This window comes from Bos indicus, chromosome 9 (assembly GCF_029378745.1).
Source record: "Bos indicus isolate NIAB-ARS_2022 breed Sahiwal x Tharparkar chromosome 9, NIAB-ARS_B.indTharparkar_mat_pri_1.0, whole genome shotgun sequence".
Taxonomy (NCBI): Eukaryota; Metazoa; Chordata; class Mammalia; order Artiodactyla; family Bovidae; genus Bos; species Bos indicus.
This window is the reverse complement of record NC_091768.1, coordinates 36,810,771-36,954,949: the sequence shown is the minus strand read 5'-3', so window position 1 is coordinate 36,954,949 and position 144,179 is coordinate 36,810,771. Positions and strand designations below refer to the sequence as shown.

The following is a 144,179-nucleotide window of genomic DNA, read 5'->3' as shown; positions in this document are numbered from 1 at the left end:
TTGACGGACATGAGTTTGAGTGAACTCCGGGAGTTGGTGATGGACAGGGAGGCCTGGCGTGCTGCGATTCATGGGGTCGCAAAGAGTCGGACACGACTGAGCGACTGAACTGAGTAATATATTTTAATACAACTAATTTTAATCATTTTTATGACTGAGCGACTGATCTGATCTGATCTGATATATATACTAAAGTTTATACATTTACATGTCAGACTTCGGTGGGCTAGACATAGCTAGAAATTTCCAGTCAACTTACCCTGCTAACTAGACCTGGAGTACCCTTCCTTGCATTAGAATTCTATCCATTTTTCAAACAGTGCATGTGTGCTCAGTTGCTCAGTCATGTGTGATTCTGTAACCCCCGACAGGCTCCTCTGTCCAAGGGATTTCCCAGGAAAGTGGGTGGCTCTCTCCTCCACCAGGGGATCTTCCCAACCCAGGGATCAAACCTTTATCTCCTGCACTGGCAGACGAATTCTTTACCACTGAGCCACTTGGGAAGCCCTTATTAAACAGCACATTATCTCTATTTTGAAGCTCTAAATACATTTTAAAATACATGTTAATTGTCAGACTTAGTTTCTTTTGCCCTCAATTAGAGATTTCCGGTGAGGTCTCATTCTTTCTTACCTGTTTTTGCACTTAGCCTAAAACACCTTAAGAAGATTCTGTCTTATTCATCTTTATTTCCTGTAGCTGCTAGCACAATTCCTTGTGCATAGTAGGTGCTTAATTATATTTGTTGTATAGGATTTACATATATGAATATTTCTATTTTTAAAAAGCTTCATGAGTGTTTCTTAAACCAAATTTGAAGCAAACTTTTTAGACAGAAATAATTTCTAAGTTAAAGTCTGAACTATATAAACTGGCTGTGTCTTTGCATACATGTTTGTCCTGTCCATTTAAATTTCCCACTTAGGAGAACTTTATTCATTTCCACTACCAGCATCTCTTTTGGGGGCTTAGTACTTCAGCAAGAGCATCCCTTTAAAAATATTTTTTATTTATTTATTTATTTTAGCTGGAGGCTAATTACTTTACAAGATTGTAGTGGTTTTTGCCATACATTGACATGATTCTGCCATGAGTGTACATGTGTCCCCCATCTTGAACCCCTTTCCCACCTCCCTCCCCATCCCATCCCTCAAGGTTGACCCAGTGCACTGGCTCTGAGTGCCCTGTTTCATGCATTGAACTTGGACTTCTGATCTATTTCACATATGGTAATATACATGTATCATTGCTATTTTCTCAAATCATCCCACCCTCGCCTTCTCTCAGAGTCCAAAAGTCTGTTCTTTATATCTGTGTCTCTTGCTGTCTTGTATATAGGGTCATTATTACCATCTTTCTAAATTCCATATATATGCATTAATATAACATGAAAGTGAAAGAGGAGAGTGAAAAAGTTGGCTTAAAGCTCAACATTCAGAAAACTAAGATGATGGCATCTGGTCCCATCACTTCATGGGAAATAGATGGGGAAACAGTGGAAATACTGGCAGACTTTATTGTTTTGAGCTCCAAAATCACTGCAGATGGTGATTACAGCCATGAAATTAAAAGACACTTACTCCTTGGAAGGAAAGTTATGACCAACCTAGACAGAAAATTAAAAAGCAGAGAGATTACTTTGCCAACAAAGGTCCATCTAGTCAAGGCTATGGTTTTTCCAGTGGTCATGTATGGATGTGAGAGTTGGACTGTGAAGAAAGCTGAGCACCAAAGAATTGATACTTTTGAACTGTGGTGTTGGAGAAGATTCTTGAGAGTCCCTTGGACTGCAAGAAGATCCAACCAGTCCATCCTAAAGGAGATCAGTCCTGGGTGTTCATTGGAAGGACTGATGCTGAGGCTGAAACTCCAATACTTTGGCCACTTCATGCGAAGAGTTGACTCATTGGAAAAGACTCTGATGCTGGGAGGGATTGGGGGCAGGAGGAGAAGGGGACGACAGAGGATGAGATGGCTGCATGGCATCATGACTCGATGCACATGAGTTTGGGTGAACTCCGGGAGTTGGTGATGGACAGGGAGGCCTGGCGTGCTGCAATTCATGGGGTCACAAAGAGTTGGACACGACTGAGTGACTGAACTGAACTGATACTGTATTGATGTTTTTCTTTCTGACTTACTTCACTCCATATAATAGGGTCCAGTTTCATCCACCTCATTAGAACTGATTCAAACATGTTCTTTTTAATGGCTGAGTAATATTCCATTGTGTATATGTACCACAGCTTTCTTATCCATTCATCTGCTGATGGATATCTAGGTTGCTTCCATGTCCTAGCTATTGTAAACAGTGCTGCGATGAACATTGGGACATGTGTCTCTTTCACTTCTGGTTTCCTCGGTGTATATGCCCAGCAGTGGGTTTGCTGGGTCGTATGGCAGTTCTATTTCCAGTATTTTAAGGAATCTCCAGACTGTTCTCCATAGTGGCTGTACTAGTTTGCATGCCCTCCAACAGTGTAAGAGGGTTCCCTTTTCTCCACACCCTCTCCAGCATTTATTGTTTGTAGATTTTTTGATAGCAGCCATTTTGAATGGTGTGAGATGGTAACTTATTGTGGTTTTGATTTGCACTTCTCTGATAATGAGTGATGTTGATCATCTTTTCATGCATTCATGTTTCTTTGGAGAAATGTCTGTTTAGTTCTTTGGCTCATTTTTTGATTGGGTTGTTTATTTTTCTGGTATTGAGCTGCTTGCATATTTTTGAGATTAATTCTTTGTCAGTTGCTTCATTTGCTATTATTTTCTCCCATTCTGAAGGCTGTCTTTTCACCTTGCTTATAGTTTCCTTCGTTGTGCAAAATCTTTTAAGTTTAATTAGGTCCCATATGTTTATTTTTGCTTTTATTTCCATTATTTTGGGAGGTGGGTCATAGAGGATCCTGCTATGATTTATGTCAGAGGGTGTTTTGCCTATGTTTTCCCCAAGAGTTTTATATACATTTAGATCTTTAATCCATTTTGAGTTTATTTTTGTGTATGGTGTTACAAAGTGTTCTAGTTTCATTCTTTTACAGATGGTTGACCAGTTTTCCCAGCACTGCTTGTTAAAGAGATTGTCTTTTCTCCATTGTATAGTCTTCCCTCCTTTGTCAAAAATAAGGTGTCCACAGGTGTGTGGCTTTATCTCTGGACTTTCTATTTTGTTCCATTGATCTATATGTCTTTCTTTGTGCCAGTACCATACTGTCTTGATGACTGTAGGTTTGTAGTATAGTCTGACGTCAGGCAGGTTGATTCCTCCAGTTCCATTCTTCTTTCTTGAGATTGCTTTGGCTATTCGAGGTTTTTTGTATTCCCATACAAATTGTGAAATTATTTGCTCTAGTTCTGTGAAAAATGCCCTTGGTAGCTTGATAGGAATTGCATTGAATCTGTAGATTGCTTTGGGTAGTATACTCATTTTCACTATATTGATTCTTCCAATCCATGAACATGGTATATTTCTCCACCTGTTTGTGTCATCTTTGATTTATTTCATCAGTGTTTTATAGTTTTCTATATATAGGTCTTTTGTTTCTTAAGTAGATTTATTCCTAAGTATTTTATTCTTTTTGTCATAATGGTGAATGGAATTGTTTCCTTAATTTCTCTTTCTGTTTTTTCATTGTTAGTGTATAGGAATGCAAGGGATTTCTGTGTGTAATTTTATATCCTGCAACTTTACTAAATTCACTGATTAGCTCTGGTGATTTTCTGGTGGTGTCTTTAGGGTTTTCTATGTAGAGAATCATGTCATCTGCAAACAGTGAGTTTTACTTCTTTTCTGATCTGGATTCCTTTTATTTCTTTTTCTTCTTTGATTGCTGTGGCTAAAACTTCAAAAACTATGTTGAATAGCAGTGGTGAGAGTGGGCACCCTTGTCTTGTTTCTGACTTTAGGGGGAATGCTTTCAGTTTTTCTCCATTGAGGATGTTTGCTGTGGGTTTATTACGTTGAGGTATGCTCCTTCTATGCCTGCTTTCTGGAGGGTTTTTATCATAAACAGATTGTAAATTTTATCAAAGGCTTTTTCTGCATCTATTGAGATAATCATATGATTTTTATCTTTCAATATGTTAATGTGGTATAACACATTGATTGATTTGTCAACATTGAAGAATCCTTGCATCCCTGGAATAAAGCCCACTTGGTCATGATGTGTGATCTTTTTAATATGCTGTTGGATTCTGTTTGCTAGAATTTTGTTAAGGATTTTTGCATCTATGTTCATCAGTGATACTGGCCTGTGGTTTTCTTTTTTTGTGGCATCTTTGTCTGGTTTTGGTATTAGGGTGATGGTGGCCTCATAGAATGAATTTGGCAGTTTACCTTCCTCTGCAATGTTCTGGAAGAGTTTGAGTAGTATAGGTGTTAGCTCCTCTGAATTTTTGGTAGAATTCACCTGTGAAGCCATCTGGTCCTGAGCTTTTGTTTGTTGGAAGATTTTTGATTACAGTTTTGATTTCCATGCTTGTGATGGGTCTATTAAGATTTTCTATTTCTTCCTGGTTCAGTTTTGGAAGGTTATATTTTTCTAAGAATTCATCCATTTCTTCCAATTTGTCCATTTCATTGACATATAGTTGCTGACAGTAGTCTCTTATGATCCTTTGTATTTCTGTGTTGTCTGTTGTGATTTCTCCATTTTCATTTCTAATTTTGTTGATTTGAGTCTTTTTTTCTTGATGAGTCTGGCTAATTGTTTGTGTATTTTATTTATCTTATCAAAGAACCGGCTTTTAGTTTTGTTGATTTTTGCTAGTCTCCTTTCTTTTTCATTTATTTTTGCCCTAATTTTTATTATTTCTTTCCTTCTACTAACCCTTGGGTTCTTCATTTCTTCTTTTTCTAGTTGCTTTTGTGTACAGTTAGGTTATTTATTTGATTTTTCTCTTGTTTCTTGAGGTAAGCTTGTATTGCTATGAACCTTCCCTTTAGCACTGCTTTTACTGAATCCCATAGGTTTTGGGTTGTCGTGTTTTCATTTTCATTCGTTTCTATGCATATTTTGATTTCTTTTTTTATTTCTTCTGTGATTTGTTGGCTATTCAGAAGCGTACTTAGCATCCATATGCTTATATTTTTAATAGTTTTTTTTTTTTTCCCTGTAGTTGACATCTAATCTTACCACATTATGATCAGAAAAGATGCTTGAAATGATTTCAATTTTTTTGAATTTACCAAGGCTAGATTTATGGCCCAGGATGTGATCTATCCTGGAGAATGTTCTGTAGGCACTTGAGAAAAAAGGTGAAATTCATTGTTTTGGGGTGAAATGTCCTACAGATATCAATTAGGTCTAACCGGTCCATTGTATCAGTTAAAGTTTGTGCTTCCTTGTTAATTTTCTGTTTGGTTGATCTACCCATAGGTGTGAGTGGGGTATCAAAGTCTCCCATTATTATTGTGTTACTATTGATTTCCCCTTTCATACTTGTTAGCATTTGCCTTACATATTGCGGTGCTCCTATGTTGGGTGCATGTATATTTATAATTGTTATATCTTCTTCTTGGATCCTTTGATCATTATGTAGTGTCCTTCTTTGTCTCTTTTCATGGCATTTATTTCAGTCTATTTTATTTGATATGAGTATTGCTACTCCTGCTTTCTTTTGGTCTCCATTTGCATGAAATATCTTTTTCCAGCCCTTCACTTTCAGTCTGTACGTGTCCCTTGGATTAGCCAGTTTATTTAATCTCTTTCTCTCAGAAGATGTTCTATTTGGTGAAACTTTACTGTACACCACACAGTCACAAAGATATTGTCTAGGGCTGAACCAAATTACTTACACATTACCTTCCTTCCTCCTCATCTCTGCCCTATCCAAATAAGGTATGTTTTTAATTTAATTATTATATTTGTGTCAGGTCCTAGCTGTGGCATGCAGGATTTTTAGTTTCAACACATGGATCCTAGTTCCCTGACCAGGGATCAAACCCAGGCCCCCTGCATTGGGAACGTGGAGTCTTAGCCATGGAACCACCAAAGAAGTCCCAAGTATATGTTTTTTAATTCTGAAAAAAATTAGTTCTAGAGAAGAACCTTCTCTTTATTTTTATATTTGGAAAGAAGCAAAGAGAAAAAAAAAAAGCAACTGTCACACCATCAGGGTCTTCATTTGTTAAAAACTGTTCTGCAGGCGGAAAATTTAGAATTTTTTTAAGGACCTTCCCAAAATTGCTTTAGCTTAAAAGAAAGTGAAAATGATTCCCAGCCACCTCTCATTTTCTTACCCATCATTCAGGCCTTCTAATTTCATCTCATCACCACCTTGAAATGAAACAAGCTTATATGAATGACATGTTACTGGTCTAACTCGAAAAAGTCTTTTTAGACAGGATTTTAAAATGTGTTCTCTCACTGGGTAAATGCTCAAAGAATACACTGAGGTCTTTTAAGCTTAGCTGGAATCAATTTATTGGGCAAGTAATGAATCTAATTGTTATGCTAGCTTCCATGTCAGCAAAATAACAGATGTACAGTATAATGCGGGGTGGGGGGTGGTTTGGGGGAGTTGCTTTGGGATTGCTATAGCAGGTGTGACTTTAAAAAAAAAATCACATGGAACTTTATCAAGTGCATTTGGAAACAGTTGGAAATTAGCCAGGAGGAACATTCTCCTTCAATCCCTTAGACATCCAGTTGTGGGCTTGGATTAGGCCCCTGAACAGCTGAGTTAGGAGGACACTGACACCTTGTCACACTTTGAAGCTCTTTATTCCCTCCTCACCCTCCAACAAAAGCACCAGAGATTGCCCTCCCCTAACTACACACACACACACACACACACACACACACACACACACACACACGTCCAGCTGCCAGATATGCCAGTTCTCTTTCAGAGAACACTAGACAGTGAGTCCAGGCAAGTTACCATGGTTCTCTATTATCGCGTCCAGCACATCAGGGAATGGAAATAAGTGTGCACATGTTCTTAAAGGCCCTTTGGGAAAGATCAGTGGGGCTGCATGGGGAACACAATGGCAGGCTTTGTCACAAAGAAAGGATTTGGGCTGGCAGGCAGCAACAGTCCTGCTGGACACAGAGTTTTTCTGCAAAGGCAGTGGGGGGAAAACCATGTGCTGGATTACACAGCATCCTCACTGGGAAAAGTAGAGCATTTTGTGTAATTAAAAGTCATCCTGAAGACATCAGGTAAGAGCCTGCTGTTTTTAATTAATTGCTCCTGTGATCTTGTGGCTTTAAAAGGGGTGCTGCTCAGAGAGGTTAAGATTCACTCCAGAAACAAAAGTTATTCAGATGGGGGCAAAACACGGTGTATCTATAAGTTTGATAAAGGCAAAAGAGGAAAGAGAAGGAAAACTATGTGAGAGAGAGAAAGAACTGAAAGTCGAAGTCACCCATGTATAATTTGCTAGAATAATCGTGTTCTCTTTTCATGCTCTGTGCCTCAGCACCTTCATATTCAAAGGACAACTTCCCCCTGACCTACATCCTGCCTTGATATATAAATTATTTTGGGGAAAAAATCCTCAGAGTCAAGGTTAACGGAAAACAGCTGGAAAACAAACTGAGAGCCATATGTCATAGATTCCTCCAAGTAGAAAGATTAAAAAACAAAAACAAAAACTCTGTTTTGAAGAGTCAGCACATTCAGAACAAGCAGGTGGAACCAAGGACTTTACATGGTCTCCATGATGATGAAAATAAACATGGTGAGGACTATATAATTGTGTCAGTTATGAAAAGAGGGACTGGACAACATGAGAAATCTGATTTGAAATCTTTTTTTCTTTCTCCATTATAAAATCTGCAACTCAATTCTCTTAAGCAGTTAACTGCCATTCTGCTTTTCTTGTGCATCTCCTTAGATGGAGAAAGGGTTGTATTTTGAAGAATGTATCACAGCTCATGCTTTTCAAATTTCTGATATATAAGCCTCTACTCTTTATAGATCTTTAGGATGAAAGAACACTGGTGGCAGCAGAATGGCCCCTTAATGACATCAGGTCCCACCACCCATCAAAAAGAAGAAATTTGAGACCTAAAACAGGGCACTGTCTGTGTCCTTTCTTGAACTATCTATCCTGTTTTTTCTTTCACAAATCATGATAATAAAACAAAGTTATTCTTAAAAAAAAATACTTTCATTTAGACTCACTACTTATAAGGTATATTATATAAAGTACTATCAGCACAGGAGATAGAATTTGATTATATTAAAGGTTAGAAAGGAAAACTAGGGAGTTCCCTGGTGGCTCAGTGTTTAGGATCCTGTGCTTTCAGAGCCAAGGGTTCAAGTTCAATCCCTGGTTGTGGAACTGAGATCCTGAAAGCCGCTCAGTGTGGCCAAAAAAAAAAAAAAAAAAAGAGAGAGAGATAGCATTAACTCACTAAACCAAAATATATTTTTTAAGTTGTATGTTTTCTTCTAATTTCCCCCATTGTTTGAATTGTTGTATAAACTTGTATCCTTTCTCACTTAATATAGTAAATATTAGTATCTTCCCATGTCACAACAACAATGTAGTTGATATTCCTTGAAAGGTGCCGGAAAATTATATTTCCCTCTTTTCAGAAGCCCCAGGGGTGTGTGTTGGGTTGCGGGGGGTAGATGGGTGTGGCTGTGTGTGTGTGTGTAGAGCTAGGCTCTCTGTCATGTGGCTCTGCTTCCATGACCTGATTCAGTACTAGGGTTGACATTGTGCTCAACATGGATACTCTCTGTTCTACTGCATGGGTGCTAAGTCACTTCAGTTGTGTCCGACTCTTTGCGACCCTATAGACTGTAGCCCGCCAGGCTCCCCTGTCCATAGGATTCTCCAGGCAAGAATACTGGAGTGGGTTGCCATTGCTTTCTCCAGGAGATCTTCCTGACCCAGGTCTCCCGCATTGCAGACAGATTCTTCACCATCTGAGCCACCAGGGAAACCCTCTGCTCTATTAGGATTTGTCAAATCTGTCATAGTTTCTATTATAGGCTGCAACCCTTACAACGTAAGCTTTGGTGATTGGTGGAGTGATGAGGAAGCCCAGAGAAAACCACAGAAAAGGTAATACAACTCGTGATGTGGGGAATGGAGTAGAGAGAAGCTGTGGCTCACTGAAATTAAGCTGAGTCACCCTGTTGTGTAAACTACTAACAGATAGTCACTTTCAAAAAGTGATCAAATAATTGAGTCATCAGAGATATATTAAAGGGCTTCCCTGTGGCTCAGATGGTAAAGCGTCTGCCTGCAATGTGGGAGACCCAGGTTCAATCTCTGAGCAGGGAAGATCCCCTGGAGAAGGAAATGGCAACCCACTCCAGTACTCTTGCCTGAAAAACTCTATGACTGTTGCCTGAGGAGCCTGGTAGGCGACAGTCCATGGAGTCGCAAAGAGTTAGACACGACTGAGCGATTTCAAAAAATGATCAAATAATTGAGTCAGCAGAGATATATTAAAAGCTCAATAAATATGTACGGCTGAGCCCTTTCACTGTTCACCTGAAACTATCACAACATTGTTAATCGGCTATACACCAATAAAAAGTTCAAAAGGAAAAAAGCTCAGTATTAAGAGTTAATATCTAAATAACACAGCATGTCAGGCAATGTTCTCTGTTCTCCATGTTTGTCCTTCTGTCTAACCTTCCCATCATTCCTACAGTGTGTGTTCTATTATTGTCTTTATTTTAAAAATGGGGAAACACTCAAGCAAAGCTATTAAGTGACTTGACAAACATTCAAACTCAGGAGGGCTGGTTCCATGGTGGTAATATTCTTTTCTATAATAAGAAATACATTTGGTTTTCATCCCCTATTCTGGCACAGAACTCCTGAAACTCCTGGAATTTCCTAAGTGATAAGAGAAGTTAACAGACCTTTATATTCCTGCTATTGCTAAGTCGCTTCAGTTGTGTCCAACTCTGTGCGACCCCATAGACCGCAGTCCACCAAGCTTCCCGGTCCCTGGGATTCTCCAGGCAAGAACACTGGAGTGGGTTGCCATTTCCTTCTCCAATGCATGAAAGTGAAAAGTGAAGGTGAAGATGCTCAGTCCTGTCTGACTCTTCGAGACCCCATGGACTCTAGCCTACCAGGCTCCCCCATCCCTGGGATTCTCCAGGCAAGAACACTGGAGTGGGTTGCCATTTCCTTCTCCAATGCATGAAAGTGAAAAGTGAAAGTGAAGTCACTCAGTCATGTCTGACTCTTAGCGACCCCACGGACTGCAGCCTACCAGACTCCTCCATCCATGGGATTTTCCAGGCAAGAGTACTGGAGTGGGGTGCCACTGAACAGACTCCTTTCAGCAACAATTGAGTTTACGTTCAGTTCAGTTCAGTTCAGTCGCTCAGACGTGTCTGACTCTTTGCAACCCCATGAATTGCAGCACACCAGGCCTCCCTGTCCATCACCAACTCCTGGAGTTTACTCAAACTCATGTGCATCGAGTTGGTGATGCCATCCAACCATCTCATCCTCTGTCATCCCCTTCTTCTCCTGCCCCCAATCCCTCCCAGCATCAGAGTCTTTTCAGTGAATCAACTCTTTGCATGAGGTGTCTAAAGTATTGGAGTTTCAGCTTTAGCATCAGTCCTTCCAATGAACACCCAGGACTGGTGTCCTTTAGGATGGACTGGTTGGATTTCCTTGCAGTCCAAGGGACTCTCAAGAGTCTTCTCCAACACCACAGTTCAAAAGCATCAATTCTTCGGTGCTCAGCTTTCTTCACGGTCCAACTCTCCCAGCCATACATGACCACTGGAAAAACCATAGCCCTGACTAGACGGACCTTTGTTGGAAAAGTAATGTCTCTGTTTTTTCATATGCTGTCTGGGTTGGTCATAACTTTCCTTCCAAGTAGTAAGCGTCTTTTAATTTCATGGCTGCAGTCACCATCTGCAGTGATTTTGGAGCCTAAAAAAATAAAGTCTGACACTGTTTCCACTGTTTCCCCATCTATTTCCCATGAAGTGATGGACAAGATGCCATGATCTTAGTTTTCTGAATGTTGAGTTTTAAGCCAACTTTTTCACTCTCCTCTTTCACTTTCATCAAGAGGCTTTTGAGTTCCTCTTCACTTTCTGCCATAACGGTGGTGTCATCTGCATATCTGAGGTTATTGATATTTCTCCTGGCAATCTTGACTCTAGCTTGTGCTTCTTCCAGCCCAGCATTTCTCATGATGTACTCTGCATAGAAGTTAAATGAGCAGGGTGACAATATACAGCCTTGACATACTCCTTTTCCTATTTGGAACCAGTCTGTTGTTCCATGTCCAGTTCTAACTGTTGCTTCCTGACCTGCATATAGGTTTCTCAAGAGGCAGGTCAGGTGGTTTGTTATTCCCATCTCTTTCAGAATTTTCCACAGTTTATTGTGGAAAAGGCTTTGACATAGTCAATAAAGTAGAAATAGATATTTTTCTGGAACTCTCTTGCTTTTTCCATGATCCAGCAGATGTTGGCAATTTGATCTCTGGTTCCTCTGCCTTTTCTAAAACCAGCTTGAACATCTGGAAGTTCACAGTTCACGTATTGCTGAAGCCTGGCTTGGAGAATTTTGAGCATTACTTTACTAGCGTGTGAGATGAGTGCAATTGTGTGATAGTTTGAGCATTCTTTGGCATTGCCTTTCTTTGGGATTGGAATGAAAACTGACCTTTTCCAGTCCTGTGGCCACTGCTGAGTTTTCCAAATTTGCTGGCATATTGATTGCAGCACTTTCACAGCATCATCTTTCAGGATTTGGAATAGCTCAACTGGAATTCCATCACTTCCACTATCTTTGCTCATAATGATGCTTTCTAAGGCCCACTGACTTCACATTCCAGGATGTCTGGCTCTAGGTGAGTGATCACACTATCGTGATTATCTGGGTCATGAAGATGTTTTCTGTACATTTCTTCTGTTTATTCTTGCCACCTCTTCTTAATATCTTCTGCTTCTGTTAGGTCCATACCATTTCTGTCCTTTATCGAGCCCATCTTTGCATGAAATGTTCCCCTGGGATCTCTAATTTTCTTGAAGAGATCTCTAGTCTTTCCCATTCTGTCATTTTCCTCTATTTCTTTGCACTGATAGCTGAGGAAGGCTTTCTTATCTCTCCTTGCTATTCTTTGGAACTCTGTATTCAGATGCCTATATCTTTCCTTTTCTCCTTTGCTTTTTGCTTCTCTGCTTTTCACAGTTATTTGTAAGGCCTCCTCAGACAGCCATTTTGCTTTTTTGCATTTCTTTTCCATGCGGATGGTCTTGATCCCTGTCTCCTGTACAATGTCACGAACCTCCGTCCATAGTTCATCAGGCACTCTATCAGATCTAGTCCCTTAAATCTATTTCTCACTTCCACTGTATAATCATAAGGGATTTGATTTAGGTCATACCTGAATGGTCTAGTGGTTTTCCCTAGTTTCTTCAAATTAAGTCTGAATTTGGCAATAAGGAGTTCATGATCTGAGCCACAGTCAGCTCCTGGTCTTGTTTTTACTGACTGCATAGAGCTTCTCCATCTTTGGCTGCAAAGAATATAATCTGCAGGTCTTCCCTAGTGGTCTAGTGGCTAAGACTCAATGCTCCCAAAGCAGGTCGGGGAACTAGATCCCACAGGGGGCAAATAGGAATACATATGCTACAACTAAAATGCTGAAACAAAGACCAAAGATGTCGTGTGCTGCAACTAAGGCCTGGCACGACAAAATAAAAAAATAAATATTTAAAACAAAAAGTCTCTAAAAGCATAGGGTTTGGAGAGCTTCTGGGTTGATGAATACATGGAGATTTTCGGAGAGTGGTCCATCCAGAGAGGGCATGGGAGTTCTGCATTCCCGCTCACATACCTTGCCCTATGCATCTCTTCCATCTTTCCATTTTTGAGTTACATCATTTTATAATAATTATATTGATCTAGTAAGTAAAATGCCTTGAGTTCTCTGAGCCATTCTAGCAAATTAATGGATCCCAAAAAAGGAGTTGTGGGAACCTCTTATCTATAGCTGAAACCACACAATCAGAAATCCCACATCAGATGGGATTCAAATCCAGCCAAAACTCAGACTGGGTCTTGAACCCATGGTTTTTTAATTGAAATCACACATCTGGTCTCAGGACTTAATGAAGCTGTTTCAAGGGTAAGAAGCAGATTTACTGAGAGATATATACACTCCATAGACCATGAGTTTGAACCATCTCAGAAGGCAAGAGGCCCTGAAAAATACATATTCCATAGACAGAATGTGGTCCATCTCAAAAAGTGAAATGATTCCTGAAATATTGGGTGGTTAGTTTTTATGGGCTGAGTAATTTCATAGGCAAACAAGTGTGAGGGTTATTCCAACTAACTTCAGGGGAAGGCGTGGGGATTTCCAGGAATTGGGCCACTGTCCATTTTTTGGCCTTTTGTAGTCAGTCGAACTGTCATGGCATTTGTGGGTATGTCACTTGGCATATGAAAATGTATTACAAGGAGCATATAATGAGGCTTGGGCTTCCCTAGTAGCTCAGATGGTAAAGCATCTGCCTGCAATGCAGGAGACCTGGGTTCGATCCCTGGGTTGGAAATATCCCCCGGAGAAGGAAATGGCAACCCACTCTAGTATTCTTGCCTGGAGAATTTCATGGACAGAGAAGCCTGGCAGGCTATAGTCCATGGGGTTGCAGAGAGTTGGACATGACTGAGCAACTAACAAACACATAATGAGGCTCAAGGTCTACTGGAAGTCAAATCTTCCACCATGTTGGGCCTAACTGGTTCTAACCAGTTTTTGTCATATCCTCCACGGCAATGTCATTCTTTGGAGGGTTGTGCCCTGCCCCCTGTTCCCTCCATAGCCCATGGATCAGAAGCACCAGTGACAACATGGACTTGCTATAGCAGTCTGTAGTGTATACATTGGGACAGGGACAAGGAGGGAAAGTCTTAGAGGACTGAACCCTTAACCCATCGGAGAAGGCAATGGCACCCCAGTCCAGTACTCTTGCCTGGAAAATCCCATGGACGGAGGGGCCTGGTGGGCTGCAGTCCATGGGGTCACTAGGAGTTGGACATGACTGAGCGACTTCACTTTCACTTTTCACTTTCATGCATTGGAGAAGGAAATGGCAACCCACTCCAGTGTTCTTGCCTGGAGAATACCAGGGACAGGGAGCCTGGTGGGCTGCCATCTATGGGGTGGCACAGAGTCGGACACGACTGAAGTGACTTAGCAGCAGCAGCAGCCTTAACCAATGGTATCTGATGCTTTCTCTAACACTTGAATGCACATGAATGCCTGATGTGTCTCCATTTTTATAATCTGAAAGAGTTCATTTCATAAAAGTCTTTGTTCAGTTCAGTCACTCAGTCATGTCTGACTCTTTGCAACTTCATGAACTGCAGCACACCAGGCTTCCCTGTCCATCACCATCCGCAATGATTTTGGAGCCCAAGAAAATAGTTTGTCACTGTTTCCACGGTTTCCCCATCTATTTGCCGTGAAGTATTGGGACAGGATGACATGATCTTAGTTTTTTGAATGTTGAGTTTTAAGACAGCTTTTTCACTCTCCTCTTTCACTTTCATCAAGAGACTCTTTAGTTCCTCTTTACTTTCCCCCATAAGAGTGATGTCATCTGCATATCTGAGGTTATTGATATCAGCAAGCTTGATTCCAGCTTGTGCTAAAGCACTCCAGCTTGTGCTTCATCCAGCCTGGCATTTCACATAATGTACTCTGCATAGAAGTTAAATAACCAGGGTGACAACCTTGATATATTCCTTTCCCAATTTGGAACCAGTCTGTTGCTGCATGTCCATTTCTAACTGTTGCTTCTTAACCTGCATACGGATTTCTCAGGAGGCAGGTCAAGTGGTCTGTTATTCCCATCTCTTGAATAATTTTGCACAGTTTGTTGTGATCTACACAGTCAAAGGCTTTGGCATAATCAATAAAGCAGATGTGTTTCTGGAATTCTCTTGCTTTTTCTATGATCCAACGGATGTTGGCAATTCGATCTCTGGTTCCTCTACCTTTTCTAAATCCAGCTTGAACATCTGGAAGTTCACGGTTCAAGTACTGTTGAAGCCTGGCTTGGAGAATTTTGAGTATTACTTTGCTACTGTGTGAGATGAGTGCAACTGTGCAGTAGTTTGAACATTCTTTGGCAAGTTTTTGTATATACATATAAATGTACATGGGCTTCCCAGGTAGCGCTAGTGGTAAAGAACCTGCCTCCTCCTATGCAGGAGACATAAAAGATGCAGTTTCTATCTGTGGGTCATGAAGATACCCTGGAGGAGGGCATGGCAACCCACTCTAGTATTCTTGCCTGGAAAATCCCATGGACAGAGGAGCATGGGCAGACTACAGTCCATAGGGTCACAAAGACTCAGACACGGCTGAAGTAACTTAGTACACACCCACACATAAATGTACATACATGTATGCATATGTGTGTATGTATTTGTGTGTATGATATAGAGAGACAGACGAAATATGTATGTGTATATATATAACTAAACTAGTGCCTATGTCAGTATTTACATAGTCCATAGCCATTTCAGAGAGATAGAAAGATAAGTGGTTGGGAATTCCCTGGTGGTTCAGCAATTAGCACTCTGGGCTTTCAGTGCCCAGAATCTGGGTTTGAGCCCTGACCTGGGAACTAAGATCCCACAAGCCTCTTGGCACAGCCAACAGAAAGAAAGGAAGGAAGGAAGCAAAGTGGTTGTCAAGGATATGGATGGGGGAGAATGAGGAGTGATTGCTTATGAATACTGGGTTTCTTTTGGAGATGAAGAATATATTTTAAATTCAACAAGGATGATGGTTGTGCCATAGTGTATTAGTGTAAACACACTAATACCATTAAATAGTATACTTTAAAATATGTTAATTTCATTAATCTAAATTATAGTCAAATAAAGCTGTTATTTTTTAAAAAGTCACACTACACAAGCATTTCTCCTATAAATAACCTTTCCTACCTCTGCACATCAGAAGTCATATCAGAGAGATGGAGAACATCTTAGAGGTCATCTACTTGCCTATCGACAACCAATTCTCAATTCCTGGCAGAAGCTTAAAATCTTATCAATCTTTAGGACTTTCCTGGTGGCTCAGGGGTAAAGAATCCACCTGTCAGTATTACAGACATGGGCTCAGATCCTTGATCCATGAAGATCCCACATGCCTCAGAGCAACTAAGCCCATGCATCACAATTATTGAGCCTGTGTTCTAGAGTGGGAGCCACAAGCACTGAAGCCCACTAGACTTACAGCCCGTGCTCCAAACAAGAGAAGCCACCACAGTGAGAAGTCTGCATCCTACAGCTAGACAGTAGGCCTCACTCACCACAACTAGAGAAAACCTAGTGCAACAATGAAGACCCAGCACAGCCAAAAATAAATACATTACATTCCCTTTAAAAATCTTATCAACCTTTAGAATAATGTCAAACAAGATCTAGCTTTCTTCCTAATCACATTTCCGTGAAATGTTCACATGTATGAAGGCCATGATTTGGATAAAAGGAAAGAATTCTAGTTAAAAGTTGATCCAAAATTCTCTCTGAGGATGTCCCTCATCGTCCAGTGTTATGAATCCATCTTGCAATGCAGGGCACATGGGGACACAGGTTCGATCCCTGGTCAGGGAACTAAGATTCCACTTGCCCCGGGGTAACTATGCCTGCATGCCCAACTACTGAGCCTGGATGCTACAGAGACCGTGCACTGCAACTAGAAAGAAACCTGTGCACCGCAGGGACAATTCCATGTTCTACAACTAAGATCTGACACAGCTAAATAAACAAAATTCTCCTTAGATTTTATAGCATATATATCCTGATGGAAAAAAATTTTTTTACTTATTTTACTATTATATATATATATGTATATATACACATATTTATACATATGTGTTATATATGTATATATATTTTAAAGCTAAGCAATGCTAATGAAGGAATATGGATAAATGTGTTGCACCTTTGATTCTACCTACATGTTGCAGGCTATTAGCTGTGAACTCTAAAGTCAACTTTATAATTTATCTTCAAAAAGAGAGGGCAAATGTTAAATGATGGTTCATTTCCTTGCTGCTCACCTCCCCACCACCCTGCAAACAAAACTGTTTTCATCAGGCACAGAGCCAGAATTCACTGAGACCGACTATTATACATGCTCATCTACAGTGGCCAATAACACATGCTCCTGTCTGTGGAGTGTTCCTAAACACTTCCCATGTGGAGCTGCCCACTTTGAATGGGTGTTTGCTCAAATAAACTCTTAAAATCTCTAACATGCCTCAGTGTATATTTCAACAAAGTAAAACCTCATTCTGTGAGATATTCATGGGCATTCCACAGAAGAAAACAAAACAAAACCTTCTCAGCATTAGCAGCATTTTCTCTCAAATTACTCTAGAACATACATAAGAGAAATGTCAAACATGTAGGTATTACCTTTTTATTTTTTGTGATAATTTTCCTTTAAAAAGAGTTTGGCAAGAATGTCAGTCAAGTGAACCGATATAGCACAATCCATGTGATGTGAGGTCTGCCACTGCTACACAAGCTATACTTACCCAGCAGCTGGGCTCAAACTGTGTTATCCATTATTATTACCAGTCTATGTTAGTTATCTCATAATTTTATCATGTATTTTTAATGTTACCCAATGTCAATTGTATATTTGCATATAAATTAAATGCTAATAGCTTCTAATTGAAATTAGTTTTTTTCATGAGACCCTTTTATGATTTCTGTTAGTTCAACTCTATTTCTCATGAACTCCAGTTGCTGTCTTATCACTGTTATACTTTTAAAAATATTGTATTCACAGATGAATTTGGGAAATTCAGACCTAAACATACAAGAACATTTGAGCTTGGAGAACTCAATAACTTTGAACTTTAATCCAAATTCCACCAGTTATTATCCAGTGAAATGAGATCATCCAGATAAGTATAACCAGTTATACTTGTCATTCATCATACCCTAGGCACTTACAGGAGCAGAGATAGAATGAAGAAACCTGCCTTTAGGTCATCACAGTCCAGAAGCACCATTCCTTTCTTCTAGCCACACTATGATAGCAAATAGAAATGACTGTTTCCCAGAATCATAGAACTTCAGAACAGACAGGATGGAAGATCATTTAAGACCCCCATTTAATAGCCGAAGATCAGAGAAAGTATTGTATTGCATATTTAGGAAGCGGTGATAAAATTACGATTAGAACTTGAAATAGTCTATATCTCTGATTCCAAATATTCATTTCCCTTTCATATGAAAGGTTTAATTAATTCCACCCATTGCAATATAACATGCATTGGCCTGGTACAGAAGTATATACCTCTACTCCGTTGACATTGGGCTTGACCGTGTGCTTTGGCCGGTGGCATGAAAAGGAACATTGCATATGCCATGGGCAAACAGACACTTTAAAAGTCACCATGTGATGTTGCCAGCTCCCTATTCTTTTCCCTCTGCCACAGACTCACATGTCCTAGAAGAGACAGCCTCTTCAGCCTGGAATGAAGAGGACACTGGAAACAGACATGCATATGATCCAGCTTCTCATATGTCAAGAACATGAAAAACTGTTTATGTTCTATTGTTGTAAGCCATTGAGTTGTATAGTTGTTCATTCCTAGAGCAAAGATGAATAATTTAGAACACAGAACAAAAAGGGTACGTGATTTGCTCAAGTTTACACAATTAAGCAGCTAAATGACAGAATCAGAATTGAATCTCACTTCTTTTAACATCCAGTCCAGTCTTCTCTTCATATTTCAGAACTCCTTAAATGACCGATGTAAATATCTACACAGAATACTTTACTGAGATATTTAGAACATCTGAAAAAGCAATTTACTCCAAGACAATGGCTTTGACCAATTAATTGTTCCTTACATGCAACTAACAGGCTACTAGCAATCCATGAAACTCTCATTGTGGTCACTAGTGACCATACCAACCAGGAGCTATTCCTCTTGATGTGAACTGGGTTGTGTGGAGTTGGGGACTGAGTAAGGTTTGCCCCTTTACATTTGTTCTTATTAGCCAGGTCATCTTCAAGTGCCTGTTATCTGTGGTAAGATACTGGATTCCAGCAACAGCTCCAGTGTATCAGTATAGTCTTATCTTAGGAACATATGGACTCTTTCATACTTGGTTTCCCTAAGTAGGCTTTTAAAAGTGATGGCAAATTCTGTCAACAACTCACACCTGTTTTGTGTCCTCTCCAGTAAAAAAATCTGTCTAGGCACTTCAAGAAGCTCCTTTTACTATGAGGCCACTTTGTACCCTGTTCCATTTACTCCTGTAGCCATTTCCCTCAGGAGGTTTTTCAAAATGTATGTCTTCAGTGAGCCCTTCTGGTTAGAACTACAACCTTTTATCTACTGATTATGTTCGTTTTTGGACCGTTATACCCCATCTGAAGTATATGATATAGATTTTCTAAATCTAACTCAATATTTGTTCTGTATTCACTTGATCTGTCAGTCATATTAGACTATAGGAATTTGAAAGTGGAACTCAAAACTAATGTACTATGTTCAGTGCTATAGACCTTTGAAGGCATTAATTATATGCTGAATGTTGTTGTTATTCATGGTACAGTTTGTACAGTTATTCGTTCCTAGAGCAAAGACAAACAATTCAGAATACAGAACCAAAAGCCTAAGTGACTTGCTCAAGTTTACACAATCAGGCAGCTAAATGGCAGAACCAGAATTGAATCTCACTTTTTTAACATCCAGACAGTCGTGTCAGACTCTGCAACACCATGGACTGCAGCACGCCAGGCTTCCCCATCCTTCACCATCTCTGAATCTGTTCAAACTCATATCCATTGAGTCAGTGATGCCATCCAACCACCTCATCCTCTGTCATCCTCTTCTTCTTCTGCCTTCAATCTTTCCCAGCATCAGGGTCTTCTTTGATGAGTCGGCTTTTCACATTATGTGGCCAAAGATATGCTGAATAATTAAGGAAATGGCACCCCACTCCAGTATTCTTGCCTGGAGAATCCCATGGATGGAGGAGCCTGGTGGGCTTCAGTCCACGGGGTTGCAAAGAGTTGGACACGACTGAGCGACTTCACTTTCACTTTCACTTTCTATGAGAAGTTAACTATTCTTGGTTAATTGAAGGTTGGACTCTTGAGTTTGTTAAAGTTGGAAGTTATGCAGCTAATATGAAGTGAAGGGTATTTTTGAGTGAGTAATCATTGTAGACAACCAATCTGAAGATTCAACTTTTATTCTAAACTATAAGAAGGTTTTATTTTAGTTTTTCTGATTATGTCAAAAGATTGATCTATATCTCATATTGTATACCAAGATAAATTCCAAGGGGATCAGAGATCTAAATATAAAAAATTAAACCATAAAAAAATATTTTTTAACTTTGGAATGTGGAAGGCTTTTTAAATATGGCTCAAAATTTAGAGGCCATAACAGAAGTTTATAAGTTCAACAACATTTTAAAAAATTCTGAAATGTAGACACAGACACACATACACAGCCAAGTAATTTTACAAACTGGCAAAAAAAAAAAAAAAACTTTTCAAATTAAATTGAAAAATAATTTTTCTAATATACAAAGAGCACCTAAAATCAATAATAAAAAAACATGACAACTTAAAAGTAAGTTACATGACCAGAGTGTTCAAAAAAATGACTCTTAAACATATGGATAGATACTGACCTCACTCATCATAAGAGATACAGATTAAAATTACACTCATATATTACTTTTCATCTAGGAGATTGACAAAAATTCAATGACTTGAAAATGTACCTATAGGAGTATAAATTTAGACAAAATCTCTATGATGACAATTTGTCAACATTAACCGATTAATAAATGCATACAGAAAATTTCCAGAAATATTATTTTTGAAAATTTATTTGACCAATAAACTTGCCAATTTGCAAAATGACATTTGCACAAATTTATTCATTGAATAATTGTTTATAATACTAAAACAATGGAAACTATTTAAGTGTCTATCAGTTGAAGACTTTATACTAATTGTGGTACATCCTTACAAATACTCTATAACATTAAAAGAGAATAAGAAAACTCCTTATGCACAATATGAAAAGATAGCTGAGGAATATTGTGTAATGCAAAAAGATTAGGGATGGGGAGCAGCCAGACAAGGATAAGAATAGGAGACTTACCTCTGAATAGTTGTTATACCTTTCAGTTTTTTGAACCATGGAACTATATTACTTATTCAAAAAAATTTAGGACAGAAAAAGATGGTTTAAAGGGTCAATAAATGAAGAGTTAGGAAAGCAAATTAGATGAATTAGTTTTCAAAGTCTATTTGACATTAATAAATAGAGCCTTAGATATTTTTCTTCTTAAAACTCACTCTAGAGAAATGTTGTGCACTAAATTGAATTGCATCTCACAATGCTGTTAGCCAAAACCCCAATGAAACATGTTCTAACACATTTTAAATACATGGGGCCTGAACATTATTTCCTGGCACTCTTTTAAGAGTAAGTATGTGAGAAGAATTTGGGGATATAGCAATTTTTATTTTGATATTTTGATACATTTCCCACAGTGCCTGAAGAAATACCTGACACTTTGCCTTTTTTTTTTTTTGGCATGGGGTGGGAGGAGATGTATTGGTTAGATAATCTATTCCCAATCATATGGTTTCACACTTGATGGCTATATAACAGGAGGACGGCTGCCCTGTGTTTCTTTGGAAGTATTGTGGATCCATGATATAATGTATTTTAAACACTAGGGGTAGAGATTATTTTCTAGTTAGATCATTAACCAGGCACTTCACAGAAGGAACTACTTGGTGAAAAAGAAAAAAAAAAAGGAGGGCCTCGCAATAAGTAGATACATATATATAAACATACATAAATACATACTTACATACATAGAATAGACAAATCCTATGTATTAAACTTCTATGGAGTGCAAAGCAAAACTATAGGCACAAAAAGAGATAGTAAAGATTACTAAAATATGATTCCTCTTTAAAAGAGCTTAAATTTAACACAACAAAAAAAAAAATAGGTAACACAGTACATCAAAATACAAAGCTGAATGTAGTAAGCTATTAAGGAACAGACTTGCGGAGCACAGAGCTATATGCCTTGGATAGCTGCACTGTCAAAAAAAAAAGAATTGCAAAGTAAAAATTTAGGAGCATTCCTTTAGCACCATATAAGGAAGATGGGTCTTCAAGTCTTCTTGGTCTTCAAGTGACTTCTGGTCATGTATGAAGACAATTTCTCTGGCTCTACAACTGCCTAGACAAAATAACCTCCAATATTGACTGGTGCCATTTATTATGTGCTGATTCTTTTCACCGTGATAAGTTTTCTGGTTACTGACCTAGGATGTCTTGAAGACCAGAAATTCTTTGTTGTTGTTGTTTTTTAAAAAATAGTTTTGGTTGTAGTGGGTCTTTGTTTCTACATGCAGGCTTTCTCTAATTGCAATGAGCAGGGGCTACTTGTGGTTGCAGTGCACAGACTTCTCACTGTGGTAGCTTCTCTTGTGGAGCACAGGCCCTTCAGTAGTTGTGATGCAAGGCCTTAGTTGCTCTGTGGCATGTGGGATCTTCCTGGACCAGGGACTGAACTCACGTCCCCTGCAGTGACAGACAGATTCCTATCCACTGCACCACAAAGGAAGTCCAACCAGGAATTCTTTCAGTTCAGTTCAGTCACTCAGTCGTGTTACTCTTTGCAACCCCATGAATCACAGCACGCCAGGCATCCCTGTCCATCACCAACTCCCGGAGTTCACTCAAACTCACGTCCATCGAGTCAGTGATGCCATCCAGCCATCTCATCCTCTGTCGTCCCCTTCTCCTCTTGCCCCCAATCCCTCCCAGCATCAGAGTCTTTTCCAATGAGTCAACTCTTCGCATGAGGTGGCCAAAGTACTGGAGTTTCAGCTTTGGCATCATTCCTTCCAAAGAAATCCCAGGGCTGATCTCCTTCAGAATGGACTGGTTGGATCTCCTTGCAGTCCAAGGGACTCTCAAGAGTCTTCTTCAACACCACAGTTCAAAAGCATCAATTCTTCAGCGTTCAGCTTTCTTCACAGTCCAACTCTCACATCCATACATGACCACTGGAAAAACCATAGCCTTGACTAGACAGACCTTTGTTGGCAAGTAATGTCTCTGCTTTTGAATATGCTATCTATGTTGGTCATAACTTTCCTTCCAAGGAGTAAGCATCTTTTAATTTCATGGCTGCAGTCACCATCTGCAGTGATTTTGGAGCCCAAAAAAATAAAGTCTGACACTGTTTCCACTGTTTCCCCATCTATTTGCCATGAAGTGATGGGACCAGATGCCATGATCTTCGTTTTCTGAATGTTGAGCTTTAAGCCAACTTTTTCACTCTCCACTTTCACTTTCACCAAGAGGCTTTTTAGTTCCTCTTCACTTTCTGCCATAAGGGTGGTGTCATCTGCATATCTGAGGTTATTGATATTTCTCCCGGCAATCTTGATTCCAGCTTGTGCTTCTTCCAGCCCAGCATTTCTCATGATGTACTCTGCATATAAGTTAAATAAGCAGGGTGACAGTATACAGCCTTGATGTACTCCTTTCCTGGAACCAGTCTGTTGTTCCATGTCCAGTTCTAACTGTTGCTTCCTGACCTGCATATAGATTTCTCAGGAGGTAGGTCAGGTGGTCTGGTATTCCCATCTCTTTCAGAATTTTCCAGAGTTTGTTGTGATCCACACAGTCAAAGGCTTTGGCATGGTCAATAAAACAGAAATAGATGTTTTTCTGGAACTCTCTTGCTTTTTCAATGATCCAGAGGATGTTGGTGATTTGATCTCTGGTTCCTCTGCCTTTTCTAAAACCAGCTTGAACATCTGGAAGTTCACGGTTCACGTATTGCTGAAGCCTGGCTTGGAGAATTTTGAGCATTACTTTACTAGCATGTGAGATGAGTGCAATTGTGTGATAGTTTGAGCATTCTTTGGCATTGCCTTTCTTTGGGATTGGAATGAAAACTGACCTTTTCCAGTCCTGTGGCCACTGCTGAGTTTTCCAAATTTGCTGGCATATTGAGTGCAGCACTTTCACAGCATCATCTTTCAGGATTTGAAATAGCTCAACTGGAATTCCATCACCTCCACTAGCTTTGATCATAGTGATGCTTTCTAAGGCCCACTTCACTTCACATTCCAGGATATGCGGCTCTAGGTGAGTGATCACACCATCATGATTATCTGGGTCGTGAAGATCTTTTTCGTACAGTTCTGTGTATTCTTGCCACCTCTTCTTAATATCTTCTGCTTCTGTTAGGTCCATACCATTTCTGTCCTTTATCAAGCCCATCTTTGCATCAAATGTTCCCTTGGTATCTCTAATTTTCTTGAAGAGATCTCTAGTCTTTCCCATTCTGTTGTTTTCCTCTATTTCTTTGCATTGATTGCTGAAGAAGGTTTTCTTATCTCTCCTTGCTATTCTTTGGAACTCTGTATTCAGATGCCTATATCTTTCCTTTTCTCCTTTGCTTTTTGCTTCTCTGCTTTTCACAGATATTTGTAAGGCCTCCTCAGACAGCCATTTTGCTTTTTTGCATTTCTTTTCCATGCGGATGGTCTTGATCCCTGTCTCCTGTACAATGTCACGAACCTCCGTCCATAGTTCATCAGGTACTCTATCTATCAGATCTAGGCCCTTAAATCTTTTTCTCACTTCCACTGTATAATCATAAGGGATTTGATTTAGGTCATACCTGAATGGTCTACTGGTTTTCCCTACTTTCTTCAATTTAAGTCTGAATTTGGCAATAAGGAGCTCATGATCTGAGCCACAGTCAGCTTCTGGTCTTGTTTTTGCTGACTGTATAGAGTTTCTCCATCTTTGGCTGCAAAGAATATAATCAATCTGATTTCGGTGTTGACCATCTGGTGATGTCCATGTGTAGAGTCTTCTCTTGTGTTGTTGGAAGACGGTATTTGCTATGACCAGTGTGTTCTCTTGGCAAAACTCTATTAGCCTTTGACCTGCTTCATTCCGTATTCCAAGGCCAAATTTGCCTGTTACTTCAGGTGTTTCTTGACTTCCTACCTTTGCATTCCAGTCCCCTATAATGAAAAGGACATCTTTTTTGGGTGTTAGTTCTAAAAGGTCTTGTAGGTCTTCATAGAAGCGTTCAGCTTCTTCAGCATTACTGGTTGGGGCACAGACTTGGGTTACCGTGATATTGGATGGTGTGCCTTGGAAACGAACAGAGATCATTCTATCGTTTTTTGAGATTGCATCCAAGTACTGCAATTCGGACTGTTTTGTTTAAAGGAATTCTTTAGAGTAGACTAATTCCAAATATGAACTATCTCCATTGCACCCTGCAAATTACTAATGTTGTATGAACAAATCTGTCATGAGTAGACTAGCATGAGAAAGTGAATCACCTGAAAGCCCTATCGACCCTCAATCAATAGAAAACCTCCCATTTCAGAACTTGGGAAGATGAGCTCCAGGCACAAGATCTGCTGGGACTTCAGGGAAATGTTAGCAGCAGAAGCTGCTCAGCCAGAAACAAACAGGCCACACTTAGCCCCCTCCTCTATGACGTCTTTTCATCTCTTAGTAAATTTTAGTATTTTTGGAAAATAAAACTCAGTGAGCAAATAAACAGAAAAACAAGGAAGTATTTTCTGAGGCAAATGCATGTTTAACAACAGTGTGAGCAAGGCAGTTATAACAAGTCCCAGGGCAGGACGTCTTAAATATTTGCCAGGAAAAGACTCCAACTTAGAAACACGGTTCAGCAAAACTCCATTTTTTTGCATCCTAACATTAAATATTGATGAACTAGCTTCGGGTTGTTTTGTGTGCCAGCGTATTTTATCAGAACTTAACGAGTTTACATATAAAAAAAATTCAGCCTAAGCAGCTGTTTCACAAATTTCTGTAACACCTCTAAAACTGTCAGAGAGTGGATTAGAAATTTACAAAGACATGAATTCTTGGATTAAAGTGGATTGCAAAAAAAAGTCAGATCTAATTTGTGAAGTAAAATATATAGCACTATGCTAAAAATGATCTAACTTCATACAAGAGACTCATTCATATGGGTACTTCCGACATTTACCTCTCAGCACTGGTCTTCCTGTCTTTGAACATGTCTTGAGGACACTGTAGTGATAGCTGAAGTTCTTCTTCAGAGTCTCCTCCAGAAAACCCATCTTCCTTTCCCTCTATTTGTCCTTTTCTCCCTGCCATCCCTCCGCACAACCTCTTTCTCCATTCACACTATTCTTTCCATGTCAGCATTAAGAATCCTCAAACCAAACTTTAAATTTCTAAGCAATAATTTCATCATTAGGTTTTTGATTATACACCCTGCTCAGAGTTACATTTTCATTACAGAGTAAAGGTTACTAAAGTTCAACATGTGTTTGGCATTATTTCTAAAAGGCGTTGGTCTCTAGTAAGCTACAGGGAAATTTAAGATTGCAAACCCGCAAGCTAGCAACCCAAACCATCTACTCCATGAATTTGCTGCAGTAGAAATCTTCACTTTTCCCTTCTGCTTTTGGTTACATCAGCTTAAAACAGGAAAGGATCCATAACACCATCACCAACAGCAAACTTCTGTTATAAACTGAGCACTGTACTTGTGCTAGATGTGTTTCTGCCCTCCAAGAAGGTAGACAATATCAAAATGCCTTCAGCCTACAAAGATTCAAGGAAATCCTGGAGCAGTACAGGGAGGATTCTAAACCCTTAAGAACGTTTGGAAGGACAAAAGCTTGATAGCAAGTCTAACACACAACAGGGAAGTAGTTTTAATTCTGGCCCTGGTATATTCTTCCTCCCCCTACCCCTGTTTTTAAAAAAACTATTTTTTTAAAATTTCTAATTGTGCCCCCTTGGTATATTCTCTTCCTTGAGCCAGAGACAAATCATTAAAGGACTTAAAATTCTCTCTCTCTCCCTCTCCTTCCTTCTTTCTCCCTTGTCCTCTTCCTCTTTCTATTTTAATAATACTTAGCTACCTCAAAGTGTTGCTGGAAGGATTCTTAAGTATGTTAAGTGCTTTGAAGATGAAAAGCAATATATAAATGCTTAAGTATTACTATAAAAGTACAAGTAAATGAGCTCAGAGCATGAGATTTAAATGGAATGCCTGTGAATACACAATCCACAGATAGCCAAACAACTAAAGAAGCTTCAGCTAAGGCTCATAACCCACATGACAATAAGCCTTTAATATTACAGAATGTTTTCAGATCTGAAAGGCTCTCAGAAGAGATCATTCAGATCTAGGCTTTCCTTTTACAGGCTGAGAAAAAGGAAGTCACAAATGACCCGCTGAAGGTACATGGAGGGATAGGGAGAGACAAGAAGAAACCAAGCCTCTTCAGTGCCCATCAGCACTTCTAATGTCACTCCAGCCAACTCTGAGGTGTCTAATATAGGGAAGAAAACAGCACGTGCAGTTCAAATGCTAGTATTTGTTGCCACACATCTGGATATTGGTAAATATACTAATTTAAGATTAAATTCTTTTATTGAGAATAAATGTTCTTCTTTAGATATACCTTGACGCTGTATATTTGAAGCTGTTTTTCCATTAGAAGGGTAGTTGCAAGGACCTATAACTATACTCACATTCTAGTGACCCTCAGAAAACTGGTAAATGTGAGCTACAGAAGGAAGTGTGAATATTTTCATCTGACACCAACCACAACAACCGGAGCAGCTGGTAAAAAAGAGTAAATAAGCACTGACACAATCCCTAGGGGCTTCCCTGGTGGCTCAGCTGTAAAGAATTCGCCTGCCAGGCAGGAGACTTGGGTTCGATCCCTGGGCTGGGAAGATTCCCTGGAGAAGGAAATGGCAACTTACTCCAATATTCTTGCCTGGGAAATCCCATGGACAGAGGAGTCTAGTGGGCTACTGTCCATGAAAGAATCAAACATGACTGAGTGACTAATCAATGACAACAACCCCTAAACTGACAGATATTCTTCAGCAAATTTCTCAAATGAGACTCTCCATGCTACTTTGGAATTATCTTTTTAAATGAAATATACAGAAGTGTCTGGGACTTCCCTGGTGGTCCAGTGGCTAAGACTCCTTACTTCTAATGCAGGGAGCCTGAGTTTGGTCCTTGGTCAGGGAATTAGATCCCACATGCTGCAACTAACAGTTCAAGTGCTGCAATGAATATCAGAGATCCTGAGTGCTGCAACTAAGACCTGATGCAGCGAAGTAAATAAATAAATATTTTTAAAAAGAAATATACCAAAGTATCAATTAATGGGGTAATGATACCCGGCACCATTTGAAATGGAGCACTCTGGCCTTGGATTCTGGTAAGGAGTTCATCTTATTACCAAACCAGTAGATCTGTTCTGGTTTAATAAGTTTGCCTTAAGTTCTCTTAAAGTAAATTGGGGCCCTCCAACTTTTAGTGGGCAGCCGAATCACAAGGAGGGGTTTGTTAAAACAGATTTCTGGCTCCATTCCCAGAGTTTCTGGCTAAGGTTGGGGCAGGCCATCTGAAATTAGCCCATTTCAGATGGGCAAGTTTAAGCTGTATTTCTAACAAGTTCCCAGAAGACACTGATACAACTTTGGATGACACTTTGAGAACCAGTGGATTAAAGGAAAGCCATGCAAGTAAGAGTCAATAATTTGTTTGGCTCTGCTTCAATTAGCTGCCTGGGTAGAAATCTACTCAGAATGCGAAGAGGAGTTGGTAATTAACCAGGAAAAATGAATCCCTGAAGATGAGTTTACAAATTAGCAAGGCCAAATCTTGCTGGCCCAAATCTGGTTTGACTCACATAGTATTATTTATTTTAATTGAACTTGTTGCCAACAGTTAAAATGCATAACACTTTGTATAAAAATTTGTTCTAGCTTCTCTCAATAAATCAACTATCTGACAGCACTGGGCCATATGCTCCCACTAGTCAGGACACCATGTCAGTCTCTACCTGCCTGGCTTCATTTGCTCAGATTTCCTCCTGCCTTTGACTTTGGGTTTCATGTGGATAATGAATCTAAAAATTTCAAGCCTCCAAATCACTTTTTCAGTTATCTACTATGCACAGTTTTACTAAGTAAACCAAGCATGTCACCCCTCATTTCATTTTACTGTATTCTGTTTGAAAGCAGTCACACACAGAGGAGCACATACAGAGGAGCAAAACGGAATCTCACATCATTGACCAGTATCCCTAGGACTGGCGAGGCAATTTTCCATTTTCTTTTACTTTGGAATAGCTAAATATTATATCACTTAAGTTTCTAAGGAATTTAGAAGCAAGAAAAAGCACAGGAATGACATATTTACTATATAGAATTAATACTCTCAAATGTATGTTTTATTAAATAGCAAAATAGATTTTATTTTCTGTATCTTCTTAAAATAGCTTTTATATATATATATATATATATATATATATATGTGTGTGCTGTTTGGTTTTATTTTACTACTCAAACTTTACTTTTCACTCAAATTTCCTTCCCATTTTTCTTCTTGGGCTGCGCTGGGTCTGAGCTGTGACATGTGGTATCTAGCGCCCTGTGCAAGGATCAAAGCCAGGCCTGCATTGGAAGGGTGGAGTCTTAGCCACTGGACAACTGGGAAGTCTCCTTTACCTTCTTTTTTTAATTTAAAACTTTAACCTATTTATATACTTTTAGAGAATTGATCAAATCTAGTTTGGAATAAAAATAATACTAAAGTAAATATTCACATTATTCTTTACACAATTATAATGAACTTTTGGGGAGAGGTGTTCAAGTTCTACTTTAGTTTGCTGTGGTCCCAAGACCAGCCTCACCTGGGAACTTGTTAGAAATGCAGATTATTGGATTCCCACCCCAGACCCATCAAACCAGAAAAACCCAAGAATAGGACCCAGCAACCTGGATTTTACCAAGTTCCCTGGGTAATTCAGATGCACAATAAAGTCTAAGAACCACTACTTCTTTAAAACATCAAATGGATATGGAAAGTAATTGTGCCTGTGTGAACAGTAAAATATGAAGCCAAAGGATTTGTGAAAGTGACTCCTGAATCATTTGAAAGTATGGTGTTTTGGTTAATGTTGTTCTCTATTCAGTCAGAACATAGAGATTTTTCTTTCTCATCTTTCTGAAGGAGGCTTTTGTACTTTAGAATTTGCTTTTATAACTAGATTTGGGAACTATAAGACATTTTATTTGAGACAGATACAGGAGACCACAATACTAATGAATAGGGCAGGGAGATAAACGTACACTGTCATTTTGCTTTACCTCTTTTTGATATATTCTTAAAAATAAACTGTCCATGGATAATTTGGACAACAGAACCAATATATTCTCCATCTTTTTTATACTTACCATCAGCATGATAATATCCATGATGAATCCAATGATTCTCAACCATGAATGCTTCCAAATCACTAAAGAGCTTTTAGAAAATATACTGACCTCAACTCCAATCTCGGAAATCCTGACTTGGTTGGCCTTATATGAGGCCAGGGCCACTGGTACACTTTCAAGAGCTCCCTAAGTGATTCTCATGTGAAGGTGGGGCTACGAAGCCCCATTTGCATCCTTCTTCACTGTTGGCAGTGACCTAAAAACCAAATTTCTGACCTCAGTCCTTATCTCCCTGTGGAACATGAAACTACCTCTCTTTACATGAGCAGAGATAATTTCAGTAACTAGGAAATCTTGGATAACTATCGAGTGAAAGGGCCTATACACAAAGTCACTCTATTTATATCAAGCAAAGATTAAAATATGTGCAAGTAATTCAGGTTTCCAAACACTTTCTACCAGAAAATTGAAGCCAAATCACTGTTTCTTTGGCTTGAAAATTTGGATAATTAGCTTATCTCTCCACCTTGCTCTGGGGTATACATAAAGTCTATGGCAAAGGTAGTGCATTCTGCTGTTTGCTTGACCTCAGTAGAGAACAGGAGGGGAGGTAATCAATTTCTAATTTTATTTTGTGGGTGGAATTTTGATACAATCAAATCCAAAAGCCTTCAGTTTTTTGCTGGATGAATTTTCTTCTGAGAACATTAACTCTGGATCAGAATTCAGAAACAAAATGTTAATTCCTTTTCTGTACCCCCTCAAAACTCCTATTTATTTATTTATGCAACTCCTGTTATTTTTGTGACAATACTTTCTTTCCAGTATTTCCTCATGGCATGCTAAAGGATCTTTAGTTTTTGACCTTTTGATACGAAAACAGGCATTACAGCCATGCTTTGTGGCTCTTTTTTTCTTTGATTTAGGGAAGTGGCAAGAATGTGTGGAATAATCACAGAAGTTCATGTTTCCTCTTATAAACAAATGAAAAGGGCAACTCACCAGTTTCTCACTGACTTCAGGGACCTTTTATTTAAAAAGAATAAGAGAGAAGAAAATTTAGAAAATATTTAATTTTATGATATCCACAAAGACCACGATATTGAAGAGGATCCAACATTTATTTTCAAAGTCTCAGCAAAATTGTTCTATTATGTTTACCAGCAAGAAGATCTGAGACGGAATCTTAGTTCTAGTCATAAACTAACTGTGATTTAGGGAAAATTACCTAACTACCTTAAACCTTGTTTTGTATTCAGTAAAATGATCTTATATAGATCAAATTATATAATATGTATAAAGTATTTGCCCAGTACAAAATCAGTAAGTGGTAATTCATCATTATTAGTTCTCTGGGAAGACTCTCTGAAGCTAGCTTTGACTGCATTTCTCAAACTCTTCTCTGTCTACACCAAACTGAGGTATTAAACAATTAAGAAACAGAGTTTTGAGATGTTTCCATAGTAGATGAAGCCATTAAAAAACTGCTTTTAAGAAAGGAGGGAACTGGCAAACTCAAGAACCACAGGATATATGAAAACTGGATAAGCAGGTTTCTATATTGCAACATTCACTTTGGAGAAATAACCCATAAACATGAGGGTGATCAATCCAAATGGATCAGTAATTAACACGAGGGCTGTGTCATCAAGAAACTAAGGGAGCGTCTTTCTTCCTAATTCCATTGGATTCTACAGTGATTGGACTTTGAAACATTTGCACGACACATACACCTCAACAGACAGTACAGAGCAAGCCTCCCAGAGCACTGTCAGAACAGTCAGCTGCCCAGTGACCTACTGGTTCAGAGCCTCTGCGGGACCTTCCAAGCAAGCCGCAACCCCACTTCCTGCTACACTCCAGATCCTCCCCTGGGCTCACATTCCAAGCTGCCCTGACTCTTCCTCCCAGGGACTCCTCCAGGTCACAGCTTGAGGAATTCTACGGCTAGATGAAGACACTCTGAGAAGACTGCGGATGGGAAGTATTTTAACTCACAAACAAATCTGAAAGGGGGATGGGACTCTGTGCTCCCAGATGAAAGAGATTCAAGCTTGTGAATCACTGAAAATAGCAGGATATCAGACAAGAAGGGCCTTGTCCCAGAGTAATAGCCTTACTCAGAGATTAAAATAGGTCTGACCTTTGTCTCTGGGACTGTGTTGTCTCAGTCACATTTAGTTGCTCCAGCTGAGGGCTTCTGGAAACCTCCATATGTGTGTTGCGAAACTGCAACAGGGGGTGGTCTCTCCTTCAACACAGAGGAGCCACTTATTCAGGGCAGCACTTAACTGGAGCTTGTGACTTCTAAGCCAAGAAAATGGAGTTACTGAAATTCCAGTTGTCTTTTTTTCCTCTCAAATGAAATTAGACACAGAGAAACGTGACAGTCAAGGAAACTGAAGTTCTCCAGCCAACATTGAAGTTCCTTGGTCATCATCCATACATTTGCTTGCTTCTGGAGGGGCCTAGAGATCCCAGTCTTCTTGTGTGGCTTCTTTACTTAAAAAACTTATTCAGAGAGCCAACTATTGTCATGTTTGGGGACACAGAGGTGCAGCTCTGTTCAACAGGATCAACAGAACAGAAGGCAAGCTATTCATAAGAGGTCCCAAGATTAGGAAACTAGAAGCCTGTTTTCTAAGGCTACCTTGCCAATGAGTCACTGCCTCAATGTCAATTATTTCTCTATTTCTCAGTTTCACCTTCTATAAAGTAGAGATAATAATACCCATTCCTCCCTGGTTCCTCGGTATATTATGAAAATAAATTATTATATATGTGGGCCCTGGGGAGAAATGGCTTAAATCAAAGCATTATTTTACTATTTCTTACTGCCAAATAGTCTCCATGGTAATCATAGTTTTCTTTCACCAATAACCCATGCTACCTCTGGCCTGGTAACCTAAATGTCAAAATGTGGATATTGCATTGCAGGTTTTGAAGGCTTCTGTTCTTCAAAATTGTGCTTTTAATTCACCATGACACCCAATTTGCTTACTTCATTTTGCCAAACATCATTTTGCACAAGCAGGCTCTACTTGGAGCTGAAGTGAATGTTCAGATCTTTAAATCTGATGTAGATGAGCTAGGGATGTAAGCTCTCCATCTAAGAGGGTACCATCTCATAGACTGCTGCTGCTAAGTCAAGAATACTGGAGTGGGTTGCCATTTCCTTCTCCAATGCATGCATGCATGCTAAGTTGCTTCAGTCGTGTCCGACTCTGTGCGACGCCATAGATGGCAGCCCATCAGGCTCCTCTGTCCACAGGATTCTCTAGGCAAGAATACTGGAGTGGGTTGCCATCTCCTTCTCTGATATCATAGACAGTGGTGGTCATTTCCTATTCTGATTTACTGTTTCGTTGGTCTCTGATCTGGAAAGAACAAGGTAGTATTGCTTAACCATGTGTTGTATTCAAACCACAGCGACCACCAAGCATGATTTCAAAACTTGCTTGGAATGAGGTATAGCATGTGGCCCATGGCATCAGAGTCTAACATCCCTAAAACAGCTCTTTGTTATTTTATATTAAGAGTGACATGGTGCTTCCCTGGTGGCTCAGTGGTAAAGAATTTGCCTGTCAATGAAGAAGACATGAGTTTTATCCCTGATCAGGGAAGATCCCACATGCCACGAAGCAAATAAGCCCATGGGCCACAACTATTGAGCCTGTGCTCTAGAGCCCAAGCAGCAATTACCAAGCCCTTGCACCCTAGAGCCCCTGCTCCAAAATAAGAGAAGCCACTGCAAGCACATGGCAACCACAGAGAAGCCCCCACTCACCACAACTAGAGAAAAGCCTGTCCAGCAACAAAGACCCAGCAGTGTGTGTGTGTGCGCGCGTGCGTGCACACATGCACACATGCCTGTGCAAGTGCATGTTAGTCGCTCAATCACGTCTGACTCTTTGTAACCCCATTAAATATAGCTCCACAGGCTCCTCTGTCCATGGGATTCTCCAGGCGAGAATACTGGAGTGGGTTGCCATGCCCTTCTCCAGGTGATCTTCCCAATCCAGTGATGCAGCAACAAAGACCCAGCATAGCCAAAAATAAATAAATTAAAAAAAAAGAGTGACGAGTAACAAACTTGAAATTCTATTTTTAAAATTATCTTTTATTGTGGTAAAATACCCATAATTTTTTTCACATGCAGTTTTCTGGGATTAGGGTTAGGTATGTAATTTTGTCATCTTTTCTTTTTTTAAGTTGAGGTTAAAAACACATAACAGAGAATTTACCATCTTAACCATTGTTAAGTATACAGTTCAGTGGCATTAAGTACATTCATATTGTGCAATTATCATCACCACTCATCTCCTGAACTTTTCTTCTTCGCAAACTGAAAGTTTGTACCCATTAAACAACAACTCTTCGTTTCCCTCTCAACCTAACCTTTGGTAACCACCATTCTACTTTCTATCTCTATGAATTTGGCTACTTTAGGTATCTTCTATAAATTAAGTTATGTAGTATTTGTCTTTTTGTGACTGGCTTATTTCACTTAGCACAGTGTTCTCAAAGTTCATCCAAGTCATCACATGTGTCAGAAAGTCCTTCTTTTTTAGGGCTGAGTAATACTTCATGCAAAGAGTTGACTCACTGGAAGAGACGCTGATGCTGGGAGGGATTGGGGGCAGGAGAAGTAGGGGACGACAGAGGATGAGATGGCTGGATGGCATCACCAACTCAATGCACCTGAGTTTGAGTGAACTCCGGGAGTTGGTGATGGACAGGGAGGCCTGGTGTGCTGCGATTCATGGGGTCGCAGAGTCAGAAACGACTGAGTGAACTGAACTGAATGTTTCATTGTATGGATATATCACATTTTGTTTATCCATTCATTCATCAATGGACTAGCAGCTTCTCCCTCTTGGCTATTATGAATAATGCTTCTATGAATATGGGTGCCCAAATGTCTCCTCTCTGCTTTCAATTCTCTTAGGCGTATGCGCAGAAGTGGAGTTGCTGGATCATGTATTAACTCTTTTTTAAATTTTTTTAGGATCTGTCATAATGTTTTCCATAGTGGCTGCACCATTTTACATTCTCACTGATGGTACACAAAGGTTCCAATGTCTCCACATTCACCAACACCTGTTATTTTCTATTGTTTTAATAGTAGCCATCCTAATGGCTATGCTGAAATTCTATTTTTGATAAGAGAGTAAGAGATAGAGGTGCCATGAAACAGGGTACAAGGCATTCTCATATGGAGATTTCTCTTGGACAGAGCAATAAGGACTAAAATAGAATGACTAAGGGCCATCTCAGAGAATTGTACTTCTTGGATACCTTTGCTCTGACTGGAGAGGAAGTGTATAAAAATGCCTACAAAGGATGTTGGGGGTTTCCATGCCAGCTCTAACTCAGCAAGAGAAAACTGAGTCCGAGAAGAGAACAATGGTGTTCTCTTGTATCTACTTGTACCACACATTTGGCATACAAATGTTCTGCAGGACGAGATGCATTTCAGTGTTTCCCCATTTCACACAGTTTTACTATAAAATTTCCAGATTATTGACAGAAGCAGATAAGCCACTGAAGGAAGAGTAGGAGGGGTCTTCTCAGGAACTGAGCAAGGGAATGGAGAAAACAGTATGTATGGCTAACCCTGGTCAAAGGCAGAAATTAAAAGAATGAGATGGGAAGTTAAGCCTAGAAAAACTCTCTTGCTTCTGCTCTTCCCATCAGCAACCCAAAACAATCACCAATAGGATGGAACATCAGTTCTTTGTTCTACTCCTCACTTCCCTTTGCAAAATGCTGATGTTCTGTTGTGCTGCCCCACGGGCCTGATACTAGCCAGCTACTCTCCAATACCCATAGTCTTCTGAGAGATTTCACCCATCCTCCATTCTCTCTTCTAGTTAGACATTCAAAATATATATTGGATATCTGCAAGTCATGGAATATTTTTAACATTTTTTTCCCCTAAAATTGTACTCAAAGCAAAATTCCTATCTTCCACAATAGTGAACCCAGGACAGGGAAATGGGAACAGTGTGCTCCAGGTGCAGGCAAGTCATTATTGTCTGTAGAGAATTATAAAATTTGAAAATATTAAGAATTTTTCAATAATAAACCAAAAGAAATAAGCTCAAAGGCATACTGCTTTCTATTTTCCCTATGCTCTGTCAACTCTAAACAAAGTCAATGATAAAATACTCCTCCCACTTAAAACACCTTTTGTTCGTCAAAGTTCTAAACAATTGCTGTGGTTACTGCTGAGTTTTAATAATACATATTGTATATTATCACCCTGCTTATTTAACTTATATGCAGAGTACATCATGAGAAACGCTGGACTGGAAGAAGCACAAACTGGAATCAAGATTGCTGGGAGAAATATCAATAACCTCAAATATGCAGATGACACCACCCTTATGGCAGAAAGTGAAGAGGAACTAAAAAGCCTCTTGATGAAAGTGAAAGTGGAGAGTGAAAAAGTTGGCTTAAAGCTCAATATTCACAAAAGGAAGATCATGGCATCTGGTCCCATCACTTCATGGGAAATAGATGGGGAAACAGTGGAAACAGTGTCAGACTATTTTTTGGGCTCCAAAATCACTGCAGAGGGTGACTGCAGCCAGGAAATTAAAAGACGCTTACTCCTTGGAAGGAAAGTTATGACCAACCTAGACAGCATATTCAAAAGCAGAGACATTACTTTGCCAACAAAGGTCTGTCTAGTCAAGGCTATGGTTTTTCCAGTGGTCATGTATGGATGTGAGAGTTGGACTGTGAAGAAGGCTGAGCGCTGAAGAATTGATGCTTTTGAACTGTGGTGTTGGAGAAGACTCTTGAGAGTCCCTTGGACTGCAAGGAGATCCAACCAGTCCATTCTAAAGGAGATCAGTCCTGGGTGTTCTTTGGAAGGAATGATGCTAAAGCTGAAACTCCAGTACTTTGGCCACCTCATGTGAAGAGTTGTCCCATTGGAAAAGACTCTGATGCTGGGAGGGATTGGGGGCAGGAGGAAAAGGGGACGACAGAGGAGAGATGGCTGGATGGCATCACCGACTTGATGGACATGAGTCTGAGTGAACTCTGGGAGTTGGTGATGGACAGGGAGGCCTGGCATGCTGTGATTCATGCGGTCACAGACAGTCAGACACAACTGAGTGACTGAACTGAACTGAACTGAATCTTCATATTATATAAAGCATCATTTATAAATAAACACTGTAATCTGGAACCTCCACTTGTACACCCAGAGACTCAGCTGTCCACATGCTTTTTTTAAATTTTTTAATTGAAAAATAACTGCTTTACAGAATTGTGTTGGTTTCTGCCAAATATCAACATGAATCAGCCATAGATATAGAGAATAAGTTCAAAATGGTTTGGAATCCTTTGAGCTTGCCTGGATGGCAGTTAGCAACTCCAATTCCTATGGTACTACAGCTTCAAGTGTTTGGAATAGTCAAAACAAACAATGCTTGTAAGGACAAAGAAGGAAAACTTGAGTTACTTCAATCCTCCCTTTGGAAGTCATGGAGTACATGGCAGTATAAAATATTTTCCTTTTTCCCAAGAAATCATTAATGTCTTATACTTTATAAAACCAAAATATTTTTGTTCTATAACATTTTCTTTTATTTTTAATTTACTTGCATGATTATATATTGTTTAATGAAAGTTTATTGTTTATGTTTTTCTTTTGGCTGTTATTCATTTCATAGCACAAATCTTACTGAAATACATCTTTCATATAAGGGTATTAAAAATGATAGGCACTGGGTGTCAAAAATACTAGATACATGGCTGCTTTACTCGTTTTTTCTTAATTGGCACATACTTCATCATTAAATTATCCAACAAAACACCTGACATCTGCCAGGCACAGGCTCAATCATAGATACACAAAGACCCATAAAGGCCAGATCAAGCCTCAAGGTTGGTGTCTCTGGGATACAGCAAATCGAAACGTCCCAATTTATGGCTACAGTATGAAGTCGAACTGAACATACTGATCCAAGTCTAACTTACTGGAGAAGTTCTAGACAATCCAATACCAAACTGATCAGGTTGCTTATTTCATTCATTTTCCCATACATGAGAGACCTAGCATTTGCCTAAAAGAAAGGGCCTAATATTTTTTACACCTACTTAAAAGAATATATATGAACCTCTTATAATCCAGTTCTGTGATTATGTTTAAGAATTGCCCACTTATCATTATGCTTCCTTCAGTTCAGTTTAGTTCAGTCGCTCAGTCGTGTCCGACTCTCTGCGACCCCATGAATTGCAGCACGCCAGGCCTCCCTGTCCATCACCAACTCCCGGAGTTTATTCAGACTCACTTCCAATCAAGTCAGTGATGCCATCCAGCCATCTCATCCTCTGTCATCCCCTTCTCCTCCTGCCCCCAATCCCTCCCAGCATCAGAGTCTTTTCCAATGAGTCAACTCTTCACATGAGGTGGCCAAAGTACTGGAGTTTCAGCTTTAGCATCATTCCTTCCAAAGAACACCCAGGACTGATATCCTTTAGAATGGAATGCTTCCTTAGGCCATGTCAATAAGCACACAAAAAATAAAGCAGACCCATGCATGGCAAACATAAATGAACCTAATTCCTTTTAATTATTATGAGTATTCCTATCAAAAAAGCATTCTGCAAACTTCTGTGAAGAACTATACGGGTGGTCCAAGGGGTAAAAGAATGAAATTGAGCAAAACAAAAGTTTAGATTAAAAATTAGGTAAAAAATGTACCTGCAACAAATCGCATTTTTCTGAGGAATAAACTCCTAGGGGAACCTGTAATGGCCCCAGCATTTGTGTACATTATTCTAAATGAGGATGGAAGTTATTTGAGGATATTCTGTAAGGCAAGTAGCCTGTATTGGAAAAGAAAAAAGAAAAGGACCTAATTTTCCACCTGTAATTTTCATAATTCTGCCTTGACTGGCCTCATCACACATAATACCTGACAATTTGAGTATAAGAGACTTAAAAAACACAAAAATGAACTTTGGCCAACACTTTAAGGCAAGAGTAAAAGGACTCTAAATGGAAACATTCTTGACAATAAAAATCAGACTTAAAATTATGATAAGGCACTCATACTTATTTCATATACATTTTTAGACTTATTCAGTGTGCGTTAAGATCAAAATTCAAATGTATTTCCACGTGCTCGTCACTGCCTCAACATCTCCATCACTGCAACTGATTCTGACACTTCTGGTTGCAAGTTAAAACCCATTTTTTATGCTGAGACAGGAAATACCACTCAGCACTGGAATACTTACGAAAATCAGGACACTTTCAAAGATGTAATGCAGGAAATCAACACGAGAGAATATTCAAATAATCACAATGTGCCTAACATTTAAAAAAACTTTCAACATTTTCTTCCTCTTTGAAACAAATGTTGAAGCAAAGCTTTCCGTGTTTCAAAACCAACATCCATGGACTCTCAAAATGGCAAGTCTCACATGTGCATTATTCCTTCTCTTCACACTACATTTCCCTGGCCTGATGTGAGGTTTCCAGGGCTTTAAAGATGGCCTATAGAGCACAACTCTGTATTCATGCTTAAAATTCCATCTTGTGGAGCAGACAGAAAGTAATACTGGCCATTAACATCAACAATTTGCTCCTTTGAGTTACTACTATGTGTGGGGAAACTAGGATACCAAGAGACAGGCAACCTGTTTGCAGTTCTTGAGAGGATTACAGGTAGGTGGGGAGAGGCGATGTAATCTAACATAAATAATAATGCAATCCTTACCTATAAAATATATATAACAGTACTTACCTGGTGGTAAAGGATTAGAAGGAATGATTACTGCAAAGAATTCAGCACAGTGCTTGGCACACAAATACTGTATCAAAGGTATTGACCCAAAGGTCAGGAGATTTGCCAGATAAGTAAAATTTTTAAATACCTGGAGCTGAGGAAAAGCAGAGGTCAAGGAGAGGTGAGACTGTCTGTGGGAATTTAGGAAAGTTTCTTGGACAAAGCAGGACTTAAACTGGGCCTTGAAAAATGCAGAAGACCAAACCAAAGGCAAAAAAGTCCCCATTCACTTCCAAAAATGGCAATTGGCAGGGCTATCTAAGGTGATGGCACATTCTTACAAACTTCTTTCTTGAGTGATCGTATGGCTTGATTTCCTGGATCTTTTAAACCTGTTTTTCCAGGTAAGTACAAACATCAGAGCATTAGCTCATTTATAATTTAGTCCAAATTCAACTTTTTGCCATTTCAAAACTCTGTAGCACAACTGAAGAGCACTCATCAGCCAATATTTCCTGAAAGACGTCTGGGGGCAATACCTGAAGATCCTTAGAGAACAACAGGGAATGGGGGTTTCAGAGTGGACTTAGACTACTTTTTTAACAGAAGTCAAAGCAAACCAGGTAATTCTATTCTAGTCAGTATGGACCAGTGACAGCCCCACACCCTTTGAGTCAGTGGGAAATAGTTTCTTAACTCCACTTTTGGGAAATGCTGCTAGTGATTCAGCACTATAGGCTGGTTCACTGGGACATCATAGGCACATTTCCCTCATAGCCTCCCCAGCCCCCTGGGTGAGAGGCAAGTTTCCCAGGCTCCAGGGTTACCGTCAAGTCCTGCTGCTACAATTGGAAAGTGTGTCAGAGGGTCAACGGCAGTCTTTCCTTTAGCAACATGACTGAGGCTCTAGAAGTCTCTTTGAGTAGATACTGCATTATTTATCATCTAAACTGGGAACTTTTTGAGAATAAAGTGTGGCACTATTAATAACTGTGCTACAACAGCAGATGTAAATGCAGAATGTCCCAGGCAAACTGGATATATGATCATCCTGTCTCAGGGTCCTGGGTCCCTGCACGCTAGAAATACTGTATTAATTATCTTTGCCCTAGAAGCCTCATATGCACTGTAGAGGTCAGACAACCCGGAAACTCCCTGAGGCAACTTTTAAGAGAGACTTCCAAGGAAAGGGACTAACCTATCTCCATCTTCATCAGATGATGAGAACAGGACCTGAATTCCAGGAAGAAATGTCATTGAAAAACAAAAATACCTAATATTTATCAACCACTTACTGTGTATTGGCCACCTTATAAAAAGTCTCTTTTAATCCAGACTTCTAGTACCTCCATTTTACCTCCAAGGTGCAACAGCTTTAAAATGCTGAAAGAATCTATGTTTCCTACCCTTGAATCTTGCTACCATCAATAGAGTACAGTGGAAGTGACACTATGCAACTTCTGGGGCCAGATTATAAAGGGCCAAGCAGCTTCCACTTGGTTTGCTGAAACACACACGTTGGATCCCTGAGCCGCTTGGCAAAATGTCCAGCTACCAGCAGAAACCATTCTGATCCATCAGCCTGGGCACCAGACTTGTGAGAAGTCATCTTAGAAATGAATCCTCTGGACCCAGCATAGAACTGTCCCCACTGACCCTTTTCTGAATCTGGACCCACAAAATCTGGTTTTAAAATAGTTCTTGTTTTATATCACTAAGTTCTGAGCCTGTATTCTAGAGCCCCAGAAGCCGCAACTCTGAGCTCATGTGCTGCAACTACTAAAGCCCGCATGCCAGAGAGCCTGTGCTCTACAATCAGAGAAGTCACTCTGATGAGAAGCCTGTGCACCACGACTAGAGAGTGGCCCCCATTCGCCACAACTAGAGAAAAAGCCCAAGTAGCAGTGAAGACCCAACACAATCAAAAATAAATAAATAAAATTATATATATATACATATATATATAATATATAATCAGGCAATAAGAGAGAATTCAAATCCAGAAACCTTGGATTCAAAAAACACTCATTCAATGACTTTTTTGTATATATACAATTACTTGTCGTAGCTGACATAGGAAGTTCAGAGAAGAAAGTGATGAGAGATGAATTTGGAGAGAAAACAAGAATCTATCAAGTTATAGATTTTCTTATAAACCACATTAATGAATCTGGAGCAATAAGGAAGCCATTGAGAAATTTTAAAGCAACAGAATGTTGTACTCAGCTCTGTGTTTTAAAGGGATCACACTGGTGTTTATAGGGAAGAAGATCTTAAAGGCAACAAGATCTGTAGCATTTAGGAACCTGTTAAAGTAATTCAATCAAGAAATAAGTGAACAGCAGCAGCAGAACAGAAGAGGAAGAAGCAGGGGTAAAATGAAGAAACAGTAGCTAGACTGAGGACAACTGTTGAACGTTATTCCCTAGTTCCACAAAGATATTCTATAATCATTCTACCACATTTGGAGGCAGAAAAATTGAAAGACAGGTAAAATGATAAGGAAATACTTCTAGAGGGGCACTGTACTGACTTCTCAGGGCTACAATTGCCAAGTAAACTGAAAACTACAGCTGCTTTCAGTTTTCTTCTCTTTCTTGAAGATGGTGGAGGAGGAACAAAGCAAAATAGGAAGATCAGTTTTAAAGAATCACTTTGAGAAAATGTAACTATATTGTCAGTAATGAGAGTCAGGTTCCTCACTGTCAAAGAAAGTAAAAGAAATGAGAAAGCTAGAAATAACCCGGAGATTATGAACTGGAATTGGAAATACTAGGTGAAATTGTAGTTTTAGATAATAGATAGATATAGATTAGTGTACATAAATAATAATTATATGTGCATCATATATATACATACACATAAATATATATGCATACCTATATATGCATCTGTATATGTATATCAATACATATAGAATTTCAGCTCTGTTTCCCAAGAGAGTCTAGAAGCAATGACACTCCAGTAGTAATGAGTACTCTGAAAGCACATTTGGGCTTCCAATACCATTCTCCACTGAAAGGAACCAGGACTCCTTAGATAAACAACTGATCCCAGCACTTGGGTGAAGAAGATACAATATGGGCTTGGGTTATCTTTTTTGTCATAGAAAGTAAGGAAGTGTTCAAAGAATGATATAAACACTATCAAAAAGACTTGGGAGCAAGTTTACAAAGGTTCCAACTGGCCAATTCTGGAAAACCGAGCATCAGAATAATGATAGTAACAGATCACAATCCACTGAATAAAACAGGAATCCATAAATCTATACTGATATAAATAATTACATGAATAAATAAATGAAGGAGAAGGGGAAAATCTATTCAATCCAAGAATGCCAACTGATAAACAAATGGAAATAGAAAATCATCATTTGACAGTCATATAAAAGTCATTAATTCAGGCAGGAATCAGGAAAGGATGCCAAAGCTGGTGAGTGAAGGCTTAAAGACTTTGAGGCTATTGGCATAGGTTTGAACTATCTCAACATAAAATCTTTATCAATTACAAAGGGGAGAAATGGTGATTTTAAGGTGGAGAAGGCTGGCAATTGACTGAGTGCTCTAGGTTGCCATCACTTGGGGTGGGATGGGTGCTCATCCTGAGCCTCCATAATGTGATCAACTTGGGAAGGGCACAGCATCATTTCTGATGAATGAATGAATGATCTGAATCTGGTCATAAGAAAACCTCATAAAAGGCCCAGGTTGAGGGACATGCTATCAAATGAAATGTCTATACTCTTCAATCTATCAATGTCATGAATCCATGACTAAGATTAAGGAAAAACTAAGGAAATGCTCCAAATTAAAGAAAACTAAAGAGTGGTAAAAATAACCACAATGCATGATTCTGGATGTTAAAGGAAAAAGCTGCTATTGCAAAAGCTGTCAAAATTTGAATGGGGTCTGTGGACTAAAAGGTAGTGTGTATCAATTTCTTAATTTGGAGGATTATTTGGGATTAGGAGGAGAATATCTTTGTTTTTAAGAAATGTGCACTAGAGTTTTCAGTATTGTGTCTACATGAGATATGGAAATATTCTGAACTGTCCATGCAAATTTTCTGTAAGTTTGAAATAGTTATTTTTTTAAAGTCTTAAATAAAAGTTTTTCATAATTTGGAGGAAGTAATTTGCAACACAGATGGAAAAAATAAAGTACACAGAGCTTCCTTCATAACAGGAGCTAAAATAAAAGGGTTTTAATTCATTATTAAAAAAATTAAGTGCCATTCCATAGCATTTCACATGTGCCTCACACCAAACTCTATGAAAATGACTAAATATAGATGATAAAATGCTTTGTAGTTTTGATTCACAGGTATCACTGGAATTTGAATAAGTAAAAAGAAAACTAAGGTTATAATTTTCAAACTTTCTGAAAATTCCTGGTGATTCATCTGTTTTATAAACATTGAGCTCACATGTCATTATAAAAATATGCTTTCAAATAAAAAAATATGATAAAAATACATTCAATAACACATAGATTTATAATTTAGAAAGAAAACCCATACTACACTGAAATACATTCTATACCAAATAAGAAACCACCAATACATTCACTTGAGCCACTTTTTCTTGACACCTCTATACAGATATTTGAATTTATTGCAAATGTGTCATTTTTTAACAATTAATAAATGTGCCTGAATTTCTTCTTTTTATTCCAGAGAGATTCTGGCTGTATAAAAAGTGCAAATTCAGATACTAATTCTTAACAGTATGAACTGTAACGTTTCTTGAGTCAATTTTACTTTTCAAATAAAAATACAGAAAACAATTGGATAGTAAAAACAATATAAGCCTGCAACTATCTTTTCTAACTCTTGTTTTATAATCTTTTCTAACTCTTGATTTTGAGTACCAATGTTCATAGGAACAGTCTCTTAACATGACTGATTTAATAGTAAGCAAACGGTATAAACTGATCTTACAACTGGTATATTGTTTTCATTTATTTTATTATTTTACTTATTTATTTTTGGCCATGTCTTATGGCATGTGGGATTTCAGTTCCCCAATCAGGGATCATACCTGTGCTCCCTGCAGTGGAAGCACAGAATCTTAACCACTGGACCACCAGTGAAGTCCTTCATCTGTTAAATGCTAATTTTTTTTAATAGATGTTTAAGGAAGAGAGTTCTGCAAAAAAAGAAAAGAAAAAAAAATTAAAAACAACAGTGAAAGATATTGTTTTAAAATATGTTGTGAGACAAGGTACATTCTTCTTTAATTTTGTTAGGTGATCAACAAGAACAAAATAGAAAAGTCAGGTCATTCTGGAAAAGTGGGCTCCTATCTTTTAAATGGCATATTTTGCCAGATAATCTGGAAGACGGTGGAGTTAATGACTGATAATGAAACACAACTGTATGTCATATGACGTCTTTAGCTTCTTTGTAATACAAAAACCTACCTTGTTTCAGTTAAAGCCAATTTTGATTAGCTGTAAATGGATTTTTTTACTGTTGATCTTTAGCAAGTTATGTTATCTTTCTAACCAGTGCTTATCTTATGTTTAAAAAGGGGGTAGCAGTTCTAGAATATTGTGAGAATTAAATAAGCCATGAAAGAATTTCTAGCATAATGTCTGCCCCAAATACAGTTTGCTCTAAAATCATTGTGAAAGCAACTTAATGATTCATACTTAATGAAACATTATTTACATTTAACTATGGGTATAAATACTTACCTATTTGTTTTTTTTTAATTAATGAGATGAACGTTATTTAGAATTGTCCTTGTTTTTTTAAGGGAAGAGTAGAGCAGAAGAATAGGCCTGTGATTTCAGAAGTGCTGGAGGATGACTCTGAGTAGAGTGATCCAGAGCTTAATCCACTTTCCCTGATGAGGTCATCCGTACAATAGAGAAAGCATCTGCTTGTTTGTAAAGTGATCAGATTCAAAGTACCAGGCATTGTCTGTTGAAATATTTATTTTCACTTGTAGATCTCCAATCTTTGCCTTTATATGCAGCCTGACAAGTGAAGTGAAATGCCAATAGACTTCTCTCAACAAACTAAGAGGGGATAGAGCAGAGAAGAAAAGGAATGTAGTTAGAGAAAGGGTCCAGGACTTCACACAGATGACACCCACTTAGGAAAAAACAAACAAACTTTAGCCTCAGCAGAAGCAAGACAAGCCAGAGGGCTTCCCACAGTCAAAAACTGGGATCTATCCCAGGCTAGATCCAATTAATAAAACAAACTAATCCTGATTGGTTCACCCATCTTACCTAGAAACAAAGTCAACTGCTTAGAGTTCACCTAATTGTTCACATGTCGTTAAATAATTATCCAAGAACACCAAGTACATCAAAACCATCTTTAATGTGTGTAAATGTGTAATCATTTTTAAAAAACAATAACTGGCAAGGGGTTTCCCTGGTGGCTCAATGGTAAAGAATCTGCCTGCCAATGCAGCGGCCACTGGCTCGATCACTGATTAGGGAAGATCCCAAATGCCTCAGAACAACTAAGCCTGTATGCCACAACTATTGAGCCTGGTGCTCTAGAGTCCAGGGACCACAACAAGAGAAGCCACTGCAATGAAAAGCCCAACCACCGCAACTAGAGAGTAGCCCGCGCTCACTACAACTGGAGAAAAGCCCACGCAGCAGTGAGGACCCAGCACAGCCAAAAATTTTAAAAAAACAAACAAAAAACACAGTAACTAGCAAGATTGTTGATATATTATCCATACTTCCTCAGTTAATTGCCACTGCTTCCCCCATACTATGGGCTTCCCTGGTGGCTCAGATGGTAAAGATTCTGCCCGCAATTCAGGAGACTCAGGTTCAATCCCTGGGTCAGTAAGATTCCCTGGAGAAGAGAATGGCTTCCCACTCCAGTACTCTTGCCTGGAGAATTCAATGGACAGAGGAACCTGGCGGGCTACAGTCCATGGAGTTGAAGAGTAGGACACTACTGAGCAACTAACACTTCCACTTTCCCACAAACTATTCCCTCAACTCTGCCACTAGCATTAGAAAACAACTAGCTGCTCTTTCAACTACAAAATTCTCATAAGCATTGCCTGCCTTTCCCCAGGTCTTTATTTTTTTGGCCTTGACTCTCCCTTCCCCTATTTTTAAGCATGCAAAGAGATTCAGTAGAGCACAGGGCACTGAAAAGAATCCATGAATGTTGTGTGACCTTAAACACATCAGAAAATGTTCATCTGAAAAATATGTATAATTTCTATCTCATAAGGATAGAGAATTAAGGAAGTTAATCCATGTAAATTTTTTAGAATAGGACAGCACAAGACAGGTACTGTTTCAACTGGGGAATCACACATCCCTCTTTCCTCGAGCTGGTCCCATTTATGACTGTTGCCTCAACTTCCCAATTACTTTGCCATTTGTCATTCTCAGGAGGTCCTGGTTTGGATGAAAATTCATGTGTACAACCTGTGTGAAAATGGTGATTATTGTTATTAGTAAACTAAAAAATTTTAGTAGTTTATTCTTGATTGCAAATGGTAAAGTTAGTAGTAGTAGTAGTAGTAAACTGTAATCACTTTTAGTAGGTTACTCTTGACTACAAATGCACATATATGTTGAGATATTAATACATGTTGAGATATTCCAGAATCATTATAGTGATAAAAAGAACTAATTCTTTTTAGAACATTTACTTGCTGTATGATTTGAAGGAAGTTATCTCAACTTTCTTAAACTCAAATCCTCTGCAGTAAAACCAGATAATACATAGTCTCTGAACTCAACTGCTGTAAGAATCCAATAACATAGTATATATGAAAATACTTTGTCAATTATAGCACTTGATACAAATGAAACATAATTCTTAGACTAAAAATTGAATTAAAATATCATGTTTCCATAAACGCCATATTTAGAAGATGTCTTAATATTTCTACAAGGCTTCTATGTAGCTGGGCCTTCCCAAGTGGCTCTGTGGTAAAGAATCTGCCTGGAATGCAGGAGACACAGGTTCGGTCCTTGGGTCAGGAAGATCCCCTTAAGGAGGAAATAGCAACCCACTCCAGTATTCTTACTGGGATAATCCCATGAACAGAGCAGCCTGGCAGGCTAGAGTCTATGGAGTTGCAAAGAGTCAGACTTGACTGTGCAACTAAGCATGCATGCTTACACATCGCTATGTACCTAAAAGTATAAATGTACTACTAGATTTACGATCCTTTTTTTAAAAAGCATTAAAAGATCAAAATGACCTGTTTGCTCAACCATGCACTAAAAACTCTTTAACAGTACTTCCTACTTCTTTACTTGCTCCGGGTGCTTGAATAGGCACAACAGAATCAGTCAAGTGCATGGTTTCAAGTCTTTGCCATTAATGAGCTGAACAGCATTAAGCAAATTCCTTAATGAATCTGGGTCTCAATGGGGTAATGTTATCACCTATTTTAACAAAATTATGAGCTATAAGTAAGATCATGATTATAAAAGTCTTAGCACACACACACAAAAAGTCTCAGCACAGTGACCTTGCTGTGCCTGATATACAGGAAAATCTGAATGTTACCTATTGAATAAATTTTTTAATTTTTATTTTACACTGGAATATAGTTGATTTACAGTGTTGTGTTAGATTCAGTTGTACAGCAAAGTGATTCCGTTTTTTGTATGTAATTTTAGCATACTGTTATACATAGTTCTTAGCAAAGCACAGTGGCACCCCACTCCAGTACTCTTGCCTGGAAAATCCCATGGATGGAGGAGCCTGGTAGGCTGCAGTCCATGGGGTCCCTGAGGGTCGGACACGACTGAGCGACTTCCCTTTCACTTTTCACTTTCATGCATTGGAGAAGGAAATGGCAACCCACTCCAGTGTTCTCGCCTGGAGAATCCCAGGGACGGGGGAGCCTGGTGGGCTGCCGTCTTTGGGGTCGCACAGAATCGGACACTACTGAAGTGACTTAGCAGTAGCAGTAGCAGCAAAGCACTGAGGTCAGTTCAATCTCTCTATTTTAGAATGCATTTTATCATTGTAGAGTAGGAGGAGGCCAACAAACAGATGACTTAGTTCCTGACCCTAAAAAAATTCTACATTGTATCTTAAGGTTGGCAAGAGGGCAGCTGTTAACTGAGGTCAGCAAATGTTTAACAATACTCTGTGCAGAATACTCTGTTAGGCACAGTGAAATATAAGAAAATGAGTAAAAGTTCAATGAAAATTATAATACTGAGGTCTCATGAAGATAAGCCCATGGACAATGACCTTTTGGACTCACTCTGAAAGTCAGGACAGGCAGGGAGAAGGCAAGAACAATCTAGGTGGGGCTGGAGAAAGAAATAAGAATTTATTTCCAGACATTTAGCTGACTGTTGGAGTTAAAGTGCATATATGAACTACTGGTGTGAAATTTAAAAACAAGACAATCAATTTTTAAAGTCTCTGTAACAACCCTGCTCGCAATAATTTACAAAATAGTTACAATTCACTTACTAAATTTATTGTGTCGTGGTTAGCTGGTATTGGAGGTTTCAGAGGTCAAAGGCATTGGGACCATACTGAACCTTTGAAAATCATTTCAAGTAGGATGATCCTGCTTTTTTATATTATGTTTTACTTATACAAGCCCAAATTATAATCATGATACCTAATTACCTTTTTCTCTCTCATTGACAGAACAGATAATGCCTTAAAAAGTGTCTTCCAGTTCTAAGATTTGGCCTGTTCACTTTTCAGAATGTCAGAGATCTTTGGGGGGTAAGGAACAAAAAAAGGTTGCAGGTGTAGAAAATGCAGATGTGGGGAGGGGAAAAACTAGTGTTCAATATCCTCTGGTTTGTATGGAGCCGTGCCAACATTTGCAGTGGTACTGAACCCTGCTAAGCAAATAGTATTTACTCCAAAAGGCACTTTGGAAGAGAGAACCAAAGCAACATCCTCCTACAATAGCTCCTGCTCCTTCCTCCAGCAACTCTGTAACCTGGAGGAATACAGCCGGTCCCCTCATCCAGGGATAATGCATTTGGTTGAATGTGTGGATCCAGAGGGCCAACTGAAGTACACCCTTTCACTTAAGGGACTGGAACATCTGTGGATTTTGTTATCCACAGGAAGTCCTGAAACCAGTCCCCCACCCCCACACCTGCACATACCTATATACACACTATACAGTCTGTGCTATTTCTCTCAGTTTCAGTGGCCTGCCTGCACATTCAACTGTGGTGACACTGACTGCCACTGTTTTTTTCTCCACTCTATTATGTTTCCCTTCACGCAAAGGGGAAGCTAGAGACATCCCTCCCTGACTAAATGGCCTCTATATCTAGAAAAACATGGAACTACTGTAAGGAGAGAATAAAGACCCCAGTGTGTCTCTATTTCTGTATCTACTTTTTTTCTAAAATCTGAAATATACACTCTGTGGGCCTAGACATTCCAACATCAGAGTTAGGTTCTATAATTTTGCATCACTCTATTATCCCCCAAAGAATTCAAATTTAACATAGTTTTCAGCTTAAAAGTGGCATAAAATAAAATTTCAGAAAATGTCATGGCAACACATCAAAGATTTAATGTCAGGTTTCCTTATGTTCATTGCATTGCAAAAGGCAACCACCAGTTATGCAACTTTAGAATGATATTTTACTTTGTAATTAAAAACCAGGTTCCTTGTATTTGGTATTTGTAGAGCATATGTGCAAAGCAATTGCTCCTTGGGAAGGAAAGATGATATGAACTTTGAAAGACCTCTGCCTGCAAGGCTGTTGTAAATAAGCTGTTCTCCTCTGTTAGCGTGGAGCACCTAACAACACTTAGATGTGTTATCATGGAATCACCAAAGAGCAGGCAAGTATAAGCCCCTTGTTCAAAACTTGGAATAAATTTTATAAGATCGTTTCTTCGTTCAACATGACAAATACTGCCTTCGTTTAATTACAGTATTGAGAACTTCATCTGATATGGTCTCGGCCTTTGTTTTTCAATCCTAAATCAACATTATTGGACTATTTGAATATAATTTGAATAATACTGCACCAATTGATCTGATGCTGAGGAAAAGGAGGTATCTGTAAAACTGCCTAAATACACCACCTTGTTTATGGTCTCTTGCTTCTCCTTTAGCTGTAGCGCTCCCACAATGAGAGATGTACATTTAATAAAGTCTCTTCACTTGAAGTCCATTGATCTTGGTGAACTTCTCCTATATGCTGATATGGTAGGCATCCCTTATTCTGATACAATACAGCTTCAATGTGCCTAAATAAATAAGAGTACTACAAAGATTTCCTGGTGGCTCAAGAATGGTAAAGAATCTGCCCAAAATACAGGAGACCTAGGTTCAATCTCTAGGTTGGGAAGATCCCCTGGAGAAGAAAATAGCAACCCACTCCAGTATTCTTGCCTGGAAAATCCCATGGGGAGAAGACCCTGGGAGGCTACAGTCCATGAGGTTGCAAAGTCAGACACGACTGAGTGACTAACACTTTCCACAAAGATTTAAAGTATTACTTCATTATTTATTTTCAACCAGTGGAGTAAACACTTTCTATATAATATAAAGGTCCAATAACTTAAAGCACAATCATAAATAGAGGCATCTAAGCAAAGAACATACTTTAATTGGTATACTAATAAAACCTCAACTATGTAGACAGCAAAGTTTTTTCATATTACTGAATCATTCCCTCTGTAAATGCCAAATCATTTTAATATTTGAACAATTTTAAATGGAAATTATTCTTAAATATATTACCCAACTTTCTACATGACATGAGTTTGAGCAAGCTCCAGGAGATGGCAAAGAACAGGGAAGCCTGGCATGCTGCAGTCCATACGGTTACAGAGTCAGACGTGACTCAGCTACAGAACAACTACCACCTTGCTGCTGCTGCTGCTGCTGCTGCTATGTCGCTTCAGTTGTGTCCGACTCTGTGCGACCCCATAGAGGGCAGCCCACCAGGCCCCGCCATCCCTGAGATACTCCAGGCAAGAACACTGGAGTGGGTTGCCATTTCCTTCTCCAATGCATTAAAGTGAAAAGCAAAAGTGAAGTCACTCAGTCATGTCCGACTCCTAGCGACCCCATGGACTGCAGCCTACCAGGCTCCTGCGCCCACCTTAAAATATGAAATATTGATCACAAGAAAAATTTTTTCACAGTGACTTGAGGCCACTTTGATCATCAATTATAATATCACACTCTAATATAAAAATGACCTCAAAATCTAAAGAACTCTTTTCTCTGTTATTAAATGACTCCAGGCAATTGTTCAACTTACTGTAGCATTTCATAGTTTGCAATTCCTTGCAAGTCATTGAGTGCTTAAATTTTCCTTCTGATTCTGGTCATTGTACATGGGAGGAGTAAAATGCATCCTCTTTTTATTACTGTTTCTCTGCTTTGAACTTAGGAACTATACCAAGAAAGGTTGTTGGTACTGCATACAAACCATGAGTACACAAACATCAGCTGAGGACTCGGACATGTCTGCCAACAAAGCTTTGAGCTTTCTTATGTGGACTTTGTAACGTTTGTGTTGTCTATTCAGAGGTTTTCATACAGCTCAAACCCTGCACTATTATATTAAGTAGGAGATTCACAGTAGAGCTGCTGATTCACTGAGTTCTCCATCACAAGGGTATCACTCTGCTATAATTGATTCAAACTTCATAGAAGGTAGGTATTGATTTGTTATTTCATTTATTTATTACTGATTCCTAGTAAAGAGGTTTAATAAGATGTAGTCAGTTATTCTACTTAAAATAACAATGTTTTAAGCACTAAACAAAACAAAGTCAGGAAAAACTTCAAATGATAGTTGATTCTGAAAAATTCACCCTTGGTTGGTAATATACTAAACTTTAAACATGTGATATAGGATAGAATTTAAAAAACAGGCCTAACTACTTTACAGCCTATCCATGGTGCTGCAATAAGAGAAGTGTAAGACTCAACTTACAATATAGTCCCACAGCACAGACTCTAAATGTGATGTTTAAGCAAAACTCTACTCTTGGACTAGAATTTTATTCAAGTTTGTACACTGTAATATTAAGAATCCAGCATTGTACAAACACAATGCTAGATTTCAAACAGCACTAAGCAGGTGATTAAAACTGGAGGAAGAAGAGTGATGACTCTCATTTTATATTGTACATTTATATATCAGTTCAGTTCAGTCACTCAGTCGTGTCTGACTCTTTGCGACCCCATGAATCGCAGCATGCCAGGCCTCCCTGTCCATCACCAACTCCCAGAGTTTACCCAAACTCATGTCCATTGAGTCGGTGATGCCATCCAGCCATCTCATCCTCTGTCGTCCCTTCTCCTCCTGCCCCCAATCCATCCCGGCATCAGGGTCTTCTCCAATGAGTCAACTCTTCGCATGAGGTGGCCAAATATTGGAGTTTCAGCTTTAGCATCAGTCCTACCAATGAATGCCCAGGACTGGTCTCCTTTAGGATGGACTGATTGGATCTCCTTGCAGTCCAAGAGACTCTCAAGAGTCTTCTCCAACACCACAGTTCAAAAGCATCAATTCTTCAGTGCTCAGCTTTCTTCACGTCCAACTCTCCCAGCCATACATGACCACTGGAAAAACCATAGCCTTGACTAGATGGACCTTTGTTGGCAAAGTAATGTCTCTGCTTTTGAATATGCTATCTAGGTTGGTCATAACTTTCCTTCCAAGGAGTAAGTGTCTTTTAATTTCATGGCTGCAATCACCATCTGCAGTGATTTTGGAGCCTAAAAAATTAAAGTCTGCCAGTGTTTCCACTGTTTCCCCATCTATTTCCCATGAAGTGATGGGACCAGATGCCACGATCTTCGTTTTGTGAATGTTGAGCTTTAAGCCAACTTTTTCACTCTCCTCTTTCACTTTCATCAAGAGGTTCTGTAGTTCCTCTTCACTTTCTGCCATAAGGGTGGTGTCACCTGCGTATCTGAGGTTATTGATATTTCTCCTGGCAATCTTGATTCCAGCTTGTGCTTCCTCCAGCCCAGAGTTTCTCATGATGTACTCTGCGTATAAGTTAAATAAGCAGGGTGACAATATACAGCCTTCATGTATTCCTTTTCCAATTTGCAATGAGTCTGTTGTTCCATGTCCAGTTCTAACTGTTGCTTCCTGATCTGCATATAGGTTTCTCAAGAGGCAGGTCAAGTGGTCTGGTATTCCCATCTCTTTCAGAATTTTCCACAGTTTATTGGGATCCACACAGTCAAAGGCTTTGGCGTAGTGAATAAAACAGAAATAGATGTTTTTCTGGAACTCTCTTGCTTTTTTGATGATCCAGTGGATGTTGGCAATTTGATCTCTGGTTCCTCTGCCTTTTCTAAAACCACTTGAACATCTGGAAGTTCACAATTCATGTATTGCTGAAGCCTGGCTTGGAGAATTTGGAGCATTACTTTACTAGCGTGTGAGATGAGTGCAATTGTGCAGTAGTTTGAGCACTCTTTGGCACTGCCTTTCTTTGGGATTGGAATGCAAACTGACCTTTCCAGTCCTGTGGCCACTGTTGGGTTGTCCAAATTTGCTGGCATATTGAGTGCAGCACTTTCACAGCATCATCTTTCAGGATTTGAAATAGCTCAACTGGAATTCCATCACCTCCGCTAGCTTTGTTCGTAGTGATGCTTTCTAAGGCCCACTTGACTTCACGTTCCAGGATGTCTGGCTCTAGGTGAGTGATCACACCATCGTGATTATTTTGGTCGTGAAGATCTTTTTTGTACAGTTCTTCTGTGTATTCTTGCTTAACTTTTTATATGTATAGCTTAACTTTTTAAAATAATATGTGTGTGAATATATATATGCAATTGTTTTTGGAAAATTCTTTTCACTACAAATAAAAATCACAAAACTCTTAATTCCATTTCAAACAAAATTTCACTTTACTCTGTGGAATGACTCATATAAATCAATTTCTGCTACTTACTTATTCCTTAAAATTTATTCAGGTTGGGTGTTGTTTTAGTTAGCTAGGGCTGCTGAACAAAGTACCACAAACTTAGTACTTTAACAACAGGAGTCTTTTATCTCCCCCTTCCAGAGGCTAGAAGCCCAAAAACTAAAAAAAAAAAAAAAGAAAGAAAGAAAGAAAGAAATCCAAAAACAAGATGTTGACAGGGTTGTTTTTTCTGAGGGGTATGAGAGAAAGATCAGTTCTAAGCCTTGCTCCTTGGTCTTTTTCAAGTTCACATGGTATTCCCCCGTATATTTCTTTGTTTCCAAATTTCCCCCTTTTATAGGAACACCAGTTATACTGGATTAATGCTCACTCTAAAGACCTTGAACTCAATTACTCTTTGTAAAGACCCCATCTCCACATAAAATAATATCCAGAGGTGCTAGGCATTAGGACTTCAACAGACAAATTTTGGTGGCACTCATTCAACTCACAACAGGTGTCAACAATTTAATAGCCCTCATGGAGCCTGATTCCTCCAGTTCCTTTTTTATCAAGACTGCTTTGGCTATTTGGGGTCTTTGGGGCAGAACCAGTCAACTGGGCCATTTTCTGAAGCAGTTTTGTTCCCAATACCTCCCTAGCCCTATTGTGATACCACCTCTGTCTTCCTCTCAGATTCTGCTCTCAATTCCAGCAAAGGTGGAGGCAGCCACAGATCACCCCTGCCGTCAAGCAAGTCCTGTGACAACTCCATTTTCATAGTCTTTTCTTTGTTCTCAGGGAAGTAATTCAAAGAGTAGCTGAAAAATATCTTTATATGAAGACAGAAATTTTCCTGAAAGTTGAGAATCCTGCCTACACACTTCCTACACAGACAAAATCGGCATTTAATTTTTTCCTTAGAGGATACATTATTGCTTGAAAACTCGTTTTGTTAGTGCTGGCACAACAGCATATTCAAGCATGTTAAAACCAAGAAAAAAAACAAAACAAAATATACAGATACTGTGGCTGGGAGACTCATTTTACCTAGTTCTGGGTGAATGTTTTTATGATGAAAGTGTGTATCTTAGGGTAACATCCATTAATATCTTCCTGATCCCTATTTTCTGAAGTTTTTACACTAAAATATCTGAGATTTCCTACATTTCTTATTTTAAAAGAAAATTTCAAAAATAATTGTCCTTATAGATAGAATCATAAAAAGGATCTTTAGCAACTAGCCATTGTAAACCTTCGATTCCCAGATTAGGAAACTGAACCCAAAGGCTTGGTGATGCCAAGTTAATCACCAGCAGAAAATGGTCTTCATTAGAAGGAAGATCCCCCAGGTTCTATGCATGCTTTCACAATACTTACAATAAGAAGGAGACATTATAGAATCTTTACAAAAATAATTAATTTGTGGGGAAAAATAACCACTACCCTAGTAGCTCAGCCTGCAAAGAAGGAGACCCCAGTTTGATTTCTGGGTCGGGAAGACCCCCTGAGAAGGAATAGGCTACCAACTTCAGTATACAGGGACTTCCCTGGTAGCTCAGATGGTAAAGAATCTGCCTGCAGTATGGGAGATCTGGGTTTGATCCCTGGGTTGGAAAGATCCCCTGAAGGAGGGCATGGCAACCCACTCCAATATTCTTGCCTGAAGAACCCCCATGGACAGAAGGGCCTGGCAGGCTACAGTTCATGGGGTTGCAAAGAGTCGGACGTGACTGAGCAACTAAGCACACAGCACATATACCTAAAATCTGGAATGTATTTGTTAGTTTTAAATAGTTCTGGTGTAAGAGGAAGATGGAATTTACTGCCAATAAGTTCACATTTTATACTGAGTTTGTCCATGAGAACAGAAGATTACCACAGAACTATAGAATATAAAATAATGATATATTTTGAAAAGCAATTTTCTTCAAATTAAAAAATAAAAAGCTAATACAGACCACATAAATCAACTAGAGAGAGAGCTCCTATTTTTAATACAATATTTTCATCAGCTTTCTATATAGTGTATTTTAAATGTTTTTTAAAATATCTACTCACTTTGATATCCTATTCTTCAATCTGTAAATCATATTCTTCCTGTCAAACCTGTCATCCACATCAAATCTAGAATGGGATGCCTGGCTCTTTTTCCACACATTTGGGATATCCCTTGTTGAGTGAATTAGCACTGATAATGGTAAAAACAAACAAATAAAATACATACAGTATATACACAATCATTTGATCCTGACTGCATGTATAATTAATTTGGGAGCAGAAAGGTGATTAAATCCACAAGACTCTTATTTTGAAACTTTTAATTTTTTCAGAATTTCAGGAAATGGTTCCAGTAATTACTAAATAGATTAAGCCTTTAGCTACTGAAATTCATTTTAGAAGTAGCAATACCTAGACTTAAACAAAATGGAAAGTTAAGGCAGTGATTTTCTAAAGTTAGAGGAACAAGAACTTCTAAATAATGAAGACTTCAGAGGGACTCAAATGAAATCCCTTTCTGTTTCAAACCTAGTAGCTGATAATCTTTCTAATATTTTCTAATAGATTTCCTACTTTAGCAAACAGAGTAAAAATTGCTGCTTTAATCCCTTTTATGATTGAAAATGTTACAGTGCCTTAGAGTCATTGATGACAATTACAATAAAGTGGCTCTGCAGATTTAACTGGGAAAATATGACATACTAATGTTAATCTACATTGACCCTAAGAAATATCATGCAATTATTCTGTTGCCTTTTAAAGTCTTTGAAATGAGCTGCTTTTTCTTGTTTGAATTTTAGAGCTACTCACAGACTCTTAGCAGAAGTATGGTGCAGTCACATTCTTTTCTCAACTGGATCACCATGCAGCCTGCCAATTTCTATGATTTGTCTTTCTTCTTGTAGAGAAATCCTAAGAAAGCAAATGATGGTTCCTTACAATTTCACTTTACTGAATTCAAGTTAATTAAGGGTTTCAAAAATCTAAATTAAGGTAACACACACATGAAATAAAGGTTTCTTTCTTGATTCATCTAGTTGAATTCTATTGTGCAATTATCTATATTTATTATTCAAGTCCTATATATATAAAGACTTCCCTGGTGGCTCAGCTGGTAAAGAATCCACCTGCAATGTGGGAGACCTGGGTTTGATCCCTGGGTTGGGAAGATCCCCTGGAGAAGGGAATGGCTACCCACTCCAGTATTCTGGCCTGGAGAATTCTATGGACTGTACAAAGAGTTACAAACAGTTACAGTTACAAAGATTGTACAAAGGGGTTACAAAGAGTCTGATATGACAGAGACTTTCACTCACTCACTTATATAAAAAAGAGCATTCCCTTAAGTTCTAAATATTTCCCTCATGGTTTTCCTTTGAATATTAATAGTTTAAAGCATAACTGTATTTTTTTCAGATATTAGAAATAACCTTTTATGTATTTTGAGATCTAAGAAAGTCTTAAGTTTATGGGAGGTTAAAATATTAAAGGAAAGAGTACTTGAAATAAGCAAGCTGTCAGAACAGTTTCATCCTATAAAGATCTACAACCTAACCAGTTTTATTGTAATGGAATTTCATATACATATTAATACATTCATACACACATATACATATGGATTTGATGGGATTAGTCCTGAGCACAGTTTAATAAAACAGTGATGTTGCTCAAACTGTGCCCATAAAACACCTTAGAATAGCAGTAGAGGAACCACCACGTTCAGTTCAGTTCAGTCGCTCAGTCGTGTCCGACTCTTTGTGACCCCATGAATCGCAGCACGCCAGGCCTCCCTGTCCATCACCAACTCCTGGAGTTCACTCAGACTCACGTCCATCGAGTCAGTGATGCCATCCAGCCATCTCATCCTCTGTCATCCCCTTCTCCTCCTGCCCCCAATCCCTCCCAGCATCAGAGTCTTTTCCAATGAGTCAACTCTTCCCATGAGGTGGCCAAAGTACTGGAGTTTCAGCTTTAGCATCAGTCCTTCCAAAGAAATCCCAGGGCTGATCTCCTTCAGAATGGACTGGTTGGATCTCCTTGCAGTCCAAGGGACTCTCAAGAGTCTTCTCCAACACCACAGTTCAAAAGCATCAATTCTTCGGCACTCAGCTTTCTTCACAGTCCAACTCTCACATCCATACATAACCACAGGAAAAACCATAGCCTTGACTAGATGGACCTTTGTTGGCAAAGTAATGTCTCTGCTTTTGAATATGCTATCTAGGTTGGACATAACTTTCCTTCCAAGGAGTAAGCATCTTTTAATTTCATGGCTGCAGTCACCATCTACAATGATTTTGGAGCCCAGAAAAATAAAGTCTGACACTGTTTCCACTGTTTCCCCATCTATTTCCCATGAAGTGATGGGACCGGATGCCATGATCTTCATTTTCTGAATGTTGAGCTTTAAGCCAACTTTTTCACTCTCCTCTTTCACTTTCATCAAGAGGCTCTGTAGTTCCTCTTCACTTTCTGCCATAAGGGTGGTGTCATCTGCATATTTGAGGTTATTGATATTTCTCCCGGCAATCTTGATTCCAGCTTGTGTTTCTTCCAGTCCAGCATTTCTCATGATGTACTCTGCATAGAGGTTTCTAGCATATTGTGACAAGAGTACCCTGATTACTGACAGTAGTATTTAGCTACAATTGGAGAAAAAAAAATGCCTCTTAAAAGATAAATATGTAAAGTAAATGACCACTAGTTTCATTCCCCTGCCACAGAAACGACAGAGCTTGCCTATTTATCGCTCCTGTTTGATGGTAGGCTCCACCGACTACAATTAGTGAATGCAGTTACCCTGCTGGAAGAAAGGCACTCTCTTGTCTGGTAGTGCTTGCACAATGAGTCCCAGGAGCAGGCACTGTGGTTCCACCAGAGGCATGCTGGTAATGTCAGCCACTCCAGAGCCAGGAACATATTTTCAGGCCTCATCCTGAGCTTGGTCAGCAAGCAGAAAGGTTTCCACACTCCTGCCATTATTATTTTCTCTCTGGTCCTGCTCCACTTGTGTTCAGCCTCACAGGTTTTCAAATACTAAAAGATTTCATTAATGAACATAACCATATTTCAAATCAAAAATCATATTTCAAAAGATATCAGTCCTCTCCAAAATCAAATGTTATTCAATGTCATTAATAATCCCGATGAAAATTCTCAGCCACAGAAAATTCATAGTTTAATCAAGACCTTAGAAGGGTTGTGTGTTAGTCACTCAGTCGTGTCCAACTCTCTGTGTGACCCCATGGACTGTAGCCCACGAGGCTCCTCTGCCTATGGAATTCTCCAGGCAAGAATACTGGAGTGAGTTGCCATTTCCTTCTCCAATTAGAAGGGTTAACATTTTCCAAAAAGCTTTTTTCCCCACAGGGTAAAATAATATCTTCTCTGCTTAGTTGCAAAGAAACATTATTTGAGACATACTCAAATATCTCTTTTGTTACTTATATTCATGACTTCCCACTGGCCCAACTTTTCATTGCACACCTGTGCTAAGAACATGGTTATATGCCCTCTTGGTGAAAAATTTTAGGCATATTCTATAACTTTGCTCAATCCGATTCTTCTGTCATGTTCCCCAAACCCATCCCTGTCTGCTAGTCATAACCTGACTTATCACATCAAATCTTCTCTTAGAGCTATCTGCCTACATATTATTCTCCCCTACAAGACTGACAACTCTTTAAGATAGAAACAGTCTTCCTTACCCTTGAACCTTCTAAGTCTTATATTAGTATACTGCCCTGCTGACCTTCAGGGATGCTGTGGAAATCATGGAAGATACAGATGTGAAAATATTTTGAAAATGGGAAGAAAATCTCACTCCAAAAGCAAGATACAATATTAATCTATAGATAATAAACAATGCAAACTGCTTTCTTGGAACAATTTTTAATTTTTAAGGATGATTTAAGTTAGTTATTATAGCTCTGTATTGATGACTTAAATATATTCATCAGTATACAAAACAGCATGAACATTTCTACAAACCTTTCTAAAAAACTATACATGTCACAGATTAAAGAAACAGAACTGATATAGGATATTATGTCCTGGTTCATGTTATATGAATCTGAATAAACAAAATTAGTCAACTAGTAGCATGTTAGGTAGCCAACAGTTTTGTGATAATATGGAGAAACCAGCTGTGTGTGCATGCTCAAGTCACTTCAGTCTCGTCCGACTCTTTGCAACCCTGTGCACTGTGGCCTGCGAGACGCTTCTGTCCATGGGATGCTCCAGGCAAAAATATTGGAGTGGGCTACCATATCCTCCTCCAGGAGATCTTCCCGACCCAAGGATTAAACCTGGGTCTCCTGCATTACAGGTGGATTCTTTACTACTGAGCCACAGGGGAAGCCCAGAGAAACCAGCTGTGATGGTTAATTTTATGTGTCAACTTGCCTAGCCACAGGCTGCCCGAATTAAACATCATTTCAGGTATGTGTCTGAGGGTAGTTCCTGGATGAGAGCAGTATTTCAATTAATAGACTCAGTAAAGTTGATTATGCTCCCCAATGTGGGTGGGCATCATCCAATTCATCGGGGGCCAAAGGCAGAGGATAGAGGAATCACTCCTTTTTCCTGCCTTTGTGATTGAGCTGGGATACTTCATCTCATCTTCTCTAGCCCTTAGACTGGGCTTTATCCCATCTACTCCCCTGGTTCTCAGGACTTCAGATTCAGCTTAAATTATAACACTGACTTTCCAGGGTCTCCCGCTCACAGACAGTATAAATCACAGAGCTCCCCAGCCTCCATAATTATGTAAGCCAATTCCTCATAATAAAAACCTCTCTTCCTTCCTCTCTCTCTTGCTCTCTCTCCCAGTTTTTCAATCAACACTAAGCTAGGTGCTTCTATGAAGGGATTTTGCAAATACAAGTAAAGTCCCAAGTCAGCTGACTTCAAATTAATCCAAAGAGAGATTACCCCTAGGGGACCTGGCTTCATCAGTTGGAAGGCCTTTAAAAGAAAACTTACGACTTCACTGAGCTAAAAGACTTCAAAACAGCAGCTGGCTGTCCAATTCCTCTCCCTTCCCCCAGATCTTCCTTCCTGAGTGCCTGCTGCCTACAGACAAGCTTCAGCCTGTGCTCGCAGAGCTCCAACTTGCTCATGACCTCTCCTTCCTGCCTGCCTGTATTGTGGACTTCAGGCTTGCTAGTGACCACCATGAGAGCATATGTAGGTCAGTTTTTCATAATAAACACATACACATATCTTATACATACATACACACATACATTTATGTGTATATATATATATGTATATATAAATATATATATATATATACATACCCTTGTTTTCTGTTTCTCTGGGTCAACCCTGACATGTAGCAAGTGTTCAATGAATACTTGTCAAATGAAAAAAATAAACATAATAGAAAACTAGAAGAATATTCTACTACTTATCTACTGTATAACGAATCATGCTAAAACTTAAGGGCTTAAAAACAAAAATCATTTAGTATCTCTCACACTTTTTATAGGTCAGGAATTTGAAAGGAGCAGAGTTTGCAGTTCTTACCTAGGTTCTCTCATGAGGCTGTAAGCACATGTTAGCCAGGACTATAGTTATCTGACTGTCTGATTAGGGTTGGAGGAGCCACTGCCAAGGTGGCTCACTCATGTGGCTGGCAAGTTGATGTTGGCTGTTGGAGGAAGGGCTCAGTTCCTCCCACCCTGGGCCTCTCTAGGGATGCCTGAGTATCTCCAAACATGGTGGCTGGATTCCCAAGAGAATAAAACAGCAGCTGTGGTTTCTTTAATGGTATAGTCTCAGAATTCACACACAGTCACTTTCAAGTGATTTTAATGCTCATACTGACTAGTCTGATTCCACAGGGAAGGAGGCTACACAAGGATATGACTGTAATGAGGTGAGAATTGTTAGATGCCATCTTGAAGGCCAGGAACAAATATATAGCAAAACAATAACATCAGATATCTCTGGATATTAGGATAAAGTGTATGCTTTTCTTCTTTGTGCTTTTCTGTCTTTTTCCTAAAATCTCTACACTGAACAAAAATTTTTTAATTTATTTTTATTTTTGGCCAGGCTGGGCAGCTTGCAGGATCTTAGTTCCCTGACCAGGGATAGAACCCACGACCCCTTCAGTTGAAGCCCAGAGTCCTAACCACTGGACCAACAGGGAAGTCCCATACATATGTTATTTTTAAATCAGAGAAAAATATGTGCTTTATCTATGGGCTTCCCTTGTGGCTCAGCTGGTAAAGAATCCACCTGCAATGTGGGAGACCTGGGTTCAATCCCTGGGTTGGGAAGATCCCCTGGAGAAGGGGATGGCTACCCACTCCAGTATTCTGGCCTGGAGAATTCCATGGACTCTATAATTCATGGAGTCACAAAGAGTCAGACACGACTGAGCAACTTTCACTTTCACACTTCACATGTATATATGCACATACATATGTTTATTTGTGTGCAGGCACATTTATCTTGGAGAAACTCGTCACCATCAGGTCACCATCTATACTGAGAAGCCAGGTAAGATAAGTTTTCTAAATTCTTATATTTAGGACTGAATTTCTAGAGGTCTAAATGTAAATTTTCATTCATTATAATGTAATCAAATCAAGTCAATTGGAAGAGAATTTACCTGGTTGTGTTTTAGAAAATTAAATTGTTGAAATAAAAAAAAAGTTTCAAACATAAACTCATATTTTAAAGTATGGAGTATTTTAACAATAATATCATTGGTACTCACATAATTAGACAACAATATAATTAAGAAAATAATTGGGTAGTGATGTGGGAAATGGAGATGGAAACATTGATTTAGGAAGACACTAATTTTCAAGTCTACAAAGACATTAAAAATAATCACGTTAAAATAAGCTACATGAAAATTTCTTTTACTTTGAGAACTTTATCTTGAATCAATTTTTTGAGTTTGAATTCATTTTAGAAATCATTTGTTATAGACTGATTTGTGTTCTCCAGAAATTCAATAGGTTCCCTGATGTTACTGCATTTGGAGAGAGGAACTTTAAGGAGGTAATTAAGGTTAAATGAGGTCTTCTGAGTGGGGTCCTAACACAACAGACTAGGGTCCCTATAAAATGAGGAAGAGACACAAGATGCTGCGACCACAGAGAGGAAAGACACAGCAAGAAACGGTGGTCTGCAAGCCATGGAAAGAAGCCACAAGAGACACCAAACTTGCTGACACCCGGATTTTGGACTTCCAACTCCAGAACTGTGAGAAACAAATTTCTGGGTTTAAGCCACCTAGTCTTTGGTATTTTGTATTAATCCTAGAAGATTTATATACTGTATAAATTAAGACTTACAGTAACTGAGCAATATCTTCAACAATAAAATATTTTGAGTACTGGTGTCAGTCACATTAGTCTTGCTCTGAAAATTTTGAAAATTGTGAAAACAGAAAAAAATGTTGAAGTCAAGTCATTTACAATCCACCATCTACTTCTCACTTTATAGTATTTCCTTCTTTCCTTTTCCCATGTATATACATTTAAAAAAAAAACGACTGGAGTCACCCCATTATGTATGTTTTTAAATTTTAGTTATACACATATATAAGCTTTGGATGGTCTTCCCAGGTGGCACTAGTGGTAAAGAACCCACCTGCCAATGCAGAAGACAGAAGAGACGCGGGTTTGATCCCTGAGTCTGGAAGATTCCCTGGAAGAGGGCACAGCAACTCATTCCAGTATTCTTGCCTAGAGAATCCCAAGCACAGAGGAGCCTGGCAGGCTATAGTTCAGAGTCACAGAGTCGGACATGCAACATAGCACACATGCATGCTTTGTATATTTGTGTATTTATATGCATATATGCATATGTATATATGTATATATATACATATATATAATGCCTATGTACGTAATGAGCATAAAATGATTCTTTCCTCTAGCTATACTCTTAAGAGAGGTGATTTAGTAGTTATGTAGTATTTCACAAATGTATGTACATATAGATTATCATTTTAAATGGCTGCTAAGTGTTCACTGTATAGATAAGCAGTAAGACATGCCATTTATTTATATGTATTTGATTGCACACACTTCTCTCCTACTACACTAGATCCTTTAAGGTAAAAATATGACTCTCTTCCTTTACCCCCAGCATATAAACTGTTTCTTTCCACAAGGATAGCACTTAATGAAGTCGATCTGAGCTGAATCAGATTATGGTTATCTTCTTAAGAATCAGTGTTTAGGGCCTTGCAATCAGGGGCTCAACCCTAATTTCTTCATCTCACTTTAAGGAGGTGCATCCTCAGCCCGCGAGACACACAGAGCACATGGGGCAGGGCCCTGCAATGGTGCTAAGAGAACTGAGACTAGAGGGCAAATCTGGTCACACAACTTCTGCCAGTTCCTCCCATGTTTCATCATACTTGTCCTCCAGAGAAGAGCTGAATTACTCTTCCAGATTCAGTTCAAAAATGCCCAAGAGCAAACTATGGGAAGGAGCAAGGTCCTTAGCTGAGACTAGGGAAGGACATTTACCAGGAAAAGGGGAGCTGATGCTAAAAGGGATGGAAGCTGGGCAGAATAAAGAGTATGTTCCCCTACAGGATATCTGGACAGGATGATACATGAGGGCCTCTTGTCCCTAAATGGTCTTTCAGTTCTCCTTCACATATTACCTGAAGTTCTTACCAACTTTCCAGTTCAGTAAATTGAGGATGGTTTAATGGTTTTTGACACTACTAAACTAAGAGCATCAAGCACAGAAGGAGAAGAGGGAAGGAAATTGATTTCGTTGACAGAGTGATTCCTCTGTGGAAAAAAATATGCTAAGATTTTTTCAATCTGGTTTTAAGTATAATTTTATTGATATTTACTTAATATTGAATCCAAAAGTTGGGCTCAGACCTTGACTGGTAATAGACAGTGGGATCAGGTACTGAAGTTGGTTTGTACCTGTTCTAAGAGCCAATTGTTAAACTTTGGCAAGAAATATGATGAGCCAGTCGTTAAACACAGGTATTATTAAAACTGAAAAACTACACAAACTTATCGTTAAACAAATGACATTAAAAACAAAGGTAACAAAATAAAAAGCTTGTTGATTTTCAGGAAAAATATCAAAGGTAGATAAAAAGGAGCTTGCCTGGTGGCTCAGTGGTAAAGAATCCACCTGTCAATGCAGGATACATGGGTTCAATCCCCGATCCAGAAAGATCCCACATGCCACAGAGCAACCAAGCCCGTGTGCCACAACTATTGAGCCTATGTTCTACAACCCAGAAGTTGCAATTACTGAGCCCAAAGTGCTGCAATTCCTGAAGCCTGCACACCCTAGAGCCGATGCTCTACAACAAGAGAAGCCACCATAATGAGAAGCCAGAGCACTCAGCTAGAGAGTAGTCCCAGCTCTCTGTGAGAGACACAGTGGATAAGAATCTGTGGGCTAATGCTGGGGACAAGGGTTTGACCCCTGGTCCGAGAAGATTCCACATGCCGCAGAGCAATTAAGCCCATGCAACACAACTACTGTGTCTGCACTCTAGAGCCCAGGAGGTGCAACTACTGAGCCCACGTGCCGTAACTACTGAAGCCAGTACTCTTAGAGCCTGTGCTCTGCAACAAGAGAAGCCACCACAGCGAGAAGCTGGTGCACCACGACGAAGAGTAGCCCCCACTCACTGGAACTAGAGGAAGCCCCTGTGAAGCAATGAAGACCCAGCACGGCCAAAAATAAATAAATAAAAATAAGCTTCAAAAAACAAGAAAAAAAGAAAATCTATGAAGAAATTTGGGGTGGGGGGGCTAGAATGGCCTGCTGCTGCTGCTAAGTCGCTTCAGTCGTGTCCGACTCTGTGCGACCCCATAGACGGAAGCCCACCAGGTTCGCCCGTTCCTGGGATTCTCCAGGCAAGAACACTGGAGTGGGTTGCCATTTCCTTCTCCAATGCATGAAAGTGAAAAGTGAAAGTGGAGTCGCTCAGTCGTATCCGACTCCTAGCGACTCCATCGACTGCAGCCAACCAGGCCCCTCTGTCCATGGGATTTTCCAGGCAAGAGTACTGGAGTGGGGTGCCATTGACTTCTCCGAGAATGGCCTAAAACAATCTAAAATGATTTAAATTTATTACCTCTATTCTCCACTGGCCCAATTCAGGGCAATTTGAACTCTAAAATGTCCAAAGGAGATTATAACACATTAAATAAAACAATTGTTTAGAAAGAATCTACGGTACTAAAGTATAGAATAAAGAAAGAGATAAGATTATTATGCCAAAGAATGCAGCTAAAAAGCGTAAAAAACAGGACAGAACTAGAACAACCTCCATTTTGTAACCATCACTGTAATAATTGAGTCTCAGGTACAGATCATTAATCAATGTTAAAACTATCACTTATTAGAGGACATGATATTCATATGATCATCCTACAGATTATTGTTTAGCTTCAAAGAGAGAGCGATCTGGTGAAAATATCTTAGCCAAGGGATCAAGCTTAACTTCACCAGTAAATGTACACAGTGATATTATATAATGCAACACATATAACTCATAGTATTTTTGCAAAAAATGTTTAACCTGAACCTAATTATGAGGACTTAATCAGAAAAATCTAGGCTAAGGAACATTCTATAAGACAATCATTTTAGATCTTTCAGAATATCAATGTTATGTCAAATAAAAAAAGGTAGACAGATTGTTCTTGAATAGATTAAAGGCAACTAAGGAAAGAGCTAAATGCATTATCTTTGGATCCTGAAACAACAACAAAAAGTATAAAGGAAAGTTTGAGACTCATTTGGAAAATTTGAGTAAGCACTCTATAATTAATATTATTGTATCATATTTTCTAAAGAGTAATCACTTTATTGTGATTTTGCAGAATTTTTCACATCTGAAAAACTGCTGAATGCTGAAGTAACATCTGCGACTTAAGAAAGTGTATGTGCCTACACACACACAATGCAAATGTTGCAAAACATTAAGAATTGGTGAATCTAGGTGAAAGGTATACAGATTTCATGATATTCATCATTCATCTTACTTCTCTGTAGAACTGAAGTATTTTTAAATTAAAAGGTAGTAAAATACACAAAGTGGGGGAGTTCCCTGGTGGACTAGTGGTTAGGACTCTGGGCTTTCAGTCATGGGTCAGGTTCAATTCCTAGTTGGGGAACTAAGATCCCACAAGCCATTTGGCATGCTCCCCCACCAAAAAAAAAAAAACCTCCCACACACAAAGTGGGAGAGAAAGAGAAGAAGGATGAGGAGGAGGAAGTAGGAAGGAGGGAAGGAGGCAAGCAGGGAAGGAGAAATGAAGGAAAGGAAGAGGGAAAGATTCAGTAAGGAATATCTAATGATGAAAGACCATTAACCTTCAAAACAAGATACTTAGAGATATAAGAAAATCTACTCATGATTATAAAATGTGAGATTAATCTTAATATTTATAGATTCAATATTGGTATATTCATTTCATGATATGTAATTTTATACATATCATGATACTTATACTTGCCTGGTGTATATTGTCACCCTGCTTATTTAACTTCTATGCAGAGTACATCATGAGAAATGCTGGACTGGAAGAAAGACAAGCTGGAATCAAGATTGCCGGGAGAAATATCAATAACCTCAGATATGCAGATGACACCACCCTTATCGTAGAAAGTGAAGAGGAACTAAAAAGCCTCTTGATGAAAGTGAAAGAGGAGAGTGAAAAAGTTGGCTTAAAGCTCAACATTCACAAAACGAAGATCATGGCATCCAGTCCCATCACTTCATGGGAAATAGATGGGGAAACAGTGGAAACAGTGTCAGACTTTATTTTTCTGGGCTCCAAAATCACTGTAGATGCTGACTGCAGCCATGAAATTAAAAGATGCTTACTCCTTGGAAGGAAAGTTATGACCAACCTAGACAGCATATTCAAAAGCAGAGACATTACTTTGCCAACAAAGGTCCATCTAGTCAAGGCTATGGTTTTTCCTGTGGTCATGTGTGGATGTGAGAGTTGGACTGTGAAGAAGGCTGAGTGCTGAAGAATTGATGCTTTTGAACTGTGGTGTTGGAGAAGACTCTTGAGAGTCCCTTGGACTGCAAGGAGATCCAACCAGTCTATTCTGAAGATCAGCGTGGGATTTCTTTGGAGGGAATGATGCTAAAGCTGAAACTCCAGTACTTTGGCCACCTCATGGGAAGAGGTGACTCATTGGAAAAGACTCTGATGCTGGGAGGGATTGGCAGCAGGAGGAGAAGGGGACGACAGAGGATGAGATGGCTGGATGGCATCACTGACTCGATGGACCTGAGTCTGAGTGAACTCTGGGAGTTGGTGATGGACAGGGAGGCCTGGCATGCTGCGATTCATGGGGTCGCAAAGAGTCAGACACGACTGTGTGACTGAACTGAACTGAATATCCTGAAACAATATGTAGCCACCCAACACTTTCTTAAAAAGTAATATAAAGGAAATAGAATAACACAATGTAATTTTAGTCAAAAGAGCAGTAAATAAAATATTATATCATCTGCATTTATTACAGCATTATTAATACAATAAAATGCACAGATCTTGGGTGTTCAGTTTTATGAGTTTTGGAAATTGCACACACTATTGTAACCATCCAAGACAAGAAATAGAGCATTTTCATCCACCCCCTAAGATTCTATCCTGCCCATTTCCAATCAATTCCTTTCCTCCATTGTCACCAGGCAACAATTTCCTTATTTCTATCTCTATAGATTAGTTTTGTCAGTTCTTGGATTTCATATAAATGAAATCATACAATGTTTATTCTTTCGTGTCTAGCTGCTTCTGCTTAATAATTAATTACATTTATAGTTACATTTTGAGATTCATATTAGGAGTTCATTCCTTTATATTGCTAAGTAATATTTAATTGTATAAATACACATTTTGTAAGAATTCCACTGTGTAAACTTGTTTTTCCTTCTGCCTGTTAACAGACATTGGGCTGTTTCCAGTTTTAAGTGTTTATGAATAAACTTAATATTCCCATGTCTAATGCTTTTTGTGAACATATATTTTACTTCTCTCAGGAAACTATTACAAGTGGAATGAGTTAAGTGTAAACTTTATAAGACACCACTAGGAAATTCATCAAAGTATGTGACTATTTTACACTCTTGCCAGCAATGATGAGAGCTCCAGTTGCTCTGCATCCTCTCCAATATTTGGTGTTGCCAATCTTTTTCATTTTAGCCCACCTAGTGGGTTGGAATAGTATTTGATAGTGGTTTTAATTTGCATTTATCTAACAATTAATGAAGCTGACCATTTTTGTCCCTATACTTACTGCTCATTTATATGTATCTTCTTTTGTGATGTGTCTGTAGTGATTTAAATTTGATACTCCTCCATTCAAAAAGTGAAGCCTAACTTCTTAAATCTTAAGTCCAGATTTATTGTCCAATTATTATTGCTTCTAATAAATTATGGTGGAACTGATGGCATGGATGTCTAAATTAGAACATAAAAGGCATGGTGACTTTCTCCTTGCTCTTTCTCTTGGATTGGTCACTCTGGGAGAAGACAGGTGCCATATCAGAAGGACATTAAGGCAACCTATAAAAAAGCCAATGCGGCATAAGAACTGAGGTCTTTTGCTAGAAGCCACATGAGTCATCTCTTGAAAATGAATCCTCCAGTTCCAATCAGACCTTCAGCTGACTACAGTCCCAACTAATACTTTAACTGCAGCCTCATAAGCAATCATCAATTAGAACCACCCAGCTAATTTGCCCCCAAATTCCTGATCTTCAGAAAGTATGAAATAATGTTTGTTGCTTTCAGCTCACTTTAGTGATTTGTTATACAGCAATAGTTACTGTATAGTATTATTTTATTATTGATTTGGGGGGTTCTTTATATATTCTGGGTGTAAATGTAAGTATTTTGTCATACCTATGTGCTGAGAATATTTTTGTCCCGGTTTATGGTTTGGTCATATCTGAATGATGACCTCTAACAAGCCAAGAAAATTTGCACAATTCAATTAAACATTATGTCTCTTGTGGTTAATGGTCTTAGTGGGTTTTTTTCCATGAAATTTTTGTCCCAAGATCATAGACTCCTTTTATTCTTCTCGAAGCTTTACGTTCCCGGGTTTTTGGTTTTAAGTTTAGTCTATGATCCATCTCAATTAATTTGTTGTGTATGGAGTGAGATATGGATCAAAGCTCATTTGTTTTCCTCTATATGGATACTCAGTTGTTCCAGCAGCATTGACACATTAGTTAATACTGATTTATTTTTTAAAAAGATAATATATATGTAAAAGTGTTAAAAGTAATCCTAAAAATTTTAACAATGGTTATTACTAAGTGGTAGAGTTAGAAGTGGTTTCTTGTCTTAAGAGTTTTCTGTATTTCCTTAATTTTTGACCATGAACCTGTAATATTGTGTGTGTGTGTGTGTGTGTGTGTGTGTGTGTGTGCTCAGTCATGTCCAGCTCTTTGCAATCCCATGGACTGCAGCCTGCCAGGCTCCTCTCTCCATGGAACTTCCCAGGCAAGAATACTGGAGTGGGTTGCCATTTCCTACTCCAGGGAATCTTTCCAACCCAAGGATTGAAACTGAATGTCTTGCATCTCCTGCATAGGCAGATTCTTTACCACTGCACCACCTGGGAAGCCATTTGTAATACATTATACCTAAAAATGAATAAAACATTTAATTTTCATTTTTATATGTTTATTTTCCCTTCTTTAACTGTACCATAAAATATGTAAAATTATAGCTTAAATAATTTTAAGCTTCCCTGGCTCAGACGGTAAAAGCATCTGCTTACAATGCGGGAGACCTGGGTTTGATCCCTGGGTCGGTAAGATCCCCTGGAGAAGGAAACGGCAACCCACTCCAGTACTCTTGCCTGGAAAATCCCATGGACGGAGAAGCCTGGTAGGCTACAGTCCATGGGGTCACAAAGAGTCGGACATGACTGAGTGAGTTCACTTTCACTTTCTATAGCTTAAATGCATGTAAATAAGTGTATCTTTAGAAAATTTGTGTACAAATACAAATACAGTAATATCTTACAAATTCAGATAAAAGTTCAGCTGAATAAGTGAACACATTGTAAATAGTATTATAAAAGTTATTTGATATTTAAGTTAAATGTTTATTACTTTAATTTATATTGAATAATTCTGAATGTCTATAAAATTTGCCAAGTAAAAAACTTTGGACTCTGCTTTTAGATACGAATACTCTGTCCTTTTGATTTTGTAATTATTTATATTCAAATTATTTCTGTGCTGGTAAAGTGTTTTACAAAGGCCCAGAGATTCCTTTTCTCTTACAAGGGCTAAACATTTATCTCACAAGCTGATACACCATTCTTTGGAAACTCTTTCTTGTCAGTGCAAAATTAAACATCAACCTTTATGTGTCTGAGTATCACAAATGTAGTTAAAATGAAAGTGGTTTTATTGTAACATGGTATTACTCCTGAAGAGATAAATATATTCTGGTAAAAGAGGAAGACAAGCTAAGAATCAACAGTAAAAATGTGTAACTCATCAGTTTCCATCAAAGCAAAGTCACATAAAACTTTCTTCTTTCTGTTTTGAATCAGTTTTGGATTCTGTTTTACTTGAGGTTTAAATTTCAGCCTTAAATGATCAAACACCAGTTCTTTCAGCCTGGCTTTCTCACTTTTACAGCAATTCAAGCCAGCTAAGAAAATTTAACTTAACCAAAATATAGTAAAAAAAAAACTTGGAAAAGTCTCAACACCTGGCCTACATTTGAGCTGCATGACAACCTGGGTTTCAAGCTTCACTGCATTAATTTGTGGCACAACAGTTAACCACAAGCTTCTGAGACTGGGGGTGGGGGGTTGTATCATCCAAATGCTGAGAATGGGGGTACAGTGAGGGAGTATAACAGTAGTTCTTCTATGTAATTAAAACATTCATTGTTAAAGTTATTGTGCCAATTGAAATGATATTTATGTACTGATGAAACGGAATAGAATATTTAAAAACTACTGTATGGAAAGCAGGACTGTCAGAAATCTATCTAACAGGAGGACCCTTGCAACACGGAACAAACAGTTAACATGAATAAACACTGAGGGGAAAAAGAACCCTGGAAAAGCAATTATAAAACTGCAAAACGACTATTTAGGACTGAAAGATTTCATGTGGAAACTTTTCTGCAGCTGTGACCGTTTGTCAGTATTAACAACAGACCTGTTTTGTTTTGTTTGGGGATTTGACAAATTACAGTATCCTGTGCTGTTCTCCTGTCTTGTGGAAAAATAAAGGGAAATGTAGCTCTATAGTTTCTTCATCCTGTATTTTTCTGTTTTCCTCACTTTTCCTGAGCTCTCCCATATCTGTAGACTAGATGAGAAAGCCCTCGACCTTCAATTGCAAAGTCAGAGGAAAAGGTTTGATCTTGGCGGCTATAAGTCAGTCACTAATGGAAATGAAAGCTGTTTGCTCTGGAAACCCTGGCTTCAGTGCTGGGGGATCATGTGCAAACTGCAGAGTAAGTGCTGAGGCTGGAATCTGGACCAGCATTCCCAAGCCTTTGCCCAGTCTCCCACCCCCACAATTTCCATAACTGCTTATCCCAACCCTACTTCTTTCCTTGATCTCATCCAATACAAATTTATATTTTCATCAAAAGTATTTAAGTGTCTAATTGGTGAAGAAGGCCTGGTACTACTAAAAAAAAAAAAAAAGAAAGAAAGAAAGAAACAGTCCCTTCTCTTCCAGGACAAATGCAAATGAAAGAAAACAAAAATCAGTTCAGAAAGTGCTACCTTTTAAAGACTAATAGATGAGAGCCTTGTGCTTTTTGTTGTTTTCTATTTTATTCTTTTGAAGCGTAAGGAGGATTTGGTATAATTTAGGCAGAAAGGAGAACATTAGTGCTTGACCCATGCCTCCTAAAACATATGCACACATACACGTGTCTTTTTTTTTTTAAGAAGAGTTTGTCTGTGGATGATAACCGGTTTACTAGAAACAGAGAATGCATGCCTACCACCTTCTATTCATTGTTATTAAATGGGATTCAGAGGGCAGAACAGGAGTTTCTGCCCCCTTCCTATTTCTGTTTATGAATACCAGCTTTATTTTTCCCATAGTCACTGAGGTGGGTTGAAGAGTGGCCCCCAACAGGCTACGTCTGTGTGTTTACCACCAGAACTTGTGACTGTGAACTTATTTGAAAAAAGATTCTTTGCAGATGAAATTAAGCTAACGGTCTCAAGAGGAGATCATCCTAGATAACCCATGTTGGCCCCAAAGGTAATGACAAACGTCCTTAGAAGAGAAAGAAGAGAAAAAGGGAAAATGGAGATGGGATGAAGTGACTCAGCCACAACCCAAGGAAAAGCTACAGGCCCCAGCATCTGGAAAGACAGAGGAAGCCTCCAGAGAGTGTGTGGCCCTACTAGCACCTTGATTTGAAACTTCTAGCCTCCAGGACTACAATAGACTAAGGTTCTGTTGTTTTAAGCCACCAAATTTATGGTAATTTGTTACAGCAGACTTAATATGCTAATACACTCACCCAACGTCTTTATCAGTCGCTGCTTCTTCAATCTGTTATTCATTTATTTGTTCAGGAAACAAACAAGAAACATGTCAGTTCAGTTGCTCAGTCATGTCCAATTCTTTGCGATCCATGGACTGCAGCAGGCCAGGCCTCCCTGTACATTATTAACTCCCAGAGCTTGCACAAACACACGTCCAAAGAGTCGGTGATGCCATCCAACCATCTCATCCTCTGTTGTCCCCTTCTCCTCCTGCCTTCAATCTTTCCCAGCATCAGAGTCTTTTCCAATGAGTCAGCTCTTCACATCAGGTAGCCAAAGTTATTAGAGCTTCAGCTTCAGCATCATTCCTTCCAGTGAATATTCAGGACTTATTTCCTTTAGGATTGACTAGTTATATCTCCTTGCAGTCCAAGGGACTCTCAAGAGTCTTCTCCAACACCACAGTTCAAAAGCATCAATTATTCAGTGTTCAGCTTTCTTTATGGTCCAACTCTCACATCCATACATGATTACTGGAAAAACCATAGCTTTGACTAGATGAACATTTGTCAGCAAAGTAATGTCTCTGATTTTTAATATGTCTAGGTTGGTCATAGCTCTTCTTCCAAGGGACAAGCATCTTTTAATTTCATGACTACAGTCACCATCTGCAGTGATTTTGGAGCCCAAGAAAATAAAGTCTGAGTTGGAAAAATAATAATTTTGTTCTCAAGAGGTGGTAATCTGATAAAGAGAATCAGACACATAAACTAAATAAATACAGTATAGCTGATGTCATTATAATGTGTGGCCACAAGAAGAAAGTGGTCACTCCTTCCTGGGATGGTCATTAAGAGTTCAAAGAGGAGGGACATATGAAAGGTGAGAAGATGTCTGCTGGCTAAACAAATATGAGAAGGAGAGAATTCCTGGAAGAGAATAGAACATGAACAGAGATGCGGAGGCATGAAATCACACAGCCTCTACTGAAATTTGTTGTTTTTAAGTCTGTCTACTAAGATTCCAAGGAATAGCAAGGAGAGATAAGAAAGCCTTCCTCAGTGATCAGTGCAAAGAAATACAGGAAAACAAAAGAACGGGAATGACTAGAGAGCTCTTCAAGAAAATCACAGATACCAAGGGAATATTTCATGCAAAGATGGGCACAATAAAGGACAGAAATGGTATAGACCTAACAGAAGCAGAAGATATTAAGAAGAGGTGGCAAGAATACACAGAAGAACTATACAAAAAAGATCTTCATGGCCAAGATAATCACAATGGTGTGATCACTCACCTAGAGCCAGACATCCTGGAATGTGAAGTCAAGTGGGCCTTAGAAAGCATCACTACGAACAAAGCTAGTGGAGGTGATGGAATTCCAGTTGAGCTATTTCAAATCCTGAAAGATGATGCTGTGAAAGTGCTGCACTCAATATGCCAGCAGATTTGGAAAACTCAGCAGTGACCACAGGACTGGAAAGGTCAGTTTGCATTCCAATCCCAAAGAAAGGCAATGCCAAAGAATGTTCAAACTACTGCACAATTGCACTCATCTCACATACTAGTAAAGTAATGCTCAACATTCTCCAAGCCAGGCTTCAGCAATACGTGAACCATGAACTTCCAGATGTTCAAGCTGGTTTTAGAAAAGGCAGAGGAACCAGAGATCAAATTGCCAACATCTGCTGGATCATCGGAAAAGCAAGAGAGTTCCAGAAAAACATCTATTTCTGCTTTATTGACTATGCCAAAGCCTTTGACTGTGTGGATCACAATAAACTCTGGAAAATTCTGAAAGAGATGGGAATACCAGACCATCTGATCTGCCTCTTGAGAAATTTGTATGCAGGTCAGGAAGCAACAGTTAGAACTGGACATGGAACAACAGACTGGTTCCAAATAGGAAAAGGAGTACATCATGGCTGTATATTGTCACCCTGCTTATTTAACTTATATGCAGAATACATCATGAGAAACACTGGGCTGGAGGAAGCACAAGCTGGAATCAAGATTGCTGGGAGAAATATCAATAATCTCAGATATGTAGAGACCACCACCCTTATGGCAGAAAGTGAAGAAGAACTAAAGAGCTTCTTCATGAAAGTGAAAGAGAGAGTGAAAAAGTTGGCTTAAAACTCAACATTCAGAAAACGAAGATCATGGCATCTGGTCCCATCACTTCATGGGAAATAGATGGGGAAACAGTGGAAACAGTGTCAGACTTTATTTTTCTGGGCTCCAAAATCACTGCAGATGGTGACTGCAGCCATGAAATTAACAGTTATGACCAACCTAGATAGCATATTAAAAAGCAGAGACATTACTTTGCCAACAAAGATCTGTCTAGTCAAGGCTATGGTTTTTCCAATAGTTATGTATGGATGTGAGAGTTAGACTATAAAGAAAGCTGAGCACTGAAGAATTGACATTTTTGAACTATGGTGTTGGAGAACTCTTGAGAGTCCCTTGGAGATCCAACCAGTCCATCCTAAAGGAAATCAGTCCTGAATATTCACTGGAAGGACTGATGTGGAAGCTGAAATTACAATACTTTGGCCACCTGAGGCGAAGAACTGACTCACTGGAAAAGACTCTGTTGCTGGGAAAGATTGAAGGCAGGAGGAGAAGGGGACAACAGAGGATGAGATGATTAGATGGCATTACTGACTCAATGGACATGAGTTTCAGTAAACTCCAGGAGTTGGTGATGGACAGGGAGGCCTGGCATGCTGCAGTTCAGAGGATCACAAAGACTTGGATATGACTGAGTGACTGAACTGAACTCAACTAAGATTCCAAAGTAGGCATGATATAAGTGGAAAGAGCAGATAAGAACTAGATTATAGAGAGCCACATTAGCCAAGCCAGAGTTTGGAATATATCCAAAGGGAACAATGGGAACAAATGGGAAGCTACTAAAGGATTTTAAGCACAGTAATAAATATCCCCACCCTTGTATTTTAGAAAGATCACTGGTAGAAGTGGGAAGGGAGACTAAGAGATTCGAGGCAGAAAGATTGGTTAGATGAGCCCTAATGTGGTCTAACGTAACATGATAAGAGGCTGAGGTCAGGCAGACTTTTGAGATTAGAGCATGGGGTGGATTAAAGAGAAACTTTTACAGGAATCCGAGACAGAATACAGTCTGAGTTAGAGAAGTAAGAAGGAAACAAAGAAAATACTGCTATCGTAACCAAGAGAGATGGCGGTATCAAGAGCAGAGTAACAAGTCAGAAGCCACTGAGAAGCCACGTAAGACTGAGAGAAGTCTATTGGATTTGTCAATGAAGAGACCACTGATGACTTTATCAGAGACATCTGAGGGCAATCGTAATCAGCAATATAAATTTCTGGCAAGTCTATGAGTATTAGCAAGATGAAGAGGTTGGTTAATAGATTAGTGGTTGTCAAAGTGTTTTTCCCTGCACTTTCCCCAGCATCATCTGACAACTTAGAAATGTAAATTCTTAGGCCCCACTCCCATTAACTCTGACACTCAGGTGTAAAAGCCAAAAATCTGTGTTCTAACAAGGCTTCCATTGATTCTGATACTCCCTAAAGTGTGAGAACCACCTTCACACACCAAACAAGGCCTTACTACTGAAAATGTGAGCTGTAAATTGGCAGCATCGATGTCATTTGGAAGCCTGTTACACAAGTGTAACTTAGAACCCAACATCTGACCCCATGAATCAAAATATGCATTTTTAACAAGATTCCTAGGGGTTTAGATGCACATGAAGTTCAGGAAGCACACTCAAGAATTTCAACTCAATAGTTTCCTTGCCCAACATCTCAGATTACTTATTACAGAAATACTGTAAATCACTAATCCAAAGAATGGGAAGAGAATTCAATATAACACAACAAAATATCCTCCTTTCAAATGGGATCACAAATAAGTGATAGAAAATGGGCTATAGTTTATATGAGACCAGGAGAATTCCAGGTGTAATCATAGTAATATAGGTATTTCTAGTTTTTTGGCATTCAATTCCAGATTATAGATATACATGTTGTTCTTTAAAAAGCTAAAAACCCTACTGAAGTTCATTATATCATTCTGATGGAAAACAACGTCGGGCCACTAGGACTTCATTCAAAAAAAAAAAAAAAATCTACTGGTATCTTTGAAGAGACAGTATATGGGAAAAGATAGATCTTTTTATGACCTAGTAGTGTGCAACTTCAGAGAAGGCAATGGCAACACATTCCAGTACTCTTGCCTGGAAAATCCCATGGATGGAGGAGCCTGGTAGGCTGCAGTCCATGGGGTCGCTAAGAGTCGGACACGACTGAGCGACTTTACTTTCACTTTTCACTTTTATGCACTGGAGAAGGAAATGGCAACCCACTCCAGTGTTCTTGCCTGGAAAATCCCAGGGATGGCGGAGCCTGGTGGGCTGCCATCTATGGGGTCGCACAGAGTCGGACATGACTGAAGCGACTTAGCAGCAGCAGCAGCAGGGTGCAATTTACATTAGGAAACCAAGAACATCAATATCTGTGCTATTTACTATATATAAAATATAGCTTAAAAATGCACTAAAAGCTATTTATTTTTTGTAAATACTGTTTAACGCAAAGGTTCTGTGTCCACAGACAAACAGCATCAGCACCACCTTTGGGCTTGTTAGAATCTGCATTACTGGGCTCCACTTTGAGCTCTTGGATCAGAATCTGCCAATGGGATCCAGCAAACTAGTTTAACAAGTCCTCCAGGTGATTCTAATGGACATTCAAGATTGAGAAGACAGGTTTAGGCATCAGAGACACTTCATATAAAACAGTCTCCTGTTTGTCTCTTAAAACTCTTTTCTCCATTTAAGTGTTTTCATTTATCTTTCATGTCCTTTCATGGCTCCTTTCTTCCTTCCTCTTTTTTCTTCCTCTATCTACCTATGTCTTTCCGTTCTACTTTTTCACTTCCTGTTTCTTTCCCAGCTCACTTTAGCTTTGAGCTGCCTCATTCTTGAAGATGTATACAAATCTAGCACTTCTGCTCACAAAGTTTGCCAACCTAAGCAATTCTATCAGATACCCACGCTCAGCATTATGAAAGAAACGAAACAGAACATCAGCTGCTTTGTTCTTCAAACAATGCAGCTTGCAGAAACGACAATATAGAATCAGTCACTGTACATTTCTTTGGTATTAATGAGACTTTAATTAGCAAGAGCACTCATGACAGTCATGTGCTGTCTACAAAATGTCTGGGGGCATGGAAGAAGACAAGACTTTCAGCCTTACCAGAACATTCGGCCCTTGTTTCAGGGTTATGTGTTCATCCCTTCACCACAGGAGGTAGCTAATAACCACAGCAGGAACAAATATTAGTATTAATAATTAAAATTTTTTAAATGTTAAGAAATACGTTTTTTTGTTTTAACTGAAATAGCATGTCTTTATTATAAAGCCTGCTGCTCATAACAGTAATTTCTCATAATTATTTAGTGTTAAATATGGTCCAGGCCTTGTTCTACAGGCCTTACAGTTATTAATATATTTAACTCTTTCCACAACCTAGACAGTAAAGAATCTGCTTGCGATGCAGAAACCTGGGTTCGATCCCTGGGTTGGGACGATCCCCTGGAGAAGGCAATGGCTACCCACTCCAGTATTCTTGCCTGGAGAATTCCATAGATAGAGGAGCCTGATAGGCTACTGTCCATGGGGTCGCAAAGAGCTGGATACGACTGAACAACTAACTTTCACTTTTTCACAACCCTATGAGTTAATGGTATTACCTTCTGCATTTTACAGAGAAGCAAATAAAAGCATAGAAAGGTTAAATAATTTGTCAAGGGTCACACTGCTGGGAAATACTAGAGATGGGATTTGCATAAAGGCAATCTCGATACACATCCTAGATCAGATGCACTCTGTTAAGCTGCTTCTCAAGCGAGAATGAGTTGACTCATACAGGATGCATTTGAATTTCATACTCCTTCATAGTTCCCACTAAGGTATTTATTAAGCAGTTTCATGTCCTAGCACTTTCAGTTGGAAAGACTATAGTGTCGTGGAATTTAGCTTGATGATTATGGAGAAACTCACAGTTTTAATCTCAAAGGGTTACAATTTCTTCTCTTGTGAAAAGAGAGTGCTAGACTTCATTAGATTATATTTATGGTGCACTCCAGATCCAACATTCTATGAATTCTATGAATTCCCTCTTTAACATATAAGGACCCTTGTGATTAGATTTATGCACCTGGGTAATCCAGGATAACCTCTCCACCTCTACATAAATCCTTAATGTAATCGTATCTACAAAGTCTTTTTGTCATGGAAGGTAACACATTAACAAATTTCAGGGATTAGGACATGGGACATCTTAGGTTGGGGATATTACTCTGCCTACTCTGGGGATATTTTATAGTTCCCCAGGAAGACTTCTATTTCATATATTTAAAAACAAATGTGTTCATAACAAAAAGGAAAAAAATATTTAATTCTGAAATATTATAACATTAATGAAGTTTACATTAATTAAGCAACAAACTGCACAAGTCCCTTTACTATTTCCTAGAGTTGCTATTGTTTTGAGTACAAAAGAATGTTAGAGTCCCAAAAGACCACAGAGACAATCTAGGGAAGTCAAGCCTTCTTATTTTATGTACAAAGAAACAAGGGCTCAGAGAGGCTAGTGACTTGCTAGTGAGTGAGAAGTGACCCTAACTAATACTTCCTGGCTTGGTTCCCAGACCTAAGTCTCTTCCATGATACCTTTAGGCTGCTTTTCATTTTTTCAATATACCAATAATTTCTAAGACTTCTGCATAAAATTTCTTAGCTTAAGGAAAAATCCTAGCTAAATATTCTTTGGCATTTCAGGGAACTCAGACACTCTTTTGCAACTGATGCTAATGATTAGAACAGGCCTCACTCTTCCTTCTTCTTTGGGGAAGTATGCGCAAGAGTAAAATATTGCAGAAGGAAAAAGAGTGTTGGTCTTTTGATTGCCATGTGACGATAAAGAGTAGGTGGAAAGCTATGCTGTGGTAAGGAAAGTAGCTAAACCACAGATGAAGAGCTCATTGAAAAAACATTTTATAAATACATTTTCTTACCCCTAAAATGATGTCAAACCAAATACCTTAGATGTCATTGCTAGTAAGGAGATTTAATTCCACTTGGGCTTTGATAAAGCAAAAACTATATTAAACACAGAAAGTCTAAGAATAACAACAAACTTAGTTGACTCCTTAATATATGCTACAGTCTTCCTACGTCAAATCCTTGTTTTGAAAAGTAAAATCTTAACTTCTGCATTGCATAGAGCAAAGAGAGGGCAAACCCAGACCTAACACTGGCAGCGTGGACAGCACTGTCAGCCTTCCCACTCCAGTTTCCCCTTCCTTAAAAAGGAGAAACTTTTAGCTTCTCCTTGAAGAAAGACAACAAGGCCATTCTGAAACACTACTGTTAGAAACCCTACCATTCGGAAACTACATTAACAAATTAAAGGTTAAAGAGTACCTGATGATTTCAATAGATGCTAAGAAAGCATTGTTTAAATACAAAATCCATTCTTACTTTTTATTTCATCTTAGCCAACTAGTAATTGAAATAAATTTTCTTAAATAAATGTGCTGTATAGAACCTACCAGAATTCAACAACAAAAATTATCATGGTGAACCCCATGTTCCAGTCATTCCAGTTAGCTTTTTAGTGACTCATTCATAATACGAATGAAGAGTCAAGGATTCTTAGACATTTGACTAAAATCTCTAACAATAGCAAAATAAAAGCACACAGGGAAAAAATGCAGGGAGCAGAAGAACAATAAAAGGATTAAAAATAGAGAGAGAGAGAGAAGGAGGAGGAAAGAAAGAAGGAAGGAAGGAAAAAATAGGGAAGGAAGGAAGGGAGAACAACAACCTTCAGAGAACATAAAAGAGATTTGGAAATTTTAAAATATATATGAAAAGCAAAACCAATAGAAAGGTTGGAGGATAAAATTGAGAAAATATTCAAAAAATAAAGAAGAGAAAGATAAAGGGTTTGAAAATGGTAGAGAAAAGATAAAATTAATTAGAAGATAGGATCTGAATAACAGGAATTCTAAAGAGAGTGCAGAGAAAATGGTAGGGAAAACATTACTAAAGAAACAATATAAGAAAACTTCCAGAACTAATGTACATGGGTTTCCAGATTCAATGACAAAGCACAAAGGTATACCAAGGCATATCACTCTGAAATTTCAGAGCACTCAAGACAAAGAGAAGATTCTGAAAACTTCTAGAAAGGAAAACAGGTATGTTAAAATGTCAATGGACTTCAAATAATATCATTGTCAGCAAGTAATTAAAGAACTGTCTCCTAAATTTTGAAGGGGAAACATTGTTAACATAAATACCTGAATTCAGCCAAGTTATAAATCATATCTAGTGTGACATATTTCAACATTAGGGTCTCAAAAACTTTATTTTCCATGAGTTTTTATAAGGAAGCTACTGAAGAATATGTGCCACCAAAACAATGGAGTAAAATAAGAAAAAGACTTGAGATTCCAAAAAATAAGGATGCAAGAAAATGAAGAGATCAAAGGACTTCCTAGATTGATAGCAGAGGCAAAGCATGGGATGGCTGAAGTTCAGCTTGCAACAAAGCAGTTATTTTCAGCAAAGGAATACTGTTGACAGTCAGTACAGGGTAAGTTATGCTGCAGTAATACACAACCCGTCCCAAAATCTCAGTGAATTAAAACATCAGAGGTTAACTTCTCTTTCTACATGCCCATTGTAGATTAACTTGGTTAGCAGACAATCTCTGCTTAGGATGGAGATTTAGAAATTAGGCTAAAAGGGAAGATTTTTAAAAGAAAAAGTGAAATATACATATTACTTAAATTGAACATACTGAAATAAATTTTACAGCTTTGTTGAGAAGTCTGAGGCTTAATTAGTAATAGGTACACACACACAAAAAAAATCAGCAAAAAAAAAAAAAAAAGATTGTACAAAAAGGAAATGTATTTAAAGTATACTGTTTAGCTTAGCTCTGAACAAAATTTTACAATCATGTCAATATTGACACCAAATGTTAAATATTATAACTTTTAAAAATTTACAAATTGGATTTCATTAAAAAGCATCAACCATAAAAAAATTTATAAATTAGACTTTATTAAAACTAAGAATTTCTGTTTATCAAAAGATAACACGTAGAGATAAAAGGGTAAGTAATAAACCAGAAGAAGAAACTACATGTCTAATAATTGTGGACTTGAATCCATAATATATAAAGAAATATGAATCAAAATCAGAAAGACTGACAATCCAAAAAAAAAAAACAACAACAGACAGAAGCACTTCATAAAAAGAAATTTATGAATAGTCATGAAGCCTACAAAAAGTTTTTCAACATCATTGGTCACCAAGATAATGAAAATTAAAGAGAAAAATGAGAATCTACTAGATTAAACCTATGAGAAGATGATTGCATACAGACCAATCTGATAAAATATGACTAAAATTCAAGGAATGACCATACCAAATATTGATGAGGACATAAAGCAGCTGAAACTCACATACTGTTATTCCAAGTAAATATCAATGTAACCAGTTTGACAAACATTCTGGCTATATCTACTAAAGCCAAGCATACATACAACATGTCCCAAAGTTCCACTCATGGCTATAAATCCAAGGATAGTAAGGGCTACTGTCTATCAAAGGGTAAGTACAGGAATGCTTATAGCAGAAACGTTTAATAGACTAACACAAGAACCCATATGTGCATCAACTGTAGAATGGAAAATTGTAAAATGGTCACATAGTAGAATGGTACATAGCAATGAAAAAGAACAATATTTTTACATACAATGTCTTGCTCATAGAATACGGGGTGAAGGAAGCCAGTTATAAAATAATATGTTTTATATGATTATTGTATGATACAAGTATATGACTGTTGAATTGTACAAAACATACTACATAATTTCATTCATTAAGATTTCAAAACAGGAAAAATCGATCCAGAGTGGTAGAGAAGAGAATACTGTGAACATTGGCCAAAAGTGAAAGGGATAGTCGCTCAGTCATGTCTGTCTCTTTGCAACCCCATGGACTGTAGCCTGCCAGGCTCCTCTGTCCATGGGATTTTCCAGAATAGTAGAGTGAGTTGCCATTCCCTTCTCCAGAGGAGCTTCCCAACCCAGGAATCGAACCCAGGTCTCCCTCACTGCAGTCAAATTCTTTACGTATGAGCCACCAGGGAAGCCTGAGCATGAGAAATGCAGTAACATTAACTAGAGACAAGGTATAAAGGGATTCTACTGCAGTTCTGGAGATGTTTTATATGTTGATCTAGGTGATGGCTATGTGTTTATGTAAATATATAATAATTTTCCATACTAAGTTAATTTACTTTGAGGATTTTAGATAAGACCCCCATAATATGTATGACAAAGGATACGAAAATATAAGTCTGAGAAAATATACTTGTAAAACATAATTGACAAAGAATTTTTATGCAAAATTCATGAAAATTTTCTATATATTTTAAGAATATAAATAACCCAACAGAAAAATAGGCATCATTGAAAAGAAAATAGGAATGTATCCAAAAAGTACAAAAAGATCTTGTTAATTATCATGGAAATGCAAAATAATATCACAAATACCATTTCCATATACCGGAAAAGCAAAATTTTAAAGTTCATCAACATCAAGTGCTGGCAAGGTATGGAACAATCAGAACTTAAAACACTGCTGCCGCTGCTGCTGCTGCTAAGTCACTTCAGTCGTGTCCGACTCTGTGCGACCCCAGAGACGGCAGCCCACCAGGCTCCCCCGTCCCTGGGATTCTCCAGGCAAGAACGCTGAACACTGCTGCTGCTGCTGCTAAGTCACTTCAGTCGTGTCCGACTCTGTGCGACCCCAGAGACGGCAGCCCACCAGGCTCCCCTGTCCCTGGGATTCTCCAGGCAAGAACACTGGAGTGGGTTGCCATTTCCTTCTCCAGTGGCACTTAATTATGATCCCTGTTTACATCAAGTTGAAAAAACACACAATACTAAACCACATACTGATCAGGATAATGTCTTATATTTTAAGCTAGACAGAGTACACATAAATTTGTTATTTTTCACAAATCTTTGCACTAAACATCTATATTATGTTTATAATAAGAAAAAATGTCTGATATTTTGTTTTGGTTCAGAGCAGAACTTAGTGGTCTCTAAAATCTCTTTTATTTCTAGTAAATCAAAGGATTTTGAAGTTTTCATTAAAACTGTACCTAGATTTAATATTCTGGTTATTTGTGCGTTCCCAAATTAGAAGCCTAAGAAGTATTATTATCCAGGACATGGGCTAACAGGCACTCTTTCTTTTGTAACACAGTACTTTCAAAAACATTATTTTGTATCTCTGCCTTTCTTCAAAGGATGTGAACAAAATGTTCAAGGTCAATGAAACAATTTACAAGTTTTACCAAACAGAGTAGGGCAGGGAGAAAGAAAAAAGAGAGATAAGGTTTGATTCCCGAGGACCTTTTGATGTATCGGAAGTCTGTTGGAAAATCAGTTTCTTTATAAAGTAAATAAACACTTTTGAAGTCAGTCCATTCTGCTGGTGTTTCCTAAGTGAAAGACAGATTTAAAGGGAGGGAGAAATGAAACTGACCAGCTGAAGCAGCACTGTCCTTTCAGATTGTCATTTTCTTCAGACATTACATATTTAGAAGACAAACTCTAAGAAAATAAAATTTAATGTCACAAAAATGTACTTTTCCACCAGCAGCTATAGAGACATTACCAAAAACTCATTTTACAAAACCTTTGGAATTATAAATACCTCTGACTTGAGCATAATATTAACCAATGGACTAAGAAAACATGCCACAAACAATAATTCAAAGTCTTACAAGGGCACTCTGATTGGTATATACACTTAATTTTTGTTTAAAGGCATAGTTTAGTATAGGGATCTTATAAAAATTGTCTGTTTCTGCAAGATTGTTTACCTTTGATATTTCATTGAATATTACTTATATCTATCATAACTCATTACATTGATAAGTCTTAATATAATGTATATTATTACTTTTCCCCCTCCTTCTATTCTTTTAGCCTCCAGACTAGAAACTCAGCTAAACTTGTAAATCAGATATTTATGTACATTTCACTTATAGATTTTACCTAAGATTTATTCCTTACACCTTGAGTTTCTGTTAAACATTTACTTGCTATGTTGTTTGAGAGAATCAGGAGAGTCAAAAATCTTACTGCTTTTTTAAAAAGTCCCATTAACTAGTCCCTTAATAGGATAATTCCTTCTCTCTCATACCTCATAAACCTGAAATCATGTTCCTTTCTCAATTGTTTTTCCCCTTGTTTTTTTCACTTCTGTAGCAATGAAGAGAAGAGGGTGGTGGCTGGTAAATATTTGTGAAGGCAAAGATAGCTTACGGACAACTTGACACTTCCTGGTTCCCAGCACAGAGCTGTGGCTCCCCCAGATCCGACTCACAAGGCCAGGCAAAGGAGCACGCTCACTGAAGGAGTTATCATCCGAGGATTTCATTAGCGTGGCCCAAACTATCATCTTGATCCAGCACATTTTCTATTACTTTATCTCATTTACAGTGTAAATGTGGCTTCTTGGTTAAATCATAGTCATTTTTCTGTCAATTTTGGTGCCCTTCTGCTTAGCCATTTTGACATTATACTTTAAAATGGAGAGTTCTCTGTAAACAAAAACGGAATTTGGAAGAACAGTGTCCTCGGTCTTTCTTGATACTTACTGAGAGGGAGAGAGAGCTAGTGGTGAGGCCCCCAATATAGCTGAACTGTATAGATGTTGAATAGAAAAAAGAAAAAATGCTTTTGATCTCCTTGAAAATATCTATCTAGGTGTGTATCACATTTATGCTTTATTATTAAATCTCTAATTTCAGTGTTTGTTCTAAAATCAATGGGGAATTTCAGCTATAGATTCATGTAAAATAAAATAATTAAAAAATAATTGTAAAAGGAAAATCAAAGTTGTAGAGTAAAACAAAGCTATTAAGTGTATTTTCTGAAATGCTAATTATGTTCTAGTATAAGTTAGACCTACCCTCACCTCCCTATGCCTTGGAAATTGCATTTTAAATTACACTATTTCGAAGTAGGCACCATAAGGGTAAGAAAGTGGGACTAAAAGGGTAAATGTAAAGGCAAAAGAGAAAAAAGCTGGATGGCCTGATTAATCCACTTTTGGTGCTCATTATATAGTAGACATCTAGTTCACACTACAGTTTTAAATAAAGTCATAGAGTTTATAAAATATTAAATACAGTATGATTCAATTTTAGTTTTAAAAATCTACATTTCCATGCACAGGAAAATATCTGAAAAAATTATACCCTAGATATTTTTGGTTATGGGATTATGTATATGTAATCTTTTTTTCAATTTTCAAAAGTATATAAATATATATATGTAAATATATACATAAATTATATACATGTGGTGGTGGTTTAGTTGCTAAGTTGTGTCTGACTCTTTGCAACCCCATGGACTGTAGCCCACCAGGCTCCTCTCTCCATGGGTTTTCCCAGGCAAAAATACTGGAGCAGGTAGTCATTTCCTTCTCCTGTGGATCTTCCTGACTCAGGGATCAAACTTGGGACTCCTGCGTTGCAGGCTGATTCTTTACAGACTGAGCCACTATATATATATAGTTTTATAATATATATACATAATCACATATACTACATTTTGTACATATGCATATAATATATATATAATGTCTGTCTATATTATATATACTATTATTACTAATAAAAATTATTTTTAGCTTAAAAATGTATTATTTCATTGTGACCTAAGAGGTTCCTAAGTTAAATCTGGAGAAATCTGACAATTCACTTCATTTATTCGAACATTTAAAACAATATATTTTGAGCATTTACCATACATCAGACCCTCTTACAGGGGCAACTTAGCATCTAAACCACCACCACCATATGTATATAATTTATGTATATATTTATATGCTTTTGAAAATTGAAGATTAAATGTATACTATATGTCATATTACATATGATAGTGACATATGACTGTTCTGTTCTCAGACAACTAAAAGTCAAGTTCCAAATCCAAGGAATTCAGCTGTCTCCCAACACTGTCTAGATTATTTCAACAAATATTTGTTGAGCCACTCTGAGATCCTCAGAGGATGAAAACAAAATTGATTAGGGAGACATATGCAACCTTAGACTATAATGTGCAGTGAAACACTGAATGGGGGTGAATGATAAGAGTGAATACATAAGCAGTGCTCACCCTGTTAAGCACTGCTTAACACTAAGCACTTCATGTGCATAAACTCCTCACGGCAGCCTTATTAAGTAAGGCCTGTTGTTATTATTCCCATGTTATATATGAAGAAACAGGAGCTGAAAGAGATTAAGTGTCCTCTACAACATAGATTAGCTAGTATATGGCAGAGATTGAACTGGAACCCAGGCAATCTGGCCCCAGCACCCAGGCTCTAAACCACTACCCAGCCTAGGTGCTGGTTTGGCAAAGAAAAAGGAGTACATTCCGGAACAGAGAAAAAGATGTTTAACACATTTGGAAGTAAACCTGTGGAAGGAATGTGTCCAACAGTAGGTAAGGCTTTATAGAAAAGATACAAGCAGCACAATCAAGATATTTAAGTAGTGGGAATCTGGGAGCTTTGCCCTGAAAATTATGTATGGATAAATCAAAGATCAAGGTAAAGATGAGAAACAACTGATGAAAGATTCTGAAGCAGGTGGGCGCAAATATAACAGAGAGAAGAGAAATTTTTGTTATGAAACATTTTGCAGTGATAAGAGTTGAGAAAGCTCAGACCAGGAAACCAAGTAAAAATATCTAGGTGTGAGAGAACTAAGAATGGGAGGGTGCTGTCAGAGGCACAAAAAGGCTAGAGTTCTGGATCCACCAAGTGAGAACAGCTAAGCATTCTAAGAAGGGCAGCCAACTACAGGAACTGAGTAAAGTGAAGAACTTTCTGTGGAAAACAATTTGGACTGTGTAGACTGAACTGTCAGGCAGCTGTTATGCAGCAGAGGCCAGAAGTCTGATGGAGCAGGAATTAGAGAGATGGACAGATGTTTGGATGGTGCTGCAGTCACCAAACCAGGAGGATGACACTGCACAGTAAAGAAACTGTGCAAGGAACAGAACGTGGACTCACACTGGAACCTCATTCCATAAACGGGAGAATGTCTCCAAAAGAGGAGTCAGGGAGTCAAGAAGGGAAAAACAAAGAGAAACAGAAGGAGAAAAAAATCAATGCCATGACAGCTCAGATACAAAGACTTTAGAGAGCTTTTAAAAAATCAATACTTAACATTTGTTTTCACATATCTTCCATAAAATCTGAAATACGTCATTTCATTTTATTGTGATCTCAAACTATATGCATTGCCCATGCTAAAAGTGAGAAAAAGTTGAATTCTAAAGTAGATTGATTTTTTGAAAAAACTGTCATTGCAGTTATGTTAATCACAAAACAAAAGTATGACAGTAAATTATTCTTGGAGATTTTTGATGTCAAAATACACAAATAACATGACTGCTTTTTAGACTCATATGCAGATCTATTTATGAAACTGAACCCCACAGTTCAAAGGTATTAACATTAAGCTCCAAGATCATTTCTGCTCTGTGGAAATACCAAGCAGTAGACTTATTCTGATGCTTAACATGCTCCAGTTCTCACTTGTACAAATGGGTCTGTAGGAATGAATGTGACTGGGGAGCAAACACCTATTGGGAAGCATCCCCTGTACTCTTTGGGAACACAAAGAGCCATCACATTCAGGATAAGATAAAAGAGAATCCTTTGGGGATAACCATCTCATGGTCGAGCATCAGAAAAATTAGTTACTTAAGAAATTTTTATTTTTTAAAAAGCCTTACCCAACAAGAAAAGGCAGCAGGGAAGAACTCGTTTCATAGGTACAAACTTCAGTCTGTAGTCTTCCCTATCTTTAGGATTATCACAGGTACACAAAAAAGGTATCAAACTTTTAGTTGTTCCAAAGAGTGATCTTTCCTCCCTGCAGCAGTTTACTTACTGATCATCTATAAACAAGTCTGTAAAAGTGTTTATAAAAGGAAAAGAAGGTGTATTGACTCTCCTCTGGCACAGTTTCATTTCAAAAGATGCTGGTGACCCAGCAAACACCATCAACTATCCCTTTAACATTCCCCAAACAGACACCACAACCCTTTCACTCCCGAGAGACCATATTCTTTGTAGCCTCTGTTCTGTAGGACTTTGGATGTCTGCTAAATTGTTGTCTGTTACAAAGCATCCTTTTGCTGTGACAGATGCCCCCAACTCCTTCTCTCCGCTGAGCTCACAGAATCACAGCTGTGTTGTACCACAAGTACAGTGTTGTCAAATCTTCACTTTGTTTAATTATTCAAGTTGGTTCTACCACAGAATTAAATTGCCTGGGGATATTATGGAATTTTAGCACAAACAACACACATGACCCTATAGATGCCATCCTTTGCCAAGTATCTACACAGACCCCACTGCTCCCTCACAGTGGTAACTGACAGCACACCCCCTAACAACCAGAAGCAAAGCTAGATGGAGCAGTTTAATCCAAAGCCAGTTTACCTCCTTGCTGTATCACAGTCCTTCATGCTGTGAGCCCTTGCTTGTTCAACGCCAGTATAAATCAGAAATTCAGCCTGGAAGTGGTTACCTCCCCAGAATTCAAGTTCTGGCCAGTTTATGAACACTACTCCAAGGCTGTAGTTCCCTGAATTTAATAGAATCATCAGGATCAACTTCATCCTCTGAACTTTATTTTTTCTTTACTCGCTTCTGCCCAAAGTACTTTAAAAAGCATAAAGAAGTGTTTATCTGTGGAATAGGCATTGCCCAGTGCTCCAGTGGGATTATGACAAGACTAACTTGGAATGCTTATTTTCTTTCATCCCATAAAATTTTTAAAAACTACAGTATTAGGAGAGGAAATAGGCTTTAGAGATCATCTAGTTAGAGTTGCTCATTTTGTGAAGAGGAAATGGAGATAGAGTGGTAGAGTGATTTGTCAAGTATCTCACAGCCAGAAGGAGTAGACATCCTGTTGTGTCCTAATCCAGGGCTCTGCCACTGAAGGCTCTGTCACCAAAAGAAGGCCCTTCTCTACTATCCTATCCTCCTTCCTTTCTCTGCACTTCAGCCAGGGTGAGTGTCTCTCTCTTGAAAAGAGAAAGGACAGCTGCTGTCTCTTTGCTGTGTTATGGTGTAAACTGGAGGCTGGACTAGCACAAGGAGGGGCAACTCTGAGGAGGATATATTTATAGGGAAGAGGGCCTCCCAATCCCCATAACATCCTGGTGCCTCAGTGTCTACGGGCTAAGAAATCAGTGCATAGAAAGGGACTTTTCTTGGTCACCATGTAACTAGGAACGCAGCTGCACTGGCGGCCGCACAATTCTCCAGGGGCGACCAGGCATCAGTCCAGCACCTCTGAAAACTGATGGAGCTGGGAGAGCTGACTTCTTCCCTCCACGCTTGGAAAGATGCATGGCTTGAGCTCTCCTAGGTTGGGAGGGGAGAAGCAGATTAAGAAGCTACAGAAGCTGAAACCAAAAGTGCCCTTTCTCAAGGCTCAGCAATCACTTCTCAGCGCTGGATGAATTAATGAGGAAACATGGCAGCAGGGCGGGGGGGTGGCGGGCAGATGTTTGCTGTAATGGACTTTCAACATTCCAAGGATTAGTGTATTTATCTAAGCAGGTTTTTTTTTTTTCCATCTTACTTAGAGAAACATAGATTTCTGATAATTTTAAGGAACCTGAGAAGTCAGCAAGTACAAAATACTAATTAACTGAGGGATCCAAACTGTAACTGGCTTAAAGCCTTTCAAGTTATTCTATATTTAATCAAATATAAACTAATTTGGTAACTTGCACTAATAAAATATTTCCCAGGAGACAGAAAAGACTGAGACTGTTTCCTGAGTAGACAACTCTATTGCATCTACATTTCCTAACCCTTGACCTCCCTCCTAAGCTCCAGTCCTGAGCTTTGAACAAGCTGCTTAACTCCCATGATCTCTGCATCCACACAGTCTAATGCGTTTCTCAAGCTGAAATGTATAAAGCTGAATGCATTATTTTCCCTCTAAAATTATTTTCTGATTTTTATAAATTTTTATAAATGGTATGACTGTTTTCAAACTCAAGACTTTGTAGTTAGTTTTTATTGCATCCTTTTCTTTATCCTCAATCACAATTGTCCTATTGATGATCCCTGCTTCATGCTCTGTGGAGTCCACTTCTCTGCTCTAGTCTCACTGCCTCATGCCTTTACATCTGTGCCCAGGTGCTCACATACTCTCACACACTCCTGTACTCATAACTAATTTGTCTAATTCCCCCTGGTTCTAGATGGTCTCACTACCTTGGATACCATACCTGAGGAATCTTTCTAAAACACCTCTCTGATCTTAAATATTTGAGTAGTATAGCCTTTGCTCTCAGAAGAATCTAATTGCCTTAGCTTGGCAACTGCAACGTCCTATCCTGTAGGGGCTACTGTCTATCATGTCCCCTGACTCCCCAAAGATGTATGGTTTCTATACACGGGTCAGTTGTTAATGCCTTTCCTCAACTTGGATTGCCTTTGCCCCATCTCTGACTGTTACCACCTTAACTTCTTCCAACTATTTCTCTGCTCATCAATTCACCTTAATTCCCTGAGCACTTATTAATATTACATGTAGCACCATATCCCCATATAACATTATATATTGTTTTATACTATTTCTGTTTTCCTATGTTTCCCATTACATATTTATCTGTGAAGAACAAGAGGATGTACTAGGCAGTTCAGGTGTTTAATTATATATAAGAATTATGTATTGGAAAGAAATATGTACACAAATAACATTAATATGTATCATTATATAGTAAGTACTAAAGTTAGAAAGCAGAAAATCAGAGCAAAAAAAGATTATCTGCAACTGAGAGTATCAGAAAAAAAATTCATGGAGCATTAGACCTGAACCCCCAAATTAGGATTACATTCTATGGTGTCTCAGACATACTGGGTTCTCCAAGAATATGTGCTGACTGAGTAACTATGGATTAACTAACTAATGAATAATGAAAATGAACACAAAAACAAGGTGATTTATCAAACTGTTGTTGTTGCTTAGTCACTAAGTCATGTCCAACTCTTTGCGACTCCATGGACTTGTAGCCCACCAAGCTCCTCTGTCCATGGGATTTCCCAGCCAAGAATACTAGAGTGGGTTGCCATTTCTTCTCCAGGAAAATCTTCCCAACCTAGGGATTGAGCCCATGTCTCCTACATTAGCAGGTGGGTGGCTTAGAGGGTAAAGTTTCTGCCTGCAGGGCAGAATACCTGGGTTCGATCCCTGGGTCGGGACAATCCCCTGGAGAAGGAAATGTCAACCCACTCTGGTACCCTTGCCTGGAAAATCCCATGGATGAAGAAACCTGGTGCAGGTTACAGTCCATAGGGTCACAAAGAGTCAGACACAACTGAGCAACTTCACTTTCACTTACTTTCTTTACCACTGAGTCACCTGGGAATATCACCCGCTATGTCAATGACAAAGATTAGAAAAGTTTACACAAATGACTCATGAGCAGTTATCTATCCAATAGGCACTCCATCCCCTTGTGTTTCCTTAATCTTTAAGTTTGCCCAGATCTTGCATCATGATCTACTAGAGGTATGTGACATAGTTGTGTCACTCCCAAAGTGAGCAGTATCTAAGAACCCACGGAGTGATAGAAACAGACATGTCTTTCCAGAGCCTGTAATTCTACACTGCTCCAGGAAATCTCTTCACTCCAGGGGGAGGAAAACACTCTAGCCTTAACCTTTCTGAGAGCAGGAGGCCTTGAGAGTGGCTACGCAGACACACCATTTGTCCTATTGATAAAAGCCCCATCTAGGTACTTTTCATGTTACAGTTGCAGAAATAAAGGTTTCAAACATAAGGGAATTGCCCAAAGTCATAGAGAAAACCAGCAGCAAGCAAACATAGCAGCAAAGGGCTGGGATCTCCTGCCCCGAGTCCAGTGGGTCATGCCACCTCCAATTAGGAATACTTAAGAGCAGCCAGAACTAGTCCCAGGGCCTCCTTTGACAGTGGGACCTTTTGACGACCCCAGTCTCTTTAACTATTAACTGTATCAACTCTTCCACCTGCCATGTACTAAGCTTCCCATCCCCACAGGCAATGACATTACAGGTGCCTAAAGAGAAGGTTATAAATATTAATCAAGAGAGTGAAGTTCATGCTTGAGAATGTTATGACAGTCAAAGTAACACATAAGACAGAAATTACTTCCACTGAATAAGGAGACATCTTTTCATTGCGTGAAGCCTCTGCCTGCAAGGTAATTTCCTGTAGAGGCTGTAGTGTGAAGGAAAAGAGTAGAAAAGCTAACCTATATGGTTCTTTATAATGAATATGTTGAAGTCTTCTGAAAGTAAATAAAGTCCCTGTAAAACACTATGAAATTTCTTTGAAAATAGCCCATAAATTGGCTATAAAGTTTACTTCAGCCTGAAAGGCAGGCCATGAATATAATTAGGACTCACTACAAGAATCCAGACCAAGGGTGAGGACAGGTCTAAGTACTGCTCAATGTGAAGGGAAGAGTGGTCAGGTAGGAATGTTAATTGCCTCTCAAACAGACCCCTGAGGAGATTCTGCAGGCCCTCTCCATTTCTTTTGGGGGATGAGGCCCAGTGATGGGGAAGAGAAGTTATCCATAAAATTTCACTGCTAGACTAAGTCCCTAGTTCTGTACAGTCACAAGCAGTTATGATTATTCCCAGACCTGGGATATTTCTTGTCAGTGAGCCTAAAGAAATAGGAAAAGTACAGAGAGCGGTTCCAAAAATCCTTGAATTTGTGTAAATCCAGTAATTAAGAATTTAAAATAATTATGTTGGCTCCTCTTAATGATATTTCCTTAAGGCAAGTTCGTATTAATAGCTCATGTTTCTATAGCTTTTAAGCATTTACAAATGATTTTTACCTATATTACCTCATCTGAACCTCCCATCAAGTATGTAAGGTATTATACTGTGTGAAAGTACAGGCTTAAGGAATGTTGATCTCTCACTTAAAAATCTTTGGGAACCTGCTTGTCTCTGGGGCTATACATTGAATGCATGGAATGTCTACAAGTTCTATTGGAAAACCATGTCTGTGCAGAGTGAAATAATAGACATAAGGTGATATTTATTTACACATATGGACATATATGCATACATACATACATATATATGCATAATTTCAGTATATGTGTATATATAAGATAAACCAGTTTCTTACGGTAAAATGGATATAGGAACTGTTAATATTTATGATCCAGAAAAATTTGTGAAATTCAGTAAACATATAAGTTTAATGTGGAAATAACTGAATATATATTAACAGTCTGCAGAAATGAAACAGACAGAAAATGAATTCACTAAGTTGTTGATGAGAGTATCATTTATATATATTTTTTTCCTTAAAAAAATAGATTTTCAGACTTTTCATGGAATGAAAGCATGATATATATATATATATATATATATATATATATACACATACATACATACATACATACATGGTATGGCTTAAACTTACAGAGATGACTACTAACTACTTTTATTTGTCCTTTGCTGCATTAAATGATCAATGGGGCACCCCCAGGGACTCCTGGGTACAGCTTGGAGGCAAGGTTACCAAAAGAAATAAGTGCAAAACCCACCTTTCTTACTAGTTAAGTGATTCCGAGTAAGATTCTTAACATGTATAGGCATCAGTCTACACCTATGAAATGAGGATAATGATCTAATACTTCTCCAAGAGGCTTGAAATATTTTTTTAAAAGATGTGAATGAAAATGAAAAGCAATATAGAAATGTTAGTGGATTTTCTTCTTTCTTAAATTCAGAAGAATTTAAAATTGGGATAAATTTTATATGCCTTATAAATTGATAGCTGTTTTGTTTCTTTTTTAAGTTTTATAGACTTAGCTTGTGGCAAATACTGCATGAATGTAGTAATTTTTGAAGCTATAGACAGTTTTGCTCACTGTTACAACCTCTTAACAAACATGTAGAATAATTTCTATGGTAACTGGCTGAGATCAATTTCAAAATGATCACAAACTTCTCTAAGCCCTCTATGCAAGCCCCTTTTGCTGTCTCTGCCATCAAGAAGGGAGAATCTGGGCTTTGCTGTATGATTTGCTTTGGCCAATGGGATATTAGAAAACATGACACAACAGACATTTGAAAAAGGCTCACCGGTGTTTGCGTTCTTTTCCTTCTAGGATCTTATGAACAAGTCCAGACCTGATAGCCTGCTGGATGATGCCACGTGGAGAAAGGCCTCAGGCATTTCAATCATCCCACATCATCCAGACGAGTCCCCACCATGTGAGTGAGTGAGGCCATCCTCAACCTTCCAACCTTAATCAGGCCAGCCCAACAAAACAGGAGAAGGAATAAATGTTGTTTTCTTAAACAAGTAGACTTTACAGTGGTTGGTTATGTAGCAAAAGATAACTGATGCCTTTGCCTAAAATGATTGCCACAGCTACAGAAATTTCTAGAAACTTCTCTTCAGTGACTTGTTCAAGGAATGATTATTCCTATGCTCAAAAGACCTCTTAGACTTTAAAACACTGAATTTGTGAGCAGTTATCATTTTACTTGAAGAAAGTTACTCAACTAATGGAACCAAGTGTGTTAGGGTTCGTTGCTCAGTTGTGTTCAACTCTTTGCGACCCTTAGACTGTAGATCACCAGGCTCCTCTGTCCATGGAGTTCATGCAACAACACTGGAGTGGGTTGCCATTCCCTTCTCTAGGGGATCTTCCTGATCCATGGATCCAACCCAGGTCTTCTGCAAAGCAGGCAGATTCTTTACTGACTGAGCCATTGGGACGAAGCAAATCCTTTAAGACTCAGAATCCCTAAAGATGACCCGGAAGTAAACAATAGTTTGGTTAAGTTTTTTAAAACCAACTGCAATACAGGGGAACAAAGTCGTGAGGAAAGGAGTGCTTGGTGTGCTTCCACCTTCAGCTTCTGTGCCTTTCACAGAACTTCCAACAGGCTATTTTGGGACAGAGCATCTAGAGGTTTACAACCTCTGTGGTCTGTAGGAGGCACAATGAGGAGGCTTCAGGGAAGAATACACCATTTTCAGTGGAAAACAAGTGGAGGTTACCAGCTTTGATGACTTTATACTTTGGGTCTAGATTTGCTGCACCTTTATGTTAATAGTAAGACACAAACTGCTTAAAAAATAATCCATGAGGCAGATATGAAGAGCATTTTAAGAGGTGCAATCTCTTTGAAAAAAGGATCAAACTCTTGAACTCAGCATCCTGCTGCTGCTAAGTCACATCAGTCGTGCCCAACTCTGTGCGACCCCATAGAGGCAGCCCACCAGGCTTCTCCGTCCCTGGGATTTTCCAGGCAAGAACACTAGAGTGGGTTGCCATTGCCTTCTCCAATGCATGAAAGTGAAAAGTGAAAGTGAAGTCGCTCAGTTGTGTCCAACTCTTAGCGACCCAATGGACTGCAGCCCACCAGGCTCCTTCGTCCATGGGATTCTCCAGGCAAGAGTACTGGAGTGGCTTGCCATTGCCTTCTCCAAATAAACTTACAGCATAAATCCTTAAAAAAAATAAAACCAATTGCAAAAATTTTATCAGAGACCCCCTGACATTTCTTTTACTATACCCTGACACTGACATTTTACATCACCCTCTTTGCCCAACTCCTCACCTCCCCTTGCCCCTTGAATAGCAAAGTTCTGAGCAGTTCCCTCTAGCCTGTCTAGATATTCTTATTCTTGAATTGTGGATGATCCTGATTAATACACATTAATGAATGTAAATAAGAAATCCTTTTCAACAAAACAAAGCCTAAAGTATCTATAATCAGATCATATTCAGAATTATACCACAAAGTTGTAAGATTTTCTGAATAAATAAACAAGCCCAGCAACACAATAAACATGCCCCAGTGAAAACTCCATGAAAAACCAAGAAGAAATATAATAAATCATGGAATCAACAAAATAAAAAGGAATGTGGAAATATGGTTATGTTAGGATATCAAGTCTAGAGGAGTAGACTGAAAACAAACTGCTTTCTAAAGATGATGTAATTTAGATTACGCTGAAAAGAGACACATGGTGGGACTTTTTAATCACACACATACCAAAAAAAAAAAGTCTGTAAGTCATCTCCACAAAATAAAAAACAGGGAATAGATAAAGGTAGTAAAAAGAGTGAGTGAAAGAAAAAAGCATTAGTCACTCAGTTGTGTCCAACTCTGCAATCCCATGGACTAAAGCTCTCCAGGCTCCTCTGTCCATGGAATTCTCCAGGCATTCTACTGGATTGGGTAGACATTCCTTTCTCCAGGGGATCTTCCCAACCCAGAGATCAAACCGAGGTCTCCCACAATGCAGGCAGATTCTTTATGTCTAAGCTACCAGGGAAACTACATGACACATAATTTCAACTGGACATGGAGATATAATGTAATGAAATAAGGATACATAGTTATAACAGTACAGACTATACCCCTTGTCCAATTAGCAACCATCAAAAATCAAATTTATCTCAATTAAATATCAAGAAAATGAGTCAAATAACATTAATCAGATTGTAATGGTAATTAATAACCAAAGACCCATAATTGTAATATATGTCAATATTGCCAATACAGTTTTATTGTACTCTATGGAACTGTATACATTATTACGTTATCCTAAAGCTTCATATCAAAAGTAACTCTGTAATAACTGGACTACTGGATAAAAATATTTAGTCAGTATTTATTCAGCACCTACTATGTGTAAATCAACCATTATAAGGAGTTTCTTTGTACAATTTGGGTTCCAAATGTTTATTTTCATCCCATTGTTTTGAAGCTGGACCGGTGCTATAAACAGTAAGCAGTTTCCCAAACCAGTTCACAGACGTTCATTTATCACCTTGCTTTTGCTGCTGCTGCTGCTAAGTCACTTCAGTCGTGTCTGACTCTGTGCGACCCCATAGAGAGCAGCCCACCAGGCTCCCCCATCCCTGGGATTCTCCAGGCAAGAACACTGGAGTGGGTTGCCATTTCCTTCTCCAATGCATGAAAGTGAAAAGTGAAAGTGAAGTCATTCAGTCATGTCCGACTCCTAGCGACCCCATGGACTGCAGCCTTCCAGGCTCCTTCGCCCATGGGATTTTCCAGGCAAGAGTACTGGAGTGGTTGCCATTGCCTTCTCTGATTTATCCCCTTACTTAATTCTTGTTAGTACACCAGCTACCAGACAATGCATGACAGCATTTCAGTAGAATAAGAAATGCTGCGTTACATACTCAGGTCTCACCTCTTCCCACAACTCAAACCACATCAAGCTATCAAAGCTGTCATGAATATGCCACAATATAACACCTCCATCACTTCTGCACAGCCTATTTCTTTTACCTAAAATACCACTTCCAACCACCAATCCTCTCCTAAACACACACATATACAAACACATAAATGCCTTGCAATCTTCAAAACATACTGCAAGGCTAAACTCAGATATCATGCTGCCACTATGAAGCCTTAATGGTTCCCCAAAGCTGAATTAGACCACTATCTTAACCATTTTTTATAAATATGCATAAAATCATTCCATTATAGCCTCTAAAAAACTGACCAATAATTTATCTGTTTATGCATTTGTTTTTCACTAGACTGTAAGCTTTCCAACACATTCTATACGTTATTCTCCTTTATGTTCTCAAGGTTCAGCACAATACCAGGAACTTGAGGGGTACATGATAAATGGTGACTAAAGAATAAACACATGCATAATGGAAAGAATACTGAAAAAGGATCAGTATGTCAAAATTATCTTTTTTGTTCTGCCACCAACTACCTAAGCAACCTAAGAGCAATAAGCCCTCTGAATCCAGTTTCTTCTTCTGTTAAATTAGAGAGTTGGATTCAATCAACTAAGATCAGATCAGATCAGATCAGTCGCTCAGTTGTGTCTGACTCTCTGCGACCCCATGAACCGCAGCACGCCAGGACTCCCTGTCCATCACCAACTCCCGGAGTTCACTCAACTCATGTCCATTGAGTCAGTGATGCCATCCAGCCATCTCATCCTCTGTCGTCCCCTTCTCCTCTTGCCCCCAATCCCTCCCAGCATCAGAGACTTTTCCAATGAGTCAACTCTTCACATGAAGTGGCCAAAGTACTGGAGTTTCAGCTTTAGCACCATTCCTTCCAAAGAAATCCTGGGGCTGATCTCCTTCAGAATGGACTGGTTGGATCTCCTTGCAGTCCAAGGGACTCTCAAGAGTCTTCTCCAACACCACAGTTCAAAAGCATCAATTCTTCAGTGCTCAGCCTTCTTCACAGTCCAACTCTCACATGCATACATTACCACAGGAAAAACCATAGCCTTGACTAGACGAACCTTTGTTGGCAAAGTAATGTCTCTGCTTTTGAATATGCTATCTAGGTTGGACATAACTTTCCTTCCAAGGAGTAAGCGTCTTTTAATTTCATGGCTGCAGTCACCATCTGCAGTGATTTTGGAGCCCTCCAAAATAAAGTCTGACACTGTTTCCACTGTTTCTCCATCTATTTCCAATGAAGTGATGGGACCGGATGCCATGATCTTCATTTTCTGAATGTTGAGCTTTAAGCCAACTTTTTCACTCTCCACTTTCACCTTTATCAAGAGGCTTTTGATATCTACATATCTGAGGTTATTGATATTTCTCCCGGCAACCTTGATTCCAGTTTGTGTTTCTTCCAGTCCAGCGTTTCTCATGATGTACTCTGCATATAAGTTAAATAAACAGGGTGACAATATACAGCCTTGACGAACTCCTTTTCCTATTTGGAACCAGTCTGTTGTTCCATGTCCAGTTCTAATTGTTGCTTCCTGACCTACATACAAATTTCTCAAGAGGCAGATCAGATGGTCTGGTATTCCCATCTCTTCCAGAATTTTCCACAGTTTATTGGGATCCACACAGTCAAAGGCTTTGGCATAATCAATAAAGCAGAAATAGATGTTTTTCTGGAACTCTCTTGCTTTTTCCATGATCCAGCAGATGTTGGCAATTTGATCTCTGGTTCCTCTGCCTTTTCTAAAACCAGCTTGCACATCAGGAAGTTCACAGTTCACATATTGCTGAAGCCTGGCTTGGAGAATTTTGAGCATTACTTTACTAGCATGTGAGATGAGTGCAATTGTGCGGTAGTCTGAGCATTCTTTAGCATTGCCTTTCTTTGGGATTGGGATGAAAACTGACCTTTTCCAGTCTTGTGGCCACTGCTGAGTTTTCCAAATGTGCTGGCATATTGAGTGCAGCACTTTCACAGCATCATCTTTCAGGATTTGAAATAGCTCAACTGGAACTCCATCACCTCCACTAGCTTTGTTCGTAGTGATGCTTTCTAAGGCCCACTTGACTTCACATTCCAGGATGTCTGGCTCTGGGTCAGTGATCACACCATCGTGATTATTTTGGTCGTGAAGATCTTTTTTGTACAGTTCTTCTGTGTATTCTTGCCACCTCTTCTTAATATCTTCTGCTTCTGTTAGGTCCATACCATTTCCGTCCTTTATCGAGCCCATCTTTGAATGAAATGTTCCTTTGGTATCTCTGATTTTCTTGAAGAGATCTCTAGTCTTTCCCATTGTGTTGTTTCCCTCTATTTCTTTGCATTGATCGCTGAAGAAGGCTTTCTTATCTCTTCTTGCTATTCTTTGGAACTCTGCATTCAGATGTTTATATCTTTCCCTTTCTCCTTTGCTTTTTGCTTCTCTTCTTTTCACAGCTATTTGTAAGGCCTCCCCAGACAGCCATTTTGCTTTTTTGCATTTCTTTTCCACGGGGATGGTCTTGATCCCTGTCTTCTGTACAATGTCACGAACCTCCGTCCATAGCTCATCAGGCACTCTATCTATCAGATCTAGGCCCTTAAATCTATTTCTCACTTCCACTGTATAATCATAAGGGATTTGATTTAGGTCATACCTGAATGTTCTAGTGGATTTCCCTACTTTCTTCAATTTAAGTCTGAATTTGGCAATAAGGAGTTCATGGTCTGAGCCACAGTCAGCTCCTGGTCTTGTTTTGCTGACTGTATAGAGCCTCTCCATCTTTGGCTGCAAAGAATATAATCAATGTGATTTCGGTGTTGACCATCTGGTGATGTCCATGTATAGAGTCTTCTCTTGTGTTGTTGGAACAAGGTGTTTGCTATGACCAGTGCATTTTCTTGGCAAAACTCTATTAATAGTCTTTGCCCTGCTTCATTCTGTATTCCAAGGCCAAATTTGCCTGTTACTCCAGGTGTTTCTTGACTTCCTACTTTTGCATTCCAGTCCCCTATAATGAAAAGGACATCTTTTTGGGGTGTTAGTTCTAAAAGGTCTTGTAGGTCTTCATAGAACTGTTCAGCTTCAGCTTCTTCAGTGTTACTGGTTGGGGCATAGACTTGGATTACTGTGATATTGAATGGTTTGCCTTGGAAACGAACAGAGATCATTCTGTCATTTTTGAGATTGCACCCAAGTACTGCATTTCGGTCTCTTTTGTTGACCATGATGGCTACTCCATTTCTTCTGAGGGATTCCTGCCCGCAGTAGTAGATATAATGGTCATCTGAGTTAAATTCACCCATTCCAGTCCATTTCAGTTTGCTGATTCCTAGAATGTTGACATTCACTCTTGCCATCTCTTGTTTGACCACTTCCAATTTGCCTTGATTCATGGACCTGACATTCCAGGTTCCTATGCAATATTGCTCTTTACAGCATCAGACCTTGTTTCTATCACAAGTCATATCCACAGCTGGGTATTCTTTTTGCTTTGGCTCCATCCCTTCATTCTTTCTGGAGTTATTTCTCCACTGATCTCCAGTAGCATATTGGGCACCTACTGACCTGGGGAGTTTCTCTTTCAGTATCCTATCATTTTGCCTTTTCATACTGTTCATGGGGTTCTCAATCATCTAAAGATGTCCCAAATAGTAGCAATAAAAAAGAAATTATTTGCGCTCCTCCTAAGACACTTACTCATAATAGCACTAATCTTTACAACACTCCTACAAAGTGGGTACTGTTTATACCCATTTTGTAGATAAGAAAACCAAAACTCAGTTTAAGTAACTTATTGCTCCCCGTAGATAAAAACAATAACGTTAGGATTCATGCCCAGGTCTGTCTGGTCCCAAAGCCCATATGACACTAGTAATAAGAGTATGTTGGCATCTTGTAGGCATACTGTTAAGATTATCTACCCACTTTTGTGTACAAGTGGAGAATTATCTATCCACTTTTGTATACAAGATTTCCATGTCATCTAGGAATGATGGTAAGTCAGCCATTCTGTTCCAGACTGCTAGTGCATAAACCACACCAGTCAACACTGAAATCCACTTGAGATCCTGGAAATCAACTCTTCCCTACACTAAACTGGAGCTTAAAGGATTTTCTCAATTCCCAGCCAGATAAAATGTTTGCTAATATACTTTATGGATGGGAAAACCTCATTAAAATGTTGATGTCATCAAAGAAGTTGGGTATCTGCTTAGTCTCTCTGTGGTAGAGAGAAAAGATCCACTGAACTCAAGACAGAATAAATGTTCAAATAACAGAATTTCATCATATATGTGTATATGAAAGTTATTAGTTACACTGGGTCATTCTCTACTTTTTGGAAACAAAACAAAGCCAAAGATGTATGTCTTAAGATCAGGAAATAGGACTTTTTCATACCTTATTATCAGCATACTATAAGTTTAATGTGTAATTAGGTATTTATATCTAATAATACTTTGTCTTTATGTTCACAAAATTTGTCCCCAATTCTCTTTAAAACATACAAAATATCTATTCAGTGTATTTTTTCATTTGCTTTCCATAATAACATGGGGTGGAAAGTTTTGGAAAAATAACTACCAATATCTCTTCAAAAATTCTCTCTGGGAATTGGGATTATGGGAAACTTTCACTTTATATATTGTTAATTTCAGACATTAGTTTAATTTCTACAAAGATCATGTATTGGTTTTTTAATTAGAAAAAGCAGATAGATAATCACAATCTTTAATAACAGCCTCAAAACATTTTTACTACATAAATCTTACTAGAAACAATATGCATGATAAACCCGAATGTTTAGATTATTTTTGCCCCCGAATGACTTAACAACTCTTAGCATTAGAAGATAAAGTCTGTTCAGATGTTCAGAGTATTATCTAATATCTGGCCTTGAATGAGTATCTAGGGACTGACAACATCTCACCAGAATGCCATGTAGTATTAAATCACAAAATGCCTTTAATTTAAAATCATCTCAAAAGCATACTCAAACATTTCTCAAACATTTGGCATTAACAGTACTATGAGTCCATGAGGGAAATGCTCTAATCTTTCAACGTAAAGACTCCAGGTCATGTTCTTCATTTAAGCCTGCATCACCTCTTAATCTTGACAGCAAAATCCTCACCAAAATTTTGGCAAGCACACCGGGAATGATGCTGCCAAACAGGCATCACTGTTGATCAGTCTGGTTTCCTCTCTGCTGAAACATGAAGCTATCTAACAAAAGGTGCTTGATGTAAATCACAAACAGATTTTCTCAGAATTTGGTTCTTTTGTTTAAGCGCAGAAGGGAGAAAAATTACCCTATTGTCACCTCTGTCTGCTAGCCACTACTATATATCAGATGTTGGTGAACTATGGCATGTGGGTCAAATTTGGCTATCCTCACCCCCTGCCTGTTTTGATATAGCCAACAAAATGTCTTTTGAATTTTTGCATTAAAAATCAAAAGAACAATGTTTCAGGACATGTGTAAATTATATATAATTCAAATTTCAGTGTCTATAAATTAAATGTTATTGGGACACAGCCCACTCATTTGTTTATGTATTATCTATGGTTGCTCTTCTGTGACAACAAAGTTGGTCCTCTGTAATGGGTTCAACAGAAACAGAATCTCTCATAAATTCATGTCAGCCTGAACCCTCACAATGCAATCTTATGTGGAAATAGGGTCTTAGTAGATGAAATTAAGATGAAGTCATATTAGAATAGCTTGCTCGTGCGGAGACCCTAATCAGTGACTTGTGTCCTTATTAGAAAAAAAGATACAGAGACACACAGAAGGAAGGAATCTTGTGGAGACAGAAGTTGAGACTGGAGTGAGGCATTTACTAGCCCAGGAACACCAAGGTTTGCCAGCAATCACCAGAAACTCGAAAAGACGCAGTTTCTTCCTCAGAGCTTCCGAAATCATAAGAGAATTAATTTCTGTTGTTTTCAAACATGAACAGAAATGAATTTCTGTTGTTTAGTCGTATGTTTAGTGGCAGCTTAGGAAACTAATATATCAGAACCTTTTCATAAAAATGTTGCTAACTCTTGGTATAGAAGATTGTGCTCTGGAAGAAAACTTCCACAGGGTAAGTTACCAAAGGCCAACCAGTGAGGGCAATACTAGGCTTATAAAGAGCATAAAAGCACTTAAAGACAGCAGGGCAATTAGAAGAGAAGCAGTTCTTACCACATATGCTCATATTTAACTTACAGTTTTTCTTAATCTCACAGAAGTAATCATTTATTTCAGTTGTAGATCACACACTGTTATATCACATTGCATGAATTTCAATAATGGCACTTCAACTTAAAAGTTCATGAGCACCTCATGGGTTCTATTTTCTGTGAGTACAACAAGAAGTCAACGTTTTAGTGTGTGAGGTTAGTGATCGATGATAGAGGGGAGGGTTGGTTAGCTAACTCTCACTAAAAAATGATCCACTATCCAGTACAGTGAGAATGCCATCACTTCCAGGTTCTAGGAAGGTCTATTGTCATCACAGAAAAGTCTGATAGCAGCACTTTAAAATCTTTAAACTCAGAAGCACTAAATAAATATGTGTTGACTGATTTATTGAATATCCATCTTTATTTTTTTCCAGGATACCTTAACTCATTTATTTTACTATATTTTCTTTTCAATGCATAACAAATGATATGTAATAAGAAACTATGTCTGTATAAGTAAGAAAGCTGTTTTGATATGTGCAGTTCAATCAAATGCTAAGGAATAAGAGAATATTGTGTCAAAATTTAACCGGTAATATTCTTTCAATCTTAATGGTACATAAAATAATGGTTTGGCTTATAACGAGTAGCATCTTAGATTCAATGAATGAAGGTAAAAACAACTCCCTAGCTTGTTACAAGACATAAATGCGACAGTGTATGGAAGAACACCTGGCATGCAGCAATCATCCAACACATACTAACTGAATCTCATTCAGAATTAAATCTCATTAGAATTAGTCAGAGACTCTTAGAGATAGAAGTGACCTCAAAGGTCATTCTCCTGGAATGATTATTTTCTTCTGCCAGTTACACTGGTGCCAAGTGTGTCCACACAACACATTGAGAAGCTTCTCAAATGCAGACATCACACGACAACAATCCCTTGGTCACATTTGCTTGGGGCAGAGTCTGGAACAACTACTAAACCAGGATAACCATCAATCTCTATGCTGGTGCTAATCTGGTGCTAGGGCTTGGTCCAACAGACATACTCTATGGGTAGTGACTGACCTGCCAGAAGATTCCCTGACTTGGGGCATTTGAGATGCACAGACTTAACAGCAGAGTGAAGAGAAACCCTGGGGACACACCGGACAGTAAAAGCTATGAGCAAGAAGAATCGTAAAAAAGCAGTGCTCGAAAGAAAACCTGAATAAATATTTTTCCAAAGAAGATATATAAACACCAATGGGCATCTGAAAAGATGCTGAATATCACCAACATTAGAGAAATGCAAATCAAAAACCACAGCAAGATGTCACCCCATGCTTGTCAGAATGGACATCATAAAAAGACCACAAACAACAAGTGCTGGCAAAGATATGGAGAAAAGGGAATCCCCGTATACTGCTAGTGAGAAGGCAAATTGGTACAGCCCCATGGAAAAGAGCATGAAGGCTCCTCAAAAAATTGAAAATAGGCAGTTTTCATATGACCAGCAATCCCAATCCTGGGCATATATCTGAAGAAAAAGAAAGTGCGAATTCAGAAAGATACATGCACACCAATGCCCACAGCAGCATTATCCACAACAGCAAAGACATGGAAGCAACCCAAGCATGCATCAACAGGTGAATGGATAGTGAAGATGCGGTATACAAACACACACACATATACACACACTCTCGCATGCACAATGGAATATCACTTAGCCATAAAAAAGAATGAAATTCTGCATCTGCAACAACACAGATGGACCTGGAGGGTATCACACCTAATGAAATATATCAGAGTAAGAATAATACACTATCACCTATATGTGGAATCCAAAGAAATAAATGAATGAGTATAATAAAACAGAAACAGTCTCACACAGAACAAACTGGTCACCAGGGGGAGAGAGAAGAGAGATGGGGAAGATACAGGATTAAGAAGCACAAACTACTATTACAAACCAAATAAGCTATAAGAATATATTATACCCCACAGAGAATATAGCCAATATTTTATAGTAACTTTAAATAGAATATCCATTTCCATTAATTGGTAATGTCTATAGAAGATTCACATTTTTAGTGAGTTTCTATTATATTTGATTAAACTCCATTGCTGGTGCTTTACTGGATATAAAAATACAGCATGATAATAAAATGGTTCACAATAATTTCAATTTTTGTGTAACTTCAATTTCTTCAACTCAAGACTAAATTTGTATTCTCTAGGCCTAATTATTCAAATAAAGGATGAAATATACCTAGTGAGAGAAAGAAGAAACAAAATGTATAATTTTAATATAAAAATACCCATGATGGTGGTTATAGAAGTCTGGGAACTCTGTGCTAAGGATACGAAACAACTCAAAAGGAAACTTACATTTCAGCTAAGAAGCAAATTATAATTTGTCTTGCATGCTAGAGAACTTCAAAGACTTTGCTGATTCTTACACCAACCACCATGATTTTTCAAGTGGAGCTGAAGGTTCAAATTTGGTTTGATGAACCCCTTGCTTCTTGGCTAGGAAAGAAACAAAATTGCCAACCAGGCAAGTTACAGACAAAGATCCCTTCCAAATGTTCTTTAGGAGAGAAAATATGGGTCAGCCAACAAAGCATCAATTCTTCAGTGAAAAGCTGGGACAGTGATATCCTGAGAGAGCTATCTGTAACTCCTGTCTATCAGGTATCAGGTAATAAGTGTTCTCATTCCATGTGTGGTTGCCTCATGAAAGAGTGGAGGTTTGCCTGATTGAGCTTGAGGGTTTCACATGAACAGCAATGAGAACAAGGAACACATAGTAGAGATATTGAAGCTGACACACAATTATTGTAAACATTTTCAATTTCAAAATGAAATACTTCATTTTTAAAAATAATGAATTTCCTGTCAAGAGTACCTAGATAAAGACACCAAAACAAAGCAGAAATGGTATTTAATGTACTGGATCACCTTCTGCACCATGACTTCCCATTATCAATTTCACCAGAGAAGACCCACAGACACCAAAAGCAGGAGTCAGAATATCCTGTGAGACCTCTGTGTAGAGTGATGTAAGGATTTCACTAAAATTCAATACTTAATTTAAGTCCCATCAATCACTTGTGGGACACTCCCTTGGCTTCTGTACAACAGATATTATGGAAGGTTCATAACTGGCTCATTATTAAGGTAAGATCAACCCCCTTGAAAAACAAGCATGTCAGAACCTTCCTTCTCACAGATGGCTTCAAGAAGATACCCCAACCTTCTCCAGTATTTGATGACTGTCTCCACAAGGACTAGAAATTCAGGTACCTCCTGAATCAAGACAATATTTTTTCTATTTTGTGATCTTCACTTCTTCAACTGGCCTCCATTCTGGGCAACCTGGTTCCTCTCATCTTTGATTCCTTCAGACAAGGTCTTTCCTAAACTTTATTTAGAACAAGTCACATTTATATTATCTACTAAATCTGGTTTTGGGCTTCCCTGGTGGCTCAATCAGTAAAAAATCTGCTTACAATGCAGGAGACCTAGGTTCAATCCCTGGATCAGGAAGATTCTTTGGAGAAGGATACGGCAACCCACTCCAATCCATGCCTGGAGAATTCCATGGACAGAGGAGCCTGGTGGGCTACAGCCCATGAGTTCGCAAGAATCAGACACAATTAAGCAACTAAGCCACCACCAAATCTGTTTTTGACTGGATCAACATTTACATGTGCTGACTACACTACACACTTGAAATTTTTACTGTTATATTTGTTCTAATCTAACAGGCATAACTGCATTTTACTTGAGGTCCTGTGCTTAAAAATAGGGGAAAATGATACAAAGGTAGTTAAATCTTTCAGTGTTCTTCTTTTTATGATATGGAATTAGCACACACACCTACTTATTCTAGAGAAAGTGCTGGAGATCTTTGTATAATGAAGGGACACAATGCATCAGGCTTGCTTCTTGACTAGCCACCTGTAGAAGCTGTTAGGATGCATCATTAAGTCAGAATCTACTTCCATATAAGTTTTTGATAAGAGATCCCTAGTATCATATTTTCTGGAGAAGGCAATGGCACCCCACTCCAGTACTCTTGCCTGGAAAGTCCCATGGATGGAGGAGTCTGGTGGGCTGCAGTCCATGGGGTGGCTAAGAGTCAAACACGACTGAGCGACTTCACTTTCACTTTTCACTTTCATGCACTGGAGAAGGAAATGGCAACCCACTCCAGTGTTCTTGCCTGGAGAATCCCAGGGACGGCGGAGCCTGGTGGGCTGCTGTCTATGGGGTCGCACAGAGTCGGACATGACTGAATCGACTTAGCAGCAGCAGCAGCAGCAGTTTCATATTTATTTACTGAAATTTGCAGATTTATTCTAGTGTCAAAGCACTTGATGATAAGAGTCACACTGTACTGATAATTGCTAAAACTCCATCTTGTTGTCAAGTGTTGACGGTGATCAAACAATTCTGTTTTGCAACAACACTAAATGCAAGACAAATGCTAAGCTTAATTATAATGTCTCTCAATTTTATGAATGTGATGACATTTTATAGTTTTATTTTGTACATGAAGTTTGAGACAAATATTTAAGAAGTTTTGCTGAGGTTTCACTTATGTGAGGCCTTTAAAGAAATATTAGGTTAAAAATAAATTCCAAAATTCTGTCAACCTAAGTATTACTTGAATTTGAGAAATTTTAACCTTATAAGAGTCTACTGTTCATTTCTTAAGATTCAGAGACTTAAGAGCTTATGCTATATTTCCTTCAATCAGATTCATTATTCAACATGAAGGTAGGTTTAAAAAGAGAGATAGCACCAAGAATGGGCACGAAGAAGAAGCTGCCTTATGGTGGGGTAACACCAGTCAGAAGACTTGGATTCTAATCTTTATTCTGTTAGTTGAACTTAGGCAAATATTCTGTTACTAAGTAGTTGAACTTACGCAAATATTAACTAGTTGAATTTAAGCAAATTGGAAGGAAATACAGGAGAATACGTATGTACTTTTAAGGCAACAAAGTCCTTTCTAAACAAGACAGAGAACCCAGAAGACATAAGGGAAAAAACAACATAAAAAGTTAAAAGAGAAGACAGACTGGAAGAAAATATTTGCAACACATAACAGAAAGAGCTAGTTGCTATAATACGTAGAGAACAAAAGGCTCCTTCAAATCAATAACATACAATCCAATACAATAAGGTAAAAGAATAATAATGAGCAAAAGAAAAAGTGATCAAAGAACATGAAAAGTGGCTAATATTTTGAGTAATTTCTCATCATATAAGAAAAAAAAAAAACAAACAATTGGTGCTATGCAGTTTTGACAAAGGAATGGGGAAATAGGCATTTTTTATCACTATACATCTGAAAACAAACAAGGAAAACATTTTCATAGGTCAATTTGGCAACATCTACCAATATGTTAAGGATTATGACAACTAATCATAACCTTTGATAAACAATATTAATTCTAACAATCCATCCTACAGAAATACTTACAGATGTGGACAAATCTATATATATATTTTAATGTTGCTCAGTCATGTCCAACTCTTTGCAACCCCATGGACTGTAGCCTGCCAGGCTCCTCTGTCCATGGAATTTTCCAGGCAAGAATACTGGAATGGGTAGCCATTCCCTTCTCCAGGGGATCTTCCTGACCCAGGAATCGAACCTGGGTCTTCTGCATTGTAGGCAGATTCTTTACCATCTGAGCCACCAGGGAAGCCAATGATATTATAGAGACAAATTTAAATATTTGTCTAAATATTCACAAATAAGAATGACTAAATACATTTTAATACTTCCATATGAACTATGAAACACAATGTGCCTCTTGAAAAGAATGAGGTTTTTCTATATGGACTCTTAAGGGCATTCTTGAAGATATGAAGTTTTAGAAAGTCACAGAATAGAATAGATTATAGAAAATAATTTCATTCATTCCATTTGTAAAACTCATGTACATATTGGTCTGTGAGCATGAAAAGGAATAGGAAAACAACTCAAAAAGAAATATTACAAGCAACTAACAGAGAGTAAAGAATTCCTAAAAGAAGGAAAAGTGAAAGGGAATTTTTTTCAGTTACTTTATATTCTCCTATCGCATTTTAAAAATTGCAATACGAACATATATCTTTTCTCATTAAAAATTTCTATGGAAAAAAACAGAATTAGCAGTGTGCAGTATTTTTATTAACATAGCTCCCACCTTATACAAAACTATTTGGTCAGGTAACTAACTGGCAGAGTTACAAAGTCTTAAGTCTAGAGCTATGTTTTGTTACTCACTCATTTCTTTTCCTTATTTTTCATATTTATCTAAATAGCTCTAGTTTTTATAAAGATCAGGCTAAAACAAAAGCACTGAAAATTTTATAAGAGTAAAATGCTGAACTGTGTGAGTCTGCTAATACCCCTGTTCTTTACAATGAATATATTAATACAGTTGGCTCTCAGGTATTCTGCTTCATTGACTATGCTAAAGCCTTTGACTGTGTGGATCACAACAAACTGTGGAAAATTCTTAAAGAGATGGGACTACCAGACCACTTTGCCTGACTTCTGAAAAACCTGTTTGCAGATCTAGAAACAACAATTAGAACTGGACATGAACAATGGACTGGTTCCAAAGTTGGGAAAGAAGTACATCAAGGCTGTATATTGCCACCCTGCTTATTTAACTTATATGCAGAGTACATCATATGAAATGCCAGGTTGGATGAATCACAAGCTGGAATCAAGACTGCCAAGAAAAATATCAACAACCTCAGATATGCACATGATACCACTCTTAATGGCACAAAGAAAAGAGGAACCAAAGAGTCTCTTGATGAAGATGAAAGAGAGAGTAGATGGCTTAAAACACAACACTCAAAAAACTAAGATGATGGCATCCAATCCCATCAATTCATGGCAAATAGATGGGGAAAAACTGGAAACAGTGGCAGATTTTATTTTCTTGGGCTCCAAAATCTCTGTAGATGGTGACTGTAGCCACAAAATTAAAAGATGCTTGCTCAAAAGCTATGGCCAACCTAGACAGCATATTAAAAAGCAGAGATATCACCTTGCTGACAAATGTCCATATAGTCAGAGCTATGGTTTTTAAAGTAGTCATGTTCAAATGTGAGAGCTGCACTTCATAAAGGTTGAGTGCTGAAGAACTGATGCTTTCGAACTGTGGGGCTGGAGAAGACTTGAGAGTCCCTTGGACTGTAAGGAGATCAAACCAGTCAATCCTAAAGGAAATCAACACTGAATATTCATTGGAAGGGCTGATGCTGAACCAGAAGCTGAAGCTCCAATACTTTGGCTACCTGATGGGAAAAACCAACATACTGTAAAAGATCCTGATGCTGTGAAAGACTGAGGGCAAGAGGAGAAGGGGATGACAGAGGATGAGATGGTTGGATGATGTCATCGACTCAACAGACATGAGTTTGAGCAAACTCTAGGAGATAGTGATGGACAGGGAAGCCTGGCATGCTGCAGTCCATGGGGTCACAACACAACTTAGCAACTGAACAACAATGACAGTTGGCTCTCAGGTATTCATGTGTGTTCCCCATCCATGAATTTAACCAACCAGGGATCACACACTAAGTTTAAGATCTGCAGTTGGCTGAGTCCACAGATGAGGAATCCTCAGATACAGGAGGGCAGACTGTGGAACTACAGCCTCAAGGGATTTTGATATCCAAGGCTGGTCCTGGATACAAACTCAGGCATACACTATGGGAGGACTGTATACACAAATCCAACCTTTAAAGCTGACCTTGGATATAGACATGATCTATTAATAAAAGTCCATAATTTTTCCATGAGGATGCAATAACTCCAGAGAGCTACCACTGCCACATGATGCTCTGGTGCAGTGATGCTCTGGGGCAGACATCAACTCTGAATCACATGATACTGGTGGCTCTGCATAGCAAGAACACAATTTGAACCTGATGTCCAATCTTCCATGAAGTTCTAACGTTCTTGCTCTGAAAGGGAAAGGGCATTTTTAAACTCAGTTTCCAGGCCCCTGGAGCACATTCGCTGCTTATTTTCAGAGTGATCTAAGCAAAATCGGGTCAAGCTTTCCATGCCTTGGTATCTATTCTATTGCTGAAATGATACCAGTGCTTGTCTCACAGAGCCTGGACCCAAAGCTAATTTTATGTGATTGTAAAATTATTAACTGCTACACCAGAGAGAGTTTATGATGCTTCCTACCTCCTGGTATACACATTTTACATTTTGAAATCATGATGATGATGATAATTACAGCAAGGACCGTAGTTTGTTACAAATTATCTCTTTTTAATATTTTCTCAAAACTGGAGGAAAAAGCAAAACTTCAGAAATTAAATTTGCATATGGATAAGAAGAAAAACCCAGGACATAAATAAATTATTAAGAGATTGCTGATAACAAAATTTTTAATTAGCACTCAGGGAAAAAAGAAAGAGAGAAAACCCGGAAAAACTCATTATTCTATCTGTACTTTCTATAAGAAGGGTGGGATTAAAAAAAAATCTAATGCGAATTTTTCAAATTGTTGTTTATTCTGGCATCTCTCTGCTGTCTCTCCCAGCTAGGTCTCAGATAAAGAGACGTCCCAGAGAAGAGGGCAAAACGATGACTTACATTAAACAGCGCTGGTTTGCAGGATATTTCAGGAAAAGCATAGATTAAGAAAAGATAGTTATAAAAAAAAGAAAATGTGGAGATACAGTATTTGCTTAATCATGTAAAAGTCTAAATGCTAATTAAAATTAATATTAATTGAGAAATACAATCTCACCTCCCTCATGAGAGCACCTGACTTGCTGGAAGAAAAAGACAACTACCAATTCTATTGCCTTCCAGCACCTTCTCTAGTCTCTAAAGTCAGCTTCTCTCAGAATTCCTGAAGGAATTCTGCACAAGGGAAAAGTGAAGATATGGGTTAACTACAAGTCCTTATTTAAACAAGTTCTTAATAACAGCTCTGTGATTCCCCCTTATTCCAAGATGAAAAAGAATCCCCACATTTACCATTTATCTAGTGCTTACTAAGTCCCAGACTATTAAATGTACTACCTCAATACATTGCTCTTATCTCCTGCCTATTTTCATTCTGATGCCAACAAAAAACCTCTTACAAAGTACAATTTAAAACAGTAATACAATAACAATTCTTTCAGTTCAGTTCAGTCACTCAGTCATGTCCGACTCTTTTGCGACCCAATGGACTGCAGCACGCCAGGCCTCCCTGTCCATTACCAACTCCTGGAGCTTACTCAAACTCATGTCCATTGAGTCTGTGATGCCATCCAACCATCACATCCTCTGTTGTCCCCTTCTCTTCCTGCCCTTAATCTTTTCCAGCATCAGGGTCTTCTCAAATTAGTCAGTTCTTCACATCAGGTGGCCAAAGTCTTGGAGTTTCAGCTTCAACATCAGTCCTTCCAGTGAATATTCAGGACTGATTTCCTTTAGGATAGACTAGTTGGATCTCCTTGAAGTCCAAGGGACTCTTAGGAGTCTTCTCCAACACCACAGTCCAAAAGCATCAATTCTTCAGCACTCAGCTTTCTTTATAGTCCAGCTCTCACATCAATACATGACTACTGAAACAACCACAGCCTTGACTAGACGGACCTTTGTTGGCAAAGTAATATTTCTGCTTTTTAATACACTGTCTAGATTGGCCATAACTTTTCTTCCAAGGAGTAAGCGTCTTTTAATTCCATGGCTGCAATCACCATCTGCAGGGATTTTGGAGCCCAAATAATTAAAGTCTGCCACTGTTTCCACGGTTTCTCCACTATTTGCCATGAGTGATGAGACCAGATGCCTTGATCTTTGTTTTCTGAATGTTGAGTTTTAAGCCAACTTTTTCACTCTCCTCTTTCATCAAGAGGCCCTTTAGTTCTTCACTTTCTGCCATGAGGGTGGTGTCCTCTGCATATCTGAGGTTATTTATATTTCTCCCAGCAATCTTGATTCCAGCTTGTGCTTCCTCCAGCCCAGCGTTTCTCATGATGTACTCTGCATAGAAGTTAAATAAGCACAGTGACAATATACAGCCTTGACGTACTCCTTTTCCTATTTGGAACCAGTCTGTTGTTCCAACAACTCTTTAAGATACAAATTTTTATCCCTTTCTTGCGAAGGGCTCAGAGAACCTATCAACTGTTGAAGGTCATTACATAGCTACTAATTGATTGCACCTGAAATTGAACCCATGTCCTGAAATACTGGAGTTCCACTATACCACAGCGAATTCATCCCAAGAGTGGCATACTCTCTGAAGACAAGTATTAATTTTACAGACAACCAAAAGATATTAAGAAGTGGCAAGAGTACATAGAAGAACTGTACAAAAAAGATCTTCATGACTCAGATAATCATGGTGTGATCACTCACACTCACCTAGAGCCAGACATCCTGGAATGTGAGGTCAAGTGGGCCTCAGGAAGCCTCACTACAAACAAAGCTAGTGGAGATAATGGAATTCCAGGTGAGCTATTTCAAATCCTGAAAGATGATGCTGTGAAAGTGCGGCACTCAATATGCCAGCAAATTTGGAAAACTCAGCAGTGGCCACAGGACTGAAAAAGGTCAGTTTTCATCCCAATCCCAAAGAAAGGCAATGCCAAAGAATGCTCAAACTACCGCACAATTGTACTCATCTCACACGCTAGTAAAGTAATGCTCAAAATTCTCCAAGCCAGGCTTCAGCAGTACATGTACTGTGAACTTCCAGATGTTCAAGCTGGTTTTAGAAAAGGCAGAGGAACCAGAGATCAAATTGCCAACATCCGCTGGATGATCGGAAAAGAGAGTTCCAGAAAAACATCTATTTCTGCTTTATTGACTATGCCAAAGCCTTTGACTGTGTGGATCACAATAAACTGTGGAAAATTCTGAAAGAGATGGGAGTACCAGACCACCTGACCTGCCTCTTGAGAAACCTATATGCAGGTCAGGAAGCAACAATTAGAACTGGACATGGAACAACAGACTGGTTCCAAATAGGAAAAGGAGTACGTCAAGGCTGTTTATTGTTACCTTGCTTATTTAACTTCTATGCAGAGTACATCATGAGAAACGCTGGGCTGGAGGAAGCACAAGCTGGAATCAAGATTGCTGGGAGAAGTATGAATAATCTCAGATATGCAGATGACACCACCTTTACAGCAGAAAGTGAAGAAGAACTAAAGAGCCTCTTGATGAAAGTGAAAGAGAAGAGTGAAAAAGTTGGCTTAAAGCTCAACATTCAGAAAACTAAGATTATGGCAGCTGGTCCCATCACTTCATGGCAGTTAGATGGGGAAACAGTGGAAACAGTGGCAGACTATTTTTTTAGACTCCAAAATCATGGTAGATGGTGATTGCAGCCATGGAATTAAAAGACGCTTACTCCTTGGAAGGAAAGTTATTACCAACCTAGACAGCATATTAAGAAGCAGAGACATTACTTTGTCAACAAAGGTCCAGAAACCAAAACCAGAAACCACTGGTTTCTCCAGTGGTCATGTATGGATGTCAGAGAAGGCAATGGCAACCCACTCCAGTACTCCTGCCTGGAAAATCCCATGGATGGAGGAGCCTGGTAGGCTTCAGTCCATGGGGTCACTAGGAGTCAGACTGAGCTACTTCATTTTCACTTTTTACTTTCATGCATTGGAAAAGGAAATAGCAACCCACTCCAGTATTCTTGCCTGGAGAATCCCAAGGACCAGGGAGCCTGGTGGGCTGCCTTCTATGGAGTCGCACAGAGTCGGACACGACTGAAGCGCTTAGCAGCAGCAGCATGTATGGATGTCAGAGTTGGACTATAAAGAAAACTGAGCGCCAAAGAATTGGTGCTTTTGAACTATGGCGTTGGAGAAGACTCTTGAGAGTCCCTTGGACTGCAAGGATATCCAACTTGTCCATCCCAAAGGAAATCAGTCCTGAATATTCACTGGAAGGACTGATGTTGAAGATGAAACTCCAATACTTTGGCCACCTGACGCGAAGGGATGACTCATTCAAAAAGACCCTGATGCTGGGAAAGATTGAGGGCAGGAGAAGGGGACAACAGAGGATGAGATGGTTGGATGGCATCACCGACTCAATGGACATGGGTATAGGTGGAACTCCGGGAGTTGGTGATGGACAGGGAGCCTGGCGTGCTGTGATTCATGGGGTTGCAAAGAGTCAGACACGACTGAGTGACTGAAGTGAACTGAACTGAAAAGCACAGTGAATAAAATTATACTTTACAAGTTAACTGAACACATTTTCAGGTACCTAGAAGATGTTAGTATTATTAAAGTGAGTGATCAAAGTGGGTAACACAGTTTATAATAATAAAAATTATCATCATAAAACACAATTATAAAGTACTGAAGCAGTTTCTTGTGTGGTTCATGAGGCCCAACCAAAGAGGAATGTTCCCCAAATTGATCTGAAGATTGGCATTTGTCTGATGGGTGTTCTGATAAAGTGATCATTTCAAAGTACAGTTGCTTGTTTCTATAAGTGTGGATATGGTGGCAATGAAAATCAATGTTCTCAACTTCCTATTTTACCCCATGCATAGTCACTCACTATAATAGTTATATGTGATATATAATATATAATTCAAATTTAAATAATATATGATGTAACATATATATTTATACAGTGACATAAACTACATCTTAATGTGTTTCAGAGTCATTCTCAAGACTCATTAACAACTTAAAAAAATAAGTTGAAAGATACAGACATAATAATATTTACCTATCTGGTGTCAAATAATTTTTCACTGTTTTCTCCCATTAAATTGAATGAATCAAATAAATATCAAATTATTATTAAAAAAACGTCTAAAATATAATAATAGTTTTTTGCTTATTATGAGATACTCTCAAGGCACCACATTATAACAACATGAATTTTGTCAACTCAAAATTGCAGATATCTTTTCCCTTCTAATGAAAAGAATACAAATATAGGGAGAGAAAAGCCAGCCTTCAGAATGGGAGAAAATGATAGCAAGCAAAGCAACTGACAAAGAATTAATGTCAAAAATATTCAAGCAGCTCCTGCAGCTCAATTCCAGAAAAATAAATGACTCAGTCAAAAAATGGGCCAAAGAACTAAACAGACATTTCTCCAAAGAAGACATACAGATGGCTAACAAACATGAAAAGATGCTCAACATCACTCATTTTCAGAGAAATGCAAATCAAAACCACAATGAGGTACCATCTCACGCCAGTCAGAATGGCTGCTATCCAAAAGTATACAAGCCATAAATGCTGGAGAGGGTGTGGAGAAAAGGGAACCCTCTTACACTGTTGGTGGGAATGCAAACTAGTACACCCACTATGGAGAACAATGTGGAGATTTCTTAAAAAACTGGAAATAGAACTGCCATACGACCCAGCAACCCCACTCCTGGGCATACACACCGAGGAAACCAGAATTGAAAGAGACACGTGTACCCTAATGTTCATCGCAGCACTGTTTACAACAGCCAGGACATGGAAGCAACCTAGATGTCCATCAGCAGATGAATGGATAAGAAAACTGTGGTACATATACACAATGGAATATTACTCAGCCATTAAAAAGAATACATTTGAATCAGTTCTAATGAGGTGGATGAAACTGGAGCCTATTATACAGAGTGACATAAGTCAGAAAGAAAAACACCAGTACAGTATACTAATGCATATATATTGAATTTAGGAAGATGGTAATGATGATCCTATATGCGAGACAGCAAAAGAGACACAGATGTAAAGAACAGTCTTTTAGACTCTGTGGGAGAAGGCAAGGGTGGGATGATTTGAGAGAATACCATTGAAATATGTGTATTATCATATGTGAAACAGATCTCCAGTCCAGGTTTGATGCATGAGACAAGGTGCTCAGGCCCAGTGCACTGGGGTGACCCTGAGGGATGGGATGGGGAGGGAGAGGGGAGAGGGGTTCAGGATGAGGAACACATGTACACCCATGGCGGATTCATGTCAATGTATGGCAAAACCACACAATACTGTAAAGTAATTAGCCTCCAATTAAAAATATAGGGAGAATTATTACCTGTTTTAGTCAATTAATGGACATTGTATAGTTTAAATTCACTAAAAGTACTTAGGACATTTAAAAAACAATGCAGATAAAAAAAAAAAAGAGAGAGATCCAGCCAAGGAAATTAAGTGTCAGTGTGAGAAAAAGAAATGTTACATACAAAATTTTTTCATGAAGAAGGAAAAACTGGTCTTGTCCACATAATCAGAAGGCAATGTCTATGATTTTTTTTTAGCTGCTGTTTTCTCTTCTCCTCCTCTCAGGGGGACATTTTACCCCTTCTGGTGGCATATGCTTGCCCTAGGCATATGGTCTATGCTTGCCCTACAAAGGGGAGAAACTAGCAATGAGGTAATTTAGGCAGATGCCTTAAATATCTTGACATCAGTTTTACCACGTATTGAGAAAATATGAAAGATGTTTGAAAGGAAAAAAAATCAACATAACTTGAGAAAGATGATCTATGGAGTATTCTGAGTTTCAATAAATTATACAATGAAAATCCCAGTACTTTCCTTGTTATAGAATTATTTTTATAAAGTCTAATGAATAGTAATTTATTAATAGTAAATAATAGTAATAGTCAACATAAGAAAACTGTGTTCAAAATGTTAAAGAAAGATAGTAGAGATGGAAAGAGAAGTTTATGGGCTGACTAAACACGTAAAAGCTTCAGGTTTTGTTTTAGATGGTTAGTTTGTTTTAGTTTTTTCTTTTTTTTATTTTAACTTTTTATTTTGTATTGTGGTATAGCCAATTACAACGTTGTGATAATTTCAGGTGAACAGGAAAGGGACTCAGACATACATACATACATAACATGGAACCAGTAGTTTTAGTTTTTAATTCTAATTGGTAGCAGACTAGTTTGGTCATACTGAATCTTGAAGAAGGTCTTACATATGGTTCTATTCTTAGCCTGGAAAGTCAAGGAGAGGAATAAGTCAAAATGTCAAGAAAACCAAAGAAATCCTTTCATAATGTGATGCTGGTTTAGGTGGGAAAATGATAACCTGAGTTTGAGGGAGTGGTGAGAAATACCCACAGCAACGCCCAGATCAGTAATGATATAGCAGAAAATACAGATCTGGAATGTGGGGTAGCAGTTAGGACAGGAATTTCTGATTTTAACATCACTAGCATAGAAGTAATATTTGAAGCAATGAGAATAAAACTCAAAATCAATTGAAATGTGGCATGATTCTCTTTTTATTAAGTTATTAAGGTGGAATGGGAGCGGAAAAATGCTACACAAGGGCAGAGACAGCAGGAAGAGCCACTGAGACAGTCCCTGCCTGTCCCAGCCGACCACAAGATACTGGCGGGTGTGAGCAGCCATATGTAGAACTTCAGGCAAATTATTCAGCTCTCTTATAACTGGGAATTAACTGATGCCTGAATTTACTGTGAGTATCAAATGAAATATACGTAATACTGCTTTACATTTTAAAACCTATTGTACAACCCAAGAGGCTTCCCAGGTGACACAATGGAAAGAATCTGCCTGCCAATGCAGGAGATACAGGACACATGGGTAGGATCCCTGGGTCAGGAAGATCCCCTGGAGGAGGAAATGCAACCCATTCCAGTATTCTTGCCTGGAAAATTCCATGGACAGAGGGGCCTGGCGGGGGGCCACGGTCCATGGGATCGCAAGCAGTCAGACACAACTGAGCTACGCAGCACATACAACCAAAATGTACATCAAATTTCAACTGCAGACTTAATGGAAGAATACCCCATTCTTATCACCCCTACATTCTCTGTTACAATTTTCTTTCTTCCCAGGAATGCTCACAGACTTCCCACAGTGGTGCTGTGAAGGTCTGCACCTTCTCATCTCTGGTCTCAGCTCCCAGACACATCTCATATCTTGATTTCCTTCCCAAAAGTAACTTCCTCTCTTGAGTTCTACATTCTATTTTACCTACATTCCAACGGCTTCACTCTGCCCTCACCCAGACTCACATTTTTGTCTCCAGAAAAGATAAAGGTAAGTTCTGAGTGCAACTTAACCATGTTTTAATTTAATTATACCAGTATCTACTCTGCAATAACTATATTATGGATAAAGTTTCTAAGGATGGTGCCAGGTTCAAGAATCTGATCTTTCAGATTCTGAGTGAGTGAGTGTGTGAGTGTGTGTGTGTGTGTGTGTGTGTGTGTGTGTGTGTGTCATTTTTTGAATACTAATTCTCATTTTATACCTGGCCCTAAGTATTTCTCTCACAATGGATAAATGAACTTGAATGCCTTTTAGTTAATTTTTAGTGTCTCTTGGGCATTTTTATAACTTCCAGGAGAACTGGAAACATCCCATAAAATTCTTACTCTAATACAGCATGGTATCCAGGGAAACAGTGCCAGAAGCTTTGGAACCACCAAGAGCTGGATTCACAACCCAATCCAGCCCAGACCACTTATAAGCAACAAAAATCTGAGCGTATTACGTAACCTCTGGGGATTCGGTGAGCTATCATAGGCAGAGTGCTATTATCCAGTGCCTGGTGTAAAGTAGAAACTTAATAAATACCAGCTGAGCAAATGAATGTCAGCATCCTTCCCAATCATTCCATCAGAAAGCCCAACAGAGCACTGAAGACACTGAAATGTCCATTACACAGAGGGGGTCTTACAGAGGTCTGGTTTAGTAGTAGCTTAATAAAAACTTGTCAATTTATTGATTGCAACAAGTGATTTCTAAAGGTTAACATATCATTTTTTAAAGATGCCATTATTATTTGTAATAAAGATATTTAATATAATTTTATAATTTAATTTCTTGAGCCATAGAATAGTTTAAGTATCTCATTCTAGCCAGGGATTTAATCTACTTTTTAATATCAGAAAGTATTTATGTCTTTAAAATAACAATGAAAAACTAACCTTTACATGGTTCCTATGCTATCACACTGAAGAGTCAACTTTTTTCCATGTGAATTTTCTACTGTCCCTTCTGGCTAACTAGTTAATTAGATAACTCTGTAAGACTAGGAACCTGATCCTTTTAATGTTAACTTTGATTGCTTTTCTTTATTTACTTGCCTGTTTCTCTCTCCCTTTTAACTCAGGTCTTTCAAAAGCTGACATGGAAAGTTTTCAGCCTGTCCCTTGAAGGGTAAATACTGCAACTTCTAGGGAATGCTACTGTAGATAAGCTTTGATTCAAAATTTCTGGCAAAAACTTTTTTCTTTAAAATTTTGTTTTCTTCCTTTTTTTTCTTTAATCTTTCTATCACCTAGAATGTATCTTACCCTTCGGTAAGTTTTTCAAATATAAAAAATCTTGCTAAGTTAATCAATATGCCTGAAGAGCAGTAATCAGAAACATACTCAAGCTTCCAGCGGTTTTGTAGTAATCACCTAAGTATCTGGAGGGGATCTAACATTCCAGAAACTTCATTCCTTTTGTAGGTGTGTTAATCCTTGAGTCTTCAGATCAGATAACCAGTGATGCTGATATTTCCCAACCATGAAAGAAATCTTTCTATTTGAGTGTTATTGGATAGTTAATAAAGAACACAAAAGCAAAGTTTAACGTTTCAGTACACGCTGGTAAGCTGGTAAGTCGCTTCAGTCGTGTCCGACTCTGTGCGACCCCATAGATGACAGCCCACGAGGCTCCGCTGTCCCTGGGATTCTCCAGGCAAGAACACTGGAGTAGGTTGCCATTTCCTTCTCCAATGCATGAAAGTGAAAAGTGAAAGTGACCAGGCTCCTCCGTCCATGGGATTTTCCAGGCAAGGGTACTGGAATGGGATGCCATCACCTTCTCCATTCAGTACATGGTACCTATTAAAAAATTAATGAAGCCCCTACTATGAGATTCCATTGTGCTATTACTATCATTTGAAATTTTATTAGATTCCTAAAATCATATAGCCCTCAACAGACAATGGTTAACATAGTAGTTGAATTTCACTTTCCAAATCTTACTGAACATCAATTTCCAAATCTGTAAAATGGGGATAATTATTCAAGTCCATGGGTCTGCTGTACGGGTGAAATAGAAGCCTAGCACAAGCTCACACAGTACAGTACCTAGTGCCTAGTAGGTTCTCTTCCCTACTCCATTCTGTTTATACATATCTGTACAAAACCATACAGGATTAACTGAAATAGAGCTTTATAAAAGCAGTCAGTTTAATCTATATTTTTGTGCAGATACTGATGGTATAGGCATCATACAATTAGTAGCAGCACTATTCCCAATGGCCAAGACGTGGAAACAACATAAATGCCCATCAACAGATGAATGGATAGTGATGTGGTACATATATACAACGGGATACTATTCAACCATAAAAAGTACGAAATAATGCCATTTGCAGCAACCTGGATGCAACTAGAGAATATCATACTAAGTAAAGTTAAGTCAGAAAGACAAATGCCACATGATATCACTTATATGTGCAATCTAAACTATGACACAAATGAACCTATCTATGAAACAGAAACAGAATCAGGGACACAGAGAATAGACTCGTGTTTGCCAAGGGGGTGGCAAGGCTGGAGAGGGTTGCATTGTGAGTTTGACATTAGAAGATGCAAACTGGTACATACAGAATGGATAAACAACAAGGGGCTATACCATACAGCACAGGAGACTATATTCAATAGCCTGTGATAAACCATACAAGAAAGAATACGAAAAAGGCTGTGTGTGTGTGTGTGTGTGTATAACAGAGTCACTTTGCTATAGAGCAGTAAGTGACACAGCACTGTAAATCAACTATAATTTTGAAAAATTGGGTATAAGCTGGGAAAGTGAATAGCTGGTAATCTTAAAGAGGATTGTAATAAATATGACTATTCAGTTAAGAGTTTGTATGAGGGCTTCCTTGGTGGCTCAGTGGTACAGAATGCCAATGCAAGAGACAGAGATTTGATCCCTGATCTAGGAAGTTACCACATGCCACAGAGCAGCTAAGCCCGTGTGCCACAACTATTGAGCCTACGCTGTAGACTCCAGGAGTCTCAACTACTGAAGCCCACACGCCCTAGAGCCTGTGCTCTGCAACAAAAGAAGCCACCACAACAAGAAGCCCGCTCACCACAACTAGAGTAGCCCCTGCTCGTTGCAACTAGGCAGAGTCTGCATGCAGCAACAAAGACCCAGTACAGCCAAAATTAAATAATTTTAAGAGTTTATACCAAGAGAGAAACTCTGATATACTGAGTAATCATCATCGGGATTTATCAACATCAAATGGGCACTCATTATGGCTTTAAAATCTTACTATACCCAAAAGTCTCAATCCTGTGCTTCCCAATTACTATTTCCTACCTTCTGTAACATAATCAAACTCAAACTTCTCTTCTTCACCCTTAGCTGATGAATTTCAAAGGCAAGTAAAAACCATCAGAAGGAAAACCTCTCATCTTCCTGGGAGTCAGTCTTGACCATCCTCTTCTGTCACAGGAAAGGAGCAAAGTCTTTCAAAATTCAGTATTTCAGCATGTGCCCTACATCTCCATCCCCTCCTTCATTCTTAGAGGTCTCATTCCATTCATTATTCCTTTTCAATGTTATACTGGTTACATTTCCCTTTTACTGGATTAATTTTCAGAGCAGTCAACTTTGCTCTATTATCTTCCATCCAAGTCAACCCAAATCCAAACAAAAAATATTCTATCATCCCATTACAGATACTTCCCTGTCTATCTACACCCTCTATCTACCCAGTCAAACTTCATAAAGAAGGGACTATTTATATTGTCATCTTCTTTACCTCCTATTAACTGTTCAACATATTAAATCTGGATTCCACTTTCAACGTAAGATAAAAACTGCTCTGCAGCCCGTAACTAGTAACTTCTATATTCTGCATACAGAACACTGTTTCGTAACCAGCAACAACCAATGGAAACGTTTCAGACTTTTATTTGACTTCTCAACAGCATTTGACAAAACTAACCACTCCCTGAGACACTGTCTTCACTGATTTCCCAGACCCCACACTCTTCTGGTTTTCTGTCTCCTTAGAGGTTCCTTCTCAATCTTCTTTGCCAGCTAGCCTCCTTTTCTACCCAGCCTCACTCTTTTTGTTTTTACTGTTCAATTATTTTATTACTTTGTTAAATTACGCTATGCTTTATTAAGGTATAACTGACACATACCTACCCAGCCTCTTAAGGCAGAAGGTATTTAGGGTGTGCTTCTGCACTCTCTTGGTGTACTTTCATGACTTGGCTTCACAAAGTATTTACATATGGAATGATCACATATCTCTATTTACATTCCAAACCAAACTCTGAGCTCCAGACTCTTACATCTGCACACTTAACTCTTCCACTAGGATATTTTAAAGGCATCCAAAAACATGTCCAAACCAATCTCTTGACCTTCCCCCCAAATCCATTTGAACTCTTCCCTCCTCGGGGGCTTTCCTCCATCTGAACACAACCCTCCACCTCTTTACCAGGCTAAAGCCTACTTATACCTAAAGGTTTCCTCTTTAGGTTTCCTACTTTAAAGTGGCCTTCTTAAACCCAAATTTTCCTTCAGAGCACATGTTATTATTTATAATTACTTACCTATTTGTGATCTTTTTGTTTAATTTTTACTTCTCTTGTTAGGTTAGAAGCACCTTATCAATTCCCTCACTTCTTCAAATCTGCTCACAGTTTATCTTCTCAGCAAGCAAGGCCTTTCCTGCCCTCCTATATAGAATTCAAACCCTGCACTCACATCCCCCTTACTTTGTTCCAGACCCACCCCCTTCCCAACACTTAATGTACTGCTAGTTTTCCATATAATCTGCTTGTTGTTATTGTTCAGTTGCTAAGTCATGTCCAACTCTTTGCAACCCCATGGACTGCAGCACATCAGGCTTCCCTGTTCTTCACTACCTCCCAGTTTGCTCACTGATACCATCCAACAATCTCATCCTCTGTCACCCTCTTCCTGCCCTCACTCTTTCCCAGCATTAGGGTCTTTTCCAATGAGTCAGCCCTTCCCATCAGGTGACCAGAGAATTGGAGCTTCAGCCTCAGTCCTTCCAATGAATATTCAGGTTGATTTCTTTTAGGATTGACTGGTTTGATCTCCTTGCTCTCCAAGGGACTCTCAAAAGTACTCCATAGCACCACAATTTGAAGGTATCAATTCTTCAGTGCCCAGCCTTCTTTATGATCCAACTCTCACATCTGTATATGACTACTGGGAAAAAACCTAGCTTTGACTATGTAGACCTTTGTTAGCAAAGTGAAGTCTCTGTCTTATAGTAACACTGTCTAGGGTTGTCACAGCTTTTCTTTCAGGAGCAAGTGTCTTTTAATTTCATGACTGCAGTCACCATCTGCAGTGATTTTGAAGTCCAAGAAAATAAAATGTGTCATTGTTTCCACTTTTCCCCCCATCTATTTGCCGTGAAGTGATGGAACAGGCTGCCATGATGTTAGTTTTCTGAATGCTGAGTATCAACCTAGCTTTTTCACTCTTTTCTTTCACTGGAGAGTGAGTGAGTGAGTGAGTGAAGTTGCTCAGTCGTGTCCGACTCTGCGACCCCATGGACTGTAGCCTACCATGTTAGTTTTCTGAATGCTGAGTATCAACCTAGCTTTTTCACTCTTTTCTTTCACTGGAGAGTGAGTGAGTGAGTGAGTGAAGTTGCTCAGTCGTGTCCGACTCTGCGACCCCATGGACCGTAGCCTACCAGGCTCCTCCCTCCATAGGCTCCTCCCTCCATGGGATTCTCCGGGCAAAAGAGTACTGGAGTGGGTTGCCATTTCCTTCTCCAGGGGATCTTCCTGACCCAGGGATCGAACCCGGGTCTCCCGCATTCCAGGCAGATGCTTTAACCTCTGAGCCACCAGGGAAGCCCACTGGAGAAGGGAATGGCAAACCATTCCAGTATTCTTGCTTCAAGAACCCAATGAACAGTGTGAAAAGGTAAAAAGATAAACTGCTTATTTATATTTGTTAAATTTTGTTTTTCTCCCTAGTCTAAAATGTAAGCTCCATAAAGATTTCTTGTCTCTTTTGTTCACTGATGTTTCACATGCCTAGCACGTGATAGGAATTCAAAAAATACCTATTGAATGAATGAGAGGCTGTGTCTGCTCTGCTCCATGCTATACTCCAAACTAATCAACTTATGTGGAATTAAAGTTCAGATAATATAAAATCTGAGATGAAAAATGGAGCATAACACCATAAATACAGTGGGATCTTGTATTTTCTGAATGAATGAATGCTGAATGAATGTCAAATGAAAAAGGTATATTTAATTTGGAATCTAGAAAGTGCCCCTCATCTTTTTTTTTTTTTTTAACCACACATAATCCCATCCTTTGTTCTCTTTCTTCATATTCTAAGAAGTTTTAAGACATAATAATGTGAAATGGAAGTTACAAGTGAGGACAGACATGTTCATCCTCTTCCCTGGCGTCAGGGGTGTCAGCTGAATGTCTAGCACCTTCCAGGTACTCAGCAGGAGCTGAATTAAGTAATTCGGGAATGAATAAGCAACCTACCAATAAATCTGTGCCATCAAAAGAAGGTAAGCACCAGAAGTAATGGAAGAAGCTGGAGACTTGGAATCATCAAGGCAGTGAACTCTATTCCTGGTTCTGCCAACTGACAATATCTGGTAAGAGAAGAGATGAAACTAGATAATCCACTTCCTCTAAAGCAGACTATCTACTAAAATGCAAGCTCCTTGGGAATTCCTTGGCAGTACAGAGTCAGATTATAAAGAAAGCTGAGTGCCAAAGGATTAATGCTTTCCGACTGTGGTGCTAGTGAACTCTTGAAAGTCTCTTGGAGAGCAAGAAGATCAAACCAGTCAATCCCAAAGGAAATAAACCCTGAATATTCATTGGAAGGACTGATGCTGAAGCTGAAGCTCTAATACTTTGGCCACCTGATGCGAAGAACTGACTCACTGGAAAAGACCCTGATGCTGGGAAAGACTGAGGGCAGGAGAAGTGGCCTACAGAGAATGAGATGCTTGGATGGCATCATGGACACAATGGACATGAGTTTGAGCAAACTCAGGGAAATAGTGAAGGACAGGAAAGCCTAGCGTTCCACAGTCCATGGGGTCACAAAGAGTTGGAAATGACTTAGCAACTCAACAACAACAAAACCAGTGGTTAGGACTCTGTCCTTCCACTACAGGGAGCAAGGGAACAAGGATTCAGTAAGTTGTGAGGAACAAGAACCTGCAAGCAGCGACGGCATGGGAAGTAAGCACCTTGAGGCTAGGAACTTCGTCTCTCTTGTTCACTAGTGAGAAAACAAGGCCTACATCAATATGTGCGGCATACAGTAGTCCCTCAAGAATCTGTGGAACCATTTCTAAAAATTCCTTCTACTGCTAACATAAGGGGAAAAAATAACTTTGAGATATCTTAAATAAAATAAAGCGTTCTTCTTCTAGAGAAAACTATATACAGATCGTTAACATCTTAGAAATATCCTAGTGTGTGCTTTAAAAATGCAAATAAAGAATTTGTACTCCTGGTGAGTTGGTTACCAGTTTTACATTTTCACTATGACCACTTGGGTTCCTTAGTCTTATTTATATAAATAATCTTTTTTTTTTTTTTTTTTTAACTTAAAGGTGTTTTTGAAACATTTAGCTCTGGGTGTGTGAACACCGAACTCCTGAGGAACTGTGTACTTACATTGTACAACTTCCTACCGGTTTCAGTCTTGTTTGGCAGTCCTTCCCAGCCATTATGTAGTTTCCGAGACAGAGCGACCTCTTCCCATTTTCCAGCCCTTCCTTCCCCACCCATCCTCCGCCTTCACCCCCTCGAGCATTCTGAGCTTCCCCCCCACCCTACCCCCCCGTCTGGCCCAATGCCGGGGGAGTCTGAGGCGACACTGGCGCAGCCCTCAGCAACCGCCACCCCCGGCAGCGTCCCGCAAGCTGCCTCCCCCGCCAGTTACTGGGGCCTGTCGGCTTTCCAACCTGCGCTAGAAATGCGCTTTCCTATCTAAAGAAAACTCTTTTCCACACTAAGTTACCCGACCGCTCCAGGCGAGGGAATCTACGTGTTTACACTTGTTTTCTAGCCCCGGTGCAGCTGAGGGAATTGATTGGCTCCGTCGCACTCGCTACGCTCGGGGTCCCCGCACGCCCCGCCTGGGCCCCGCCCCCTCGCGCGGCCATCTGCTTCGCTGTCTGTCTCCCTGTCTCTCGCTCAGCACCTCTTTCCCTTCTACCACCTCCCTGCCCACCCTCTCGCCGGCTCCGCCCCTTCCCCCTCCCCCCGCCCTGGGCTCCGAATCTTCCCCGGCCGTTGTCAAGGAGACAAGCAGATACTAGGCAAATAGGCATTCGAGAAAGAAAAGGGGGGAAAGCTACACGGCAGCCTGGTAACAAAGGAGCAATAAAAGCAGCCCCCAAATGGAGGGCTAAGAACGCGTCTGGAAAAAATTCGACAGCTAGCTAGCAACACCCCAAGTTTAACCAGGAGGAGGATGCAGAAGAAAGGGGCACGATTCACGTTGGGGGTGGGTGGATATCAACGGTTTAAAAGAGCTATTGAGAATCGCCTGGATGGTGGTTTTTGAATCAACCAGTTTGCTTTTCGAGTTGGAACTCCGCTATTACAAGGGATTCGTATCCATCGCGGCAGCTGGGGTCCTGGGTCAGGCCAGCGGGCTCCCTTAAGGGTGATAACATGTTTGGCAAGATACACCTCGACGGAAACGCCTTAACGTCGGCTCTGGGGAGTATGACTTCGTGATGGAATAATGATGCATCTGAAGTAGTGGACAGTGAGAAGACTAAGCTTGTAAAGATCTGCAACTTGGTGACTTTCAAAGCAATACTTGAACAAACAGTTATTGGCTTGAACCAACCGTCTTTTTCACTCTAGAGTGTGACCCATTTCCCTACAATGAGCAGAAAAATAAAACTGTTTGAGAATTCAGAGCCAGCACCAGGAGAAATGAACCATTCTTTCGACTGCTTCTCACCTCCATAAACGAAAGGTTATTCTTGTTAGGATCACTAAATGTAAACGAAAAAAGGTAGTCTGATTTGGACACGAGTGAAAACTTTGGGAGCAAAAATGTAGGTGGTAGGAGAATGCTTATAAGAGTATGTGTAAGTGTGTGTATCCTTGATTTTTGCCCCTACCTTCTCCCCCTCCATTATTTAAATCAGCGCGCTGTCTTTCACGCACAAATAGCGTCTGGTATTTCCGCGACAAGAGATGCAGTTGGAGATACCCTGGGTTTCCTTATAGAAGCTTTTTCTCTAACCCAAGTTAGGCTTGGAGCGTTCATGGATCTTGGTATTTCTCAATATGTAATTTCTCCTTAGAAATTGTAATAATCAATCCGGTTTTTCAGAATTTTATCGCTGCTGCCTCCTTCATTCTAGGATCCCACTCGCTTGCTTGCACATTCACACACGTTCAGAAAAAAGAGAGTCCATCTGATCCTGGCAGCAGACTGAAAAAGATTCATAGCGACGCGAATCGCATCCCGACTGTAAATATGGATTCGCACACTCTAGACTGTCTCATTTCACCATAGAGGAAAACCGTCATTTCATACAGTGATAAAATGCAAGCCTTTTCGATCTTTTGTTCATGATTCTCACTTTATAATGTTGTGTGTGCCGGGGGGGGGGGGGGGGGGGGGGTGGTAATCACTAATAAGGGATGGGGGAGGGGCGAGGGTTGATGAGCGCAGAGGCCAATCTCAAAATATTTTATTTCATGTCAATGTGGAATAGAGAAGGGAGTGTGGCTTCGTCTGCTTGCTGGTTTTGCGTTTTCCACATCTGGCCTACAGACCTAATTCTAACTCGCAATCTCTTTTGATGAAATTCGATCTTCTTGGTTTAAATACCTTTGGATTTGGGGCGAATTCACATTTGCAACAGTTAGAAGAACAAACCCTGTGCAAGATCTGTGAAACCTATATAGAACAGACATAGAAAACATGCTGCACCCAAATCCCAACCATTGTCTAAAAAACTTGCGTACATACACACACATACACAAACACACGGAAAGATGGGGGAGGGGAGGGAGTGGAAGGAGACAGACACGGTTATAAACCGACTAGAGCCAAAGCGAGTCAAGTTAACGCTTTCTCCGCCCTCATCCACAAGTACCCGCCCCCCCGCGTTAATTAATTACAAACAAAGCAAGCCAATCCAGTACCGCATTATTATTTTCAAGCAGAAGGAGGCGAAAGGCAGGTATTTTTTAATTGATTTATTTATTTGAAGGACATTAATTCTCGGTCTGAGGCTGATTTTCAAACCGTTTGCAAAGCGCGGCTCCATTGTTCGCCGGGAGCGCAGGCCCCACCCCCTGCTTTGTGTGCGGCGCGCGGATTGGCCGGCGAGCGCGGGGGCCGCGTCAGCGCCCGCGAGCCCATTCATCTGTGCACTTGGGCGTTGGACCCCGCATCTTATTAGCAACCAGGGAGATTTCTCCATTTTCCTCTTGTCTACAGTGCGGCTACAAATCTGGGATTTTTTTATTACTTCTTTTTTTAAAAAAACTACACTTGGGCTCCTTTTTTTGTGCTCGACTTTTCCACCCTTTTCCCCTCCCTCCTGCGCTGCTGCTTTTTGATCTCTACGACTAAAATTTTTTTATCCGGCGTGTATTTAATCGGTTCTGTTCTGTCCTCTTCACCACCCCCACTCCCCCCTCCCTCCGGTGTGTGTGCTGCTGCCGCCGCTGCTGCTGCCGCTGCTGCTGCCGCTTGCCCCGTCGTTACACCAACCCGAAGCTCTTTGTTCCCCCCTTGGATCTGTTGAGTTTCTTTGTTGAAGACCAGCATGGGTGCCCAGTTCTCCAAGACCGCCGCGAAGGGAGAAGCCACCGCGGAGAGGCCCGGGGAGGCGGCTGTGGCCTCGTCGCCTTCTAAAGCGAATGGGCAGGTAAATTCTACCTATGGTTCTGGTCATTTATTTGGTGTCTTTCTCTAGTCCCGGCCCTTCCCCTTCCCTCCTTGGTCGTGCCCGAGGCGCATTCGGCGGAGAGAAGCGTGGCCAGATTCCAGTCTGAAAGTTGAATGGAAAGCGATAGCCAAATTGTCAATTTCTCATAGGTGGGGTCTCCTCTGACTCCCAAAGTAATGGTTCCCAGAGAATCCTGGCGAATTCTTGTGTAGACGGGAGGAAAGAAGTGATAAATCGTTTAAAATGGCGTGTTTGGAGCTTGGCAGAACCTGACTAGCTAGGTGCTACCCCCACCCCCACCCCCAGCCAGGTTGCATTTGTGCTTGGTGGGCACAAAGGTGTTTTGGTGGCTCTCTGTTGTCGAGACTGGGTCGCCTTCAGGATTTCTGGTGTGATTGTGTGTGTGTGGGTAGAGAAGGGTGGGGGGAGCGCAGTAGGGATGGCGGTGAAGAAAGGCTGAGGAGGGAAGGAGAGCTGTCTTATTGTAAACCGAGGTGGCGTGACCTGGGTTCTTGGAAAGGTTGCTGGGTGGCTGGAGGTGGGCAGGTTTCACTACCTTTCGATGGGCTTTTCTCACTGTTCTGAGTCTTTATTCGTAGTTGTCTGTGGAATTACACACCCATCTGACTTTTAAATGGTCTCCCTAGGGTGGGAAGACTGTGGGTCCTTGAAGAACCTGTCCAGATGGTCAACAGGAGGCAGTTCGTGTGTTTCAGTCGAGATTGTTGGTGTGCGTGGCGCCTGGACCACTGCGGGGGCTGCCCCGGCGCTGCCCGAATCCAGGCAGATGGCCACAGTTGGGTGGGCGCGAGAGGTCGGCCAAGGGTGGCTGCTTCACAAACACCGGGCAATCACCACGCCTCTTTTCCTAGAGCAGAGACCGTGTTGCTTCGCCTGCCCTAACCTAATAGGAAAGGCAGGCTCTGCCAAGAGGCTTTGAACCCGTTAAAAATGCAAAATGAGCCGCCGGGGCGCGCCCGGGCTTCTCAGAATCACAGGCAAAGGTGGGCGTGGAAGCAGAGACAAGACCTCTGAAATAATGGTTTTCCCCCTGCCTTGTTGGTTTTATGCCGACCAGGATGCCACCTGAGCTTTGTTTGCGGACTCTGGGCTGCGCTATCCGGGCTCGGGGGCGCCTCGGCCAGCGGGCAGGGCCCGACCGGGTAGGGCGGGGTGGCCGGGCGGCCCCGCCCCTCCGCGCCTGCCTGCGCCAAGGTCAGCTGGTGGAGGCGCAGCGCCCCCTGCCGACCCCAGGTCTTGGGGCGTAGGGCCTTCGCGCGCGCAGTCCATGCGCTTCGGGCTGGAACGCTGGGATCCCCCCTGGGAGTTCTTGGTGTTTTGAAGAGGCCTTTGGAGTTTAGGGAGAAAAGGGGACGTGTAACCTAGGCACAGATCACCGGCTCTGGTACTGTGTCTGTGTCTCCTTCCAACGGGCGTTTGGTGTATCATTTATTATAGGACTCTTATCCTAAACCCCATGAGGCGAAGGTTGGAATGTGTTACCCTTTGCTTTCCACGTTTCAGTCTCTGCCCTCTTAAGGCCTCGGAATTTGTTGCGTGGTCAAGGCCCTCGCAGTGCCTTTAGGCACCCCAAACACCACTGCCCCAGGTCTTCGAGGAACTCTCGTCGGGGCATCCAACCCCGCCTCCCCATAAGGGAGAGGATCTGCAAAACCTGAGGGGCCCGGAGGGACGGTGGACCCTCCCGGTCCAGAAGTGGGGGCGGGGATGACAGGCCCGGGCCCCCTCAGTGACCTCCCGCTTTCTCTGCCCCGCAGGAAAATGGCCACGTGAAGGTAAACGGCGATGCTTCTCCCGCGGCCGCCGAGCCCGGCGCCAAGGAGGAGCTGCAGGCCAACGGCAGCGCCCCGGCGGCCGACAAGGAGGAGCCCGCGGCCGCCGGGAGTGGGGCAGCGTCGCCTGCCGCGGCCGAGAAAGATGAGCCGGCCGCCGCTGCCCCCGACGCCGGGGCCAGCCCCGTGGAGAAGGAGGCCCCCGTGGAGGGCGAGGCCGCCGAGCCCGGCTCACCCACGGCCGCCGAGGGGGAGGCCGCCTCTGCCGCCTCCTCGACGTCTTCGCCGAAGGCTGAGGACGGGGCCACGCCCTCGCCCAGCAACGAGACGCCGAAAAAAAAAAAGAAGCGCTTTTCCTTCAAGAAGTCTTTCAAGCTGAGCGGCTTCTCCTTCAAGAAGAACAAGAAGGAGGCAGGAGAGGGCGGTGAGGCCGAAGGGGCCGCCGGCGCCTCCGCCGAAGGCGGCAAGGACGAGGCCTCTGGGGGCGCCGCTGCGGCCGCCGGCGAGGCGGGTGCGGCCCCCGGGGAGCCGACAGCGGCGCCAGGCGAGGAGGCGGCCGCGGGCGAGGAGGGGGCGGCGGGGGGCGACCCGCAGGAGGCCAAGCCCGAGGAGGCTGCCGTCGCGCCCGAGAAGCCGCCCGCCAGCGAGGAGGCTAAGGCCGTCGAGGAGCCCAGCAAGGCTGAAGAGAAGGCAGAAGAGGCCGGGGTCAGCGCGGCCGGCTGCGAGGCGCCCTCGGCCGCCGGGCCCGGCGTGCCCCCAGAGCAGGAGGCGGCCCCCGCTGAGGAGGCAGCGGCCGCCCCGGCGTCGTCAGCCTGCGCAGCCCCCTCACAGGAGGCCCAGCCCGAGTGCAGTCCAGAAGCGCCCCCAGCGGAGGCAGCCGAGTAAAAGGGCAAGATTTTTTGAGATAATCGAAGAACTTTTCTCCCCCCGTTTGTTTGTTGGAGTGGTGCCAGGTACTGGTTTTGGAGAACTTGTCTACAACCAGGGATTGATTTTAAAGATGTCTTTTTTTATTTTACTTTTTTTTAAACAACAAATTTTGTTTTTAACCCACTCCCCACAGATCCCATCTCAGATCATTCTGTTACCACCATTCCAACAGGTCGAGGAGAGCTTAAATACCTTCCTCTGCCTTGTTTCTCTTTTATTTTTATTTTTTGCATCAGTATTAATGTTTTTTGCATACTTTGCATCTTTATTCAAAATTGTAAACTTTCTTTGTCAATCTATGGACATGCCCATATATGAAGGAGATGGGTGGGTCAAAAAGGGATATCAGATGAAGTGATAGGGGCCACCATGGAGAAATTTAAGTGGTGCATAACATTGCCAAGATAATGTACCACTAGAAATGATGGTGTAAAGGCTTAGTCTTTTTTTTTTTTTTTTAAGAAAAGTTATTACGATGTATTTTGTGAGGCAGGTTTACAACACTACAAGTCTTGACTAAGAAGGAAAGAGGAAAAAAAAAAAACACCGATACCCAGATTTTTAAAAAGATCATAGTCTTAGGAGTTCATTTAAACCATAGGAACTTTTCACTTATCTCATGTTAGCTGTACCAGTCAGTGATTAAGTAGAACTACAAGTTGTATAGGCTTTATTGTTTATTGCTGGTTTATGACCTTAATAAAGTGTAATTATGTATTACCAGCAGGGTGTTTTTAACTGTGACTATTGTATAAAAACAAATCTTGATATCCAGAAGCACATGAAGTTTGCAACTTTCCACCCTGCCCATTTTTGTAAAACTGCAGTCATCTTGGACCTTTTAAACACAAATTTTAAACTCAACCAAGCTGTGATAAGTGGAATGGTTACTGTTTATACTGTGGTATGTTTTTGATTACAGCAGACAATGCTTTCTTTTCCAGTCGTCTTTGAGAATAAGGAAAAAATCTTCAGATGCAATGGTTTTGTGTAGCATCTTGTCTATCATGTTTTGTAAATACTGGAGAAGCTTTGACCAATTTGACTTAGAGATGGAATGTAACTTTGCTTACAAAAATTGCTATTAAACTCCTGCTTAAGGTGTTCTAATTTTCTGTGAGCACACTAAAAGCGAAAAATAAATGTGAATAAAATGTACAAATTTGTTGTGTTTCTTTATGTTCTGATAAAATACTGAGACTTTGAGGTCCTGGTTTCATTTTGAAAAAGATCTTGCATGCCATCAAGAGTAAATTTTTCTTGTGGTTTTTAATCTGAAGTTTTTCAAACTCGTAAATTTATAATCAGTAGTATCAGATTACGTACAGGAATATCTTACAACATTCCATGTCAAATCTGTTAACATCTGCATTTAGTTTTCTTTAAAAATTGGTTATTTTTATTGTAGTTATATATAGCATGTCAGGATGAATCATTTAATACAAAAGTGGTATGAACTGAAGACTATTTAAATGTCTTATGTGAAAATGTCATAAAATTACATTTTTTTTTGTCATGCGGATCCCAAAACAAATTTATACTGAGAATATATTCAATTCAAACTGGAGGTGGGTCATGAAAAGTGACCGAAAGTGTTTTAAAAACTGATGGTGTATTACCTGCCATTGTAATTGCTTAGTGCTTGGCTAATTTCCAAGTTATAGCTTAGAGTATGCATTATACTTTAGGAGAACAAGCTTAATGTAAAGAAGTAATGGTGATGAATGGACGATACTGTTGGTTTATGGGCCTTTGTACTTGCTTCAGTTAAATAGTTGCAAGCATTTTTTTTTTTTTTTAATAGTGTGTTAGTATCTTGTTATTCAAAGGAAAAGATAGAGAATAAAATTTCTTTGTATAGAAATAATTTACTAGTTAACTTTCTTTGCTCTTTACCACCCCATAACTGGATTTATTTTCTTCACTGAACCTTAAAAAACTGAATTTTAAGATAAATATGGCTATCAAATATTACTTCACTAAATGCAAAGAAAAGCATTTATGCATACCTGCTTTGCTGTTTTTGAGCAGTGTGCCTTGTAGGGTGAACCACGTTGGTAATAACTGAATGCCAGATCTTAAACTCATTAGAAAAATAACAAATTAGTTTCTGACATGTGCTTTTAATTGGAATAATGGATTATAAATAATAGTTCATGACCTCTTTACCAACACCCTCCCCACTAATAAAATCAAATAACACTTGGAAGAGTGTGTACTTTTAGTTGGGGTTCCTTGATCTTGGAGGACGTTTAAAAGTTAAAAGTCAAATACGGTAACCAAAGGACTGCTTTATGGGGTCTTCTACCTTACCAACTTTTCCTCAAATACCTACTTGGACAAGTACAGCACTTGGTATGTGGTAGGACTCAGAAAAAAAAATGGATTTTAAAAAGTAACCCTGAGTAGTCAAAAATACTATGTAGCCAACTATATTGCTAGGTCTGTTTTTTTTTTAACAGCTGGAGTTTATTAAGATGCTTACTTTGATTTTAATCATTGCCTAAAACACTTTGGGTGGTATGGATGAAGTGGTGGATTTTCCACCAAATGATTAAGTGAAATTTGACATATATCTTTTCATCCAAAGTTTTGTACATCACATTGTTTTCTAATGGAGAAATGTTAATATGGCTTTTTGTATTACTAAAATAGCTTTGAGATTAAGGAAAAATAAATAACTTCTTGTACAGTTCAGTATTGTCTATTAAATCTGTATTGGCAGTGTGTATAATGGCATTTGCTATGGTTATAAAATAATTCCTCTGGATTATAATAATTATTTGATCCAATTCCTATTGCTTGTAAAATAAAGTTTTAACAGTTGATATAATCAAGCTTGCTAAAATAGGATTTTTTACAGATTTAACTATAAAATGCAAGTTTTAAAGAAAAATTTTACATCTTCAGTGTTGATGGTAAGTATAACTTATTCAGTTTAAGGAATTTAGAAGGTATGCTTGACATCATACGTAGGATATAAAATTAAATCCATTGAAAGTGAGTTACAATGCTCACAAGTCAAAAACTTTAATGATAGAACTTAATGTATTTGAGAAACAATGTAATTTATTTACATTTCCCCCTCATGGATATAAACAATAAACTTTTGCAATTAAGGTTAAGGATTTGGAGGAAGGGTTCCTTTTTGCTTTTCTATATATCAGGTAGATCCAACTGGGAGGGGCATGTAGTTGAACATAGCCCAATTAGCTTTGAAAATTAAAAAATTGGTTAAGTAACAGGACTATTAGCTTTTATCTTTCCTTTAATTATTCACTGTGCAAACTGAGCATTTTTCCCCCTGTCCACTTTCCAGCTATATGAAAGAGCTTAAACCATGGTATAGCAAACAGAAATTTTAAAATGCTTTCAGTCTGTAAATGTGCCGGTCCCTGTTGGGGATTCAAGTTCTAGCACTTCTTTAAATTACACCCAACAATGCTATTTTAAAAATGGAAAATAAATACTTCTAAAAGGTGTGAATGCTAACCATATTTTATGTTCCTAAAAAAGTGATAAATTCTTGATCTTCAAATACTATCTGTGGTTTTTCCTCTCAACTCATCAACATTTTTAAAAACAAACCAAAACACATATCCCACCATAGGATCTAGCAGCTGCATGTACATAAAATAATCACTTTAAAATTTTTAGAAACCCTAATAATCTCAGTTCTAGTGTTTTGGTGAAATTAGAACATAAGACTTCTTAGTACTACTAGTAAGTGAGAAGTGAGTATATTTGTCAACTACTCTTATTCTCTCAGGGGAAAGATGAAAGGCAATAGGATTACTCATCACTTGGAATTTCAATAAATATAACATTTCAGTTGAATTTGTTAGCATTACAGATTGTCTTCCCAACAAATGGCAAGTGTCTCTTAGGTTTGAAATATGTGTTATGGACTGGATAAAGTGCTAGAATTCTGTCCCTGGGTAGATTAGTGGGGATGCAGAAAGAGAAGGGATTTGTGATGAATTATAAATTGGAAGTCTAAGAAAGACTCAAAGCAAGTCTTAATTCAGATGATACATACCTGCATTTGGGAAAGCACCAACCAATAAAATATAATTCTAGCCACAATGTCATTTTAAACTTTTTTAGTAACCATAATTTTAAATAAGAAACATTAAATTATTTTAATAATTACATATCCAAAATATTTGCACTTGTAATCAATAAAAAAATTACTTAGTTGACTTGTTTTTTCCTTAATAACACTTTGAAATTCAGTGATTTAGACTGACATCTCAGTTTGGACCATTCATTCCAAGTGTACATAAAAATCACTTTATGGCCACATGTGGCTGCCATATTGGAGGGCTCATGTCTGGAGAATTAGGGTATGAGAGTCAATGATTAGAAATGTTTGGCTACAGACTATTTGCAAAGTGTAGCTTTGTAATTAATTGCATGAGCTTCAAGGGCTTAGCTTTTACATCAACACTGAAGTGTTTTCTAGATTTCAAACCATTTTAAGCAGTTAACATGGCTTCCCAGGTGGTATTCGTGGTAAAGAACCTGCCTGCCAATGCAGGAGACATAAGAGATGTGGGTTTGATCCCTGGGTCAGGAAGATCCCCTGGAGGAGGAAATGGCAACCCACTCTGGTACACTTGCCTGGAGAATCCTACGGACAGAGGAGCCTGGCAGGCTGCAGTCCAAAGGATTGCAGAGCCAGACACAACTGAAGTGACTTAGCTCACATGCACATGGCATTGATATTACAAATGAACATGGTGAGATTTTGAAAGGCCTTGTTATCAGCTGAATCATCCCTGCAAAATTCATGTTGAATATGACTTAGAATGTGACTTATTAGAGACAGAATCTTAAAGAGGTGATTAAGTTCAAATAAGGGTGTCAGGGTCATCCCTAATTTAATGTGATTGATGTCTTTATAAGAAGAAAAACAATTGGACATGCAGAGAGATACCCAGAACACATGTGTTTAGAGAAAAAGAGCATGTGAGGACACAGGAAAAAAGTGGCCATTTGCAAAACAAGGAGATTTGCAGATCTCCTTCAGAAGACTCCAGACCTGTCAGCACCTTGATTTTGGACTTCTAGTCTCCAGAACTTGAGAAAATAAATGTCTACTGTTAAAGCCAACCCAGTCTACTATTTGTTATTGCAGCCCTAGCAAACTCCAGGGTAAGAATGGAAAGGCTGTCTGTCCTTAGGTCAGGATGTAAAGAATTCTACATGATTACTTTTTCTCTTCCTTCAAAGAAAGAGAGACTGGTTTCTAGCTTGAGGTTTTTATTATTAATATTACCCTAGAAAAAAGAAATGATAGTTTAAAAATTAGAAAAATAGATATCTCTATCTTAAATCTTTATTAATGAGTTGATAGGAAGTTATCTCTTTTGACATTCTGGAGTGCGAAGTCAAGTGGGCCTTAAGAAGTACTGCTGTTAATAAAGCTAGTAGATGTGATGAAATTCCAGCAGAACTATTCAAATTCCTAAAGGATGATGCCATCAAGGTTTTACGTTCATTATGTCAGCAAATCTGGAAGACCCAGCAGTGGTCACAGGACTGGAAAAGGCCGACCTTCACCCCAATTCCCAAGAAGGGTAGTACCAAAGAATGTGCTAGCCATCGGACAATTGCACACATCTCCATGCTAGAAAAGTCATGCTTAAAATTTTCCATGCTAGGCTTCAGCATGACATGAATCAAGATGTCCAACCTGGGTTTAGAAAAGGAAGAGGAACTAGAGATCAAATTGCCAACATTCGCTGGATTATAGAGAAAGCAAGGGAATTTCTGAAAAACATCTATCTTTGTTTTATTGACTACGCTAAAGCCTTTGACTACGTGCATCATGACTCTTAGAGTGATGGGAATACCAGACCATCTTACCTGTCTCCTGAGAAACCTGTATGCAGGTCAAGGAACAACAGTTAGAACCCCGTATGGAACAACTGATTGGTTCAAGATCGAGAAAGGAGTATGACAGGGCTGTCTGCTGTCACCCTGTTTGTTTAACCTATATGCTGAGCACATCACGAGACATACCAGGCTGGACAAGTTTCAAGCTGGAATCAAGATAGGCGGGAAAAACATCAACAACCTTAGATATGCAGATGATCCCACTCTAATGGCAGAAAGCAAAGAAGTACTAAATAGCCTCTTGATGAGGGTGAAGGAGGAGAGTGAAAGAGCCAGCTTAAAACTAAATATTAAAAAAAACTAAGATCATGACATCCGGCCCCATTACTGCATGGCAAATAGAAGGGGAAAAGGTGGAAGCAGTGACAGATTTCCTCTTCTTGGGCTCCAAAATCACTGTGGATGGTGACTGCAGCCATGAAATCAGAAGATGATTGCCTCTTGGCAGGAAAGTGATGACAAATCTAGGCAGTGTGTTGAAAAACAGAGATGTTACTTTGCCGACAAAGGTCTGTATATTCAAGGCTATGGTCTTCCCAGCTGCCACGTACAGTTTTGAGAGCTGGACCATAAAGAAGGCAGAATGCCAAAGAATTGATGCCATCAAACCGTGGTGCTGGAAAGGACTCCTGAGTGTCCCTTGGACAGCAAGATCAAACCAGTCAATCTTAAGGGATGTGAATCCTGAATGTTCACTGGAAGGACTGATGCTGAAGTTGAAGCTCCAGTATTTTGGTCACCTGATGTGAATGGACGACTCATTGGAAAAGTCCTTGATTATGGGAAAGATTGAGGGCAGAAGGATAAGAGGGCGTCAGAGGATGTGCTGGCTGGACGGCATCACCAATGCAATGAACATGAACTTGGGCGAACTCTGGGAGATGGCAAGGGACAGGGAGGCCTGGCGTGCTGCAGTTCATGGGGTCACAAAGAGTCAGACACTAATCGACTGAACAACAACAGGAACAACCTCTAAAACACAAATAGTTAAAAAAAAAGAAAAAGACATTGTCTAGGGACTTCCCTGGTGGTTCAGTTGTTGGGAATCATGCCAATGCAGGGGACATGGATTCAATCTCCAGTCTAGAAATATTCCACATGCCAGAACTAAGCCCATGGGCTACTGATACTGAACCCATGCTTTACAGCCTGTGAGCCATAACTACTGAGCCTGTGTTCTGCAACAAGAGAAGCCAACACAAGGAGAACCCTGTACACAGCAGCAAGAGACCAGCACCCACTCGCCACAACTATAGGGAAAGCCTGTACACAGCAGCAAAGACCCCGTGCAGCCATAAATAAATAACTAAAATTTTAAAATATTGTCACCCATAAATAAATAAAATTAAAAATATTGTCAGCCATAATAAAAAAATGTCTAAAAATACTATGTAATGTTATGTCTGAATTTATCCATCACTGTTTATTTTCCTTGCAATTTATTTGTGCAAGAAACTGAGTTGTTTGTCCTATAATTTCCACAGTGTGAATTTTGCCAACCCTACTTCTTGTTGTCATTTAACATATTCCTTCATCTTTTCTGTATTTTCTGTATTTCCTGTATTTTCTATAAATTGATCAATAGATCAAGAGGCTTGATCAGATTCAGGTTCAAAGGACTACGTCATAGGCAATGGTGTGTATGTCTATCAGAAGGCAACCTGACTTTTTGTGATTTTTGAAGTAATTTATCTTTGCTTAAATCCATTAACTAATTTAGAGTGATAAAATGGCATTATTCTTATTGAGTTTCCTTTTTATATGATTTGAGCAGCTAATTATATAAAAAGAAACTTTCCTTCGTCAACCATTTGGTTGTCCTGAGGCACATTTGTTTATGGAAAGGCAGAATAAGTGTTTGATTTCTTCCCTCTAATTACTGATTTTCAGAATAAAGCTTTGGTTCCCTAATATCCTCCAAAGATGACCAATGATAGTATTTTTTGTTTAGTATCATTATACATTCATAGAATTAAACTTATTTGATATAAACAATGTAAATGATGCTCCAATGGACTCATGGTAGATTATCTTTTAAAGTTATAGAACCAATAAATGAAATCAGTTTAAATTTTATTAAGATACTGGGGAATGTGCTTAAAAAATAAACATAACTCGATATTTACTTTACTCAAACTAAATGAATTTACATATTTAAGTGTTGGAACATCCCTTACTAAATTTTAGTTGAGGTGTCATGTCAAGAAGGCTTCTGTTTATACAATTTCAAAGAAACGGGAGACAGTGCAGTCTTTTTTTCTTTTACCCAATAATTACTGCTGAGTAATCAGTTTAAATGTCGTCAAAATCTATCAACTTAACACCTTACTCCACGTAGTAAGAACAATGTCTGGCATGAGGAGACTCAGCAGTCACTAGTGATAGAGACATACATGTTAGCACTCGATGAAGTGGTACACTAAATAGAACATATTGCCCAGTAGGCATTACTAATTTCCCTGGCAAAATACTAGAACTTCTGTGATGGAGTATGGGTCAATGATATTGCAATTTTTAAAGAAAAACTATACTCACTGTAGAGCCCAGAGGCTCTTATGGCAAGATTAATTGGTTGCTTTTATAAAGAAGTTGGAGAAAGTTGAATTTAAGTGACCATAAAGTAATATTCTCTTTTAAACAAACTACAGCCTAGAGCTACTTATTTTAGTGCTTTTTAGAAATTGGCAAGCACTGG

General features: G+C 39.2%; 1 protein-coding gene and 1 long non-coding RNA gene across 2 annotated transcripts; one reads left to right on the top strand and one right to left on the bottom strand.

Annotated features, from left to right (window-relative positions):
• Positions 1 to 44,991: 44,991 nt before the first annotated feature.
• On the bottom strand, positions 44,992 to 129,727 carry LOC139184906 (uncharacterized). The gene is made up of 2 exons (XR_011568435.1): positions 129,607 to 129,727; positions 44,992 to 46,068 (listed from the first exon to the last, which is right to left on the bottom strand). It is a non-coding gene; the product is annotated as an uncharacterized lncRNA (long non-coding RNA).
• Positions 129,728 to 132,234: 2,507 nt separating this feature from the next.
• Positions 132,235 to 138,280, top strand: MARCKS (myristoylated alanine rich protein kinase C substrate). Its single transcript, XM_019967182.2, has 2 exons — positions 132,235 to 132,839; positions 134,639 to 138,280. Exons 1-2 carry the CDS (start codon positions 132,738 to 132,740, stop codon positions 135,536 to 135,538), a joined length of 1,002 nt encoding a protein of 333 aa, XP_019822741.2. The 5' UTR covers positions 132,235 to 132,737; the 3' UTR covers positions 135,539 to 138,280.
• Positions 138,281 to 144,179: the final 5,899 nt, after the last annotated feature.

Bases quoted from the DNA above. Each gene is read 5' to 3' on its own strand.
- MARCKS (XM_019967182.2), top strand. From the start codon at position 132,738: ATGGGTGCCCAGTTCTCCAAGACCGCCGCGAAGGGAGAAGCCACCGCG. The intron at 132,840-134,638 runs GTAAATTCTACC...TCTGCCCCGCAG, and splicing joins CTTCTAAAGCGAATGGGCAG to GAAAATGGCCACGTGAAGGT.